General features: G+C 37.8%; 5 protein-coding genes across 13 annotated transcripts; 3 read left to right on the top strand and 2 right to left on the bottom strand.

Moving 5' to 3' along the window:
- Positions 1-16,159: 16,159 nt before the first annotated feature.
- On the bottom strand, positions 16,160-19,535 carry mitfa (melanocyte inducing transcription factor a). Of its 5 annotated transcripts, none has more exons than XM_060867136.1 (9): positions 19,503-19,535; positions 19,064-19,276; positions 18,603-18,698; positions 18,395-18,516; positions 18,105-18,190; positions 17,658-17,714; positions 17,465-17,540; positions 17,145-17,292; positions 16,160-16,570 (listed from the first exon to the last, which is right to left on the bottom strand). In XM_060867136.1, exons 1-9 carry the CDS (start codon positions 19,533-19,535, stop codon positions 16,160-16,162), a joined length of 1,242 nt encoding a protein of 413 aa, XP_060723119.1. The 5 variants fall into 5 exon arrangements, with proteins under 5 accessions (XP_060723119.1, XP_060723120.1, XP_060723121.1 ...); XM_060867137.1 differs by having other exon boundaries at positions 18,105-18,194; positions 18,399-18,516; XM_060867138.1 differs by having other exon boundaries at positions 18,105-18,185; positions 18,399-18,516.
- Positions 19,536-40,292: 20,757 nt separating this feature from the next.
- On the top strand, positions 40,293-90,260 carry frmd4ba (FERM domain containing 4Ba). 4 transcript variants are annotated; one of them, XM_060868354.1, is made up of 25 exons: positions 40,293-40,495; positions 48,451-48,579; positions 60,993-61,058; positions 61,220-61,314; positions 61,761-61,853; positions 62,801-62,885; positions 66,157-66,213; positions 66,853-66,875; positions 71,393-71,476; positions 72,115-72,180; positions 72,400-72,457; positions 72,700-72,786; positions 79,005-79,081; positions 79,634-79,772; positions 81,540-81,681; positions 81,772-81,905; positions 82,844-82,960; positions 83,072-83,297; positions 83,433-83,489; positions 83,596-83,722; positions 85,065-85,229; positions 86,248-86,987; positions 87,342-87,474; positions 88,283-88,453; positions 89,016-90,260. In XM_060868354.1, the coding sequence occupies exons 3-24, from the start codon at positions 60,993-60,995 to the stop codon at positions 88,425-88,427; spliced, it is 2,916 nt and encodes a 971-aa protein (XP_060724337.1). In that variant the 5' UTR covers positions 40,293-40,495; positions 48,451-48,579; the 3' UTR covers positions 88,428-88,453; positions 89,016-90,260. The 4 variants fall into 4 exon arrangements, with proteins under 4 accessions (XP_060724337.1, XP_060724335.1, XP_060724336.1 ...); XM_060868352.1 differs by lacking the exon at positions 89,016-90,260 and adding an exon at positions 87,786-87,985 and having other exon boundaries at positions 88,283-88,439; XM_060868353.1 differs by lacking the exons at positions 48,451-48,579; positions 89,016-90,260 and adding an exon at positions 87,786-87,985 and having other exon boundaries at positions 88,283-88,439.
- A 5,442-nt stretch (positions 90,261-95,702) lies between these two features.
- arl6ip5a (ADP-ribosylation factor-like 6 interacting protein 5a) lies at positions 95,703-101,945 on the bottom strand. Its single transcript, XM_060868351.1, has 3 exons — positions 101,708-101,945; positions 97,661-97,878; positions 95,703-96,599 (listed from the first exon to the last, which is right to left on the bottom strand). The coding sequence occupies exons 1-3, from the start codon at positions 101,884-101,886 to the stop codon at positions 96,424-96,426; spliced, it is 573 nt and encodes a 190-aa protein (XP_060724334.1). The 5' UTR covers positions 101,887-101,945; the 3' UTR covers positions 95,703-96,423.
- A 747-nt stretch (positions 101,946-102,692) lies between these two features.
- trnt1 (tRNA nucleotidyl transferase, CCA-adding, 1) lies at positions 102,693-108,797 on the top strand. Of its 2 annotated transcripts, none has more exons than XM_060868349.1 (8): positions 102,693-102,816; positions 104,109-104,265; positions 104,545-104,738; positions 105,158-105,296; positions 105,382-105,508; positions 106,379-106,572; positions 106,855-107,108; positions 108,030-108,797. In XM_060868349.1, the coding sequence occupies exons 2-8, from the start codon at positions 104,127-104,129 to the stop codon at positions 108,276-108,278; spliced, it is 1,296 nt and encodes a 431-aa protein (XP_060724332.1). In that variant the 5' UTR covers positions 102,693-102,816; positions 104,109-104,126; the 3' UTR covers positions 108,279-108,797. The 2 variants fall into 2 exon arrangements, with proteins under 2 accessions (XP_060724332.1, XP_060724333.1); XM_060868350.1 differs by having other exon boundaries at positions 102,726-102,816; positions 104,127-104,265.
- A 1,240-nt stretch (positions 108,798-110,037) lies between these two features.
- Positions 110,038-111,778, top strand: avpr2b.1 (arginine vasopressin receptor 2b, tandem duplicate, 1). The gene is made up of 2 exons (XM_060867135.1): positions 110,038-110,884; positions 111,513-111,778. The coding sequence occupies exons 1-2, from the start codon at positions 110,038-110,040 to the stop codon at positions 111,710-111,712; spliced, it is 1,047 nt and encodes a 348-aa protein (XP_060723118.1). The 3' UTR covers positions 111,713-111,778.
- The last annotated feature ends 32,401 nt before the right edge of the window (positions 111,779-144,179 follow it).

Below are 144,179 nucleotides of genomic sequence, written 5' to 3'. Positions count from 1 at the left end.
ATGTGCTGTGCATCACATTTGCATAGTGTTCAAAACTCGCAGGAAGTTGTGTAATAAGAATCCTCAGTAATATCGTTCGCTTTAAGGATAAAAGAATGTTTTTTTCCAACAGAAAGAATGACAACACAGCATTTGTAAAGAGACACAGTTAATCATTGATTAATATGGAAATAAAAATACTTCATGCAACTTGGAAGAAATGTGTAAACATATTTATCTTTTAAAAACACTGAACAAAGCAACTTGGCCTGAACAGTTGGTCAGCAGAAAAAAAAATATCATTAGGTCTGGTGTATATCACAAATCCACATTTTCTAATAATGTTATATATATACATCTGTAATTCATGAAGTGTAAAGGTACATAATCACGGAAAATACCGACACCAGGCACACTGCTGAAGGGATGTAAATCAATAATGCTCACCTAAGCACCCAGTTTACAGGCTCTATTTGAATATTATGCTGAAATCCCGCACAAGTTGACAAAATATCATTGTATTTATTATTAATGGTAAATGTGCCATTTCTGCTCCCAGTGCTGAGGTGAGAAGTGTTGCCTGTCAGCAGGTGAGTTTGATCCGTGCAATTTGCATGAGATTTCTCTTATCAATAAGCCATGAGATCACAGACAGGGAATAAACAGAGCTTACGCTTCAAAAAGGTGCTTGTATCGTCCCAAACAAAGATAAATGGTATGTAACATTTGTGTAAACGATACAGAAACACTGTAGGCTTTTACTCAAACCTTCCAGTCCCCAGTTCATTAGTGATAATATAGAGTTAAGGCTAATATTTTTCAGTCGCTTCAAATGGAATTGAAATAAATGAACTTGATGAAGATTTAATAATTGAATTGGAACAGAGACGGCCTCTGAATCCTCTCACGGGTATACCAACCTGGGTTTATCAATAATTGCTCATTTAAACATGCATAATATTAGACTCTGCTTCTATTCCAAGTTTGAGTCAAGGTCCTGCAAATGTCAATTACTAAGTTTCTTGTTCCAGGCTGTATGGATGTCCCTCTGTGTGTGTGTGTGTGTGTGTGTGTGTGTGTGTGTGTGTGTGGGTGTGTGTGAGAAGAGAAAGAGAGAGAGAGACAGAGAGAGAGAGAGAGAGAGAGAGAGAGAGAGAGAGAGAGAGAGAGAGAGAGATTTATCTTCTTAGCTTTAAGACATGATGTTCTCCTCACAAGCTTTTTGCATTTAATTAACAGTATTTTAAAATTGGTTCTATGGTAAATATTAGCAATATACACACTATCTTTTGGACTAAGTGTTCAAATGGGTCCAAATGGACACCCTTCCCAAACTGTTCCCACTAGTGCACTGTAGCTGTCTAATAGGACGAGTGTCCACATTAATCAAAGCTGATAGGAAGTATTTGTGTGTGTGTGTGTGTGTGTGTGTGTGTGTGTGTGTGTGTGTCTGTGTGTCTGTGTGTCTAAGTGTGAGTGAGAGAGCACAATTTCAGCTGAAGACCCATTTAGCACAACATGTCAGCGAGTAAGGCCGTCGCTTCTGTCAGTAATTGCAGCACAAGGAGTCATTAATAATGCATTTAAGATCACTTATACCTCAGTAAGCCAGAGATTTAAAGAGTAACACTTTTCTTCACAGGTCCTGGATTTTGCATGTTAGGATTACACATTTGAGAGGGAAAAAGCTTGAAATCGGCTTTGTGAGAGAAAAAAAGACACCTTAACAGAAAAACAGCAGTTTATGTGTCTGCCAAGTTTCTGTCAAACAACACTAAGTTTGTGCACTGGTAAATGTCACACAGATGTTTGTTCACCTTCATGAGTGTGCAGTTAACTGGGGGTTGTCATCAGAAAACCAACACACTGTTTCTATATGTCATTGTTATTTAAGCTTAAACAAGTACAGAAACCATTTTGTCTAAAAACAAAAACAAAAAAAGGGAAAGAAAAGAAAGAAAAAAGAAAGAAAGAAAGAAAGAAAGAAAGAAAGAAAGAAAGAAAGAAAGAAAGAAAGAAAGAAAGAACGTAAATCATATGGATTTATATATTTAGTGTAGCCTTTTTAAAATATTTCTCTCCCCCACAAAGAGTGTACTACTCATACACAAAAGACAGAAAATAACATGCTTGATTAAAGCACACTAGGTATTGTATATCTAAGTTCAGACTCCAAGACAAAAACTAGCTGCATACTGCCCCTTGGTGGATAAAGAGATCACCAGATTCATCCACTGATATCATTTCTCCCTTTGATAATAGTATTGTGTTACTGATAAGAACAGAACAGTAGTGGGTTAATATGTATATATATATATATATATATATATATATATATATATATATATATATATATATATATATATATATATATATATATATTATTGACCTTTTTTCTTTTGTTAGATTTGATAGACAACTGTCTGGGTGCTTCTTCACTAATTCTGAATCGGTCTATAATAGACCTCTTCATCACAAGGCTTCTAATTTTCAAATTCTCATTATGTGAATATGTGACCTGGAATATCGCACATGCCCACCAGCCTATTGCATTACTAATGACACTAATTGTCCCCTCCTTTAGAATAATGGCAGTGACCGGGGTCAAGCTCTCTGTCAGTATGTTCCTTCCAATTATTGTTCTTTATTTATTTATTTATTTATTTATTTTTTATCAATATACATAGAGCACTAAGCACTAAGAGAGGATTTCAGAAAGCCATAGAGGGACACCAACAAAGAAAAGCAATGAGCTGAGGTGTAATAAGGGCACAGAGAGGACACAAGAGAGAGATTTCTGAAGAGATGGACGGTGAGGATGCTTTTTCAGGCTTATATGTAACGTGGTAGTATTATCTTTAGGAGGTGTGTGAGCACGTATCATAATCTTTTTTAATCTGCTGTGGTTGATACAGACCATTTTTAACCAAAATGTGCACAGCGCTTCACTGCCTGTTTCTCTTATAAAGACCTAATGAGGAATATATAAGCCATGTTTCATAGTGAAGAGAGAATCTTGAGAATGATAAATGCACATGACATATCATTTCATGGCTGTAACATTGTAGCACTCTTGTTTTTAAAACCTATTTTTCTGCTGGGCGGTTTACTATCCAGTTTCAGTAAGTCGGTATTAAAAGAGGACAAGACATTGTACAACCCCTAAAGCTTTATCATCTGCTAATGGATACAAAGAGAATGTGATACAATCTGTGGAGAATGCCAAGGCTGTTTTCTTTTTCTTTTCTGATCTTATGCAGTGAATGCCAGGGTTTCTTTACAGACTTTGCCCATCCTCTATGACTAAGTTATGCCCTGTCATGTCTTCGGAAGGCTTCAGATGCCAAGTAGTCCACCGCCGCTTGCAGGTCTGTCACTTAAAGCCAGCCGTCCGGCTGGAATGCCTGACAGCCAGCACTGCACCAGAGGCTCCAGATTCTCTGAATGGATAAGAGCGATGTCAGCTGCTCCCTTGAAAGTGCAAGAGAGAAGGGAATGAAGAAAAACAAGCACATGCATCTGACATCAGAAGCATCGAGTGACAGTACTGTCTCAGAATCCCTGGCATCAGTCACATGGACGCAAAAAATAAGACCAATTACCCTTCGAGTGCATCAGGAATAGAGCATCAGGCATGTTTGAAGTGGGACATCATTTATTCACTCTATACCGTGGATAAGACACTACAGAGAAAGGCATCAAGTTGCCCCTCTAAGCGACTTGACTTCAGGTGCATTAGTTAAATTTCCAAACATCTTCTGCACATTCTTAACATAGGTCCAGTACATACATGTGTTTCACTGCAGAATTAAGTCAACTGGATGTCATTCACCATCAATGCAGGAAAAAATGACTGACAGCTATGATGCCTAGTTTCTCTGCTCTCAGTGGTTGTTAGATTCTCTTTTTTATTTGAAGTTTTATTGATGTCCATCAAGGCTACAAGTCCTGTAATGCTGTTTATCCTTGCCTGCCACTTTAAACCCCACTGAAATGTTCAGTGGAAAATTTCCATTGATATGAGTAATGGGGTTTGTGTATTTTGAGATATCCAGTCTAAGGAGCTGGGAATTGAAGCAGAAAGGTTGGATCTTTCTAAAGGTTGTACTGAATATATTCAAACGTATTTGCCTCTTCATAGCAATAAAACAAACACTCTATACTAGTAAAAAAAAAATGGGGGGGATCTAGGAAGCTCGCATTCTTTTGTCCATTTGGGGAAATCCTTAAATAAATAGCCTTGAGAAAGATATTTTTTTAAAATAAAAATTTCCCTGAAAAGTCATCACTGCCATTAAACCTGGACACAATACGTGATTTTCGCCTCGATGCTGAGCGAAGGTGAATGACTGCTTCCCCACAGTATGTTACACCTTTGTTTAATGTATTTCAACTTCAATTATATTTCTCTTCAACACCACTTTATCTGCAAACCATTGCTGACAATCAGAGGGCTTGCTCTTTTCCCTCGGCCAATTTTCTAGATAATGCGGCTTATCACCACAGCGGCCAAAGTTGCCAATGAAATCAGGAGGCAGTCAACCTCGTTGGTGCTAATTGTGTCCCCCCTCCCTAAGGTTTTTTATACATATTTACCCACTGTCACTTCACAGCAATCAGAGGCCCACTGAGAGAGCCCACACAAGGGGAAGGGCATGATTGCTTCCTTGCAAAATAAAATTAGCAAACAGGCTCGTGATAAATAAAAATGAGCTAAGAGAGAGAGAGAGAGAGGGAGAGAGGGAGAGAGCGTGTAATGGATTTACTATGGGAATTACAAGGGCTTTGGGATGCACTGGCATGTGCATGCTTTCTTTTGCTCTTTTCATTTCATTCCTCAGAACAGCAACAGCAACAAATAGATACAAACAACACTGCCATTGTTGTGCTGACACGTCTGCCAAGGGGAGTAATTTGAATCCCTAATTGAATATAACAATTAAAGAAACTGTTTGCTCGATTCATCCCTCTAGACGCCATCCAATTAAGACGGGTTGCAGTTTCGTACATAAATTAGTGCTTCGTTCTCGATTGCATCCCTCTGTGGAAAATAATGCTTTTTTTGGCCTTGTTATAACAAATAAGGATCTACCAGACATATCAAAAATATTGTGTTACGTACAAAAGTGTTACTGATGATTGTTAAATTCCTGTGCGTTCATTTATAGTGTAGAATCCTGCTCGGAAATTTGATCCAAGTACGGTATAGCAAGCGTACTCAACTAACGTGATTTTATACAGTGCTGAAATGATACTATTCCTATCCAACCACATCGTCCTCTCTTTAGCGACATCATTTGTTTGGATAGTTTTCTCCACATCATAGAGATACAGTCGGTCCATTGTATGAGCTTCGTCATTCCAGCTGCAGATGTGTGCTGTACGCCAGCTGTTTTTGTGGATGAGCTCTTAATGGAAACAAAATTGGCTGTCCAGATATTAAGACATGGGTTTGGTTTCTTAAAAAGTGGAAAAAGTCATATCCTGAAAATTCTCCACTGTAAATTGTGTCTCTTTGTATTTTATTCAACGTGAAATGCATTAAAAATCCACTCAGGCCTTGAATGTGTGATTCATTTCAGTCGCCCAATTACTTCATTCCCCTCATAACTCAGTACGTGGGCCCTGAACTCCGGTGCGACTCGAAAACACTTTCATTAGCTTTCGAGACCCTGCAGATGAGGCGATGTAAAATGAATTACTCTGGATGTTCGGTTATGCACCGTCTTCGGGAACAAAGGCAACACACCATTTGTTTTGCCTTGACCGTCGCAGATGCTCTACGCTGCGTGTGATGCCGTCAAGAGGGCCCTCATTCTCCATCGCCCGATTAATCATAGTGTGGGAGGCTCCAAGTTACATACAACTTTAGTAGTTAACCCCGTCACCCAGTGATCTCACTGCCAATTTGCTGGGATTGGGAGCGGGATGATAAATATGGCGCAGCTGTGCTCTAGTCCTGTGGAGATGGAATAATGCTCTCTGGGCCCCGTACGTTTTAAGTGAGAAACACGTGCAGTCTGGCTAACGGGCAATATCACACAGCCCAGAGAGGACATCAGACTTACTTACAGGCGGTGTAAAATTTCCAAACTCTTCTTATCAGTGCGCAGGAAAAGCCAGCATGCACTAATCCTCCCTGATAGAAGCTGCTAGACTTCATAATGGTATTGTTTAATGCCAAATAAATCCACACTCATGTTGTTCTTAGAGGGCAGGAGAGCTAGTTATGTGTGAAGACAGGAAATTAATGTGTCTGTGTGTGTGAGAGAGTGAGACACATCTTAAGCCCTATTTTAACATCCATCCAGCAATTTACTCCTCTTTGTGAGTGCAGGAAAACAAGCTCCAAGGTTGAGCCCCTTCTGTGATCTGTGATGCATCGCTTTGTAGATTATGATGATTTTCCTGCCACATGTTTCTGCTAAACAAGGGCTACTTTGAACTTACTTGTGAGAATGAACACCCGATTGTCAGGCACCATTGATGCACCGTTTTAATGTTGTCTCGTATCGTTCGGCCTGGTGATACTGTATATTTGGTACACTACACAGGTGTCACCTGTTTTCATTTTCAGTGAAAGAGGTGTATAAACCTGCAATCAGGTCACATCTTTTCATTCTCAAGAGATTTAACAGGAGGGGAGAAAACAAAAAAGGCCAGGAAAAAACAAGTGTTCGGTTTGCCAGATGGACAAAACTGCTGTCCCTGTGCATTTTAATTGAACTTTCATAGCTGCATTTTCTTCCCTGACTTGGCTTCAACAGGACCCATCTGATTACACATTATGACAATATTATAACAGATGTCTGGGCCAATAAAGCAAATTCCTGAAGGACTGCATGTAATGTGAGTAATTGATCACTTTGTCCTCTCTCTCTCTCTCTCTCTCTCTCTCTCTCTCTCTCTCTCTCTCTCTCTCTCTCTCTCTCTCTCTCTCGCTCTCTCTCTGTGTTGCAGTGTCTCTCATTGTAACAGCGTGCTCCTGTTCTACAGCTTGTCCCACAGTTGGGACTTGTGTACATATGGTACAGAAGTATATTGGCTACTTGACTGTGCTGTTGATAGAGTGCTGTTGTTGCACAGCACGCAAATGCAACACAGTGCAAAAGCTTTTACTAAAACTAAACTAAAAGCTTTTTTCTTTTTAAAATACAGAAAATTGCCTTCACCTTTATTTATAATCGGCATCATTAATTAACAAGATCTGTGATCCATATTTGCTCATCAACAAGCTACAAAAACAGACATTTTTACAGCCTTATAACATTTAACAGGATTTACCTATTTATTATGATCCAAAATGGCCCTTCAGCAGCCGATAAGGACAGGGCTTATAAATCGTAAAAGGTTAGTGGTGATATAAACAAAACACAACTGAACAGATTTATAGGTTAACGATTAAGTCATATTTACTGTTTGGTGTGTGGGTGTGTACAGTATATGTGAGGGCCATTTTTGAGTCAGATGTTTCACTGTAAGGCTTTTCAATATCAAACACAAGCACAACGATTCACCGCAAATCACTTGTACAGATCACATGCAGAATTTTTTCCACAAACTATTGTCCTCTCCTTTAATTTTCTCCATCCCTACAATTCATTGTGTTCTTGTCCGTGGATCCGGTGTTGATTATCTTCATGTATCCGTGCTTCAGAATGCATCAGGTTGCTTGAGGATTTAAAGTACAAAGGAGACAAAAGTGCTTCCAGTGGTGTGTCACATTCCAGACACCTTTACTAATCAGAGCCAAGGATCACACAATGAAAACACACTCAGACAGACAAAGAACATAGTCTAAAGGCACATAAAGAAGTAGATACAATTTGGTTGTGGATAATACACCTAACTCTGGATTATATGATGGCGAACAACATGAGTTCTCAGACTATATAGTTCTTTAAAAGGCACTGGATTGAAATGTGTTACAGTAAAATACTATTACAGTAACATTAGGTATAATTAAATTCTGAAGTTACCCACAAATTTAAAAGTTCCTTTAGTTTTAGAGACTTGTGTCAATAGATGTTTGGTCTCACTGAGTCGTCACTAAAGGAAATCATCTTGAGTTATACACAGTGTGAACCGGTTTTTACTTAAACAATATATTGTTGTGTATGAAAATGTCCATTGAATTGCATATGTCTAAAGAAATGTGTAAGTATTATAAGAAGACGAGCATTCTGGTGACAGATGGACAACATATGGTGTTTGTAAATAAATAAATAAATAAATAAATAAAACCACCACCACCAACAACAACAACAACAACAACAACAACAACAATAATAATAATAATAAGCAGTGCTTATTATGTGAAAGCAGTGCTTGCCAATGATATCTTGCCAATGATATAATGTTTGTTTCAGTAAATAAAGCCATTTTCTCCTACATCAAATGACCTGGTCTAGACAGTTCTCTACATCATTTATTCAAACACAGCGAAAATCTTCATAATTATTTAATTTCGGAGGCATTTACATTCCATTTCATTCTACAAACAATTATAAGGTAAGCAATTAAAAGCAGAATTTTTGCTTATTAAATGCAGCGCATCTTCCAGAACCGTGTGAAGTACTAATATAAGAGCTCCATCTGCTGGAACAACTTGGAAGTACAAGAAAATACACGCTTTTAATGTATACTGTCCATGTTTCAAGTGCTTTATTTGATGTTTTCTTCCAGTTAATATTATTAATGAGCATATATTAAGTTAGCCATACTTTCTATGCACTATATGAAAACAGACTGATTACGATCAGACTGATTTTTATCTGAGGTTTTTAGGTCATGATGTTACTTTTTAAACTGTACATGCTTACACAACAATATAGGGGCAGAACAAATCTCCCCAAAAAGTAAATATAAAAATAAACTATATATATATATATATATATATATATATATATATATATATATATATATATATATATATATATATATATATATATTGAAACAAATTGGCTATATATATATATATATATATATATATATATATATATATATATATATATATATATATATATATATATATATAGCCAATTTGTTTAAAGTCTGCTAGATTTGAACATGTTATTACATATATTTAACACAAGGCATTGGTTTATCTAAATATTTACAATTCTTTCTTGTGTTTTTATTTTCAAAAAAAGTAATTTAAAATACACTGTACATATAGTTAGGAATTTTTATAAAAGCACCAAGCTCCCTGACCTGGAGTCTATATACAGCAAGCGGTGCAAGGCCAGGAGGATAGTGAAAGACCTCAGCCATCCAAACCATGGACTCTTTCCTCTGTGGCACTCAGAGAACACCTACTGTAGAGCCTAGAGCCTAGGCCCCTTTCTGCACTGCTCAAATCTGCACAACAACTACTACCATAGTGCTCTACATGCACATCCATGCACATGTAAATGTTAAAGTCCAATAACATTTACATAAGTCCATACACTGTTTCCTTTATGTCCGTACTCATGCATATCACTGCATCACACTACCTCTTAATGTTTAATTAAATCACCTCTGTTTCTGATTCTATTTTCTTTTATGATTATATTTTTTCTAATTATATTTTTCTGATTATATTGATACATTCTTGATATATACTTGATATACATATTTATTTCCTCTTATATTGTATTCACCCGTGCCTTATCTTTATTTCTTTATTTTGTTCTTTTCACTAATATTGGCTATTTTTTGGACAGTCGTGCAAAGCATTTCACTACATCTCATACTGTGTATGATTGTGTATGTGACAAATACAATTTTAGAATTTTCATGATATAACACAATGTGTCCTCCGACCATTCAGGGTGCCAACCCATCATGTGGCAAAATCTCACACACCCATTCACATGCTACAGACAATTTAGGGATGCCAGCTATGCTAAAAAAAAAACACACATCTTTTCACCTAAGGATGAAACCAGAGTACATGTTGAAAAGATCATGTTAACTCTATACATGCATGCCAGAGGCAGGATTCAAGCATCAAGCAAAAAAAAACAAAAAAAAAAACAAAATAAAAACCAGTTTGATCTGAACAGAAGTAGAAAGAAGAATGAATAAAGGTTGCATGTTCCTCTGGTGCCATCTAGTGGCATGTAATGTTTATTTATTTTCATTCAATTATTTCATTTATTTATTTGAGTAGAGCACTTGGGAAGATTTGTAAATAGTCTAGAATTACTTGGAAATGTCCTTGTTTCTTTGTTTTCTCAGCTTCACACTCCTTTTTTCTGTACTTCCAGTAGTAAACAGGAGTAGTTTACAGCATGGTAAGATAAGTTCTGGTAAGATAAGTTCTGAGCATGAAAAGAAAAAAAAAGTTTTTTTTATTTCTGTCCATTTTCAACCTGTAAACAAACCCACAACTCCTGATGCTCCAGATACTAAACTAACCTAAAGAAGGCCACTTTTATTGCTCCCTTTATCAGTACAACAGTTTTCACCTGTGCTAAGCACAATACCAAAAGGGTTTTCTAATAATCAACTAGCATTATAAAATGATTAGCTTGGATTACATAACAATCATAACATGAGTTTGAAACAGAGGACTGATGGTTGCTGATAATGAAGATCTTTCTTAAAAAATTCATCTGATTTCATGTTTTTGAAATGGATAAAAATTAAGTCTTCTTTAGAAATCAAGAAAATTTCCAAGTGATCCTAAAGTTTTAAACAATTGTGTACATTTAGTAACCCAGAGTTAATGTATTCAATGATAGAGACTTAAAAGCACTTTTGTACGTCGGCCATATGCTGTAAATGTAAATTTAGAGCTCTATAATATTTCAGTTTTGTATGTTCTCTTTGGACATATTTTGTCCATATTACTGTGTCCTTTATTAGAGGATAATTCATGCATTAAGCTATACCAGAAAGCAAACTAAGCTAAGCTTACATTCACAAAATTTGGCAGACACTCTTATATTTATGCAGCTTAGCTGTTGATGGTTAAGGGCCATGAGGACAGGTGTTACACCAGATTCTGTGACCCATCGTATGTTGTGACCATAGAGGGCGCTGTTGCTAAAATGCAGCTTAAAATAGTTCATCTGGGATTTAAATTCTCAACCTTAAAACCAATTGTTCAACAACTTTCCACAGAGACACCACTTAGCAGTTATGTAACACTAATTAGGGCCTGAGCACCGAAAGGTTTTATGCTCGGATTTATTATTGTTATTATTATTATTATTTTTTTTTTTTTCCACACATTGGCCAATTGGGGTCCCTTAACATGCTCGAAAATTTGGCACAGACATCAAAGTCGTCTGCCATTAGGACCGGTCAAAAGCTGGATCTCATCGACTCGAACAAATTTCACAATCAAACCTATTAGCTCCGCCCAACAAGAAGTCGGCCTTTTTGGATGGTTTCAAAAGTGCCTGTGGTGAACTTTTAAATATTCCTCCTAGGGAATTCATGCGATTGACATCAAACGTGGTGAACATGATGCCGAGACATTGCACTTGCTAAATTGTGAAGGGATTTTTGATATCTCGAACGGTGCTGCCATGGCGAGGCGACTAAGTTATGGCGAATTCAGAGAAACAGGAAGTGTCTTCTATCTAAGGCAAAAAATGTCTTATTGTTATGACACATGGTGTGTATGTTCGGCCAAGGATTCCGATCGCATCAATGTGCTTATTGTGAGTTCCGGGTATAGCGCAGGGTATATTTTTGACAGCTGCATGCGGTAAACTTTTAAATACTCCTCCTAGGGGATTCATGCAATTGAGACCAGACTTGGCCACCATGACGCAGAGATATTGGAGATGCAAAATTGCGAACGGATTTTTGATATCACAAACACTGTTGCCATGGCAACACTGTTGCCATGGCATCGTTTACTTTTATTTCAGGCATATTTAAGGCTTTTGGCGTGCTTAGATTAACTTGAAATTTGACACATACATCACATTTGTCGGCTGTTAAGTGTGGACAAAAAGGTCAGACAAAGGTGTGTCTCTTAAGTGGCTCACTAGCGCACCCGTTTGTCTAAAATTTGGGGTTTCATTTACCTACAGTCCCCAAATGGGTCAGTAACAACATAAAATAGTCCACTGATATTTACCCACTTGATGCACTTGCCCACCGTGCATTGTTTTCTGTGAGGCACCGTATAGCGATAAAAAAACGTGCGAAGGCCCGCCATCGCTGCTTGCAGCTATATTTTAAAGCTTGATAAACAATTAAAAACCAAATACCACTTTGAAAATATGTGTGATGTAACAGGAGAGACGCCCTCTGAAACTGGGATCGAACCCAGATCTCCAACCATGGTCACAAACACCCCCATTACAAAGACTTAGACCCACACACAGGACAAAACCAAGTAATGCTTTATTAACTTAAAACAAAACTGACACGACAAGACTTGGATGTGATACAAAACAAATGAAACATGAGTAACAATGCCATAACTACTGCATAGATACCTGGATAAGCATAATGGCATCACACTGTAGGGCACATACACAAAACAATAACTAACAAAGACAGCTACAAAAGGGATGGTATATATAGGAAAAAACATTAGGGTGAATAGAGAACAGGTGACACGTGGGGAAAGCGGACCAATAGGAATGGCGTGGCACAACCCACATGGGGAATACAGTATACCATAGATATCTACGTAGATGTCTATGGGAATACACAAACAAAAAGCAATTTATGGTGAATAACCTGCCAGCACTCTTTAGTGGTCTGGCATGGAACTGTCCCAGTAGCTTCTGACAGGTGAGATAACGGTATGAATATAAAGTAAATAAATCTTTCTTAAAATAGTGGGCTAAATATTTAATACATTTCTTAATTTTTAATATAAAAAAGAAGAAGAAAATGAAGCAGAAGAATCAAGCTGTAACTGTGTCCTTTGTACTTCAAGTAACAGCATGTCTACTGTATTCTGAGGAAACCATCTCATTTTCCTAATTAAAAAGAAAAACACCCCTTTAACATTTAGACTGTTTATTTAACCTGGGTTGGGTTTATTTTCTGTTTTTGTATTGTCTGACAACTGCACCAGTTATGGGTCCAAATAGTGCTATAAAACATTTCCTCAAATATCTAGTCTTATTATTATTATTATTATTATTATTATTATTATTATTATTATTATTATTATTATTATTATTATTATTATTATTGTTGTTGTTGTTGTTGTTGTTGTTGTTTAAAATTCTGAATTTGGGGTTTCCTCTGGGTTTCATAAGCACATCTTTTTTGTGAAATAATCTACAAAGTGCAAATGAATTTGGTTTTATGGTTTGAGTGACAGTTTTAACATTTAATATCATGTATGTTTTTATTTTTCCTAAACTTGCCATGATATAAATTCTGCACCCATATTTATTTATTTATTTGTTTGTTTGTTTGTTTGTTTGTTTTACAATAGCTTCATTGCACATCATAATCATAGTCAGGAGGATGAAGCCAAAATGTTGAAGAAAGGCACAGACCTAATGGGCAAGTCAGATAATCCTGGACTTAATGTGTGACAGAGTTTGTTTTAGAAATAACAGCTTTGCAAGAAAACAAAAAGTTGTTAATTTCCATCGATCTATGAATCATCTGCTTAATAAATGCTATTCAACAGCTGTAACATCACATCAAGAATACCAATGATTTTAGAATATCTGTAAAAAAAACAAAAAAAAAACAGCATCACTGCATTAAAGAATAATAATTGTACGTTTTGTTTTTGAAGGCCTTTCATTTTAATTTGTTTTTGTTCTTGTTTAGTTTATGTTTTGTGTTTTTTTTAGTGTATTATTGATCTGTAATAAAAAAAAAAAAAATTTACACAGGGAAACTGGTAAAGTTCATTCATTCATCTTCTACCGCTTATCCGAACTCCCTCGGGTCACTGGGAGCCTGTGCCTATCTCAGGCGTCATCGGGCATCAAGGCAGGATACACACTGGACGGAGTGCCAACCCATCGCAGGGCACACACACACACTCTCATTCACTCACGCAATCACACACTACAGACAATTTTCCAGAGATGCCAATCAACCTACCATGCATGTTTTTGGACTGGGGAGGAAACCGGAGTACCCGGAGGAAACCCCCGAGGCACGGGGAGAACATGCAAACTCCACACACACAAGGTGGAGGCGGGAATCAAACCCCCAACCCTGGAGGTGTGAGGCGAACGTGCTAACCACTAAGCCACCGTGCCCCCACTGGTAAAGTTAATAGAAATTAATTTCTCAAATTACACACACTCCTATTAAGAATTATTTTAAAAAGAACAGAATTTTTAAATCAACATCAAAAAATGCCAGGGGAAATTTGCACTGTCTGCATGTGTAAGTGAGATTTTTATTTTTACTTCAATCTTTTTCAACATATAAAGTAATATAAAAAAGAAAGAAAGAAAGAAAGAAAGAAAGAAAGAAAGAAAGAAAGAGAAATATATATCAAATTATATGCACTTCATTCAAGGTCTCTCGGGGGAAATAATGATTCGTATCTCTGAAGCCTATTATATATCTATATAACACTTCAAGAAAAAGGTCACATAGAGCCCTTAACCTTTGTGTGATGTTCGAGAACAACAACAGAACAACCTGTTCCTCATGTTTCTGATTGTCTTGTCTATTTATTTGATCCGTGTTGCCTTGTGCAGTGCGGAATCCTCTGTTGTGCTTGTCTGCTGTTGTCAGTGTCTTCTGTTGGCGTTGTCCTGTTTTGTGTCTTTTATTTATTAAATCCCTGTTTTTGTTAAGCTGTCCTGAATTTGGGTCCATTTTTACCCTGTGCCGTGACATTAATAGCCAGTGACTGCAATCTTGTGCTTTTATTGTTCCTCATCAATTGTATAAGATGAATCAGTTCAAAATAATAAACATTAATTCAAACATTGTTCCATTTCAATTTTTTTTAGAGTTATGCCACCAAGGTCTTTATTATAGAATATTTTTTATACAAATTTTAATTTTATCACAAAAACGAATGGGACTTCATGGGATTGAAATAAAGACAATAAAAAGGATTTTTATGATTTTTTTTGTTTTGTTTTCTGTAGTGTTTTTAAAACCCCAAACAGTACCAAAGGGTCCAAGGGTTAAGGGTCTTTGGTTGTGTTTGTGACAGAACCCTTAAAGGAACACTTCCAAATTACACCAATTTTAGGAAGCTAAAACCTTTTAATTATTCAAAAAGGCACTTTATTCTAAGGTTGTACCTTTAAAAATTTGAGGGAAGAAGAAAAGAGACAACATTGTTTTATTACAGCATATAAAATCCTATAAGAAATCAATACTAAGCACATTAATAATGAGGAAATATTTAAATAATTACCCTGTAAACAGATCATGGGGAGTAATGAGAAGGTGCATTTTGACCTTTTCAAAAAAAAAAAAAAAAAAAATCTATTAAAGGACATAGATAATACAGTACAGTAAATACTGCATAAACATTTGAATAACTAACATTGTATAACCAATATTTCTGTAAATTTTCAGTTTATAATCACATGTAACGATGTACTGTTTATATCCTTTCTAAAGACATAAACAAAATACATATAAAGTGATTGATATTTAATTGATCCACTAAAGATTACTATTACTATTAATTTATTACTGTTAGTCTAGAGTTTTTATCTATATCGTTTGGGAGTAATTCATTTTATGTTGTAAAATTTGGTACTAAGAAAGTTAATTTACTAATAATTCAGTATATTATATAAATTTAAGACCAGATTTGAGTAAGGGGGTATTAAAGACTTATTAATACTTTGGCATTTATGACACTAAAAGCTCTTCATGATGTTAATAATATACTGAATAATATACTAAAGTACAGATTTAGATGAGAAATCATAGCTTAACTAATGTTTCTTTTTCTTTGTGTAGTGTCCATCTGATATTTTAATATACATTCACGGGTGAATATGATAAAAAGCACAACATAAAAAAATACAGTTCAAAATAATGAATACTCCAAATTTCAAAACATTGCCAAAAATCCCAATTGTGTTCCAAATCTTAAATCTTGTATATCTTTAGGAATGCTTGGAAACATCTTTGAATATATTACTAATATAATCAAAAATCCTGAATATATTTGCAATCAAAATTTAGTTACATTTTAAAAACAATAATACTATAAAAACAATAATACTAATAAACAGTAATTAAAGAGTAAGTTCATTAAATGGTGCTAACAGCCCTTCTCCTGTTCTTCTGTGCTGGTGCTGCTTCGTCTGCTGCTGTCGGAGTGTGTGGGAGAACCTGAGGAGAGCAGCAGGTTACTGGTGCCTACTGGTGACAGTGTGTTCTCCAGAAACATGTCGTTTAGCTTGGCTGAGGGGTCTTTGTGGCTTGCATACAGCCCTGCCTCTGCCTCATCTGTGGTGTTGTCACTGTAGCTAATAGTGCCGTTGTTGAGGTCCAGAGTGGTCGGCCGGGAATGATCTGGGCTGGGGAGGTGTGGCCGAGCATACAGCTCGGACACGCAGCTTGAATAGCTAATAGGTTCTTCCTTGATTGTGCAGGCCACCAACTCACTGGAGCAAAGTGCTGAGGAGCCTCCTACAGCCAAACCATGAGCACGAGCCTGCATTTCCAGCTCCTGAGTCATAAACATGTGTACATACTTATTACTCATAGTCCTATTAAAAGAGAAATTAAATGATTCTCTGAGCAACGCTATTTTAAATATTTTATTTTAAATATTGAGCCTTCCAAATATTACAAGATTCTAATTTTCCCACAAGGTAAAGGGTAAAGTATATATTCTCTGTTTCTACTGCATATTACACATTTTTAAATATTTTATCATTTCTACTTAATCAATCACTTAAATGTGAATCACACTCACTATTCTTACTGTCACAAGCTCCAAATCGTTCAAAACTTTAGTACCAGAATTAAAGACCTACGTCTTCATGAAATACTTGAACTACTTTCACCCTTGTTTGTTGTATGTGTGTATTTAAAAAAAAAAAAAAAAAAAAAAAAAAAAAAAGTGTTTTAGGCTCATAGTATTTTACATCTGTAACCTAGTGAACCAGAGATAATGTATTCAGTGACTTAAAAGCACTTTTGTATGTCACTCTGCATAAGGGCGTCTGCCAAATGCTGTAAATGTGAATGTAAATGTAAAACCTTATTTGTGAAAGTAAATCATTCTTTCTTGTGTGTACCTGAATGCGAAGCAGGAGGTGTCTGTTGGTGTGCTCCAGTCTCTTCTGTCTGCTCTCCAGCTCTTTCGCTCGCTGCTGCTCTCGCTGTAGCTTCCTGATGTAGTCCACTGAGGCCTTCAAAATAGTTCCTTTATTCCACCTCATGTCTCTGGAAATACATAGAGTAAACTCCTTAATAAGCATATAACCCTTAAAATCCATTGAAAATGAAAATTCAGCTTAAATTGGTTTACTTTTCAAGAGAAATAATTGTTTACTTGTAAAAAGCCTTAATGTAATTTTTAAAGTTAAAAGCACTTTAAACTAGTTGGTTGACTTACGGATCGTTAGATTTGGGAATTAACGTCCCAAGTTCTTTAATTCTGTCATTTATGTTAAAGCGTCGTCTTCGTTCAACTAGGAGAAGAGAAAAAATTAGACAGGTACTGACAATGACAATCATCATTTGTGTAACAACAGTTTACAAAGAAAACTGTTTTTCAGTCTGAGAATAAGAATAAGAATTATTCTTACTCAGGTTGTGGTTGTCTTTCTTTTGCCTCTCTTTTGCCAAAGCTCTCACTTCTGCTTCTAAAAAAACAAAAAACAACAAAAAAACATTGATATTTTAAAAATCAACATAAGGAAACCAGAAACATTCCCGGAAAGTTCTTCATAATAAAAAAATATTTTTAGTATACTAAATATTTTAATACATTTACAATTTGGAACACTGATTCTGTGGTCTGATATGTTTATCGATGTATGTTTTTCATAATCAGGCATCCAAATTGTGTGCAATTTTTCCATTTAATACAATATAATCTATCACAGTATAAATGCATTCAACATGCACTACCCAGACTAAAATGTGTTGTTTTTTTCACTTGATGCAATATAAGAACATATGCAAAAACTTTCATATGCTTAACTTTAATCTAAGAACTCATACAAGTGTTTGCCAAGCAGACGGAAACATACCTACTGGAAGGCCTTCGGGCCTCTGATAAGAGTCAAACTTGCCACATAGTCCAGGTTGGTCCACGTGCATCATGTCAGGAGCTGGGGTCATTTGGTACAATATAGATTTTATTTATCGTTGCAACTGTGCATTAAAAATTGCACACAATGTGGATAGTTTCATCCTTTCAAATGAGTATGATATTGTTTATGGGAGGTTTATGGGAAAATAATTCCCATAGGAACTATGCTTAAACAGCTTTAATAGGTCAGCTCTATGCACAATAATTAGAGACATAATGAAAGCAGATATACCTGAGAATTCCCTTTTGACGCTGGGTAAACTAGACGAGCAGGAATTCCCAATGGAGACTCCAGATGGAGGAAGTGCATGATTACTATAGATGTCAAGAAGATTTGCAGAAACCGGGATCTGAAATGTTGTCAAAGGTTACAAGAATATATAAACAAAAACATAGAAACAAATAAAAAACGAGTATAAGATTTCTGTCAGTTTACCGTATTTGGTATTTGAAGTCCTGCGTCCATTAATCCAAGGATGTCATCATTGTAACTCGACTCCAAACTGATAATGTCTTCAATAACGTCGTCCATCTAGAGCAGAAGCGGAACATATAAACAGAAATATAGCAGATTAAATGACAACTTGAACTAGACTTCAACTAGACCATGAACAATGCGTGAATAGTTTTTCACAAGAACTGAATGTGATTCAAATCTCAAAACCTTCACTTTAATACAAAACAAAAATAAGAGCAAAAAAGTGACAGGAACTTAAAAAATACATTTTCCCCGTAAAAACACCAGTAACTTTTTAACTCTTCAGCTTTGCATGCTGATCTCAGATCAAAGTGAACGATAATTTCTGCAGAATAAACACGATTAATATGTGTTAAGTTTATAGTCAAAACTATATTCACTGGTTGTAAAACTGTATCTAACACTGTATGGTGAGTTACCTCTTTCTCGCAGTTGTTTGTGAGGGTGAGCAGGGCCATAGGGCTGTTGGGGGCGCTGGCTCCGGGGCCGGGGGGCATGCCGTGCTCCGGGTGCTGGCTGTTTAATGGAGGGCTTAGCTTAGAGCCAAGTGTGCTGGGCAGATAGTGCTTCACCTGCTGCCTTGGACTCTGCTGGAGGTGATATTTATTGGGGCTCTCCAAATGAGTCTGGACCTGAAGTAACATGAAAAAATAAAAAATTAAAAAATTAATCAAGTAGTAGAAAATTTAGGCATCTGAATAAGGTATATTACGGTATTACGGATAGATAGATAGATAGATAGACAGACAGACAGACAGACAGACAGACAGATAGACAGATAGGTTTTCTACTTGTGAACAAACTCTTCCATTCCAAAGTGACTAAAATATAAATTCGAGCTCCAAAGTTGTTTCTTACCTGGTAGTGACTGTACTCAAGCATGTCCAACATATTGTTACACGCAACAAATCAACACAGAGACTTCAATAAATAAGCAATTGGTGAGCTCAGCCAGGTTATAGTGACCAACAAAAAAAGGCAGGAGCAATCAGGCTTCTTTGCCAACCACACTCAAGCCAATCACACAACAACGCAAATATTTAAGTGCGAGGAAGAAAATTTGTTTGCCTTTTACTGCGTTGTCCCCCTAAACTATGACTTTATGCTTTTATAGAGCCCATTTGACGTCACCATTCCCATTTCACAAAAGACTCTTTTTAACTGATTCGCTCGTCTCTAAACTCAACCTGGCTTCGGGCTAACTACTGTTTCATCTTTAGTTCCACTGCCTGCATAAAACATTATTTGTTCTAAACATCCAAGAAACAATTACAGCTACTGTTGCTTGAGAAAAAAAGGCAGAGTAAATACTTAATGTTGGAGCAAGATGACCATATCTCACACACACACACACACACACACACACACACACACACACACACATTCACAAAGAAATAATTACACAGATTTTATGTTACACTTATTTACTTTTATTAATTATTCCTCATGTCACCATCAGAACACCAAAATAGTTCACTCTCACGAAGACAAATGCTTCGGCATAATATATTGAATGGATTTCAATCTTCTGTCTTCTAGCTGTCTTGCTGTACTGACCTCTTTGTTTGCTATATTGTCAAAAGGCATACATACATCTAGGCAAACTCAGGTCATAGTTTTTAGTTCCATATTTACAGTAACAATTCTTTAACCGTGAATTGAATGCCAAACTAGCTTTATGTAAGACTTTTTTGAACAAAATGGTTGTACTACATATACTCATGTTCTAGAGTGAAGTAGTTGATTTTAGATGTTATAAACAGTACTTGAGTGGAATGCTGTTTGTGTGTGTGTGTGTGTGTGTGTGTTTGTGTGTGTGTTTACGTGTATGTGAATGGGTGGAAACATGTGGAAACATATCTAAACATAAATCTTGGTGCAAACCAATAAAAATGTAATTAAGTGATGAATGGGCATCAACTCTAAATTCACACCCATTTCTAAGAATTGCCCCAAGGTTTTTCTTTTCCTGCCTGTACATGAAAATTAAATTTCACAATCCATGCATGATGTCAACTATATTGTTTTATGAAGAAAGAAATTACAAGAAAAATGACTCCCCCTCCCCCCTCACTCCCTTCAAATATTACAAATATCATTTAGTCATGTTAACAAAGCTGACCTGTTGTTCCTTGATTTAACAGAGAAGCAATTCAGACATGCTTGCTGTTAGAGCCCAGAGCAAGAGGCATCCAACACGTGTGGGACTGAGACCTGCACTATAGGCCTGATTTACCAGTCTTAGCATCTTATAATGCTACTTAACTACTTCCTACTTTTCTATTGAATTCCGTGATTACATGAATTGTAATCTGGTGATGACCTGATTTCTTTCCATGACCTGATGTCACTGTTGTTATAACTTGAAGAAGATTTTCTGTGGCTCCAGTTAGGCCATTATTGCTGATTTGCAAACTGTTTTCATTTCATTTCAGCATTATGATTCTATAAATATTTTGTTTCCTTTAATTCTTTTTACCTGAGGATCAAAATCGAATTTGCATATGTTTTATTGTGTCCATGTTAAGCATGACCAGATTCAGAGTGGTGCTTAATAGCTTATATGAAAATAGACACTTATTTTCAAGTCTTTTTTTTTATTCTTGAAGGATTTACTCAGGGCAATTTATTCATTGATAAGTTCCAAAAACAATCACAAAAGGGTTTTTGTCATACAAATGATTATACCTTCAAAGTCCCAAGTGCTTGTTCATAAGCGTTTAAAATTCGAAGGCGTTTTCTTCAACTATTATAATTCTGTGTACGTTTATCACAAAAGAGTTAAAAACATCTCACACTGAAACCCAACAATGTTCTGATTAACTTTGTATCATATTTCTCATTTATTTATTCATATATCATTTTTATACTGACCACAAATGTCTGATAAGTCTATTTCCATTCCGTTCTTTAATTAATTAAGTGTTAATGTTCAGCCTAGCAAATTGTCTAAAAAAATCTTTTTATAATATTTGTAAACCTTTCATTCCTTAACACAATTTTTGCTGCAATATTTTCAGACTATTTTGAATAATATAAAATCACTTAAATACTGACATCACTTGGTCATTAAAGATGAACCTGTATATTAAGTGGCAAAATGTAGCACTTTTATTTATCATTATATTTGAATATTTGTAAGAAAATGCTATAAAATTTACATGTAAATGTGACAATATTTAAAATTTATTCAAGTTAAGTCCGAAATGTAGTGAAAGCATAAGTAGGAAATTTAATTTAAATAATTCAAACTGAACTCAAAGGTCACAGGACTCCATAACAGATTTTTTAAATCTTATACTGAGTTAAATCATTTATGTTTTAAGTAAAACCTTTCCGAAAAAATGTTTGTGAATTATATGTATGTATGTATATGAAACAAGGCATTAATGGCTAAACATGTGTGGAGTGAGGATTTGGAATAAACACAAAAGACTGTACTGGGACAGCAGGACAGGAGGACGGCAGGCGTGACGTGAGACAAGTATGCAGATGAACTTTATGAACGCAAACTGAAAGGTGATGCATGCCACAGACAATTCCCTCCAGCCTTAAAGAACTTTGGTTTAAAAAAGAAAATAATGCCTCTCTTCTTCCTCCTTATCTCCTTTCCCCATTTTGTAAGTTTGTGGCATCTTCCTTTAGCCTGAAGTCTTTGGGATAAGGAGATTGAATTCTAAATAGAAGCTATGTTCTCCAAAAATTCCCTGCAGTAAATACGCCATTGCTGATGAAGTCAGTGTAATGGCAGACTTGTACCGTCAAGAATTATGTTGCGTATCATGTCCTTGAGTGGTTGATGACATTAATCGGAACTTGAGGTCTCAGGGTTTGATCACAGTTTTTAAAGACCAATTACTATTCAGTAAACGTTAACAATATTCATGCAAAAGAAGTTTTTAATACTACAAAGAGACACTTGCAAATTTGAAAGAGAAAGGTCCAGAGGTCCTGCATTGAGTGCAATCTGCAAAGAATTACTGCTTTATTTTTTTTTTTAAATTCATGCTTTCAGGTATTTTCCAATAAGCAATACACAAATTAATAAACATGATGTTACCTGTTATGAAATATTTAAAATATTTTTAATATAAAATTAAAACTATCCCAGAACCATTGGTTAATAGGTGTACTGTTTTATTCCCTGGGTGTGATTTAGGGTTAGTTTAAGTATTAAGTTTAACATGTACATTTAGAACTTTACAAATTCATTTGTTGGTTGAAGCTTTTGTTATACAATTAATTGCTGGATATTGTGGCAACGAAAATGTGTAGGAACACATCAGGAAATGTGTATTCTCTTTGTCATGTTCAGCTCTGTGCTTATGAGACATAAATATCAGTAAAATAGGACATGTACTGTTACTAGTCATGCAATTACCGCCAAATAACTGCACATTTTAGTCACAGCTCATTTCATGAAAGCAACAAAGACAGTATTTATTAGAAAACTCTACATCAACAAATTATCATTTTACTGTCCAAATTATAATGTCGAACAGTATTCATTGCAGTTTAGCGCCTTCTTCCCCTACTGTTGAAATGGCAGTAAATATCTGCAAGATGAGAATAACAGGGGTTCTTTTTTAACAGATTCATGCAATGTGCTTCTCAGCCTATGGCAATGAGGCATTAAAAATAATTGAGCACTGACTCGTAAGAACAAATAACATGATCTGACTTGCAGGAAGCTGAGCCAACTGCTGTTGCTTAAGTGATAAACAGTTGTAGTGTTTACTGTATGTGTTCAGCTAAGCTATCACCAGTAAAGGCCGCCATGACTGTCAGAATATATTTGATGCTCGGCCAGATAATATTTTTTGCATCCAAATAGGGATGTCGAGACAGAGACGGATTTGTCTCTGCGTCACAGAAGCCACAAACACCAAAAAGAGAATGAATGATTTCTATCTAGGAGTAGGAGAGAAAGACCAGGCAATTAGTCATTATCTCCAAGCAGACTATGAATTAATCATAAATGTATGATTATAGTACACATAAATGTAAACAAGCCAAAAATAAGGCCAAAGTCTGAACTAAAAATTTTTTGTATAAAATAAGAGCTGAAGTATTATTATTCAAGTAACAGGGAAAAAATCCTCTATAATTCTCTATCTCAGTTATAAAGGAAAAAATATTTTTGGACTGCATTCTAATAGGGTGAAACTAGGTTGAATTCACCAAAAGAACCAGATATACATCATGTAAAGGCTAATTTCATTTAATCCATCCATAAAGAAACCAAAGATTTTCCTACTCAGTCAAATCTGATTTAAAACTAAAGTATTTTGCCCCAGTTCACAGAAAGTCCTCTTATATCTTATTATTTTTAAAAGAACAGAGGACCTATTTCTAGGGTCTTGGATTTGATAGAGCACCACATACTGAGCCTGTGTCTCCCAAAGCTTGCACACAATGAAGGAGTTGTTTGGGCCTGAAGCAGAGCAACTTAAAGGGCAAATCGACCACCAACAAGCTGAACAGTCAACCGTGAGTCCCATTTGCATGTGGATTTTACGATCTGATGACATTTAAAAATCAGCTGGTTAGCACAGAGGCAACATCATGGCTATTTTCTTGGGATATTTATTTATTTATTAAACTCCCACAACAACACGGTAAGTAAAGATAGTGATCATACTTTTGGAATAGTTTTAATAGAAAATGCAATATGTTAACCCAGACATGTCAGTAAGACACATGTGACACTTTGGACCCCCCTATAATGGTCCATACTATTTTTAACTGTTGACACTGACTTGAGCAGGAGTCACTCCTTACATCTTCAATGTAATATCTGTCCACACCTCTGAAACTAAAAGCTACATTCCTCATGCTTTCCAAGAAGCTTGCAAATTACAAACTACAAGCAGCAAATCCCTGTTCCCAGTCTCCAGACTTCTAATTCCATCCTCAAATAAACAAGACTATGCAACATGTCACACCTACATTGTGCCAGTTGTTTAGTTATTCCCATGATTTATATTCCTGTAGTTTTGTGAACAAGAGTCATAAGATAATCACAGCAGTTCCATTTCTTGGGATACAAGGAAGCCATGAATGGGTGGTGGAATAAACTTGCCCTAGAGTCACTGGCTGTCTTCAATTGATATCTAAATACCTACCTCTTCATGAAAAACCTAAACTAGCACTATATTAAAGAAAAATTGCAAGTGTGTGATTTTTCGCTTTATTTCCTACCAACAAAATTTTAAACGGATGGTATTCTTAGTCTGTGACCTAGTGACCTGTTTTCGATGTGTTCATTGATAGACTGCAAAAGCATTTCGGTAAATCGTTCTGAATGAGGGTGTCAATAAATGTCATAATTGTAAATGTAAATGTACAGTATTCAAGTGAAATTATCTGCTGAAGCCAGGGTGAGTACTGACCTTAAACCATTTTAAGTGTGCGCATCTTTAGACTACCATTTGGGACCATTTTAAGTGGTTTTGCCTTAATGCCAATAATGAGGACAAAAGTATTGATCCATATACCTTAACATTGATATAGACTGTTCAAAGAAAAATAGAAAAAATAAAAGATTTATCATTATAGTGTAACCCCTGATCCTCAAAAAAAGTATCTGCTCCTTTGTATGAGGAGAAACAGGAGGAGCACTGACATAGACTTAAAAAATGACCACCAGAAGGCTATCGGTGTGCATGTTTCCAGCCACACTGTCAGAAACAGACTCAAGGAGGGTGGTTTGATGATCTGACATCCTCTAGTGGGACCTGTGCTCACAGCCCAGCACCATACAGCTCAATTGGCATTTACCAGAGAACACCACAATTGGCAGGTCCGTCACTGCCAAACCATTCTCTTCATGGATAGGAGCAGGGGAACACTGAGCACATGTGACAGACATGAAAGAGTCTCAAGATGCCATGAGGAACATAAAGCTGCCTGCAACATCATCCAGCTGGACAGGTTTGGCAGTGGGTCAGTGATGGTTTGAGGAGGAATATCCTTGAATAGTCACATAGACCTCACATGCTATCTATCGTTACCCTTACTGTTGTTAGGTACAAAAATGAAATTCTGTGTTAATTTTTTTCCAGCAATGAATATTGTATTTCAGCAGTATATCCCACAACAAATGTTAAGGCGAACTAACAAAAGCCTTCTCAAAATCCATTTAGTACACAGGTATAGCATGAAAATAAGCACCTTTCCTGATCACTTACAAAGCTGGCTGGATTATAGAGCAGGTCCATTTACATGGCATGGTCAGAACTTGCGTTGTTTACATAATTTTATAAATAAATATATTTTATTTTCATAAAATCTAAGCAAGTTTTTTCATACACACATTAAATGCTGATATTGAGTAACTCAACACGAAATGAAAAACTTTTTTGTGGATGAGTTAGATGCTATAGCTCTCTACTTTTGCAGCACTGTCTTGCTAATTGGCTATATTCTTTTCATCTTATCATATCACTCCTGCTCTAAGAACTCTATTTTTCATGCTAGTACTCCACTCCCCTAAAAGGTACAACCAAACAGCTTATTCTCACTGAATGGTGTTTTTTGGGTAACATGATATACTGTCTATAGAAATTCCTGGGCCCAGAGCAAACCAACTCTTCTAAAATGCCATGAGAACAAAATGTATGTGCAAGAACCATCAACATTTTAGCACCATATACTGGTGGGAATCCACAACGTTGGATGTTCTCAAATTCTTTAAATTATGTTCCTCATGTGCAACAGTCCATATAATCTTATCAGCCTATCAACTTCACTCTATCCAGTCTCCATTGCTCAGCATACTTGGTCATACTTAACAATAGGAACTCGTCCTAGTATCCACAAATTGGTGTACCAAGCTCTGAGAACTAATTCTTGATCTTCTTGATTTTCATATTACTTTTAAAACAGCCGGAAATATTTAAAATACATTGCTGACAGCTTAGCATCCTGAAAGCATTTTAAAATGTAGTAGGAACCAATTCATGTCCCAGATCTGGACAGCATTAATAGATACTTTGTGGGGTCTGTTCACAGGGTATCTACTGCAGCCCGGTGGCAAAGTAGACCATGCCAATCAAGATGTTAACCTCTATTCCTAATAAAACCTAACTCCATCACTTAGCATCCCAGTTCAGGATTCAGTGTGTAACAGGGTATCAGTCCCCACTTTTCCTTTTGAATGCAACAAATATGCAAGTCGTTGATGGTCTAAGAAGCCAAACTGAACTGTGCGTCCAAATTGGAACCATCATTTCTGATATTAATTTATTCATTACCAAATAAAAAAGTTTTTTCATAAATTTGCTAGATAGCTTAGTCTTTGAACTTGGATCTGTACAAAACAGTTCACTTACTAAACCAGGATCCTAAACCAAATCAAGTAAATAAGTTATTTTTTGTAAGAAGTTGCTGATGCTGCAGGAATCTGAGGAAAGGATCGTGTTACATAACTGTATAATTTACACTCAGGTAATAATTTATTAACAGTATGTTGTGGTTTTTGTAAGAATTTTACTTATTTCATTTTATTTGTCTTAAAAGAGCAGCGTTACAATTTTCCTGATCTATACAAAGGAAAGAACAGTTCCACATTCCTCATTACTATAAACCTGACTTATCATGCAGAATTTATTTTCACATAATAATGACATTAAATCCTACAGATCTGTCTGACACCATATCAAAGGAGTGACTGTTTTTCTTTTTTCTTTTATATATGTTCTAGTATGAGAATAGCATGTGGAATTATGGGCATTCTTGCTTGAATTAGTTGGGTGTGTATGTACGTGTGTGTAGTAAAACCAAGTTTAGCTTTGTCATCTTGAGCTGCTTCTTTGCTAGTCGGGTCAGAGGTGATTGTACTAATTAAGAGCTCACCCAGCATTTGGTCTGAACCATTGGAGCTTAATGTTTTCACTTAAATGCTTAACCACTCTCTGCCTGGTACCTCAGGGCTAATTTCGCCTGCTTTGTAGAGACAAGCCAATCTATTTCTTAAAGATCAAATTGCCAAATAACTCTTACCAACATTGAAGTCAATTAAGGTACAGACATAAAAAAAAACTTCTGAATGATAAGAATTTATGTACATAAATTTGCACATTTGTTATAAAAAAGCTACAAATTACAAAGGCCAGAACTATAACCACAGCATTCAGCTTAAAAGCTAATAGACTTTTTAAAATAATGTTTCTTTAATTTTCATTGCATAAATAACCTGGTGGACATCATGCAAAACAGGATAATCATTTGCAAGATACACATTACAATAATGTTATAGCTCTTCAGTTACAGCACCCACACATGAAAAACAAATACCTGTCACCCAACAAACCTAAACATTTATATTCATGCTGACTAGAATCAAATGTGCAATTTTATTTGACAGTAATTGAAAGAATGGCAAAAACTACATGTCTACTTTGTCTTGTTCTTGTACTGAAACTCATTAAAACACTTACACCAGTCATGTTTTCACGGACCTTTTCATTTCTCACTGTATATGTGGTACAATACGTGTAATACCTTAACTGCATAAAGGTTATATCATATAAATAAAAGCATCTTACCAGAGATTATTGGGTGGTTGATTTCTTGCAGAATTAATCATTTTATGAGAAGTATGACCATGTTGTCTCCCTCACATTTAGTTTATGCAGTCCTCTCAGACCAACCAGAAAATCAAAGCCATGAAAAATACGTCAGTGTAGTGGAGAAAATAGGATTAAACGTGCTGAACGCCAAAAGTCTGGAAACACAGCGCGAATTAAAGGAGGAATTCTCTGAGTAGAGATAATCCCCCTTATGGATTTAACACAGTTTGGTCGCAAAGAGCAATATTCTTTACCCCAGGACTGACACGGGCTACAGAATTCACATGGGGGTCTCACGATCCTACAAATGCAATGTTGGTTGAATCGCTCACATCAGTGTTTTAATAGTTGATCAACATAGGCAAACTTTTCACACAACATTCACAAACAGAACTATCTGTAGAGGGATATTCTTCTATAACAGACTTATTTGTTTGGCTTTACTTGGATTTCCATTTTCAAAAAGGGAGTAATATAAGCTTGATAATTCCTCACCTACCTTCAGTACTGTATTGTCCACAGGAAGTATGGTGCATCTCAGCCTCTCTAATAATTGCACTCTTGCTCTTTTATCTCCTCCTGCAACTACTGTGAATGGAACACCAATGATGAGTATATCAGCAATGATGACCGACACTGTCCTTAACTACAGCAAACACTTGGTGCTCAGATGTTAATTGAAAGACTCCTGTGACATAATGGGGGACAGAAACAGCAAAGTAGATGCTGCTACTGCTACAATGCTGCTACTGAAACAAGACAGCTAATTCCATTACTCTGAGCTTACTTAAGGCACAAACTAAAGTAAGTGAGAGAATAGGGAAATATCACTAAAGCAGCTGAAAAAGGAAGGATGGTATTACACATCTAGCACTAAGAAGGAAGTAGAAAAACAGTAATGGATGACTGCTTCTTTAGTGGATGAGGGCCACTGCACTAGTATTTTTTTAAGTGTCAATAACTGGGACAATGACCATAGGCACTCACCATCAGCAGCCTAATCGCCTAATCCACCACCTGGACATCTTAAAACAATGACCACTTGTAACAAAGACCTTCAGAGATTAGTATGTGCCATAATATTTTCCTTAACAGAGTCTATTGTACTCTGTCAACCCCCCAAATTAGTCCTGCAAAAAATACATAAAGAAATAAATAAGTAAATAAATAAATAAATAAATAAATAAATAAATAAATAATTTATTAATATTTGTTACATAATATTTGCTGTACTTCGGAAACTAAGTACTTGTTGCCAACCCTCAGGCCGGAATTTCCATCATTCAGCTAGTAATGTATCCTGATTTCCATTTAAGCATTAATTACCATATATGATGCCAGGTTTTCAGCGTGTTGGAGTGAATCCAACTGCAAAGAAAAACACATAACTGCCGATGTTCAGACCTTTAACAAATGACTCAAAACAGGTTAACTGAACCACAATTCTTAATAATAAAATTAACAATAAAAGAAAATTTCCTAAAAGTGATGCAGAATATTCATAGAGGTTTCAATAGGACTTGGTGTAGAATAAAACTTTTAATGTACGAGCTGAGCTTATCATTCATTTTAAACGATATTACTTAGTAATTACTATGAACTACTTAGTAATTACAGCAAAACAAATTGGAACATGTAGTTACAAGAAGTACAGTCTGTACACCTGCCAAACCTAGATGTTTAACCTATATGGTTAAAAAGACAAAAAATTATATTGTTTTATGCAGTGTTTCTTAATTATAAAAAGTCATGTAATGGAAAATACGGAAATGAGTTCAACCTAAAGCAAAAAACAGTGTTCTATATCAGGACCTACAGCACAAACACAGAAACATGGCTCATAGGTGGAAATTTCCAGTCATTCTAGTCTTTCCAATTCCAAAGCAAGTCTATGTGCATAGCCATCTTGGTGCCTGTGGCTGGTTCAAAAAAGGAAGAATGGGATATGACAAATTTGTCTCCAGGCTCTAACTGAATCCAAAAATATGCTTCTTTCGTAAAAAGGTTCCTGCTGGTTTCATCAGCTCTCTCTGTTCCTCTCAGAGTAATTGAACACAGTTGTAGAGCTACTATATAATTAATGTGTGAACAGTAAAAGTTCTTATCTAAAGTCATTTTCAAGTAATACCCTGCAGTCCACTACTTTAGATACACTCAATAACAAACTAATTTTGCCTTTACAAATTATGTTTAGTTGTGATAAGTTCTAGAGAGACTATTGTGTATAATTAAAAATTTGTACATTTTTTTAAAGAAATCATGAGTAAGAAAACAAATTTATTTTATTTCTTATAGAAATCATAAAAATAATATGTAAGTCATAACAGAATGTCACAATCATCAAAGAAAACATCACAAAAAAAGAAGATAAGGAAATTATCCCTGTTCAAATGTTTGAATATCTTTAGTTCTTAATATTGTATATTGTCCCCTTTAGCATCAATGATGGCATACAGTCTTTTGTAATAATTGTGCATGAGATCCTTAATTCTCTCAGGTGGTATAGCTGCCTATTCCTCTTGGCAATATGCCTCCAGTTCCTGTAAATGTTTTGGTTGTCTTGCACAAACTGTAGGTTTGTGATCTCCCCAAAGTGATTCAATGATATTGAGGTCAGTAGACTGTGATGGCCTCCAGAACCTTCACCTTTTTCTGCAGTAGCAACTGGAGGGCCAACCTTGCTTTGGATCATTGTCATGTTGGAACATCCAAGAGCGTCCCATGTGCAGTTTTAGTGCTGTAGAATGCAAATTGTCTGCCAGTATTTTCTGATAACATGCTACATTCATCTTGCCATCAATTTTTACTAACATTCCTGTTCCACTGGAGCTCACCCAGCCTCAAAAAACAAGAGATCCACCACCATGCTTTTTTCAGTGGGGATGGTGTACTTTTCACCACACACCTTGTTGACTCCTCTCCAAACATGTTTATGGTTGTGAATTTAAATTTAAATTTTGCTCTCATCACTCCAAATGACTGCTCCAGAGCTGTGAAGCTTGCCGTGGTGCTGTCTGGCGTACTGAAGGTGAGCCTTTTTGTAGCATAGGCGCAGTAACGGCTTTCTCCTGGGACCTCAACCATGCAGGTCATTTGTGTTCAAGTACCTCCTTATCGTGCTCCTTGAAACGACAACACCACTTTATTTGCATCCTGAATAATTCTGGCAGTAGTGGGTGAAATCTTTCTTGGTCTACCTGACCGTGGCTTAGTATCAACAGAACATTTTATTTTCTACCTCTTTATCAGAGTTTGAACAGCACTGACTGGCATTTTCAAGTGTTGAGAAGTCTTTTTATATCCTCTTCCTGCTTTATATTTAATTACCTTATTATGCAGGTCCATTCGCAGTTCTTTTGTTTTTCCCGTGGTGCAGTATCCAGCCGAGTCAGTGCATCACCTCATGAGCTGAGAAACACACTGACAATTTATGCACAGACACTAATTACAAGTACAATGAGTCACAGGTGTGGAAACATCCCATTCATTCCCATTTAAATCTCTGTGCGTCAACCTGTGTGTTTATAATGTGGCCAAATATTCAAAGATATATACTGTAAACTTTTGATCAGGTTTCTTTGAGGTGATTTCAGTTATCGTTAGGTTTTTAAAAAGGAGTCAAACATCTATGTGATAATTAATGACACACAGAGGTTCCAGGTTTGGAGCCAGTAGTCTGCATAACACCATAGATAACTCATTAGGTTTTGTTTTTACAAAGGATTTGTTAAGTCTTGCAGGTTGATTATGTACTTTCCTGTGCCAGGTTTCAGGTTTTTGCATCCTGTTAGTCCTTCTGTATTTAAATTATGCATACGGATATGTTTCGGACTGGATGTGTTGTTTCTATGAGGACTGAATGAATATAATAAATCACTGCATCCTGCTAAAACTTGAATGAAGAGGGGAAAAAAGTGGATTAAAGTAATGACTAAAGTGTGATTAAAGTAAAAATCAGTCTGCATTTAAATACACTTACATTTAGTATACATGTTTGTGTATTGATTGGCAAACACAAGATAAATAATAGCCATCTATTTCATATACTATATATTCTAATCTTTTTTTTTATTCCACTCAAGAATTGAAACAGTCTTATAAAAGTTCAGTCAGGACCACTTGAGTCAAAATAAAGACAATTCCTTTAGACATATATTAGAATTTTTATTTGTAAGATTGTTAAAATTACATTTGGCGGTATGGCTCTGTTCTGAATTCCCCATCCTTTTCATGAGCTCCATGAAAGCTAGTCAGGGAACAGCAGCAGCTTCTGTGGACAATCTCCCATTTAAAACTGGGAAAGCAACAAAAAAAATCCCCCCATTTAGAACAGAGCATGCATCAGTGTCAACAGAATGACACTGATTAAGTTAAACAAAAGTTTCAAGGAGGAGCTAGGGGAGGAGGTGGTTTGAAATGCATTTAAAGAGGGCGCCCTGTTTGAAAGGGACCAATTGAGCGCTTAGGAATCAGATCAGCTGATGGGGCTGGGTTAGAAATTTTTTGACAATCAGCTGATAGCCGAGCTTGACTATGCGGCCTGCCTGAACTGACGCTGAACCCTATAATTTGCTTTTGGGTAAGATGCTTTTGCAATCAAAACCATTAGAAACAATCAGTTCTATTTATTTTTTTTGTTATTAATAAATTACAATTTAATAAATAAATGAATTTTAAAAAATAACTTTTCTTTCAATTAATTTAATAATAAACACTTTGGTTGTCTGGGATTATTCGCTGATGGTCCAGTAGCCTGGGTTCGATGCTCAAGCAGGAAACCAACCCTGCCACTGAGGAGTTAACTCTTCGTACCTGTCCCAAAGCAGGAGCCACACCTGATTCCACCTGTTTAATCAGTTGTTCTTGACTTTTAGTAGACTCTGGTGTGGCTTCTGCTTTGTTGGAATGAAAACCTGCACCCACACCTGCCCTTTCCGGATAAGATTGGACACCGCTGTGATACATGCATTTTTAACATACACAGACCAATTATACCAGATTTCTTTAAGAACCTAAAAGACCCTATAGACCACTTTTTCTCATGCATTGATTTTAAATAGGCAAAGTTCTGATGCCTCCTTCTGGATATAACTCCACTGACACAAACTATGAAAATACAGTTGATATAAACAGTTTGCTGTTGTTTGTTTATATCTGCTGTTAAAATGGTTTAACAAATAAATAAATATACAAATAAAATTTAACTTAATCTTACTGAACTGTGAACTAATTACAATGGAAAAGTATTATGTGGAAAAATGGTTACTAGTTTTCTCTATTGCTCATGTTTTTTTTCACAAATTAAAAACAGAGTATAGTAGGTTATTTACAGTTATATATGTCTTAGATAAAACTTAGAGCTCCTGTGCTTTACACCGATAGTTGCTTTTGAACATCCCGTTCCAGGTTTATTCCACCTGTAATGTTATAATAACCTCCACTCTTCTGCAAAGGCTTTCCATTAGATTTTAGAGCATGGCTGTGGGGATTTGTGTTCATTCAGCCACAAGAGCATTAGGCAGATCAAGTTCTAATGTCTGGGGCAAAGTTGGCATTCCAGTTCATCCCAAAGGTGATCAGGGTGCTGTGCAAATACTTGAGTTCTTCCAAATTAATATTGGTCAATCATATCTTCATGGTGTTTGTGTTGCATATACTGTAGGTATACTCTCAAGAGAGAACAGGTTTGGGTCTTTTAGTTCTAGTGAACAAAAACTGTAACAGCTGAAGTCTACCTAGAAACTAGACCTGTGTCTTCTGAAAGCTAAGATTTACTGATTAAATATGTGAAATTAGGTGCATCTCCTGCTTGATTGTAATAAAAACCTGACCCAATAAGTTTAAATACTCCTATTATAGCGTGGGACTTTTATTGATTTTTTTCTGTTTACACATACTATGTGGGATTAATTTAATTATAAAATCCCACAGCAGTAACTTACAGTATCTATTATACTGTTTGGTCTATGCAGTAAACAAGGAAGGATAATAGATCCTTCTTCATATTTTCAATATGCAATTAACAACTTCTACACCAGACAAGTCTCAATGAACTATCAATTCATTATTTACCTTGGTGAGGGTCAAGGTTAAAACAGGGACTACACCACATAAAAACTAACCACTAGAGGTCAGTATGCATTAGGTCAAGCCAAACCCAATGACCATGGAGAAGATGTAGCACTGCGTGATGTCCCTGTTTAAATCAACAAACTGCTAGACTGTGCCCTTCCACACTGGGCATAGCAATAATGTTGAAGCACTTCATAGAAAGATATCATATAAAGTCAACATTGTCGATGAATTTTATGATGTAAAAGGCAAAGAATAAACAAACCATGAACCAATGAGTAAGCGGTGAATTCAAATGATTGTTCCTATTTGTTATACAATTATACTATAATTATACTATTATACCCATATATACACACAAAACCCATAGTTCCTTGTATGAATGTCTAAGAAAATGAATGTCTAAGAAAATGGTTAAATAGATCAATCAGAGACCTGGAGCTTTTATCAAACTTTGTTCACTGAATTGATCAAATTTGAATGCCTTTTCATCAGATTTTGGAGTGTGGCTTTGAGGATTTGTGATCATTTAGTCACAAGAGCATTAGTGAGATCAGACACTGATGTCAGATGAGGAGGCCTGGGGTTCAGTCCATGTTCCAGTTCATCCCTAAGTTCAGTAACGTCATTACTTGCAGGTCACTTGCAATTCTTCTACACTAATAAGTAGAACCACATTATAGGTGTGATGATCAGGTGTCCAAAACACTTGTTCATATAGTCTATGTATTGTGTGGTCTTTTGTCTGTTCACACAAGAACCACTTGTTTACTCAATTTATAGAAATTTAATGCACTGGATGACAACAACCTATTTTATCATTTTAATAAGACATGGATGGATGTGTATATTAGGGCAATTATAGAGCAATGACAGACAATTTGTATTAATATCTACAACACATCTGTTATTTTTCTTTTTACAATATGCAGCAGGCTGTGGCAGACTTACCCTCAGGCTATGATATTAGACATGCTGAATAATAAGAGATTAGCATGTTGGGTGACATAATAGTGCAGATTAAGGTGATGGGTTTGCTTTCGACAGGTAATTTCCCAGTGTAAATATTTGCTAGATCTAAGCATACGTTAATAAACCATCAACTTTTTACCATGTTTAATATGCACTGAATCACACAAGCATTAATTTCTAGTTGTGTCATAATATATCGCAAAACATGGCTTTGGAAATGTAGTGATGATCAAGTGATCATGCTGTATTCATTTGTATACTTCAGAATGAAAAATGTATTGTCATTTCATGTAAAAAAAAAAAAAAAAAAGAAAAAGCTTTATCTTTCTTGGTTTTTATACACAGCTAAAATAAGATGATCCAGATTTCATTATGATGAACAACCCACCAATACAATCCCTGACAGGGTGCAAGCCTGCTACATTAGCATTTACATGTAAACGGATGCAAATGACAGAGCAGCAGAGGAATGGTAGACACAGAAATTACATGTCTGTGATAATCCCCAGGGTTGATAAGGCCTAGGGGAGAATCTTCAGGGGGCACTGAGATGCACACTGCACACATGGCACTGGATAAGGAAGAGGAGGAGGAGGAGGAGGAGGAGGAGGAGGAGGAGGTGGAGGAGGATAACGAATAATGTGATAATGTCTTCAGTGGGGGATGTAAAAGGGAATCGGAAGGGAATCCTTATGTCCCCCTGATTTAGCTTTTAGTTTTAATAGTGTGTTTATTTTTATCCTACTTTTATCCTTGTATGTGAATTTTGCTATGCTTTATCAGTTTCTTACACTTATTACATGGTAGGCAATAATTCTATTATGCACAATGATTGACTTATTTGATTAGAACTGAAATATGAATCACTGTCTTTCTGCATATACAGTAATAGAAAACATAGGCATCTTAATGTGTGATGCGGTTGGCTGTGTTTTTTTTCCAAGGTGTGTGGTTCTAATTAACAGGCTAAAAACTGTGCTATTTGCCCCTTCTGGTTTCCATTCAATCACAAAGCAGCTTTAAAAAAATAAACTCAGAATGAGCGCAAGGACAGTAATGATGACTCTCTGTTATTGTATTTATTGTAGTTAGACAAAGTTCCTTTGTTGTACTGGTCTTTGTTGCTCATTTTGATATTGTAAAGGATTCTATTATTATATCTTGACTGTAAATGTGTTGAAGTTGTGTAAAAAACTGTCCTTTTTTTTTCATTCCTTCCTTTTTCCTGCAGCAGTGAATTTAATGATTTCAGGAGGGTTACCATTGTTCCAAATGCTATAGACTCCCAAAGCTCTGACACTCCCTTCCTTCCCCCATTCCTCTCTCTTGCTCTCTCTCTCTCTCTCTCTCTCTCTCTCTCTCTCTCTCTCTCTCTCTCTCTCTCTCTCTCTCTCTTTCTTCATTGCCACATGTTTTGCCTTTTAGAGCAAAGCCATGGTCACACACCTCCACACGCAAATAAGCTCTCATGCAGCTGTAGCTTTTTAGAATGCTTCTCCATGAGGAAAAATAAAAGGGAGTGGCTGAGAACGAAAACAAACCTGTATGATACATGAAATTAAGATTTACCACAAATGACATTCCTCCTAGATTGCTATTTTGAAGGAGGTTTTGTTAAAGTGGCTTTAACGATCATTAAACAGCTAAGACCTTTGCTATTTTCAAACCACAATTTGAAAACAGCACATTCTCAGTATAGTTACCAGCTGCACTGTTCCTCCTCCTCCTCCTCTTTACTCATGTCTGATAAGGTGAGAAGTGGAAATTTTTCACTGGCTGGTGAGTCACAAGAAAATCAGTACCTCACATTATCAGGTCAATGATTATGGATGTGAGAGACGGAGCAGTGTTTCATAAACACTACAGCGAAAGCAGGAAGTCAGTCAGCGCAGGAACAGTCAAGGTTGCCAGTCAGTTTGTGTACTATAGACACTCTGAAGTCTGTTCCACAATGCAAGAGTTAATTGTTATTCAACAGATACTGCACATGTATATACAGTAAATACCACTCGTGTTGATTTATTTTATTGTTTCTATTATTTTTATTATTTCTATTTTTCTCATACTAATATTACTTTTTAATTAACTTTTGATGTATAGGTTTTCTTTGATGTTAGTCCTCTTATCTGTGCCTCTGTATTATATTGAATTTCTCCAACAGTAGATTAATAAAGGTACCTTAAAAGTATCTAATCTTAACTCACCTCATCAGATATAATATATATTCTATTTTTTCATCAAATGCACTTTTCTTAAATGTGTGGTAGTCACGTTATACTTTTTGAAAGTTTGGTTGCAAAAAAAAAAAAAAAAAAATACTACTGGAAAGGAAGTAAATTACATGTATATATCCCATACATTATATATAATTTATAATGCAATCTGCTTATGGGGTTGAAAACTAAATTAGATCAGGTTTGTAATATTTACAGCTACATTCACTGCCTTAACCTGAACTGCTGACAAAGTCTCTCTCCTGCCTTTGACACTGACACTTCTCAGCCTTATTTTCCTATGCTTTGTATATGCTGGGTTTTCTTTGTTCCTGCCTCTTTCTAGTTTTGTCCCTGCTGTGTTCAGCAGGTTTGTTGGACCCTTTACCTGATTATCGAGTTTAATTGTCTGTGTTGGTTTGTACAATAAAACATTGTATTTGCATTTAAGCCTAATACTTTCTGGCACATAGACTCAGACTGCATTGATTGTAGATAGGAAATATAGAGAAGGAATTTGACTTTTGATGTTTTTAAAACAAAGAAAGTAAAGTTTCAATATCTTGCTTACTTAATATTTATGATTCTTCACTGTTTACAGGTACCTATTTAAACATAAGCAAATGTCTGATATTGACCGTTTTAGCTGCTTTGTACAAAAGGTCAGGTTTTTCCTCATGTCTTACCACTTCTTCTGAAACATGTGTTCATTCAACACTGATGGATTTGATCTAAAATGGATCTTATAGTTTTGCGACTTGTGGAGTCCATGCCAGCCCGAGAGCACACTGTCATTAAAGCAAGAAAGAGGACAAGCTAAATATCAAAAGGAAACTCAAGACAATATTTCAAAGATTCTACTTTTCACTCAAGTGGATAATTTCTGCATTCAATTAGAAATTAATGCAAAATTGAATCATTTTAATTAGCGGTCTCAGACTTGTACAGACTGCATATTATGTGTTCAAATTTTCTAATTAGAATAATGAGATGAGATGAGATGTACTTTTATGAATCCCTCACATGGGAAATTCAAGTTGACACAGCAGCACAAGTACCAGATCCAGATTCAGCCCTTTCTCAATTAGATCTTTGGAATAAAATAATCCTAACAGCTCTCAGTTCACCTATTTCTGACAAACATTTTCTAATACTAGAATATTTCATTTGAACTGTTCTTGGATTTGGATCATTAGCAATGTATATTGATATATATGAACTGCATATTGCATTTCACTCATAAAGATATTGAATAATCTACAACACTTTGTGGTGAAAAGAACCTTGACCCATGAAAACCCTGTAATTTTAGATATTATTCATTATGCATCCAACACTAAGAAATATAGCTCATTGAATTTGCTTGAGCTGTGTGTTAAATTTAGGTCACTGGTATGCTGCTACAACCAAATTACAACGGAGCTATTCTAATACACAAGTTCTAAACACCTTAATTTAGTCCTGTAGTTGTAGGTCACGTCAGAGTCAAGGTCCTCATCAGATTTCCTAATGTAATTGTTTAATGTTTACACTACATGAATTGTTCTCACTTACTTTACATAATTCAATCTAGCAATTTATAATTTAGTATAAGCAATGGAATCACATATTGAATAGAAATATTTTTATGTAAACACTTATCAGCCATAACAATGAAAACACCTGCCTATCATTGTGTAGGTTTCCCATGTTCCACCAAAACAGCTCAGAGCCTTTGAGGCATGGACTCCACAAGAGCTCTGACTGTGTGCTGTGGTATCTGGAACCATCCATGGACTGTATTTGTTTGTGCAGCACAACCCACAGATCGAGTAGATTGAGATCTTTGTTATTAAGCTCACATAAAGATAGAGACCAGTGCCATAAAGGAATGTTGTAGGATGTACTATGTCTGTGATGATGTTTTGTGCCAAAGTAACATCCTTCTTCCCATAGTGCCACCTGGTACCTTTTCTTCCCAGGCCACCTTCTACCCAAATTTTCTTCCCCAGGCCACCTTCAAATACCCATTTCTAGGCACTTTAAGAAGTAGATGGGGTCAGCATAGGTACTCAGAATGGTGCCTACAGGTGGGTTCAGATCCTTACACATTTCCGTCCCTGCTTCCAACACATCAACGTCTGTCCACTTGACTGTTCATTTGCTGCCTAATATGTCTGGTCCAGTGGCAGGTGACAGCGTAACAAGACAATCAGTAAAGCGTCAGTTCTATTAGTGTTGTGGCTGATTGGTCTTAAATCTGATTGAGCAAATATTCCATTTATTTCAAAGAAGTACCCAGGATCCTTGATCGGTCTGTGTAGAATTAAACATTTTGCGTCTGTGCTGGGTTCCTTCAGGTACTCTGGTTTCTACCCAATCTTCAAAAACATGCTGGTATGTGGACAAATAACACAATCTCCAGTAAGTCTGAATGAGTGTATGAATGTGTGTTTTCATGGTGTTCTACCATCCTATCAAAAGCATTCCCGCCACACAAAAGGCTCTAAACCACAGCCCTGATCTGAATAAAGGCATTACTGAAGATGAAGGAATGAAAACAATGAATGAGTAGAAAATTATTCATTTTAGGGTAGCATAGTTAACCTGTATACTGTGCCATTCATTTATTTATTGTCAATTATGTATCTCTATTTAGTTCTGTTTGTAATCACATATGATTTATAATGTTTTTTTATGATTTAGTTGTTGTCTTTTGATGAACTGTGTTGTTGTCACTCAGCCAGGATAGGAGAAAGGGTTGCAGTGTGTGCGTTGGTCTGTGTGTGGAGGTAAAGGAGGAGGAGGGAAAGTGCGCTTTTGTGTGAATGGGACGCGACCGTGGCGGCGGTATTAACGCGTCCTGACAACGACAACAACAAAAAGCGATCGTTTGTGTTTATTCAGCGTTTTTTATCGCTTTTCCCTCAGCTTTAATGACTTATTACGCTTTTATTCCGTACTGGAAATTAAGCTGTAGTATAAACTAAAGCGAAAACGCTCCGTTTTAAAGACAACACCGGGAACCTGGAGCAGCTGAGAGGTGAGTTTAAGTGTCTCATTTCTTTCCTTTTACACACATGAGACACTTTGTAGAGGTTTTCGGTCTTGTGCTGCTCTTGTTTACTCTCTTTAACTTCACAGCTTTTTATCATGCATACACTCTTTTTATAGAATTGCCTAATAGACACAGTTATAACGTGTTATAACCGCACTGTGTTGTTGTTATTATTATTATTGTTGTTGTTGTTGTTGTTGTTATTAGTATTATTATTAGTAGTAGTGTTATTATTATTATTATTATTATTATTAAAACCCTTGTTATATATAACAAGTAAGGAGACGTTTAGACAGAGTTCATGCTGAATGAAATGCTGAGCTACACAAGGAACATGACACAAAAGACTTTTTTGTTTCTCAGATGTTTAGTAAGAACTAAAAGGGATTGAAAAGGGATCTGATAACAGATTTTAATATAAAGTATGACAGATCTTTCAATAGCTCATAAAAAAGCTGCAGGGTGAATGATCTTGTGCCAGGTTGCCAGTCACGCAGTGTTTGTCAGATCATAAGGGAAAAACATGTAGTGCACCAGGAGACAGGCGCATTCATGTTTCCTGTTAATGACACATGGTAGGGTCTGATTAAACCTCTGGCCTGGGTGTCTTGAAAATAGAGGGTTTTTTTTTTAAAGACCCAAGTCTATCAAAAAAGCCAGTAATTTCCCTTCACTGTTCCTGGCCATGTTGGTGAACTTCCCATTTCCTGGGAAAGTCAAACAATGGGAGAACGGAGGACATGTGACATCCGGGCTGTGTCTGAAGCTGACAGAATACAGACCAGATTTAGACCGGTACCCTGACATCTAATAAAGCTGATTGTTATGGAAAGTGTTGGAGAGGACTGGGATATTTAAAGCAGATGATGTTGAAGGTTTAATCCAATGGAAGTATACAAGCTTTAGAAGAGAAAAGAGAAAAGAAGACTCTAGTCAGGCAGGGATTGGGTTGGGAATTAACAGGTAATGCATGACTTGAGGGCAGACATACTGTTTCTAACATTTCACGCAGGCTTGTTATTGTATTGATCACGAAACAAGCACACACACTGCACACACACGCACACACTCTGCACACACCTCGCACACACCCAAACAAACAGAACAAAAGCAGACAAGGCATTGTGCTGATTTTTGCTCTCAGATGTTCAGTTGCCTTTAATGCGGTCAGATGTTCTAGTTCAATAAAGCTATTAACAGACACAAAAGGTTGAAGCTCAGCCAACACACATGAGAGTCATTTGATTCTCAGGCTACATTAATGGTCTCAGTTATAGAAGTCATGCTTTTAATGTAAAAATAAATTGTATAAAAAGGCTTTTACCATATTCCGTATTCAACTTGTACATGATTTGTTCAGTGGTATTTGTTAAAGAATTTGAATTTTGATGCCATTTCTTCGTTTGTCATTTGCACATATTGCATTTCAGGCATTTTCTTTCACATGTTTAAATATGAGTGAATGCTGTAATATGATACGGTTGTAAATCCAGTCCTGTTTGTGATGACCAATTTGACAGATAGCCAAATTTGCAGTGACACCTTGTTGAACAGGTTTTTAAGATGCAGGTGCCGCAAAAATATTGGCTAATCATGCTTGTGAAAATACAGCTTATTATAGTAGAATCAGGATTTTAAAACTATACACCACACGTGTCTTGACCAGCTTGTGTGACAAAAAGTCAGTGTGTGTTACTGAAACAAGAGGCGGCTATCGTGTTTATAATGGAAGTCAGTTCGAAGTCCATGTAGCCGGTGGTCACAGCAGGAATGGCCTGAAGGGACACGGAAATGAGTAGTCAGTTAAAGTAAATCGGTTAAAGTGTGACCGAGCCACGTTATAAGCTATAAAGGTTCATTAGTAGAGGTGGACAATGTGGGCCTAAAGCAGGAGTGCAAAACAACATTTAGTTACATTGAGTCCTCAAGTAATGTTTGAGGATGGACGTAACCGTGCTGCTGCATATTATTCGAGCTGTCGGTTTGTACTTTACATAGAAATGACCATCTTGTGGTGTAACTCAGGTCAACAACTTTGGAAACAACTTTGACTCTTGGTTGTACAGTAGAAAAAAATAAAACGATTTATCCTGTTATTTCTCTATTTCTCTTTCTCTTTATTGCCCTGTATATTCACAATATTGATATGTACATTCAAGAATACAAAATGTGGGCAAGATGATGCACAACATAGTTTGTGTTGCTGTTTCATAGCAATGTAGCTGTTCTGTAAGCGTTTTCTTATTCCCAAGCTGTAGAAACATTTTTTTTACTTAATTTTGCTGTATGACTTGAATGAATTTTTTGTGTTTCAGTAAACTCATTTAAATAGAAAATAGTTAAAACACATTATAAAGGCTTTTACTTTTTGTAGACTTTTTGTTTAGTGGACAGCTTTAGACAGCCATAATATTCAGCTTTTTTCTTAATACCCTCCCACATATGGGAGACTTTTGAGTCGCATTATTCACTCAAATGATTTCTAGGATAATTCATAGTGACATACTCGTTCACCTTGTGCATGTGTGTGTGATGAGTGGGTGTGTGATGAGGGGGGATTTGATGGCAGATGCTTCAAGTGCTCTCTGCTGATGTGGGATCCCGTTGGGAGGCTCTACCTCTTTTGACAGGGATGTTTCTGGAACAATAGATGGCAAATTTGTTAACAAATCCTCAGAAAATAGCGATTTCCCTATTGGCCTAATGGCTTTCCGAACCTTGCCTTTTTTGGGTGTTTGTGCCTTGCCGGAAGAATAAATATAAGCCCGAAACAGAAAGCTGGTTGCCTGTAACGCATCTAAACAGACCAAACATTCACAATATGCTGCAAGTCTTTGTTGTTTTGTGATTTGTTGCTCTCTGTTGTCTATATACAGCTAATCCTTTTAAGTTTTCCCATTGTTTCTTTTTCTCGGTTTATGTTCTTGGAGCTGCTTTGAAACAGGTTTCACTGCCTTTTCTGAAAATCAAAGAAAATATGCAAGGTATCTCTAGTAGCCTCAAGCCTTGTGGCCTTTTAGAGTGGTGGGTTTGTCTGGTCTAACAGAGCTTAAGGTGTTTGAATTTCTGGCATCATTTTACTTCATTTATTTATCCATACAGATCTCAGACAGAAAACCCAGAGAACAAAGCACGCTGTTCTGTATCATACGGTACGCTGTAGCTTCCCTGCTGCTTAGCTAATGCGCTAGATGGGAAAATTGAAGATGATTTGTTCAGTAATTACCTCATCCATCACACTTACACATGCAGAAACACAGACATACACCTAAAGCCACTGTAGAATAATAATGATTCTTAATTGAATTCTATAGTGAATGGATGGGTCATCCATGATGGGTTAGATGTCTGCTACTGCTCTGTGTGTATTTGTGCATGTGTTTCCTCTCTAGAGAGGCATTAGCAGGGAGTATTTAGAAACAGAAGGGCACCAGGGAGCAGTCATGACCTACAGTCTGGAAACGGGTGTAGAAATCAATAGAGCAGCGTGGGTAAAGTGCAATGTCCCAGATGAATAGGCCTAGTTGACTGTGGGGGAGGAGAGGTAAACTGTAGTGTGGCAGAGTGAGATAGAGGATCCCTCCTCCCTTTTCCTGTACTCCCTTCAATCTGTCTACCCTGCTGCGTGTGAATCAGTGCAAAAGGAGTGCGCAGAAGTGTCAGGCTCTTCGTCCAAGGTTTTCCGGCCACTTCAGACCACTGTAGAATTAGTCAGACAAGACTGTGGAGTGAGTCAAAAGACAAACTGAATGAAACACAAGGCTTTGGTTAGAAGAAGCTTTTTGCTGTTCAAGCTCAGTGGAAATACAACAGGAATCACTGACTATTCAACTTAGTTTTTGTCCACAGTGTAGTCGCGTTGTAATGATTTCTGTACCTTTCACCTTCCAAGTGTGTGCAAGTGTTCTTCTTTTCTCTGTTTTGACCATGTGACAATGCAGGAGATGACTGGGCATTTTAGTTATATCTGATTCTAATTTGATGGTATTTAATTACAAACTCAAGTGATGTACTCAAGTGAAAGGTTTTTGGACATCTGACCATGACACCTATACTGTATGTGCCTTTTGAAAGGGAGTTGGTTCCCACTGTACTTCCACACTGTACTCACATGAGCATTAGTGAAGTTGGGTAATGAGTCCTGGGCTGTGGTCAGTTTTACAGTTCATGCAGCAGAAAGGTGTTCTTTGGAGTTGAGGTCAAGTCTCTGTGCAGGTCACTCGAGGTCTTCTTGCTTCAACCATGGATTTCATGGTGCTCGCTTTGTGCACAGTGGCACTGTCATGCTGGAACATGCTTGGGCCTCTTAGTACCAGTGAAGGGGAATTGTAATGTTAGTATGCAAAAACCTTCTAGCCAATTGTGTGCTTCCAACTATGTGGCAAAAGTTTGGTGAAAAACAACATATGGGTGAGAACACCGGGTTTCCGCAAACTTTTGGCCTTATATAGTGTATGTTTTACTATGCCAAGCAAACAGTCCAAAAAATGGTAAGATTGTGAGAAGGCACATTTACCAACAAGGTCTTTGATATCTTTAGGTAAATGTATTAGTCTGGCTCCATTCTCAAGATATTTGGGCAAGGTTTCACAGAATTCATCCATCCAGCCATCCACACATCTATCCATCCACTTTCTGATTGACTTATCCTGCACAGGGTCAAAAGGAATTTGAAGTGGACTTAGAGCACAGTACGAAGGACAAACCTGGATAACCCATCAGACAATTGTACTCACAATCACACACCCATTCTCATACTCAACACAATTTAAAGATGCTGATCAGCCTACAACACATGTCTTTAATCTGGTCCCCAGTAGTTGTAGCTAAGTCTTATTTGCAACTTTGACTGGAGCAAATACAATAGCATAAATAACAAAGACCTTTTCACAGTGGTAGCCCTTTGCAGCTGAAAAAGAACAGTGTATACCTTGCTTAACTTTTAGAAGAAAGCAAATCACCTGAGTCTGACAGCCTCACTGACACCCATATAGTAGTTAAGGTATAGGTAAGTGAACTAGGTATCTATTTCTGCACTTCATTAGAAGGTGATTACTCGGTATAGAGTTCAACCTAGTGGCAACTTTTATTCAGTTAAGAGAAAATTTGCAACACCCGTCAGTATGACTTGTGAACTCTCTTCTGGTGAATGAAATATCCTAAGAGGTGATGAGACAGGATTTCCTGCAGTGAATCAGCCCTTCTTTTGTTGTGTCACGACTCCGTCTACAAAATTGCACGATCACATTTCACCACCTGCAAATGTCACCGTGGATCTCATACTGACCCAAATATTGCAACAGCACACAGGGCTGGATGGAGGCTAAAAAGACACTTTTCTGAATGATTGAAAATGATAAAAATGCTGTTGCTATGTATGGTGTAAAATTGCAGCAGCCTCAGGTCTACGCTATACCTTTGTATTAAAGTGTATTATGTTCTTTTGCCATCTTTCACTGCCTTGAAAGAAAGCACAGTGTTATGTTATAGCCTCATCTGCTAATGAAAATGACCTGTGTCAGCACAATGGTGTCAATCACACTAACAATATGGCCCATGTGTGAGCTGAAACCTGATGCACTGGGATTGTACGTCGCCCACTGATCCTGCTGAACCTATAGATGGTGTGTTTAACTTGTGGGACACTAAGGTAATTTGTTGACAGAGTGAATTGATAACACTGAACCAATAACAGAAAGAGTCGGCTGAAGTACATACAAACTAATCAAGCCATATGACTTTGGCACAAATGCACAATCCCTAAGCTTAAAGATGACCATTAAACAACCTAGTATGTTAATACAAGAGGTTATATGCAAATAATTGGCTTGAAGTGGTACAAATATGACTAACACAAAGCTAGGTACGTGTAATGTTGATCGGTTAACAACCCTCATGTTTGTTGAGTGAGTGGAAAAGGATAATGTTCCCTATTTTACTTGTTTTACAATTTATTGAGAAACAGTGAATCAGAGATATTAAAAATAGAATCTAGGTGTAACCAACAACAAGACAGAAATGCAAAACATGATAAACTTACTGGTGAATAACTGATTTATTTAAAAGACAGAACTCTGAAATAAACAAAAAATGTGGTCACTTAGATTTAAGAAAAAATAATTACACAAGTTTCTAATTAGTAGAATGACGTATATTGAGTGCGATCGAGTCACCAGTTACATTGTAAAATGTTATGAGAATGGTGGCAGTGATGTGAAGCAAAACTGTACTAAAGTACTGAATTCTGAGTTATCTGTTTTAAAACACCAGCTTTGGGGGTTCGAGTCTCAGCTCGGATCTGAGCTTGATGTGTGTTTTTATTCAGCGCTTTTGAAAATTCATGATCAGATCATGTTGAATGTATGATAACTAATTGTTATTAACTTTTATTAATAATGTTACTCAATTCAATCTGATGGAACCATTGTACGCATTTGAATTAAGTGAATTCAGCGATCTTTTTCATGCTTGAACAGATATATTAGTGGAAAAAATAGTGAGGTGAATATAACTGAGAGGATCCAAAAGTTACTAAGATGATAATAAAGATCATGGAGACAATTATAAAGTTCATTCATATTCATAGTTTATAACATTTACAAAGGAAATTGAACATTTTAACTATTTTAACTGCTAAAACATGTAACGTGCTAAATTTAATGCTTTGAAAACTTCCCTCAGGATAGCCATGAAGGCTTGACCTGATGTACACCCAAACTAATAAAGCGCTTGTGTTGGTGGATGAACTGCACATAAATCTTGAAAGATCTTTGGCCATTTTCTTTCCATGAGCATATTTCACTACAAAAGCAAACGAAAGGGTCTATTAAATATGAATGCTAGAGTTAATGTGAGACTTTCTTCTCTTAGCAGCCTATTGCGTTAAAATCCCACTGAACATTAATAACAAAAGCATTGAGGTACAAATGACTGACAGTTTAAACAAGGTTGATGCTATACAGCATTATAACAGTTAAATAAACATGCTTTGTCGTAACAGAGGTGTTGCGTAGTGTTGACTGGCGTTTATACAACACTTCCTCATTTTCAAATGGCATTCCATGTGAGTCAGCAGGAAGGACAATAGAGGAACACACACACACAGTTCTGGTAAATAATGCAGACGGATATAAAATAAAAGAACAGACGTGTTAAAAACGGAGAATGATAGGATGGATCTAAAAGTATCTAAAAGTAAAAACCATTAGTAAGACTTGCTTGTTTCATTACTAAACACAGATTAAATAAAACAGTAAATGATATGTTAATAGAAATATACACATTATTTAGCTTGGTTAAAAAAGCCTCAGAATATATGAAACTATATATTAATATTTGTAGACTTCTGTTTTCGCCTTGGAAAATTGAAGGAAGGAAGGAAGGAATTGCGACTTTATATTTCACGAATCTGACTTTTTTTTCTTGCAGTTCTGAGAAACATATCACAGTTTTGACTTTTTCACAGAATTGCAATTGTCTCACAATTCGGACTTAGTTTTCTTTCTCAATTTTAATAATCAAGTCATTATACGTATATGCAATTTTGTAATTGTTTAACTTTTAATTTAATTTAAATTGTTTTCTGAGTGTTATGTTTAAATGTCCTCAATGCTGTCTGAGAGTTGCCACACTAAATTTTTTTGTATTGTATACATTGACAATATAGGATCTTTTATATTTTATAGGATCTTTCCGTTTTAGCTTAACGCCTATAATTGAGATTTTTGTCTCTCAATTCTGAATTTGTTTTTAATCAGTCACTTGATTCGGTAGCTGAAAGAACTCCAGGTGACGAGCACACAATAGCGTCTGGTTTTCCATGTTTTAACTAATTGATGTTCTCATGTAGCCTATTTATAGAGAATGATTAATGCTTGGTGTATTCTTTGTAACTAACAAGCCAAAACTAATCCTCTTTATCTTTTTCCATTATCACACAGTCCTGGCATCTGATGGCATGCAAAGACAGACACTATGATCAAGAATTATGATGAAGAACAGTCTGAATTGTGAGACGTTAACTGCGTTCATAACAGTCAGAATACAAAGCAAGATATAAAGTTGCAATTGTGAGTAATAACTTTAATCACTTTAACCTTTTTATTTATTTTTTACCTTCAAAACGGGCTTACAGAATATTCTGATCACATACGGTCATGCTGTGCTTTCCTTTTTTCTCAGTATTCGAATGCTGTATGTTTCACCCATATGAATAAATATGAATAATATATTTTTTGTTATCTCTCGACACCTCATACATCTCAAGTGTTAAATAACCAAATACTGTACATGTGATTGGAGAAATCATTTATCCAAAATAGATTTATGTTAGTTGGGAAGTTAAATGTTTAACTGGGAATGTTAAATCTTTTTACCTGAGACTGAATACATTTGAAGATGACTATGACTAATTACAATCTATAACTAAATGTGGAACTCAATTTATTTGGAACGCCATTGTGCTAGTAAAGAGGGTTGAATGAACCGGACAGTAGAAACTGCATATGTCTGAGCAGATATTGAATGGGGTGTGTGATGCCGCCTACTCACCAAGTATCGTTCACACTTCAGTGCCTGAGTGAATAAGTAGGCCTTTAAATTAGGTATTGCAGAAACATACCATTTTTATGATTCAATAAAAACATGCAGACATGTAATTCTAGTGGGCATCTAGTGATGTTGCTGGGAAATTAACGTGAGTTTTTAACAAGTGTTTGCAGGTCCTTATAAATTTTTAACAGCTGCTCCCTGTCAATGATGTCAGATAGTATGTTTTTATTAATATTTTTGTCTCAGTATTGTAATAAATATTCAACAAATATTCCTGTCCTTTAAAAAAATGCCTAGAATGTGAATTCACAAGGGAGGTAAAGTTCCCCTCAGGTCATTCTGGCCCATGCAGGGAAGCTCAGGGAATCTATTCATGCTGGTCATCTATTGCATGTGATATTTAAACCCAACACCCCTTTTCTTCTCCTCCTCTCTATTCTGCCTTTTATTCTTCCACTCGAAAAGCTCAGCATCTGTGATATCCCTCAGAGACCTTATTAGTGGGGGCAGACAGACAGCATGCAAGTGACGTTAGGCAGTGGCATCGTTTACCTCCCCCTTCTGCTCTGTGGCATCTGTGCTAGGCACACACACACACACACACACACACACACACACTCTGTTTTCTATAGTTCAGAGGCTGCTTGGTGGGGTGCAACTCTGTAGCCCGGTGCCAGCAGCAAAACCCCAAATCTTAGTGCAAATGGACAACTCAAAGGTTCAGTGGTGGCAGGGCCAGACATGCTGTCAGGTCTCACAAAGCAGGGTCTGACAGTGCTGCTGAAACCTTTCTTCCACTGTTTTTAATCAGATTTGGTCCCACTTTTTTGCTTCCTTTGGTTAACCCATGGCTTAGTTCACTAACAGTGCTGTGTGAAACTGGTCTCCAATAAGAGAATGAACTAAGCTCCAATTAAAAAGTGATAATATATTGATTCTAATTCAATGTATTTGGTATTTCCATCCAAACATAAGATTATTCAATATATTTCTAGACATATTTAACAATGTTTAAGCTTTATATGTTCGTGTTCTATTGGTAGATTGATTTGCACGTCAATAAAAGCTAAAATAGTAAAATATGCCTAGAAAATCAGCCAAGCCTAGAGACTAGAAATTTCACTTAATGGGGAGATTCTTGTGAAGTATACTTAAATATATAAATGTAATAAGTAGTTGAATATAGTAAAAATGTGTTTACTATTTCCAACCAAATTTAACATTATGGAACCTATTTCTAGGCATGTTTTACAAATGTTAAGCTTTAAATTGTCTTATTTATTTTTTGACAAATTAAATTTACCTTCTTTTTAGAAATAAGGTTTAAAGCAAGAACCTAAGAACCTGAATATATAAAGCTTAAAGATAGTCAAATATGTACAGAAATATGTGCAATAAACCTATATTTGGTTTGTAGATCACTTTCACTAGATTCAAGCTATCGAATCACGTGCTAAGTTTTTTAAGCCCAATTTTATTATCATACAACTGTGTCAGTGAACTAAACCATGGCTTAGTAAATTATTAGTACTATATGTCTAGAAATATGTATAATAATTTTAAAGTTGGTTAACTGTAATCTTCTACAAAAGAAATAGTGTAGCTATCTTAAGAAGTGGTAGCTCACTGGAAGACACTAGGCTACTTCACGGAAGGTTCTGAGTTCTAATGCCAGGAGCAAGGTCCTTAATCCTCGACTGTTCAGTCGTTATAAATGAAAACATTTAAGTTGCTCTGTATCAGGGACAAATGCTGTAAATATTTTAGCATACTGAGATCTATATTTTTGCACTGTTGAGAGTGGGAACTGCTATTGGGCTGAAGCTAGAATCTCTTAACTAAGTCCAATTCAGTGGTTTAGTAAGACAAACAGAGGATTTATTAAGTCAAAATCGGTCTTGCGCCTTTTCTAAATGTAATGTGTGGATATTGGCTGGCTGACAGCTGCTTGCCCATCATGTCTGTTGAAGCCATCTGGATGTGGCTCTGACTCCTTCTCACCTCTATGAGATCTTCATATGTTTATCAATTGTGTGAATGTGATCATAAGCAACAGAATCTTTTAATGGAGCAGCTTTTTTTAGGGAGCGGTATCAACTGCCACTAATAGTTAAATAAATATATATATATATATATATATATATATATATATATATATATATATATATATATATATATATATATATATATATAAACAATATAAATATAAACAATATAAATAATGAATATATCTCAAAAATAACTTTAATAAACATAATTTCCTGATTCTGAAGCCTTCTGCCCTCTGCTGCCTTAATGTGTTCAGTAAGAGTGAATTCATAGTTGAGCAGTGATGCATTGTGGGTGTTCCCTAAAACAGCATGCAGTTGAAAACAGGACAATAAGTGCTTAAGGGTTAGTACTATCTTGCCTGGAGAGTAATCGCTATTGCACTGAAAAGATATGTCTGTACAACCCCTGATATATGAAGTCTTGACAATGCGAGGTCACGCCGGAGGTCACGCAGATGACACAAGAGTACTGTGAGTCAGGGTGTTAGGTCATCATGAATTGCCCAGCTGAAGCAGAAATACTACACAAAAGCAGGGGCAGGAATTGACAGATATACAGGACAATCTACTCAGTCATCCAACTGCAACCTCGAATACTCTGGGTTTATTTTCTGCCATGGTGTTAGATCTGCTAAAAAAGACTTGTTGGATTTATTTAATTCGAACATGTACATTGGATCCATGTGATTGACCTGAGCAACATTAACACAATTACAAAAGTGTGTATTCACCAGTACAGCAGTGAATTCATTTCAAGACTAAACTCAACTTGAAGATAAGCTTTGTTTCAGCTCACAAGTACTTAAGGCAGTGGATCACTTTAAGTTTAATTTTTGAACACTTAAAAATTAAATCACAGGCTAGCATGTTTTACAGTGTGTTCCTTCAAATCATTACATGATTTGAGCATATTTTCAAAGCACCTGAGCTGAGAATAAAACCCACAATGCTGCTGTTTTGCAATAAATACATTACCATTGCACTATTCTATCACACGTATTAATTGGTTACATTTAATACTATAGTTATAGTTCCCATAAATGCTAACGTCTTTGTGAAATTGGACAGTCGGTTTATGTTGATACTAGGTGAATTGATCACGCTCACTGTCCATCATTCAATTCAGTAATAAGATAGAATTACATACAACGTACGGTGTATGGTTGTGTATGTGAACAGGAAAAATTTGATTTTGAAATCTCCTGATGTCTCACCTCATAATACAGAGTCTCTTTTTCTGTAGCTAAGACTGCCAGGAATTCTTGAGCTGACTGTATATGCCAATAACTGAACAACTTTTTACATTTTTAACTCTTACTCTTTTAGATTCAAGGGTTCAGATTTAGAAGAATAGTAGTATATTTTTCCAACCTGGAATGTGTGTGTTTGTATGTGTGCATGTGTGTATATTTTAGGATGAGTGCCTTGCATAGTCTATGAGCCAGGGATGTGGGTGTGTTTGTTTTGGTCTGTGCTCACTACTGTTTTGTCTGGGACTACAAGCTGAACCTCAGAAAGCTGAAACAAGCTCGTTTTTTCCTGAAGGAAACAGGCTTTTTTTCCTGCTCTTCCTTCTCCACACTCCTGTCTCTCATCCTGGATAGCTGGAATCTGCTCTGTTCCAACCACCTGAACAAATGGGATCAAATGTGTCACATGTGATTAGGAAAAGCGTTGGCTGTAATCCACTTTGTCTGCTATTATCCCGTTTTCCAAACCTGTGATATTTAACATCCCTTGATTCAATGTCAGTACTTCGATACACTAGCTAGAATAGAGGCTTTGAGTGTAGAGAGAGACTTAATAGAAAAATTGTGCCTTGTGTATAATAATTAGTTTGATTTGTGATCTTGACTTATACATAAACTTCTTACCCAGTTAAACTAGATGAATTACTACTATTGTGTTAACACTGCTATTTTATATATAAATGAAATGAGACCACCAAAGACCGGCAAATATGTAGATATTATCTGGGTGATATATTCACTGTTCTCAGCAGAGCAGTAAAGGCATGGCATGTTAGTTGTATAGTGGATGTGTGTGTGTGTGTGTGTGTGTGTGTGTGTGTGTGTGTGTGTGTGTGCTGCTGCTAGTTCAATTGAGTACCAATGAGTGTACACAAAAAATTAAGTTGATCTAATGAGTATATTTATCACTACCCAGTGGTGGATTAGAAGAAGATAACTGTGTTAGTAGTTCTAATGGAATGAAGATGTCTAGTCCTTCCCGGGGTCCCCGAATATGTCCGTCCTGATTAGCAAGTGGGAAATTAAAGCTTCTTCCAAAAACCATAACTTGCTTCAGGGAATATCTTGTTTTGATTCTCTGCTTCTGTGTTCGAACCCTCAACTTAATGATCGATGTTGGTTTAGACCCAGTGGCATGTTTAAACCTGCTGATGCTATTAACATGCCTTTCTGTGCATGCCACTAAGCAAAGAAAAAAAAAATCGCATTTCCTTATTCGACCTCATTCATTGTTTGCAGAGAAGATGTTCACTATAAGATGTTCATTGTGAGAAGCCAGAAAGCAGACAGTGGAATGTGCCTAAGTACAGACCTGAAAAGATTTACATTTACTCATTTGGATGACGTTTTTATCCAAAACAGCTTGGAGACAGGATTCCTCTGCGCAAATAAGGATTATGGGACCTGTTCAAGCACTCAACAGCGACAGCTTTGGAGCTGGTGTGATTTCAACCAGTCTTCAGACTTCTGCAAAGCCATAAATATCATATAATGTATAATCATGTATCATGTAATGAATGAGTTAGCATTATCGCATCAGAGATTTTTACTTAAGGCATAAAAGAAAGACACATGATACAGCATGCTTTTAAGTAACTTTAGTTGTGTTTATGCAGATCAATTTAAAACACTATTCCAGTAGTTCCACACTTCCAGCCATTTTGATATCAACGTATTATGGAATAAAATTTCAGAAATATTTGTATGCTCATCTCAGGGATTCAAATCCTTCATTCGTTATTTGCAGTTAGCACCGAATGAAGCCCTTCAACCCTGTTTATATAACTGTTATAACCAGCTTGGGTTGTGTGGTGGCGGTTGCTGGGTTATTATCCAATTTGGGGCAAATTAAATTAGATCTCTTGCTGCAGTTCTTTTATATTGATTGGCCTGGTTTCATAAAGCAGCCTGGTGCATTGATTGTTCCTCAATTTCATTTACACTGTTTGACTTCCACTTGCGTTTTCTTTTTTTTATTATTTCACTGAAACATATGAATCATCTGAAGACAGAATGAAGACACAGTATGTGTCTACTTTAGTTTCTTATTCCTAATATAAACTTTGGGGCTTATACATCACAGTTCAATCTGAAACAGAGTACAATGTGTGTGTATAATTGATATTGAATCTGTCAGTTGGAGCAGGAAGATCAACAAGGTACTGAGTTTGGTTGCACTAGAACTGTGGCAAGATTGCAGTGAAACAACATGTTTCCACAATATATGTGTATCATGAATGACAGGGCAATGTTGTTGGACACCGAAGAGGTAATATGTATTTCTGTGTATAATACCAACCAAATAATAACAATAATAAAAATTAAACTGAATCAAGTGAGTCTCCACTGCAGGGAAACTGACCACAGTGAACATGACAAGTTTCCCTTGATAATTCTAATTCCTTGATCTGAAGGGTAAATATTCAAGTCAATTGTATTTGCATAAGGCTTTAAACAGTAGATAATGTCACAAACTAAAATCGGGATGTAGATATAGATTCCTAAAGTGCAAGCCAGAGACTGTGACAAATTCCCATAGACAACATGAATAAGAAACCTTGGCTACATCGAAAATGGGATTATAAGAACTATAGTACAATGTACAGAAAGGATGGCCAGTATGAGACTATGGTGAGTATGAATAAGCACAGAAATGCCTCTACAATGAAATCTACAGTATCTAGTTGAGATTATCCACCGCATGCAAATTTTTAGTTTCCATGTTAGACTGCCAACATTTGCAAATATACTGTGTGTTTTCTTCAACTTCCTCATACAATATTTTTCAAAGTCATCGTGCAGACGGAACCGTGTTACGCTAGTACCACCCTGACGTCATGGTTAAATGAAATAAAAGTTATTTTTAAAAAGATTTCCTCTGGAATATATCGAGTGGAGTCCTCCGATGCCTGAAATAACACTCTGGGGGAAGCTCAGAAACCAGAAATCTTCAAAATGTGCAGTATCTCTTAAATAAGCCAGTTTGCTCAGGTTTACAATGTCATATAACACCACTGCATAGAAACATTATGATCTTTAATTATATATGGAAGGACGTCAACATGTCTGGAAAACCTGCAGCTAATGGAGTCATCAGTGTATACCATTATCTTCTAACCGGTGTATGCACCAAAACAGCTATTCTTTTTGTGCACGTACATCTTTACTGAATGTCTGGCTGTAGTGCATGGGTCGAGTGAGTGGCTTTGGTGAGGCTTTGGAAGACAAGAAAATAACAGAGTAAGAAACCACAATGCCTGTTTATGTGGACGAAGCGGAAAGACTGGGGTAGTCATTGTGTCTGCTTGTGTGTGTGCGTGTGTTTATACTTTGAGTCCACATGTGTATATGTTTTGTGTATGTGTGTGTTTGTGGAGTGGGCAGAACGGGTAAGCTCTGGAGCCTGCCCTCCATCTCTTCCCTCCAAAAGAGGGAAAGTCTTGGATTTAAGCCTGTGCATCCAGCACAGAGCACCAGCTACTAGAATCAAGAACCAAACCTTTTTTTTGGTTTACAGTTAGGTTTCCCCGAGAATTCCCGTAGGAGTATTGCTTTTTAGCATTTCCTCCAGAAATAAAACATGTCCCTGGCCTTCCTGTGTGGTATGGAGAATGTGCTGGCTTCTGGGAGTCATTTAGTATGGACTATTGCTGAGCAGATGCTGAGGAGATGCTACAGTGATGGGCTGCTTCCATGCAGGAGGTTGATTCAGTCGTGGTGGCATATTGGGGATGTTTATCAGGTATGACAGTAATGAGCATTCAACATCAATTGCGTAGTCATGATAGTCATAATTTGTGGTCATAATGTCTACTCATAGTTTTCTCCTCATCCTAAATGGTTTAACTTTAGTGCCTCATCAATGTGGAACAACGTGGTGCTTACTGCACTTGTAAATAACTTTGAGTATAGGCATGTTGTGATTTCTGAATGTATATGTCTATGTTTTGTTTTGTTTGTTATAAATATGTTAAATGTTGTGTCTTTAATTTTTGTTTTGTCTTTTGCTGCCTTCTCAGCCAGGTCACTTTTTAAAAAGACATTTGTTCTCAATGAGTTTTTATCCAAGTTAAATACAGGTTATTAAGATTTAAAATAATTGTTAAAATACTGGGTTTAAGCTTGATTTCCAAAAATAGATTTGTTTTGGAGACCTTTGGAGAAAGGTCTGGGATTCTAGCGTACTATTTGTCTTATGATAATTTAGTCTTTTACAGCGTTATCAGCATTTTGTCGGTCTGTTATAAGATAACGTTCTTCATTTCAGTGTACGTGGAGGTCGGTGTGTACACGATAGTTTCTCTGGAGAGAAAACTGATTTCCATGAGATCCATTTCAGTTTGAGTGATTTGAATGATGGCACTTATATGTTTGCATTTCTCAAAGAAGGTTTATTTCAACAAAATGTCATTTTGTAAAAATTTGAAATGTCAAATTTTTATGACTAGTTTGAACAAGAAAAACACAACAAAATAGTATTCTTTAAAATGTCCAACATCTTAAGGGAAAGGGAATTCCAGGGCTTCAAAGTATGATAAGCATTGTAGAGTCGTGCAGAAGTGCAGCCCAATTGTGCAAAACTGTGAGTCTAACAAAAATTTTAAAAACGTTAGTTTAACACGCAACAAAACAGACACTATATATACATAGTTTTTAAACTAATGGTATTTTAAGTCTAGTAACTAATTTTTAACTAAACTTTTGTATGTCTCTATGGACAAGAACGACTGCCAAATGCAGTAAATGTAAATGTAGTTACATTTTACATGAACCTGAAGATGTGAAACAACTGAACATATGAAGAAAGGTACAACATGAGGCAGAATCACAAAGAAGTCTGTCAAATATACAGTATGTTGTAGCTTAAATTCGAATCGCTTACATACTCTGAGAATGGTTTTGTAAGGTATGTTGATGAGCTATATTCTTGTAAGTGACACTTTAGACCAACAGACAAACATTGCAAATTTTATATGAGGGAAATGTTTTATTAAAAGAAGTTTATTAATATTTCTTTTGTCATGCAAAGTTATTTCAAAACTTAACTTTTCTGCTTTTCTCTATGAACGCATTTTACAGCACAGTAATCCTGTGTCCTCTTGTCATCACATTTTTACTGTGGGTTGGATAGTAATATGTCCAGACAATCGCCTCTCCAGATGTTGTGTTTGGTGTCAGACCTTTATAGTAGTATTTGGAGTTGGTAGATATGAGTCATTGCCAGTCAGTTTTATTTTTATTTTTTCCATGATGACTCCAGTGGTGACTCGTGTATGTGTGTGTGTGTGTGTGTGTGTGTGTGCTTAGTGTAGAGCTTGGGAAGTTTTTTTTAAGAATTATCAGTAGATATTTGAAAATTTTCAAGTCACTAACCCTGCATTGTTACAGCATTAAAAAAAATTAGTAAAACACTGCTGAGCCGGTTAGGGCTTTTGTAGAGTCTTACGTCTTTGACTACAGAAAGAAACTCAAGTTTTGGCATGAGGATATTTGTGAGGGGGCTTTGTTTAAAGATTCTAACCCTGAGACTGGGCCTCAGGGGATGTCGACTGCCGTGTCATAATCAGTGCACATCACATGAACCCTTTCTGTTTTTACCATGGGACACCCGAACCGCACACACATACACACTCAGACACAAACAGTAAAAAAAACAATCTCAATTCTTCAATTCTACAATCACTTGTTGTAGAACTGTGTAAGACAAAAATTCTTCTTGTAGCTGGGTTTGTTGCAGAACAATAACTGGATATAACTTTCTCCTTGTGACTTGGTGGACCCTGGTGATGCAAAATCCACTCTGAACCAGGCAGAGCCACCGCCTCGTAGACAGATAGACAAAAGCACAATGAAGCTGCTGTGCTGAGTGAATACATACAGATTCATAGCAGCCACACAGGCACTTATCAGTGAAGAATAAGTGTGAGTGGTGGATAAGGACAATAGACTGTGGGGTCGGCTGTTGGGGCCACATTGAGATTACATAATACGAATGCTGCCAGGATTCAACAAAAAACTCTTCAGAACTTTGTCTTTTGGCCAAGGTAAAGTTTCTCCATCTGCACTGCTGCATTATAGTCAATGAATGAATTTGTTGAAAATTTTTGTCATGCTTTTTAATTATTAATAATTATTATTATTATTAAAAAATGCCATGTCACTTGCTTATATATACTGAGATTTTATTAATTGTTTGTATGGTTGTCTGCACGTTTGAAAGCAGTGTACGGTGTCAGAGCTTTTAATACTTTTAATACTCAGAGGTAAAGCTGAACATTCTCTGACATGGAAAATTCGAAGAGATGAAGATAACATTTTATTATAGTTTGAAAGAGGCTTTGATTAAAAAAAATCTTATTTTAGTTTTATCATTTGTTGCATGAGCAGAACAACCTATGAATGTAGACTAAACCTAAACTAGTAAAATTATTGTGTTTTGAGTGTGATTTTGGCATTACAATGAATCTTTGATAAAGCTGTTCAATTCAGACTTGTACGAAGTCCCTTAAGGGGTTACTATAGTGAATAATTCCTGCTTAAGTCACGGAGCTCATGTAATTATCAGCCACAATAATTCTTTTGATTAAGGTGGATTAGTCAGAACGGCGGTCGTGTTTATAAGGAATGGGAAAGCCATAATACAAAAGCAACACAATTTGAAATTTCATATGTTGTCAGCATATTAATCCATTTGTATTAATACAAAGCAGCCATCCTTACTGAGAACTCTGGACTAAGCATTGTGAAGTGGGTTAATGTTAAGAATGTTAATGTTGTAAGAAAAAAGCATTACAGCAGATAATTAAAACATTATCTACGGTCATCTTTTAAACAGGACAAGAAGTTCTTACAAAGTTTACATCAAGCATAGTTTATACCAGCTCTTGTTGTGGGTGTGCATTGTCCTGGGTGTATGTGTGTATTGCATACGTGGATGTGTATGGGTTGGTGTCCAGATTTTCCATCGGGGAGGAGGTCAGTGAAATTGTGCATGTTTTTGAAGCTTTAAGTTCTATGCAACTCTAATGCTTGGATTAATGCTTGGACTTATTTTGCAAATTATTCACTGAGCTGGATTTTATAAAGCAGACTTGTTTATTTAATATAGCCGTGTATCTGTGTATGTATGACCAACAGTATTCAAATAGTTTCTCTCTTGTAGATTTCTAACAGCAGTTACATTTGGGGTTGGTGTGAGGGTTTTTTGTGCATTGTTCATTTGTATATTGTTCAAAATGGGTAGTGCAAGGCATAGGCAATCATGGGTGCTTCCTGGGTTTGATACAGTACCAATCTTTAGTTACTGTCTTTGTGGAGTTTCACATCCTCTCACCGTGTTCATTTAAGTTTCCTTCCACTGACCCCTCTAAAAGACATGCGTGTAGACATAATAGCTATGTAATATTGCCCTTAGGTGAGAATGAGTGTGTGTTTTGGGTGGGTAAAGGATAAAATAATAGGTATACATCTGTTTACAGGTATACAGTGTGAGGGTTACAACAACATGTACTATACATCAAGTATATGTGAACCCATTTTTCAGCTCTCCCCTTTCCCCCAGCAAAAAAGAGTATAAGCTGCCATGTGCTTCCATGATATGAAACAAGCCAAACACATCTTTTTTTACATGATGCTCCTGCACTATGATTGACAGAGGAGAGAGGCAATTATACCATTCCACATTCCAAGACAGCATGTCCAATTTTGTTCCCTTGGCCAGGTATGGCTGCGGCATTGTCAGAATTTGAACTCATGATCTCTAGAGGATAGAGCAAACACTTTCCTGTTGCACATCTCTTGCCTTTTCTAAGGTGCCATCCATCCATCCATCCATCCATTTTCTACACCACTTATCCTAAGCAGGGTCACAGGCAACCTGGAGACTCTCCCAGGGACCTCGGGGGACACAAGACCAGGGATACCCTAGACGAGGTGCCAACCCATAACAGAGCACAATTGTGCACACACACTACAGATAATTTAGAGATGCCATTCAGCCTACCACACATGTCTCTGGCCTTGAAAAGGAAACCAGTGTACCCAAAGGAAACCCCCAATGCATGCGGAAAACATGCAAACTCAGCAGACACGGAGGTGGAGGGAGTCAAACCCCCAACCCTTGCTGTGCGAAGCAAACATGTTAACTTCTAAACCACCATGCTCTTTGAATTCATCTCCACTAATCTCACCATACATGCCCTAAAGCTCCTTCAATATACTTTTTTCGACTGATTCGTCTCATATGCTATGTCAATATTTATACCGTGTCTATTTACCGTTTTTTTTTTTTTGTCACACCGTCCTTGTGTGAATAAATAGCAAAATGGGCTTGATCTCCTTCATTATGTATCCAGAACTATTAATAACCATTTTGTAAAAATCATTTACTCAAAAGTACTTTTAGCAGGTGTGCATGATACTAAGGTTCTAAAAGACAAAATCTTGACAAGGTTGCTCTCACAGCGTCCTCAAATTATTAGATTAATTGTAATTTTATGGCTATGGGATCTAATTTTTTTTTCCTGTATCAGGTTGGACTGAATGAGAGAAACTCCCATCAACTACCATCATCCTTAATGCCATCATATCTTTATATTAGTTAAAACACTGACTGTTCCTTTTTTTTTTTAGATGACGGAGGGACGGCAGTGTCAGGTGCTTCTGCTGGATGACAGACAGCTAGAACTGCTTGTCCAGGTGAGACTTTTTTCAAGCTTATACATTGTGTATGAGCATCATTTTCATTGCACACTGTAAAAAAAAAATAGAGGACTGTTTGAAACACAGCCTGTTCTAAAACAGGTTCAATCATCAAAAAATATTCTTAGCATCAACCTGTTTTGAATCTTTTTTCTCAGCCCAAACTATTGTCTAGAGATCTCTTGGACATGGTCTCATCCCATTTCAGCCTGAAGGAAAAGGAGTATTTTGGAATTTCATATACTGACACAAAGTAAGTGGGCTCACTTTATGAAACAGCTGTTGTGTGAATATCTTATGTGGCAGGTTAACTGACATGATATAAGCACACACACACACACGCACACACACAGTAGAAATTGTTTGTCACAGTTTGTCCTTATATATTTTGGTAAAAGTAATCTTAATCTATCTATCTATCTATCTATCTATCTATCTATCTATCTATCTATCTATCTATCTATCTATCTATCTATCTATCAGTCTGTCTGTCTGTCAATAAACTTCTTCTCTGACTGTAATTGTAATGTATGAATAAAAAAGGAAGAGCAACAACATGACAAATTATACCAGGCATAAAAGATTAACGAATAACCAGCCTACATGTGTGAGAATGTTCTTGTAGTCAGTTCAAACACAGCGAAGCTAAATAATCTACTGCTACAGATTTGTATATGAATAAATCATTTCTTTTATTAGTGGTCAGACAAGTTGGCTGCAACTGAACCGGAGAGTACTGGAGCACAACTTTTCCAAAAAGACTGGACCACTCGAGCTCAAATTTCATGTTAGGTGAGTGTAGATATTTAAACTAGTTTAAATGTAAACACCGACATGCGAAGGACATGACACATCTACTAGAGGGCGCTGCAACATACTGAAAAAGTTGGACCTTTGGCAGTGGTTCTTAATGCATGCACAATAATGAATACTTTGTTCAGTCAAGAGCAGTTATAGGAGTATTATGTTTATCGCTGATCTAGATAATGTTTATGCTGTAAAAGAATTTGTAATTCAGATTATACACACCTTGCAGAATCTGCAAAATGTTAATTATTATTTAATAAAACTGATAATAAAGTGATAAATAAGTGTTTTATTTTTTATTTATTTGTGCAATGAATAATTTCACATCACAGATGTATGGAATATAATCCATATCTGAATTTACACAAATGAAGCAGTTTAGAATTTTATATACGTTTAATTTTAAATACTGTGTGTTGTTCTGGTTGATCAACAGAAGTTTTTAATGATCCCCATGTTTGTCCTGAGCAGTTAAACCTCCCAATGTTCTTCAGAAAAATCCTCCAGCTCCTGCATGTTCTTTGCTTTTCCAGCATCTTATGCACAGATCATACTGTTCAAATGTGTACACCTCCCCAGCGCTTAACGTATCGTGTTGCATTCTTGATCATCAGTGAATGTTTGCACCTTTTGTAATAGAGTCTGTCGGTTGTCCTACATGTGAAAAGATCTCAGCATCATATAGCTGCTGTTAGAAAGGGTTCAAATATGCAGAAGAATCTGATAAAACAAAGGTTTAACTGCACAGGACAAAGAAGGACTCATGGAAAAAAACATAAAAACACAAAACATTAAGACAGTCTTTGATCATCCAGATAACAACATACAGTTTAATGAAACAAGTTGTAAAATTTGTGTAAATTCAGTTATCCTTATGTCTTGTGGACTATATGTAAACTGCACAAATTAAATTGCCATGTATTCTTTAACAGGTTTTACATCGAGAGTGTCGGATTATTGAAAGATACCAGTACAGTGGAGCTGTTTTACTGGAATGCTAAGTCTTCTGTTTACAATGTGAGTGATTTGTGCTTACATCAATATATAATTTACAGCATTTGGCAGACACCATTATCCAAAGACGACTTACATTTTATCTCATTTTTACACAACTGAGCAGCTAAGGGTAAAAGACCTTGCTCAGGGGCCTGGCAGTGGCAGCTTGGTAGATCTGGGATTTGAGCTAATGACTATCTGTTCGGTAGACCAACACCTTAACCACTAAACTACCACACACAATATGTTTTATTATAGTAAAAATATTTTACTATAATAAAATGACTAAAAAAACATTCATTCGTTTTTATTCATTGTATTTTTTTTTCTATATTTTTTATGCTGTTTTATATTAGAGAGATTATAAATTTGGTAGGTACTAAATAGATTTACTCAAAATAAGTAAAGCCAGAATATAGCACAAAAGCTGTTAAATGAGCCTGCAGTGAACCAAGAATTAGTGAATTTCCACCAAGGAGGAAGAGTAGGCTAAAAAGAAAGACGAAGCTTAACAAACACCCGAACACACAGCAAGTGGCAATTAAATGACAGTCTTAGCAGCGAAAGATTCAACTTTTAATAATGAAAGCAAATCACAATAACAAGCATAAAAAGAAAGCAATACACACAAGCATAGAATAACAGGTAACAGAACAACAGTTAACATGATCCCTGTATGCCATCTATGATAGACATTCTCAGCATAAATATCATTCTTTCTTTTACTGTACAACACAACAGTAGGTTAACATCAGCTATTTGACAGTAAAGAAAGCATTTCTGATTTGCTCTAAGACCCTCTGAAATGTTAATCTTCAGTCGGCTTCTAGTTTTAGTGCCCAATGCTACATCGCCTCTGGTTAAACAATGCCAGCATTCAACTCTAGTACAAAGTACCAACTGATTCTTTAATCCTCCAAAAATATCACTTGACTGCATGGATATTTTTTTAGTGTGCCACTGTAATAACAGTGGGAGCAGAAGTAGGGAATAAAAATGAATAAAAGGTCTTCAGTAATCTGAAGCTTGTACCACACACATAGGCCCACAGACACAGGCCAAAAGTGTGTTAATTAAAAAAGGGGGAGTGCAGCAGTGCACTGCCAAAAATTGTGAGGCGAACTGGCTAGATATTCACTCCTATCACTGTCTCACACACAGACACACACACACATGCACAAAATGTTACAAAGGTCATTTGTAGTGATGTTAATCAAATTTACAAGACATTTCAATAGTCAAAATATGAAGTATTGCTAGCTTATTTGCAATCCTCTATTCTGCCTTATATTTTGTGTTCTAATTTACAGTTTAATTTATTTAATCAATCTAATTTATTTATCAGGAAAACTTTCTCAATTCATGGTAGGGTCTCGCTTTACTTTCAGAACAGCTTCAGTTGTTTGTGGCATGGATTCCACAAGTTGTTATGTTGATATGATTGTATAAAGAAATTCCTGCAGATTTATTATGCTATGAATCTCCCATTCTACTGAATTCAGATCCGGTGACTGGGAAGATCACTGAAGAACACTGATCTCATTGTCATGTTCATGAAACCAGAAACCAGATTTTGGTCTTGGTCTTGGTTCATGGTGGAAGTAGCCATTAGAAGATGGGAAGATTGTGACCATGAAAGGATGCACATGATCAGCAACAGTACTTAAATAGACTGTGGCATTTGTCATTACAAACCCATGTGTACATATTAACAAACCCAAAGTCTGGCAAGAAAACATTCCTCACACCATTACACTGCCTGCACCAGTCTGGACTGTCGACACAAGGCAGGTTGGGTCCATGGTTTCATGCTTTTAGAACCAGGTTCTGACCCTACCATCTGTGTGATTCAGAAGAAACCAAGATCTATCAGATCAGGCTGTTTTTCAGTCTTTAACTGTCAGATTTTAATGAGCCTGTGTCCACTGTAGCCTCAGCTTTCTGTTCTTAGCTGACAGAAGAGGAAGTGTTGTTAGCCTAATGGTCTAGATATTGTCCATTGACCTGTTTTATCTACAATTTCAATTCACAAAACTCACTGGACGTGTTACTTTATTGCACCGTTCTGAACAAACTTTAGAGACCACTGTGCGTGAAAATCCTAGGTTATCAGGAGTTATTGAAATACTCAAATGCAGATACAGGTGTTCCCAATAAAGTGCTTAGTGAGTGTATTTTCCTTTCCCTGTATGTTTTTTTTAATTTATTATTTTATTTTCAATGGTAGTGTTAGATCACTTGTCAGATCTGATAGTGATGCAATTTTGCTCTGCTGATTTAACTGCAGCCAGCTTGTATTACGTGTTCATTGGGTAACGTGGGACATCTACTCCTTTGTGTGTTTATTCCTCGGAGTTATGAGAGCAAGTAAACATGGCTAATACTAAACCTTAGTATTGACACAACCTGGTCAAAAATCACATGACACCAGGCCAACGTTCCAGGATGTTTCCAAGACTAAGAGTAAGAAATGAGAAACTATAATCTATAGGCTTTAAACCAGTTCCTTACTGGAACAAATTTCAATTACATACACATACAATAAAATAATATTATATTAGTTAAATTATTTTTTTCTTCATGTTTCCAGTATTCAGGAATCAGGTTTTTTAATACATGAAATGAAGTTTCATCAAGAAAATGACATATATTTCAAGTTGGCATTTATTTTAAAAGGCAATATTACTTCTGACAATGAGGCTTTTAGTTTGTAATCTCTTGAACCTAAATGCAGAGTTAAAACATGGACATTTAATAGATGAAGAACCTCAAAAATATAATATTAAATGTTTGATCAACGAAGTGATTAAATAAACCGTTGAATTGAACATAATAATGCTCCCAGATTGTCTGATCTCATCCCAGAATTTCACTTTCTGACAATAATTAAGTGAAATATAGTGTTTACTATCTGTTTGATATGTTTTGATGCTACTTGATGCGGTTTGATGAACCTGTTAGCAGACTGTACCAATTCAGTGCAGGGGCTCAGATAACACCCATCTTTACTGATCTATATTAAAGAATTGCACGTGTTTTGTTTTTAATATGCTGTATCTATATCTATATTTATATGCTGTGCGATAACTACTTTTATGAAAGGATGGACATAGCGTTGTATGTTTATAACAGAGTGAAATGAATTCCCCCAGTTTTTCTGGTGAATGGTTTTTCCCCCGTGGAAACCTGTGAGGGGACTGAAATAGTTTAAAAACTAACCGGAGCCGCACGTCGGCTGAATAAAATTTGTTTTATCTCTGTATCTCTTCATTTCTGTTTTTTTTTATTACAGGGAAGTGTCGAATTGGAGAGTGAACATGTTTTTAAGTTAGCTGCGTTCGTGTTGCAGGTAAGTAAGTGCGCTATTTAACGTCGCCTTGTTTGACAGACCGTTTAAACACGTTACGTAGCTTCAGTTTGAATCCAAACGGTTTTAAACGGCGACTCGACGTTACTACGACGTTTATTCTCGACGTGTTCGCTTATAAATACTGCCTTGTGTTTACGTGTCGCGTCGTATATTTGTTAAACCTTCACTCCTTGGAGAATTTAGAAAACAAGCTTATTGGTGCTCGAAGGTTTTGCACGACTGTAAGAGTTAAGCTTCTTAGTGTGTGTGAAGAAGATAAGTGGGATGTATCTTGGTTTATTACTAATCCACTTCCGATTTTATTGTCATTATGCACATCCACATGTAGCTTTTGGCAGGTTAAGATAAAACATGCATGCACTTGTACGAGCCGAGTACATAAGCACGACTAGACACAAGGATAGTGTGCAAGTCAGCAGGAGTGTAACATAACACTACAAAGAAAAAAAACACCGTGTAATAGAGTTTACAATGAGTAAATATCCTGTGCTTGTGCAAAGCTCACATAATGAAGTGCAGTTCGATGTATAAAATGTACTATTGTTCAGCTAAAAGTGAATATACAAAAGGAATGTGCAGCGTTCACTAACTGTGAGTGTGTGTGCGTGTGTGTTTCAGGAGGCAAAAGGGGACTACACAAGGTAAAGCCCAGATCCTGATCCTTCATTTGTGTTTACAAAATTGCATGATTAAAAATGGTATTTAATGTTTCCAGTATATCCTGTTTTGATTTGTTCTTTAAATTTACGTTTTAAAGAGGGCTCTTGTGCACTTGTAGTTTACAATGGCCAAGTGCTATTAAATTGTTTGATTAATGAAGCCACCAGAGCATCATTTTAAAAACTGACTTGTTGAGAGATTAGATCTTATCCTTGTGTAGTGAAACACCCTGTTTTTCATGATTGTAAGTTGAAATGTAAGTTCTTGTGTTTTTGTTTTCTGGTTTGTGTTTGTGTGTTATCTATATCAGTATAGTGTAACACAAAAAAAAGCTGAAAATATCCTGGTACAGGTATATTGTCTTGCCCCTAGTGGCAGATAAGCTGGAAGTCTATGAATATCCATGCCTTGGGTGTGTTGGGAAAATATCTGTGGTTTGAGTCATCAGATGACTGTCATCACTTGTGTGTTAAGGGTGAATGGGCCAATGTACCCGTCTTAAAGAGCTCATCTACACAAAATATTAAACAGGCAATGAAAAGTTTACTTGTCGAGTCTACGGCACTCTTTCATGAGCAGACCATTTTGAATTTGATGTAAGAACTCATTTGGAATGAAAGGAAATAGATTCCATAAATGTTTCAGCGAAGTGCCTTGAAATGTTTTGTATTGTGAGCGTTGCTTTACGGTCACCCAAACGTATTATTGTGAACAGACATGTTTGCTTCTCTGCTTGTTTGAAGGACTTTCTTTAGATGTAAAATATTACCAGGGAGGCTGACACTTCTTAGGCTTGGTTAATATTTACATAATCAGGTTTAAAACAACTTGTTGAATGTTTGGGAAATCTATCTTGATCATGGCATAATGATGATTGAGGTACTTTTGTATTACCCTGTAAGCTCTGTACGGTTTATTTTCTCTTTTTGTGCACTGAGTCTTCCTGGAGATTGCTATATATTAATCATATATATACTGTATCTCCTCTGTTAAGATGGACTCTTGTGGAAGAAGTAGCTACCTGGTTGCATAACCGGTAAAGTGGACGAGTGTGTGGGTTGACACCAAACCAGTCCATGTGCTTTTGTCCTTCCAATGGACCCATGTCGCATTGTTAGAACACAAAGCATTGTACGCTTTCAGTTGTGTGGCATGAAAGCTCAGCACCGGACTCTTTTACTCTGTCTGCAGTGTGCCTTACAACAATGACCTTTACTTTTCCGGCTAACAGCAGAGCTGTGATATGATGTGCAGCTTACTAGAAATGTGACTCTCTATATTAGCAGCATATAGGAACATTTTTTAAAAGTCTGTCTTCAGTTGTCGTGGGTTTCTTCAGTTTGCTTTTTACTTCATACCTGTAGAGAAATGATATATCAGACATGATATTGGCTCCTTCCATGAAAATGAGCAAAACAGAATAACCTGGCAAGGATACATGAATTTTTAAGCTCCAAAATACCTGCACATTTTATGATGTTATTAAAACGTTTCTTGTTCCAAACACTTTTTTTTTTAAATAATGCAATGTTTTTCTATCAACACCTGATTAAAATATTGGCACTTTTACAGTTTGTATTTTGTGAACAGTCTGTTCCTGTAATGTCTTGTTTAAATTGGAGGCATTCTGTAAACTTCCTTCAACTCAGACCACAGGTTTTCACTGGGGTTCAAATCCAGAAAGTGACATGGATGTTACAGAACATTTTATAAAGTTTGATTTTGGTCTCTTCTGATCAAAACACACAATACCAGTCGCTGTGTTCTGGGGGTACAGTTGGGGGCACTGTATTTTGCTTGCAGCTTGTCCAAACTGTCTGTTACAGAAGAGGCTTTTAACAGGTGTCTTAAGAAATGTGGCAACCACAAAAATTAAACAAATATTTAATTGTCTACTTATGTCTTTAGCCATTGTACTTAAGTATTCAAAGTAGTCACATAGTCGGCATATTAAAACTGAAACCACTTGTTGGCACCAGGCTTTTTGTGCATTTCCTCTCTCTTGAATTTACCTCATATGACTGAAGCTCCAGAATCCTCTCCATAAAGTACAAGCAGTAGACACCAGCATGCCAGGAGATTAAGCCCACATCCTCCCTTCCTACCTCTGCCACTGCCTTTAAGCCTGAGTGACTGTAAAGCTTGAGGGAGTAAAGATATTGTTCCCCGGCAGACACTCGGGCGTCAAGCTGGTTAGTGATGTATCAGTGATGGGTGTCTTTAAAAACATAAAGATCCACTATTTGAACATCTTATCATTAAAAAAAAAGATCATAATGGCACATAATTCTAGGCAACATTTACTGAAGAAACTTCTGTGAACTCTTTAAAGGGAAGTTAGTAATAACCTGGTTTGATGTGAAGCATTCCGCACACTACATTGCGTGTGACCAGTGTTGACGAGGAATGTGCTGATCATTTCAGTAATGTAGTATTTAACAAAATATTTGTGTGGATTTAAAAATATCATTACACTACCTGCTACTGAGGGGGGAAAACTTGCTGCTGATATTCATTCAATTACTGACGTTTAACACTGAGGTTTGTCCCACCAATCGAGGCTCATGATCTGTTTGAGTGTCCCAAATGACTGCTTTCAATCAAGCCACACGTGTTTCTAAGTTACAAATGTCTCTTTCAGCCAAATGTTATAAGCTGGTATATTTACTGATATTTTTTTTTTAATTGCTTAAATATGCAGAATGACCTATATTTCCACTCAAGACTAGTTTTATAGTTGTTGTGTGCAGAGACTCTATGAAAATTTGTATTGTATTAGTTATTTTACTTCTATTACATATACTCGAACTGATAGTATTTAACAGATTACCCATTTTGTTTAACAGGACAGAAATGGATTTCATCAGTTTGCTCTTGTCATTTTTGGGTGTATAACCAAGAGCTTTTAACATACCAGGCTGATTATTAATGAGCTGTTAGGCAGCATGTACACATGGCACTTGTATTAAAATGACCTTTTTGTTTTCACTCCTCTCTGCAGGAGGTTGCTTAGTCTCCAGCGAAATAGCTGACACGTTACTGTTCCTCTGTGACATGTTGCCTCCTACAGCCAACTGTTTGATAGTACAGACTTCCTAATGAATGCCAGATTGCTGCCTGGGTGTTGCGGTGAGAGCAGAATCGCTCTGTACGTTACCACACAATCAAATCCCCTAGCACAGCAGCCAAATTAATGCCATCAAACATTAAACACGAATCAGCAAACTGTTAAATACTGCTGGCTTGCTATAAACTGCTTACAAAAGAGCTCCTGTTCCTGTTCCTACTTTCATTCATGCTAGCAGGGTTGGCTGTGTTCTTGTGAAGCATTTTTTTTATTTTTTCATTTAAAAAATGAAACCCTTGCATTACCGCTTAATAATCAATCTTTCGGTAAAGACTATTAGTTTACATTAGTGAGTATTCCCTGATATCCACATACCCAAGGGCTCATAGAAGATGTTTTCTTGAAAACTGCTTGAATTGGTAATATTGCAAACCCAGAACCTCTGCTCTCAAACTGCTAGCAGTGAAAACACAAGTTCTTAGCCTTATGCAAATGTCCCCTTGTTGGATGAATAATCATCTTCTCTTGTACTCATGTTTGATGCACTTGAATCAAAGATGTTTTTTTTTTTGTCTGACTGTGTTTTGTGATGATGGTACATGATGTAACTTGGTTTATTTCTGTGGAACTCTACAAGCGCCTCCAAATATCATTAGTCTGCATGACTTCTGCAATCACAAATTTCTGGAACTTGGATGGAAAATACAAATGTAAAACCTGAACCTTTGCCTACTGTTTGGGCTGTGTCACTACTTCTTAGTGCTGTTTAGCCGAATAAATGTGCTTGAATTAAATAGCTTTTGTGAAAGTTTAGTTGTACAACAGCCTGCAAGCAACACTTCTCTTTATGGTGTTTGAATTGTGAGGCACTTTGCACTGCACATCTATTGTGGGGCAGATGGTGTTGCCTTTGAACGAACACCTCGACAGTGACCTGCTCATCTTAACAAGCTTGGTCCACAAAGATGATAAATTTATTAATATTGCATTAACAGTTTTTATTCCTTTTTAAATAATGTGTCAGAATAGACTGTATGAAAAGTTGTCTGGTTTTTTGAAATCTAGGACAGGAAGTGTCTGTAGTAGTGCTCTTGTTGCAGAAACTGTTGACCTCTGGAAAGACTACAGGGATGTGATCTGGAAACATCAACAAACTCCCTCAGAGAAAATATTCATAACATTTCTGTTAGGTGTTCCCAGTGTTTGGCAGGAAGAGTTTGTACTAGACATTTCTGTCTTATCTGTTCACATACAGCCTAAGATCGAAGCTAGACACTTTCTTATTGACAAAATAGTTCAACGGGCTACTGTGTATGTGCTCTGTATTATGATTCGGTGCATAGCAAGCTATTTCAAATTGGCATATTGAATACTTCCAGTTCTGCTTTAAATGATTTTTTTCTTCTTCTTCTTCTTTTTTTCCCTGCCCAGTGATGAAAGTGCAACATCAGACTTGAAAAAGCTGCCCGTGTTTCCCACAGCTGTTTTAAAGGAGCACCCATCCCTGGCCTATTGGTAAGGAACATGCCAACATTTAAAGGACCATTAAACAGTTTCAACCTCTGCTCATATGTTTACTAGCAAACAACCTTCCATTTTACTCCACGCCCATGTAATTACCATTTCCCGCATGTTTAATTGTAGTCTGGAAGTGCTAAAACTGCAGGCTCCAGTGATGAACGTTTCTTTAGTGCAGCCGGATGAAGTTTGCCAATGTGCTTAGGCCATGTGTGCAGTAAACCTATGAGCCAGATGATCATGGTTGATGGTTGGTTACAATAATTCCTAGATGTCAAAGTTTTTCCTCTGGATCATAGAGGCTTATAGAAGGACGTGTGTTGGTGAACACCTGTGTGCTTGTGGGTGTGCAGAAACAGCTGTGAAGACCAGGCAAAGTGTGTGTGTGTGTGTGTGTGTGTGTGTGTGTAATGCGAGCATATATTAGACAGAGGGTGGCTGTTTAACAGGACAGTTGGCCAGATGGCATTTCATGGATGAGTGTGCTGAATCTGTGTCTAAAGAGTACAGTCTTTTACAAATAATATATTCACAGTTCAGCCTAGTGTTTAATTGGTGTTCATTTTGCAAGTGCATATTGTAATGTCTCTCTCTCATACATGCACACTTTTCCTCTCCCCTTTCCGGCCCTGTAGTGAAGGCAAAGTCCTCGAGCATTACAAAACCCTCAAAGGGCTCACCCGAGGAAAGGCCATAGTACAGTAAGTGCTCGATAATATCTCACTCACACACCAAGTGCATTGGATATACCAGATATAACGTGTACACCAGAGAGGCATGTCAGTCTGTGATCATTTCACTCAGATTAAAGCTATATTCCATGATGCACAGATAAGATCAATAGTAGCCAATTGTATTATAAACTAAACGTTTAGCTTGGCTGTGTGCCTGTTTCTGATGAATGCTTATTTTGTCCGCAGGTATCTCCTGTTAGTGGAATCTTTACCTTCATATGGTGTTCATTATTATGAAGTGAAGGTATGTTAACGTTTGGTTTGTGGAATTTTATTGAACGTATTTTTATGACTTGGAAAGGCAGCCTTGTAGTATATCATCTTATATCTGTAAGCATACGCTGCTGTGGAAAAGTCGTGAAGCGGACCGAGGAGCTCAAATAATTAACTCACAAGCCATGTTATGCGCATTTGATCTTTTGACTTGATAATGCAGCTTAAATAAGTAAATTCCTTTTAAGACCTGTTCAAATTTCCCTTTCGTAGGACAAGCAGGGAATTCCGTGGTGGTTGGGAATCGGCTACAAAGGCATTGCCCAGTACGATCAACAAGACAAGCTAAAACCCAGAAAGGTAAGTTGGAGCGAACAACAGAGGAGATTGTGTCCTTTTTCTTTTTTAATGCTTTATCTGGCTCCAGAAGTTAATGTTTCACCAAACTACAGATATGCCCACAACAAGGCAAATCTGTGAGAGAATGTACAGAGGACACGGACTCTCCATTTTCCCCGAAACGTACTTGCACTGTATTTTATGATATTTGAGTATATGTGACTAATTTCTAATGAGAATATTTTATAAATTAAACAAATAATTTAAAAATACTATTAGTATTACTTACTAATAAAAGACTTGTTAATGTACTTTTACATCTGCCATCCTTTACACAATTTGCCAAAGAGAATTTGTATGCTTTTGTTCCACAAAATTAAATGGCAGATGAGCCAGTCAACATGTGATTCTGGAACGATTGACAGCTACGTAGATGTTTTGAGGTGTTTCGATGCAGCCACTTGTCTGCTTTAGTTCAGATAGAAATTTCTCTAATGTCTGTGTCCATACTTATTCACGACAATCCATACTTTTGTTTTCATACAGTTTTTGTATCTTGACCTGCTGATCGTTTATCTCCAGGACTAGATAAAGATAATTCATCAGTAGTGCCACTATTATTTCCATCTTAAAACTTCTTAAAATCATTAAACTTTATAGAAATAAAAATGCATGCACTACAACTTTTTTTTTAAGTACTGGAAGTAATTTGGCATGTGTTTTTCCATTGAATTTTTCCATTGTACTTAAATGCAAAACAGTTATTTAGATTTTTGGACAGGACTCTTTTAGGTGGCTATGCAGTTAACCCTATTTTGGGTGGAGTTGTTTGGGACATAAGACAATGACAATTAGAAGGGAGGAGTAAAAGACCTTGTTAAATGAGAACTATGCGGTGTTGGTATAAGCTGAAAGGTGTGTTGTGAGTGTGTTTCTATAATTCTGTATCATTATTTGCCTGCTAGCTAAATGAACCACACCTTATCTGTATATTATCAGAATGCAATAGGATAGCATGTTCTGCTGCTTATAACATGTGGTTAATTAGCAGCTTCATCTCTTCTAGGCACAATTTCTGTTAAACTGTTTTTGGTTTCTTGCCTTGCCAGTTAAAACCTTGCACTTTTTCATTTGGTGGCTGTCCTGCATTTTTCTGCAGGGTGCTTGTCGTTACAGTGTAAGTTTTCTGGCATTTGTTAGTTGAGTGTAGCTGGTTGTGTGTCTGGTGGCACAGTATGAATGGGCAGCTCCCTGTCTGTACAGCCCAAGTCTTTAGAGATATGGTGTAATAATGCTGCTTGAAGGCAGAAGAGGGACTGGAGCTGGCGTCGCGCCAGCCAAAGACAGGGTTTCTGAAAGGTGTCTCGGCTCATTTGGCGATTCCCTGCCAACCTACTTTTCCTCCGGCAAAGCTGAAGTGGAGATTGGGTGTTGAGTGGAAATGTCCCAGGAGCACATCCTTTTCTCACTCTCATTTTCTTTCTCAACCAGCTCTTCTCCTGGCAAAGTTATAGCAAGGACATGTGAAGGCGGGGGCAGCTCACCCCACATTTTCCTCCATCTTCTATTCTGTCTTGCTTTAGGGCAAGGTTTTTTTCTTCTTTTTTTTTTTTTTGTACATTCTTTTTAAAAGTACCCCCTCACCCGGTTGTCAAAGTGCACCCCATCTTCCTGCCAGTATTGATTGTGCTTGCTGTCAACACTGGCTACCTTTGTATCTCCCCAGCCCACTACCAGCAGACTGCTCTCATTATGCAAATCCACCCCAGTCTTTGTGCTCTTCACTCAGCCCAAACAATTGATCAAGCAATAAAACACAATTAGTCTGGCAGGGGGGCTGAGAGAAGAGAGCATGGGCCTCACAGTTGGGCCTGCCTCACGTGAACAATCTATTGGGGGTCGTCGGATTAAAAAGCGCTTTGCCTGCACTGTAAAATCCTGGCTTGTAAAAGCACCACTGCAGAAAGAATTCCATTCTCTTACTGTAGTAAATGCTAACGTAAATGTTAGCTTTAATGTGTTTGAGTGAACCAACTAGCCAGTATTTCAAATAAATCAATTTCTTAAAGCTTCTCTAGACAATTAGTTCGTCTTCAGAAAAGCTTGGTGGCAGCAGTTTACTGTTATACATGTCAGCAACGTTGAAACTATATTTCACTTGTTGTGATTTTCAGTTTAAAATATCACGATAAGCAATTTTAATTTTCCAGAACCTTTAGTTTTAAAAATATATGGTGGACTAAAAAAGGAGCGTGTTCATCATCTCAGCTTTAAGTAGAGTGGGCGAGGTATAAAGCATTACAAAGGTACTGTAGAAATTATGAAAAACTAAGCTGGATTGTGGATTTTTATGTAAAACAGTTAAGTCTGTCTGTCATTTTCTCTGTTGATGAGGTTCGGTGTTCTGCAGGAATGCACCAGCAAAAAGCAACCCAAGCAAATTTAACAATTAATATTATTTGAAAAGTGTTCGATTTGAGTAAATCATAAAATTGCATTTCTTTACATAGATCCTTCACCAAGGTTTTAAAATGGTTTCATGTTATTGTATTGGCTAATACTGGAGAATAATTAGACCAGTTCACTGACAAAGAGAAGCTCAGTTTATACTGTAATGAGCAGTGGAGGAGACATTGCACTATGACCCATGGTGCATGTTTCCAAGATATGATTACATTTCCCAGATGCAGATTTTAATTAAAAACAAGTGAGAGCCAATCTTGTTATAACAGGAACAAATGCAGGCCCTGCAAAATGCTGTCTTTTGTTACTAGTACATCTGTTTATCAGGGGAATGTGTAGGTGCTTGTAGGGTCACAGGCTACTTTGAAACATACGGCATATTCATCCGAATTTCTTGATGTGTGCAGAAAGTCTTTTTCTGTTCTTAAAAAAAACTATATATAATTTCTTTAATTTTTTTTAACAAACCATTTTTTATTCAGCATTAAAATATAAATATACACACATTCTTTGAAATAAGAAGGTGACTGAGTTACTGCTTTCAGTTTACTGCTAAGGGTTAATGGGTGTGGCTCATCTTGACGTACGTCTCAATAAACAATCTCCTGTTGTAGTAACTACCTGAAACCATAATCTTCATAATAATGAGACCAATTATAAATCTCTTGATGAATAAAATATCTGTTTGACTGATAATTTGATACAGGGAGTCTCTCCATACATAAAGAAATGAACACTTTTTAGCACGGTCTATGTGTGAATTCTGTACAGGATTGTCATGACTGCATAGACACACAGTCCTCTCTCATTCTTTGAACACATCTGGTGTAACGCATGTAATCGCACTTCCTTTAATGCGTTCCTTTAAAAAATCTTTTAAAGGAATCTTTTCGTGGAACAACAATACCCTTATTTTGTCAAAGGCTTTCTTTTAAAGACTTTCAGACGTTTAGCTTCTTTTGAAAGACGTTTAGTTACAAGTTTTTTTTATTTCCAGTATGTATGGAGACTTTTAGGACACCATGTACAGTTGCTTAATGTTCATGATCAACATTCTATGTGGTTAAGTTTCTTAATCAGATATTTTTGGAGGATTGAGGTGTGTCGTAATCCATGCCATATTGTCATGTCGTGTTTGCTGTCCATCTTCATGGAAGTGTTTTGTGTGTGTTTTGTTGTTTGTTTTGAAATTTAGATTTTTCAGCCATGTGTAGCACAACATCTTGTAGATAAAATTTGAATCAAACATTATTTTCTCCTGGCCTCAAAAATACTCAGTTCAACTTTTAATAATACAGTGTTTTCCTGTGTGAAATGTTTTTTAGGGACCCTTATTTATCCAATAAACCAGGAAAATATTTTGACCAACACACAGAATGTTAGAGTAAAGTAAGCTGAGCTCGGTTAGTGACGACGGGTAGCCTGCCATTTTCACATGACCTGAATTTTCATATGCTGTTTGCTTCATAAACACAGTGCACCAGTGCTCTGTTTTCAGAAGGTAGACTAAACTACTTTTTCAGCCAGCAAAGTTTATTCCAGAAACATTTAAGGTTGGTTGCAATAGGCATTCACCTCTCGCTCGTTCACACCCCTATAATTCGTCTGGATAAAATCTGCCTTTTGAAATTCGAGTCGCCTTGTTAATTTAAGGGTTGTAATCTAAACAGTTTGCATGTGGTAAAAGCTTTTTTACTTTTCCCTGTGTAGCTGTAGGATTTTCACAACTCAAATCCTTAATGGAATAAAGTTGTACTTTAATTGAATTATGTCTGAATTACCTGTAAATACATCCACGTTGCTGGACAAAGACATTTAATTGGATAAACCCTAGAACACTAAGGGGTGGTGAGAAATGGTCTGGAGTCCTGAAAGTAACAGTGCAAATTAATTAATCAACAGAATTTCCGACTTTACTCTTTCGACTGGGTTACAAGAAGTGCGGAAACGATCTCTTTAGAAGATTCTTCACAAGCTTCACATTACAGCGTTTTTTTTATTTATTTATTTTTTTGCTTCCTCTTCCTTTTGTTGATTCAACAATACCAGCTCTAACTGGATGGAGTTTTGTAAGAAATCTGGTTTCTTTTTCTTTTTTTTTTTCCTCTTTCTGTAATGTCTATACATTCTCCCTCCTACAGTATATTGCGGCATCTTGTAGAGAGGTTTTCTGCGGCTTTTGATCAGGAGAGGAAAATGATTTTCTGTTGTCCGCATGAGCAGGGACCATGTTTTCTTTAAGAGTTCCATGGCCAGTGATTAATGATTAAATATAAGTAGTAGATTCCATGCATATTTGCTCTGAGAAGCGTCGGAGTGTTGGAGTTGCTGCATGGGATCTGCTGTAGGTGGTGCATGCAATTTAGGCTTTGGGGAAAAAATCTCATACAAACACCAGAAAAAAGACGCATAAAGTTTAATGAGTGGCCTCAGAAGAGCGTGCTAAATCTGCTATGTGCTAGGAAACAGGCAGAATGAGCAGCAAATTCTTTTCCCAAGTGAGTACATAAAAGTAAAGGGTAGAAGCTGTTGTCTGTCAGTGTGTAACCAGTAAATCTGGTTTGAAGAAGGAGGCACAGTACAAAAGTACAAGAGGGAGCAGTAGATAGGCAGAGAATGAGTGTAGGCTTAGTCAGAAGAACAAAAAGGGAGGGGCTAAAAAGCATGGATTCCGCTCAGAGTTGTCAACCTGCCGTAGTTGGGCTAGGTTTCGACGTGAGATTTTTTTCGTGATGTCACACAGAGGAGGAGTATATGGGAGGGTGAAACTCTTGCAACACCTTTTGCTTTCTCGGAGCTCAGACAAGAGAGTATTGTTCGAGGAAGCCACAAGCCTGTGGGAAACTTGAGCGTGAGCCTGTGGGGAACTTCACAGATCCTGTTCAACTTTTAAAGGAATTTTATACAGCCTTCTTCACCTCACTGATAAGAACTCCACGTTGATCTATGTAAGTCACGGCACAGCGATTCTTATAAAAGGTATTTTGCCAGGTATATTTGAGATTTTTCTTCTTGGAAACACAAACTGAATCAACTTTGCTATCTGATTTTGCAAAAGCTTTTGTGAAAAACCCTTTAAACACAAACAGGTTCCCAGATTATATTTTGTTTCTGCTGTCTACAGTTCATTTAATGTCCTTTATGTTCATTTGTATGAAAGCACTGGAGTGTGTTTCCTGGTTGTGGGAGGAAACACTGTCCCCTAGTATTTCCGCTCTTTACTATGTAATCTGTAATTGTGATACACACGCTGAATCGATCTATAATACACACGCTGAATCGACAGTGTTCTATGTATGGAGTGTGACTGAATCAGAGATGAGTTCCTAGGAAACCTTTTCAAGCCCACTTTGCCCATCATAGCAGATGTTTTACAGCGAACCTATCCATAGCCTCGTTTTAAGCTCCCTTCCTCTAGGGCAGATTTGAAAATAAAAGGTGTGAATTTGATCTTCTCATCTCCTGTAGTGTTTTATTAAATGAACATTGGTGCTAAACTGACCATGTAGCAGATGCTTTTTTTGTCATGTTTCCAGCTAAATGTAATGATAACATCTATTACTCTTTGTTTTTGTTTTCTTTTTTCTGAGGGGGAAAGAAATGTGTGTAATAATATTTTAAACACAAATGTCTTGTGACATAATTTGCAGCTCATGGGTTTGTGCAATGAAAGCATAGAAATATTTGTTTTGTCTGCCATATGTCAAGTCACCCAATGTTTACTTCTGTTTATCTACTGCTTTCCCCAAATCATTAGCATTACTATCTCTTTGTAGGTCTTTCACTGGAAGCAGTTGGAGAACTTGTATTTCCGTGAGAAGAAATTTGCAGTTGAGGTCAACGACCCTCTCAGGTAAAACCAGAGGAGAGTTGCACATCTGAGCCTTGTACTTTTAAGTTCTAAGTTTTAAGTAAAAAAACTCTTAAAAGCCGATTTTCACAGTTTAATGACAATTGAAACATTTTAGCTATGTGTGCTATGCTACTTCCGGATTGTAAAATGCTGCTTCTGGCAGCATAAGTCATAACTGAGTCACTGATGCTTGGCTCATAATGGTAGCTGCCTGGCTCTTAAAGTTGTACGCTGGACTCTGGAGCTGCTGAGAAGGGAAAGTGTATTAGGAAAAGCATTTTATTGTCTCTTCATGGCATCAAGGTCAGGGTTGCTATCCACGTTGAACTATTTCATATGAAATGGGGGCATGAGTTGATGTGTAAACATTAGTGCTTGACTTTTTTTTTTTTTTTGACGTCATTACAGCCTGTTAAATTGCCAGTTGAAATTTGCTCGTTTATACCATCATATTCACATTTCTTAACACGCTTTTCTGTGTTCCAGAGCTTGATTATGGCCTTTATTTGTCATAATGCCACATTTTAAATATGTATATACATTAATCCTCAGGAGAGCATCATCCAAGTCCACTTTTGGCCAGTCTGGACATACGATCCACACGTGGTATGCCAGCCACTCGCTGATAAAAACCATCTGGGCTATGGCCATCAGCCAGCACCAATTCTACCTCGACTGCAAACAGAGCAAAGTGAGTGCCTATCAGTAACATTCAGCTACAGTTGAAACCAGATATTTACATACACTTCAGAAAAAAACCCAAAAACTTTTATTTCTTTACTGCCATACATTAAATCAGAGTAAACCTTTTCTGTTTTAAATCAAGAAATATTTACATATTTTTTGCATTTGTTAAATGTCGGAATCGAGCGAGGGAGAATTTTTATGTATTTTTATTGTCACTTTCATCAAAGTCAGAAGTATACATACACTAAGTTTATCGTGCCTTTAAACAAAAAACCTCCAGATGATTCCATTCTGAGCTTAAGAAGCTTCTGATAGGTTAATTGATTCCATTTGAGTTAATTGGTGGCACACTTGTGGATGCATATAAAGGCACACCTCAAACACAGAGCCTCTTTCTTTGACATCATGGGAAAATCAAGAGAAATCCACCAAGACATCAGAAAAAGAATTGTTGGTGCAATTTCCAGATGCCTGAAGTCCCACGTTCATCCGTTCAGACAATAATACGCAAGTATAAAAAACATGGGATTGTACAACCATCATACCGCTCAGGAAGGAGACAGATTCTGAGTCCCAGAGAGGAACGTATTTTGGTGCGAAATGTGCGAATCAACCCCAGGACAACAGCAAAAGATCTTGTGAAGATGCTGGCTGAAACTGCTAAGACAGCGTCATTATCCACAGTAAAACGAATACTGTACCACCATGAGCTGAAAGGTTACTCTGGGAGGAGAAAGCCATTACTTCAAAACCACCATAAAAAAGCCAGACTACAGTTTGCAACTGCACATGTGGGAAAAAATCTTAATTTCTGGAGACATGTCCTGTGGTCTGACGAAACTAAAATTGAACTGTTCGGCCATAATTATAAACGGTATATTTGGAGGAAAAAGGGCAAAGCTTTGAAGCCTCAGAACACCATCCCAACTGTGAAGTATGGGGGTGGTAGTATAATGTTGTGGGGCTGTTTTGCTGCAGAAGGGACTGGTGCACTTTACAAAATAGATGGCATCATGAGAAACGAAAATTATGTGGATATATTAAAGCAACATCTGAAGACATCAGCCAGGAAGTTAAAGCTTGGGGGCAAATGGGTCTTCCAAATGGACAGTGACCCCAAGCATACCTCCAAATTAGTTACAAAGTGGCTTAAGGACAACAAAGTCAAGGTACTGGACTGGCCATCACAAAGCCCTGATCTCAATCCCATAGAAAATTTGTGGGCGGCACTGAAAAGGCGAGTGCGAGCAAGAAGGCCTACAAACCTGACCCAGTTACACCAGTTATGTCAAGAGGAGTGGGCCAAAATTCCAGCAAACTATTGTAGAAAGCTTGTGGAAGGATACCCAAAACGTTTGGCCCAAGTGAAACAGTTTCGGGGCAAACACTAAGGAAGTGTATGTATACTTCTGACTTTGATGAAAGTGATAATAAAAATACATAAAAATTCTCATTCTGACATTTAACAAATGCAAAAAAAAGTTAATATTTATTGATTTAAAACAGAAAAAGTTTACTCTGATTTAATGTATGACAGTAAAGAAATAAAGGTTTTTGTGTTTTTTTCTGAAGTGTATGTAAATATCTGGTTTCAACTGTAAATCAGACTTTCTCTATTATGCTTCTGAGCTCATGGAGCTGTTTAGTAGTATATGTACTATTTAGTAGTACAGAGGTAGAGCATTTTCTTGCCACTGATTGTCTTGAGTTGAGCCATTGATCTTTCTAGTCTCATCATCTCACCTTCATGTTTCCTACTTTTTCTATACAGTCTAAAATAAGCACATCTAAGAATCTGGGAGACTTCGCCATGGACCTTACAGATAATGGTGCTTCAAGAGTCAGCAAGCTGGTGAGTGGAGAAGGCAAAGACCAGCTCATCATGGCCAGCAATGGAAGCTTGGCCTCTGCAGGTAATAAATCTAACAATCAATTATTTTTTGTGTGTGTGTATATGTATGTGTGTGTGTGTGTGTATATATAAAAAATGTTTGTGTGTCCAGGTTCTGCAGATTCTGAGGTTAATGAGGAGCTGAAGAAAGAGAAGATTGTGGAGCTGAAGAAGAAAGCAGATAGCCTTCAGGAACTTCTAACTCAGAACTTGAGTGAGCTTAAGAAGATCTGCCTCAGAGAAGCAGTTAGTGTTTTCTTTTAATCTAAGCTCACTGCAGAAGATTTATATGTTTTAATAGTAGACTAGATTTGTAAAGTTCATGGTGACAAACTTTGATGTTGGCTTTGACTGTGCTTTTTTGGAGGCGAGTGGACATAAGGGTCAGTGTTACTTTTGGAGGCAAGTGGACAGAAAGATAGGGTGCCAAAACATTTGGAGGCAAGTGGAGACGGACATGTGACATCATCCGAATGCTCTTCGGAGTTCCTCGCATTGTGCTGAGTGTTTTGATATGTCACATGTCCATGTTGTGCTAAATTTGGATTTTCACGTGACGTCACGTGACCAGAATACATGTGAGGCACTTACCCTCATTGAGCTGAGTGTTTTGATATATGACATGTCCATGTTGTGCTAATTTTTGATTTCGCTTATTTTGGGGCCGGGGCTGCAAGTGACGTCACATGGTGTCGAGTGCCGTCATCAAAATACCCGTGATGAAGTTCCCCTCGTTGTTCTGAGTGTTTTGATATGTCACATGGCCATGTTGTAAAAAGTTTTTTGATTTTGCATATTTTGGGGGCGGGGCTGCGGCACGACCGAAAGGCCAGTCGGTACACCAATTTAACAGTTTGTTCAGAGTATCACCCTAAAGGAGCTGGCCGAGTTTGGTGTAGATAGTTCGAAAGCTTACCGAGTTATAAACCTCCAAAATTTATAATGGGAGTCTATGGGGAAAAAAGGCCACTTTGAGACCGGTACCGGAAGTACCGGTACTCGGATCGCTTAGAAAAGTAATAGCAACAAACTTCAGACCAGGGTCTACAACATATGCGAATTTGGTGCATGTGGCTCGAAGAGGAGTTACTCTTGATAAATTTTTGTCTAAGCTTAAATAGGAAAACAGAATGTTGGCTTCTACAAAGCCAACATAATTACATTAAACGATATCTTTTCTCCAGGAACTGACAGGCAAATTGCCTAAAGAATATCCTTTAGCATCAGGAGAGAAGCCTCCTACTGTTAGAAGACGTGTAGGAACTGCTTTCAAGCTTGATGATCTTTTCCCTTATGATGCGGTACGTCACATTTTGTTTCATATGCTTTTTGGGTCAGTAACACAGCACCCTCATCTATGATTGTCAATCAATTCTTTTTATTAAATGTCGCTGTGTTTCTTCTCCCCACAGGACCCTCACATAAGGAACTTAGAAAGCCAATTTGCTCTTCAGCAGAAGATTGTAGAAGCGGCAAAGAAGCTTGCCAATGAAACGGAACTCTGTAAAACTGTGAAGAAGAAACGAAGGAGGAACTTTGAAGATGCTAAGAGGACCCTTCAACAGATTGAGAATGAAATTAATGACTACAGAGTGAAAACGGGCAAGAAACCTACGCAAAGGGCCTCTGTGATTATTGGTACACACCTCTCTTTGTTTGTGTATTGATATTAGATTAATTGATAGGGCTGCTCTAATTGTTCATTTCAGTTTTACAAAATAAAATGTCTTGATGTGGCTGAAGTTAGTGCTAATTATTAATATCTCTTGGTAGATGACATGAATGCAGCAGAACTCAGCTCACTATCTGACAGCTTAAACCTGGATGATGGTAACCGTTTAAACAGTTCACATTTACTCCTACTGCTTTGGGATATAAACATGGAAACCTCTCTCTGCATCTCACTCAACCCCTTTTCCTCTCCCTGTCACAATAGATGAGGCATTCGTAGTACAACGGCAGCGTTCCCGTTCAGTCCAGTGTTCTCCACGGCCTCCAGACAGCCTCAGCATTCCATATCATTCCGATCGCAGGGTCTCAGAGCAACCACACAACTCTGACGGGTAAGATTCCTCCATCTGGAACACACTTTTCTTTCTCTGCTTATATATCTCTTAAGTGGGGTTTTGATGTTACATTTGGGACTTGGCGGGTTAAGGCTTGTTAAGTCACGTTAAGGCTTGTTAGAAACCAGACATACATTCCTGTTTGGGTTCCTACCTCTATCTATACCTCTTATCATATCAAGCACACTCAGCGTGTTAAAAATAGTGTGAGACGAACTTGTTTTTGAAGGACTGCTGAAACATTAAGGAGGCAGAAAAGAAAATGTAGACTTGCAGAAGAAGATTTTGCAGAATTTCTTTTAAATCATTGGCAGCTACATATAGCTTGTGAGCATTTTTTTTGTTTAGTTTTTTCCAGTGTTGTAATGTAACGGAGTACAAATACTTCGTTACTGTACTTAAGTAGAAATTTCACGTATCTGTACATTACTTCGCTATTTAAATTTGTCAACTTTCACTTTTACTCCACTACATTTCCTAGATAAAATGTATTTATTCCGCTATATTTCCACTAAGCATCTTCTTTACTCGTTACTGCAAAATAAAATCAGAAGAAATGTGTGCGACTGCAATAAGGGAGCTTTGGCGAATCACTGCTCCTAGATTGCATTACGCTCCACATGCTCTACGGAGAAGCTCAGGCACGCGCAGCGTGCACGTGCAGTCAGAGCTGGAGACATTTATCTATAACGGCGGCAACCAAAAGCAGTGAAATGTCACTATTCTTATTACCAGAGTTGATGGCACAAACAAAATATTAATGCAAACAATACATTTAATACTAAATAAAAATAACATTTATTGATTTGGTCTTTGTCTGAATTTTTTTTTTATTAATGACTGCATTCATTGGACATACTGTTTGTAGAGAATGCACACATACATAAACTGATTTGATTCAAGACTGGCATCATTACATCATAAAATTTTGGTGTACACTTTTGCCATTTAATAATACCATAACTTTTGGCTTACTATGCAGTCATGTAATATAAAACTCTTCTTGTTTTAAATTCTCACTGAGGGCTAAAACCCCCTAAAGATGAAATCCTAGAAAAGCCCCTGCTCTTATGCCTACCGAAAATCACTGAAATTTTACTTTTTACTTTTACTTCAAATACTTAAGTACATTAAATATCAGAAAATGACTTTTGATACTTAAGTACACTATATATCAGATACTTTAAGACTTTTACTTGAGTAATATTCTAAAAGGTAACTTTCACTTCTACCAAAGTCTTTTTCTAGTACGATACTTGTACTTTTACTCAAGTATTGCTTTAGTTTTGCATAATGATGACCCTTCTGAGGAAGTCAAATCTTCTTATCTGTATTATAGAATAAACTACGGTGAAGTCCAAGAACCTTACCCCTACGTTAACCAAGTCACTTTATCACCGCACAACAGCCCGTTTTACGCTTCCTCCAGACAAGCAGGAAACTCCCGCAGCATGCCTCCTACACCCCAGCTGACCCGCAACGCCTTTAGCAGCATCCAGCTCAGGTACTGAATAGTGTTAATTTCATCAGATGAGACGAAATATGTTCGTCAACAACCTTTTTTATTTTCATGACTAAGACGAGACGAGACGATGACAAGACTGCACCACTGTCCAAAAACGCTGACTAAGACTAAATGAACATGCATTATTGTTGACGAAAAAAGACAAGGCGAAAATGTTTTGTATAAAATAAAAACTAAGATAAAATCTCTCTTCATTTTCGTCTACAATTGTCTCTGCTTTTTCATCAGCTGTTACGCCTTTAAAATATTCAGAACGAGTTTGCGGCTTCGCGCTGTTTAGTGTGTGCGTAGAAAGAATTCGTCCACACGCCGCTCAAAAAAAAAAAATAATCCTAAGCGCAAGTCCACCCTAGGTCTAGGCCTTTTGTGTTAAATTATATTTCCTGTCGCTGTGCAGGCTCTTTTATTGTACATGACAGCTTATGTCCCGATGACCAGTCTTTGCATTACGATTAAAAGCAGTATCAATAAAGTAAAAAATGTGATGTGCAGTCAAGTTCGAGTGAAACATATGTGAAACACTTTTTTTACTGAAATGGTTATCAGTAATAATCTCAGTAATAATGTGTTATTTTAAAAAAGACTACAATTTTTTGACTAAAATTAGACTAAAATTAAAAGACTTTTAGTCGACTAAAACTTGACTGAGATACCTTGAGTTTTCTTTTGACTAAAATTAGACTAAAATGACGAGACTTTTAGTCAACTAAAACTTGACTAACAAAAAAAGATATGTGAATGACTAAATATGACTAAAACTAACAAGGACATTTGGCACAAGACTAAGACTAAATTAAAAATAGGTGACGAAATTAACACTAGTACTGAACACCAACACTGTATCCATCTCCAGCTATCCAGTACGCCTCAATCTGTCCCATTTAATGTTCGTGCATTATAAATCCACCATGATTAAACCCACTGTTTATTATTGACAGTTAATTACACTAGCATTTCTTTAGAATGATGTTTATAATCAGTGTGTATGTGCTCACAGGTGTGAGGAGGACACGCCTGAGCACTTCCGTCAGCGCAGTGGCAGTCTCGAGTCTCAGTCACTCTTTGCCTCAGAGTGTGACGGCCCCGAGCCCGTGTTCACAATCAACACTGGTGCCCGACGCAGCAACAGCACTGAGGTACTTGACGATGTCTCCTCACACACCAGCCAGTCAAGCACGGAGTACTGCGGCCATTCGCGCGCTCGAAACCGCCACCGTCGAGGGAGAGATTACACCACCTATGCTAATACAGGCAGCATGCCCAACTTGGCACAGAATGATTCTCGCTGCTACACCCACAAGCCACCGACCAGACCCACCACAACAGCCTACTACGTCACTGGATACCCCTGCTTCGCGGATCCGTACACCAATGGAACCTATGCATATGAGGACGAGACGGCAGGCCATTATAGCGTAAATCCTTCCTACCAGGCTCTGTCGTACAATACACAGGAACCATACGGTGACTATAATCACACTGAGATGGACCCCATGAGCCAGAATCCATATGCCACACTGAGGCAGCCAAGGAGTCGACCGCCATCGAGGAATGAAAACCTATCAAAGGGCATGCAGAGGGCCATGGTGGCCGAGCACTTACGAGGCTGGTATAACCGGAACGCAACGCACAGGCAGATGCCGTACGAGTACGAGAGGGAGTCCCAGCAAGTCCTGCCCTACAGGGTGACGCCACCTATTTATGGCTATAATGATCGCAACCCCTTATACGCCTCAGGTTAGGCATTACTGCTTTCACTTCCCTTGTGTCCTGTTAAGTTAAATGCTGAAAATAATAATCTCAACTTTTTTCCATTTTCATTATGAAATATGTTTCCACATTTTTCATTAGCAAATAACAAAATTTAAAATGAGTGTCTGAAAACGATTCATATTTGTACCTATGAAACAAAAAAAACAGTAATTGCAGACTCTTCTTTTTGATACCCAAACGCTTTAATAATTATCCCAAAAAACAGTTGAAGTGAAATTGTCTTTTTCATTAAATATTAGTGTTCTATTGTTCTAATACAAGACATATCTTGAATATGTTTATACACAGTCTTGAATTACATTTGTTCTTGATTTCCAGTTTCTCCAGCATCTAACACGGGGAACTGGCGTGATCACTTGTCCGTGGGTTTATCGGAATACAACATGGGCCTTCATCCACAGCATGCCTATAGCTACAATTCTGTCCATCAGACTCACCTTCCACACAGCCGGTAAGAGCCTCTAGGCCTCAGCAACTTTGTAGTCTTTGCATTAATTGTCTTAACACCCATGTCATGCACCTTATGATTTAGGAACGCACTGACTCCAGAGGACCAGTTCACCGTTGAGCTGTGCACTTGGGCCACATGATGCTCGAAATAGCATATTTGGCCGATTTACCACTTAATACTTCTTTGAGTGATTATTTTGCTAGTGGTGTACTAGGGGTTAGAACTCAATTAGAGATTAGGACTGTTTTCTTATGGTACTGTGTTCTGCATCTCGCCTCTCTCTCCCTTTCCCCAAATCCTCTTTCTCATAGACATGCCTTCAGTCCACACCCTGCACCCTCCTGGTACTACCCACCTCCTTCCTTCTCACCTAGTGCCTGTACTTCCTCATCTTCTTACTTCTCCCTCCCACCACCCCCTTCTTCCCGCTATCGGGTGGAGCGTTCGGCCTGTGATGGTTCCAAAACTGACATGGTTAATAAAGCTTCCTTGCTAAATGTAGCCCTTGATAGTAAGTAAAAAAATGTTAGTTACGTGTGTTGCTGTTTTTCTATGTGTCTTTTTGTGAGTTGTTATTAAAAGTTTCTGACTCTTTGTGCTCCATGTTATTGCGGTTTATGTGGATTTTCTGGGTTTGTCTTTCCATGAAAGTAAAGTTGCATGGCTTTACATGTCTGTGTTTCTTCAGAGAGAAAGGTCTTAACGTCATGCCCTAGGCTCACACATTCCTAGTTGTTTGTGAAGGGAGTAAAAAAAAACAACACAGTTTTCTGCTTTATCTGACTAACCATCATCCCTTTCATGCCAGCCACCAGCCACATCTTCTAGCTCCGCCCCCAGGCCCCAGAGCTCCATCTCCATTTGCTAGGAGGAGCCCAGCTCCAGGAACTTTAGACATGCCTGGTGCTGTTGCCAGTGGTTATGACCAGGACTTTTATTACACTCAGTGCTAGTGCAACTTGCAGCACTAAACAATGTGGTGAGCTGCATACAAAAACCCCACACTGCTTCTCTAACCTGTGTGCTCAATTAAGTGTTCTCACTCCTAACAATCACTTTCCTGATCCACTAAACCTGTCTGGTAGCCCAGCTTTATTGCACCACACTGCTGGATAGGTTTGTGTGTTCAATGGTGGTGGGTCGTGCTTTGTACCGGGTATCACACTACATGGGTGGCGTCGTGTTTTGAGGACGAACATGTGTCATGTCTTGATTGCCCTGTCTTGATTGCTGTCAGTTGTACTTGTGATTGTGCACGTTTGTCATCAGATGTATGAATGTTTTAACCCCCATGTTGAACAAACCTCTTCATAGCAAAAAGGTCACTTAGTAGTAATGTGTGCAGTTCAGATTTCTTCATTATACTAATTGAAACTCTTTGAATCTAAGGAAAAAGTGTTTTATTGCATATTAGAATTACACTATCATCACTTTCTCTGGCCCTATATTTCCCATAATTTGCTGTGAACAACTCGGGGTTAAAATGTTCAGAAATATTTAAATTTCCTGATGTACATTTCTTATGCCAACTTTTATTTCAGGTCATACATAGATGTACACCAGATGGATTCATACCTGAGTAGCCCTGTGGACAGTTTTGACTCTGAGGATCAGACACTTTACTGGCACGAAGACTCCAAGCCTGGAACAATAGTGTAGGAAATTAAGACGACTACTTTATGCTTTGTGCCTTATTTTTTTGACGTGTTCCAAGCATCAGTGTTTCAAAGACTGTTGCCAGGCCAGGATTGTGTGTGACAGCGTTCAGCCATCTCAGAGAGCATGAGTGCGTAACAGGGACCAAAACAGGCCTTTGAGACACTCTGGAGAGCAACACATTTTGTGTGTGTGGTGCTAAGCACTTCTGGACCCTGGCCTGGCCTGGCCTGCCCTGACGAATGCCTGCTGTGGAATTTCTTCAGGATTTGTTAATATTGTAATGGCGATTGGGATGAGGAAGGAGGTACTCGAGCCAAATATCCTGGACTATTCCATTGCCATGGACGGATATTACAATCGTAAATCCTCTTCATGAACACAAAGCACATATTAATATGAAGGACTAAACTCAGCTGGTTTCTGTTGTGTGAAGCTTTTCCTATTTTTTTAGATCGTTTAAAGAAACCGAAGCATTAACTTTTTATATTGAAGTTAATTCTTCTGTAGGAAAATCATTTTTTACAAATGTATTATATATAATTATGCCTAAAATTGGATTCACAAGGGCTTATAACATGGTTATGCAACAAAATAGAAGTTCATTCAGTATTTTCTTTTCTCCCCAAGTTACCCCACTCCAGCAGGTGTTGTTCTTTTAACCATGTATTTACTTACTGAATTATTTACACTCATTATTTAAAATACACTGTGTTGCTTTACTAGTCTGCTGTGTGTGTGTGTGTGTATGTATATAAAAATATATTATGAAAGAGCAGGAATCTGTATAAACATATTTACAGATAAATACCAGCAACAGACATTCCTGATGCTGTATGTGTGTAAATCATGGCTTAAAGCCCACACTGTTTTAATTCATACATTTTAAGTATAGCTCTAAGTTGTGGATTAGTTGTACCTTTTTTATTTTTTTTTTTTTTTTTTTTTTTTTTTTTTTTTTTTTGTCCAATAGCAAAAACCAAGGCCTGCCACTTTTCTCTTTCTCTACAGAAAGCTGTTTATCTGTATGTAAATTCTGTACAAAGAGTTTATTTTTGTCATTTTTAAAGAGATTCTTTTTCTATGTGCTTTTTTAAAGTGTGTAATATATATATATATAGTAATCAGAATTGTTAAGCTGGTTCTTAGTCATTTCTATTAATGAAATTTCTTTGAATTAAAGAAAAATGACCCAAAACAAAGCAATTATCATTAAAAAAAAGGCTCTGAACCTTGTAATAAATCTTTAAATTGGAGTGTAAAATGATGTAATGAAACATGGATCTGAACTATACAGGAAAGTATAAACTATAGAAAGATTACTAGCACACAGCCACTTAACTAGCAGTGTAATTATTTGTGTACACAACACGTTGTGAACATTTTCTCTGAAGGAGGACATCTAATGTCTTGCATTCTTTCTTGTGTAAAAGTATGAAGACAGATACCAATGTTGTTGTGCTGCATGTATAGAAAACCAGAAGAACCTGTAGGAGGGTAGACGCACCCAGTAATTCCTCATGGTGACCAAAACCAGATCAGTGATGTTTACATGGCTGAGTAAGAGCAGATCACACCTGCAATCCTCACTCACAGTCTCTGTAATACACTATATACTAAAAATATGGCCCATTTAAAGTTCATTTTGTTACGCTACCTCTGACTAGCTCATTAGATTTATCTTTCATTGTCATGTAGCATGTCACCAAACTCTTTCTTTTGGCCTATATTGTTGTTGTTCTTGTAATATGCAACATTTGAAGATACTCCATGGAGACACTTGAAGTATAGTCAGCTCCTTCTTGACCTTCTGAGAAATCCTGCAAGAAAACACAGCACTAGCAAAAGCTGGAACAACAACTTAAACTCTGATTTTAAACTTGGTTGCACTTTAGTAAGTTTTAAGTGTAGTAGTTTTATAGTAGAATGTAAATTGTCACTACATTCTTTTCTGGAACAAAGGGGTCTAAACAGCTGCCAAGATAGAAATGGTGACTGCGTAGTAGGCTTTGGCTTCTGTCATTGTGTTGATCTGTTACTAAAAAGTTGTTGAGACCTTGCTTGCAGGAAGTATTATACTGGGAAAGTGCTTCACTGTGACACGATCATGAATGTAGTATTTCCTGTTATGTTTAGATCGTATTTCTGATCAACATTGTCAAGTGTTGCCAACCTGTTGACATCTTTATTTTAATAGAGCTCATCAACAATTTTAGGGACTTCTAAGACGCACATTAGTGACTGTCCTGCTCTCCATACTTCCTTCCAGCTCACAATCACAGCTGCTGGTTCTATAAGTTGAGAGCAGGTTTGGTCGACACGACCGTATAAAGTCTGACTTGCTCTTGCTTGAGCTGACTTTCTGGAATAAAATAATTCTCACCCCTGCACCTCTTCAATTGAAGCTTCTCAGCTGTGCATATGTTTATGTTTAGACATTTGGTATCAACCTAATTTGTGTATCTGTAACATCTTCATTCCTGTCTGTTTCTCAACTTTTCACCATCACTGCTTCTTTTCAGCTACATTCCTGGGAGAAATTCTACATGTTTACTTTTAGTAAAGAGTCCCGGTGGCTAAAATTGATGACGTTTTATCAGTACTTAATTTGTAAATTCATATCTAGTTTGTGATGCCATGACTAAAGACTTAAAGACCTATACTTTCTATAAAAAATGTTAGTTTGCCTTTTAATTTTCCGCTTAAAATTGTGCTTGTGTACTGTATAAACCGATCAGCCAAAAGATTACAACCACCTGCCTAATACTGCATAGTTCCCCTTATGCCACAAAACGTCTCTGAGCCGTCAAGGCATGGACTCCGCAAGACCTCTGACGGTGTACTGTTGTACCAGGCACAAAGATGTTAGTCTTGTGAGGTGGAGCTCCATGGATCAGACTTGTTAATCCAGCACATCCTACAGATACGCAGTCAGATTTGGAGGCTAAGTCAGCATGTTCGTCATACCATTCATAAACATTTACTGCAGTTTGGCATGGTTCATTATCCTGCTGAAAGAGGATAGTGGCATTAGGGAATACACATGTACATCAGTGGATCACCAATTGTCTTTCATTGGATAATTGTGGTAGGTATTAACTACTGCACACGTGGAACACCTTTAAAGACTTGCTGTTTTGGACCTGCTCTGACCAGGTTGTCTTGCCCATTTTTCCTGCTTTCAACACATTACCTATGAATCCTGACTGTTTACTAATATATTCCATCTCTTGAATATTACAAGCCATTGTAATGAAATAATCAATGTTATTCTCTACACCTGTCAGTGTTTTTAAAGTTATTGCTGATTGAGGTTCTAGTTGATATGACATTTTACCGAATGACCACAACTGTCTTTATTTTTGTATTTTATTATGCATTAGGTAATTTCTCTAAATAAGATTTTACTTCAAATTTTTGTTTTAAATTTACCCAACTTCACTTAATTGATGCTACTGTACTGTAGTAAACTCCACATAGCTCACCACTCTCCCCAAACAAACTAGGATGTTCAGGTCACAGCTGTGCCCCGCTGTCTTTCTTCCATTCAAGACACAACAGCTGCACAAAGATATCACGGAGGGCAGCGGCAGCTGACACCAGTCTTTAAAACAAACAATGGCCTTCTATCTGTATCTTACCTTACCAGACGCTTCTTCCTGCATCCAAGCATCGTTTAACACAAATGTGAAAGACTGGCTCTTTCCTTAGTAGCCAACATCAGTGGCTTGGTTGTAGATTGTTCTACAAATGTGTCTATTTCCGAAGGACACTTTTACCCTGAAAGGAAATGGCTTGACCGTTTGAACTTTGAGAGCAATAAATAGTCTCATACTTACCTTCTAATTATGCAGCAAACCACAGGTTTGTCCACAGCAAGTTCATAAGAATACTAAACAATGCCCTCTAATTATTAGAAGCCTAACCATTTCAAAAGCAGATTATTTTGCTCTAACTTCTAAACACAATCAGCTTTCTGAACAAACAAAGACAATTTGTGAAATGCAACACCATGTCTATGGTTGCATGTCAGGGCAATTTATGATATTATGCTTAACTAATAGCTAAAGAAAAAGCAGAGTTTAACAACACAGGAAAACCCCAACTGTAATGGCTCTTAATCTTTTTTACCAGTACCCTGGCAATCCAAATATACTTATCAGACATTTTTAATCAGTATGAACAGATAACAAGAGTCAGGACACTTTGAATCCTCATTTAGGTGACGCTGGAGGGTGTGATTATAAATATACAGTCCAACAATTGTGTATTAATTAGAAGGGTGTTGTCCTCAAAGACCACATGTAGTTGGCATCCTCTCTGAATGTCTGAAAACTTCATGAAGCAGAATCCAACTGTACATCTCTAGATGCCTCAGGATCCTCATAGGGTTGGCCTCATCTCAATGAAGGTCCGAAATCTCCATGACATGGAACACAACTGGAGCCAGTACAGTCTCTAGATGCTTCAGGTTGGGTAGTAAAAGAGAAGCAAATGGTGAGGAATTAGTGTGGCTGCTGTTCTTAATATTAACAAGCACTAGATGATAAAGTGCATTTGATCAGACGTACTGGAGCACACGGTTATGGGATGTATTATGTGTATGTCTGGCTAAAGGAATATGTCTTTAAATACATTTAAACTGTGAGAGTGTGTCTGAGCCCCAAACCCTGTCAGTAAGGCTATTACAAAGTGGGTATTGCAAAGTTGTGAGGTAAAAGTTATACTCATTATATTCATTTGACCTTGAGATAAACCACTCGATTGTCTGTTCTTTACAGCTGTTGCAGAGGAGAGGTTGTTCTGCAGAACATGGGGGCACATATAGGCACAGCAGGTAGTGTTGGTGCCTCTACATGCTACTCAGCTCAGATTACTGTCTGGGTGGGGTTCCGCATATTCATCCCATATCTGTCTGGATTTCTTCTCCTCTCCAGGTTCAGGTTTCGTCTACACATGTAGACCTAAATGTATGATGTCTTTGCATGAATCTTAAGATGGATTGGTCAACTTAGGCTAAGGGTCTAATCTACTGAGACCCTGACCAGAATAACGCAACAGGTACTGAAGATGAATGACAAATAAAACAGCTCATTAAAGCTGAACACATAATCAAACTAGCAATTAATGGTAAATATAAACTAAAGTCCAGCACCAGAACCCCAGTCATTTCAGGACACACTACAGCAAACACACACAGCTGTTAGAGGTCTGTTTGGAGAGGTTCCTGTAATAGCATCTGCACTCACTCTGACTTAATGTTACATTTATTCAGTTATGTTGGCCCATGTTGCCTGTTAGTCATCATCCCGAGGAACACGTACTTTATTAAATTTGCAGTTTATCAAATTTCAAAAACTATCACATTTATTAAATAAAGAGGACCAAATTGATATTATATTATGGATAGAAAATAACATTCTGCTTTAAAAGTGTTTCTTGTATTGTAAGTAGTTTAATGTATATTATAGTACAAGATAGCACATGATATTGAGTTCTAGAATCTGATTGGTCATCCATATCCTGAGGGGGACCAACACAGAGCAAAATCACATGTACTCACACAGCCATTTGCAGGTGCTATGAAAGAAGGAATGCTGTTAGGTGGACTTCTAGGTGGTTTCACACCATGCCATTTAATCAATTTCACACAACAGCACATCTTTTTTTTCTTATTTAACATGCACCTACTACTTAGATACAACCCAGAAGGCTTATGACAAGCAAAGCAGGATCCTTTACTCAGCTCGCTCGGGGTGCAGCTCGGAAAAGGAAGCACATTATGTTGAGCGGTGCTGATTCAGCAGTGCAGAAGAGCAGCAGTATGACTACCTGCAGGATCCTTAAACTCAGTTTGGGCAGTGATCTGGGAGTCTGCCATTTTAAGGCCTTTTTCTCTCAATTATAAGATTCTCCCAGTGCACTGGAACATTTGCTTCCTAAAAATTCCCACAATGCAGGACAAAAATTAAGAGCATTTATGCTCACTATGTTCCATTTCTGGAAATGAAGCCATATTTTCTGAAGTGTCTCAAGTTGGAAAAAAATGGCAGATGAACTTTAAGCCAACTTCATTAACAAACATAAGCAGCTTATCGCTTGGTTGTAGTTGCAGCTCTCAAAAGATTACTTACATTTGCATACTTATATTTAACTTTATTTGATGTTGAATATATGGTTAATTTGAGTCTAATGACTTTCAAATGTTTAACAATTTAAAGAAAGAAATTCACTATATTGAAATACCGTGAAATATCAAAAAATAATGTCAAAGATATTGATCCTGCCTGTTTTTGATAAATGCTAGTGGTGCAGTTTCACAACGTAAGTAGTAAAGTGTAGTCATGCGGCTAGAAATTGAGTATTCAGTGTTTCAGTGTGTTGTAAGCAGGGTCCTTTACAGTACCACAATATGTACACAATATAACTGACCTACAGAGACGTTGATTGAGACGCTGTTATTGTAATTTACTGCTGCTGTGGATGAGGTTTAGTTTTGCATGCGTGAGAGAAGTGTGTATACTATATCAGCAATTCTTATGATCTTGTTAAGATGAGCCATTAAAGGGTGCTTTGTGGAAACAAATTCAAACACTTTATTTTTGTTATTCAGTAACAGCATGGAGTGTTTTTTTTTGTAATCAATCCCTTGCATTCAAATGTTGAATTGTAGCACATGATATTCATGAAAATAATCTGTATTATAACAACAACAACAACTTCATTATCAATACTAAACAATTTGATATTTTTGAGTGACAGTTAACAGGCAAACAGAAATACAAACGCTTTTCACTTTCGCAGTGTAAATGATTCTTTGCACTATTTCCTCTTGAAGCAAGACATCCTGCTGTTTATGCTTGTTCAAGTTAAATGAGATGCTTTCAAATACAGAGAAGTTACTGAAAATGAGCAAAATGATACCAGCAGACTTTGGTTTCTCATAGATTAAATAACTCCTAGAAATCTACCAAGGATGAGAAGTGGACCTTCCAGTCATGCTAATGGAACTTGAGCTTAGAAGCCACTTTCCTCATCAACAATACTCATCATCACGTTACCGTCACATCCCGCAATGTTCATTTCCCATCACAACAGTTCTCATAATCTTTGGTTATTTAAAAAACCTTCACAAAACAAGAACATTTCAATTCATTGAAAAATTGTGCTTTGTAATATGTATGATCTCATTAGGTCACACAGTTAAGCGCACTCTCACACATCTTTCGCAGATGCATTCAGCCGTACACCCAGATCCTGACCATGCAGACTGAAAACAAGGAAGAGTCGCCATCATTCCTTGAGCTTGCTCTCCAGGAAGTCTTGAATCTTGCTTAAATTCTCTTCCTGTTGGCCAAGTGCTTCCAGTAGAATGCCCATGGGTGACTTTTTCAGCCCCGCACTCTCCATCTTATTCTCCAGCTTGTTCTTCATGTTACGCAGACGAAGAGATGCATGAGCGAAGATCACTGGAATGCAAAAGGACGAGATTCTAATAAAAATGAGGATGCTTTAGTTTCATTACAGTTACAGTAACAGTTTAGTTACAGTTTCATTTTTCCATTTTTTTCATAAGAACAAACTTCCAAATGAACATCCATCCATCTATACATCCATCCATACTGGATATCCTACACAGGGTTGCAGTTTGCTTGACTATCTCAATGTACCAACCCATCCATCACAAAAATGATATACATGCATGGATATATATACTGTATATGCACCCATACATACACATACACACACCTCACATACATAATATATTGTATATTACTGACTGATATTTATATTCTGCCTGAAAAGGCTATCTTGTATTCTAAGTGCTTTAATGCAAGTTATTATTATACTACAATATACCATGCGCTGTTGATTTCCTGAACCTGATTGGACATCCTTCATTGTACACAGGGGAAACCTGGAATCTCTGGAGTTCCAGGAGAGGGGACACCACAGACAAGGTTCCAAAACATCACACACACAACCATTTCCACAATACAGACAATTTAGAGATGACAATCAGCCTACAATACATGTCTTTGGACTAGGGAAGGAAACTGGAGTATCAGGAGGAAACCCCCTGAAGCACAGAGTGATGCAGAAGAGTCTTGTGTCACACCTTGGATCTCCTGTTAACTAGGCTTGCACTTTATAGCTTCCTGGCATTGGATTGGTCAGACATTCACACACGTAGGTTAGAGAATTGAAACCTCAACCTCAGAGGTTCAAGGCAAACATGGGAGTCATTATATTTTGTAAGTTTATCAATTCACAATAACTCCAGAATCCTGATCCATTTTTTACTTATATACATTTCCACAGCAATGTGCTATGTAGTCATCTTTAAAAAAACAACAACAAAAAAAAAACGCAGATACTTTAATGTTCATTAAATCACTATACTTGTTTTAACTTTTAAACTTTGCTGAATTGTTGCATCCTAATTTGAAACACTGAGCACAAACATGGTTCTCTTCCTCAATTCAACACTGAATCATCGATCACAAGACATGAACAAATTTTGACTCACACATCAGCGGGAGTTTAATCCCCAAAATTAACACCATGACTCCGCCGAAGAGAGACATAAGGAGGTAGCTGACAAACATCACTAAAAAGACAAACATCGTAGGGTTGTCCTTCTTAAAGTTCTTGATCACAGCTTTGTTTTCTCCAGCCCACACAGCACCGAGGAACACTGCTACGACTACTACAGCTCCAGTCATCATGCCAGTGGGGTTCATGAACCTGAGGACACAGAAGAAAGGACAAAGGCAGAAACATCATGTAGGGAAAATAAAACACCCAGTATTAGAGAATGGTGACATCTAGTGATGGACTGAGAATACAAGCAAATAATCCTAGTTTGGATCTTCTGCAGTGGACAGACCTCCGGTCTAGCTCCAGTTTAATTTCTAATCAATTCGACACTTTCGCATTATGTAACTCAATTTCATTATGCGAATAAGACATAGCATTATACCATATCTCAAATATACTAAGAAGTACAAAACAGTCCCTACAGGATTTCATTTCATTGCAGAAATTAATGCAAATTCAAGTCAACTCAACGATACTCAGAGGAGCTTGCGGTTTTTCTAAATTATGCAGATCTGGGCATGTAACATGTCATTACAAAGCACATTCAGCCAACGCCCTCTTTGATTCATGAGTACAGCTATCACAGAACGTAATTACATGTGTATACACTGCTAGTATTCACATAGTTTTCTGCCAAAAAAGCGCAAAGATTTTCAAACCAGCAAATCAAGCATTTTTGTCTCCATGCAACCACAAAAAAATCTGAAAATTTCTTGAAGGGACCACGAAACCTAAAGCAAGCAAAAAGTAGAAAATACGCCTCATTTATCAAGCTGGATATGAACAAATTTGTGTGCAACTTTCTCATGGGAGCATACGAATTGTCTTCTCACTGAAAACACAGGAAAAAAAATTTGCAATTTACATGATTGTGTATAAATATCAGGAACTCACTAATGTAAACCTTCAGCTATCATGTGCTTACAATTTTGCCAATTGTTGTAGTTTCCCACGAGAAAAAAGAAGCACTTTTTGTTGGCAGTGTGATAAAAGTGCAGGGGACAAATAATGCTGGGTGAGGTTCTGTAGAAATGTAAAGCAAACATGTGATCAGAACGTCAGTAACTAAAGCAAACACTCATTCAAATCAGTTCAATATTTGACTGATTATCATCAGACAGCTTCCTGAAGTCAAGATCCGTGTGCTATATGATCATGAGCTATATTACAGTTTCCCAGTATAACAACTGAACATCAAATTAAAAGATTACAGGATAATAAGGTCATTATAAACTCAAACAATTTAGCAATAGTGTGTCATTCATTCATTCATCTTCTACCGCTTATCCGAACTTCCTCGGGTCACGGGGAGCCTGTGCTTATCTCAGGCGACATCGGGCATCAAGGCAGGATACACACTGGACGGAGTGCCAACCCATCGCAGGGCACACACACACACACTCATTCACTCACGCAATCACGCACTACGGACAATTTTCCAGAGATGCCAATCAACCTACCATGCATGTCTTTGGACCGGGGGAGGAAACCGGAGTACCCGGAGGAAACCCCCGAGGCACGGGGAGAACATGCAAACTCCACACACACAAGGTGGAGGCGGGAATCGAACCCCCAACAATGGAGGTGTGAGGCGAACGTGCTAACCACTAAGCCATAGTGTGTCATTTGACAGGAAAAAATAGCAATGCACAAACTAACAGCTTCGTGGACACAGCTGATCTACAGCAATAAGCAGACTTCCTTCTACAGTGCCACTTAGAGAAGTGCTTTGTAATCATCAGGGACTATACAGTAGGTGCATCCCAAATCGCATAATTATTCAGTATTTTATACCATTTTATAGTATAAATAGAAATAGAAAGAAGTACCCAGATGATACACTTGTTTAAGTGTGGAAAGTTGAACACTTATGTAGTTGAGTCGGGGTAAGTGGTAAGTATCTACTAAAATGATCCATGGAAGAACAACCGGTGAACCAGCGACAGCATCATAGACACCTAAGACTCAATAATGAAAAAAAAAAGCTAACCCATCTGGAACAATCCCACAGAAGATCTACTGTAGCACAAATAACTGAAAAAGTTAATGCTGGCTCTGGTAGAAAAACGTCAGAACACCCAGTGCGTCACGGCTGGCTGCGTATGCACTATGTTGACCCCTGAGCTGTTTTGAACGCACGTAAAATGGCTATGTGAGCATCAGAATTTGGACCATGGAGCAATGGAAGAGCAAGAGATGGCACAAAAATGCACTATGAAGAACGCAAGATAGAGGAGGCAGCTCTGGAAAAAGTTCTGCTGGGAAACCTTGGGCACTGGCATTCTTGTGGAGGTTGCTTTGCTTCCTGGAGGCTGTTAAACCTTCATGTCAAAAGTATTCTCTAATGCCATTGGCCTCTTTCAAACAGGATTATGCACTCTGTTTTTTCAGGTATGGTTTCAGGAATATAAACAGTTCAAGGTGTTGACTTGTTCTCCAAATTCTCCAGATCTCAAACAAATCTAGTCTAAGCTCCATGCTGGTTCTTCCTCACAACTCACAGGACTTAAAGGATCTGCTGCTAAGTTCTTGGTGCTAGATACCACACCAAAGGTCCACTTGCTGCTAGATACCACACCTTCTAAGATCATGTGCAGTGATGATATGGCTAAAAACTTTGAAAAGAAAAAGTTGTGAAAGCATCACATGAAAACGGCTCCTTCTTGTGGCTGGAGCTGGACTTCATTCACAAACTGAGGTTCTGATCCCTGCGTATCTGATCCCTGTGGATCTGAACCCTCTGGATCTGATCGATGTGGATCTGATCAATGTGGATCTGATCAATGTGGATCTGATCCCTGTGGATCTGAACCCTCTGGATCTGATCAATGTGGATCTGATCGATGTGGATCTGATCAATGTGGATCTGATCCCTGTGGATCTGATTCCTGTGGATCTGATTCCTGTGGATCTGGCATTTAGATGGTTCAGGAGTTTATAGACATTGTGTCATCAGGGCTAGCCATCACTGTGGGTGGCTATATTTACATCCAACAATTAGATCATGTTTCCATATTTGCATAAATGTTGAAACACTGCTGCTCTTTAGCCAAGACCCAGTGAGAAGGAGCTGATGTGCATGTGGCAATATGGCCTTTTTACTCAGCACTTTTTTACTCAGCACTTTTTACTCAGCACTTTTTTACTCAACACTTTTTTACTCAACACTTTTTTACTCAACACTTTTTTACTCAGCACTTTTTTACTCAGCACTTTTTTTCTCAGCACTTTTTACTCAGCACTTTTTTACTCAGCACTTTTTTACTCAGCACTTTTTACTCAGCACTTTTTACTCAGCACTTTTTTACTCAACACCTTTTACTCAGCACTTTTTACTCAACACTTTTTACTCAACACTTTTTACTCAGCACTTTTTTACTCAACACTTTTTACTCAACACTTTTTACTCAGCACTTTTTACTCAGCACTTTTTTTACTCAGCACTTTTTTACTCAACACTTTTTACTCAGCACTTTTTTACTCAGCACTTTTTTACTCAGCACTTTTTACTCAGCACTTTTTTACTCAGCACTTTTTACTCAGCACTTTTTACTCAACACTTTTTTACTCAACACTTTTTTACTCAGCACTTTTTTTCTCAGCACTTTTTACTCAACACTTTTTTACTCAGCACTTTTTTACTCAACACTTTTTTACTCAACACTTTTTACTCAGCACTTTTTTACTCAGCACTTTTTTACTCAACACTTTTTTACTCAGCACTTTTTTACTCAGCACTTTGCTTGTCTCAGCTTTAAAATTTCGGATATTGATGAGTGAAAGTTGATATTAGGATGAAGAGAAAATCATGAATAAATCAAGAGTCGCTAAATATACTGGAAGCTTTGGATCGCTGTCATTTAACTCCTACATATTGATGCAAACTGGAAGTAGCTTTTTATATGTTGTATTTACAAACATTACAGTATTTACTGTGTAAATGTCTTAAAGAGAGACTCGTGTAACCGGAACTCACCCAACTATGAGAAACACGACCACAGCCATCAACATGTAATTAGTCTGGTAGTAAAGCAGGTTACTGACAACTCTGTTGTTCCATTTCGGTAAATCGCGGATATCTGGTTTGACAAATCGTTCAGATCCAGGGAAGAAATCATCCCACGGTCTGAGCGGCGTTAACTCCACTTTAGCCATTTCACCTCCGTGTAAAACTTCTTGACAGCTGTTGGGCGGCGGATCTCAAACAACCAGAAAGTCTCGGGAAATCTCGCGATACTTCAGCGGAGGACGTTTATTAGAAGGCTGCAAACAGACATGATTTATTGTGAATGTTAATGCTTATAAAGTTAAATTATGATTGATCCGCGAACGGTGTACTTACAAATGATCAATACTTAATATGTAAATGTGAAAATAGGATATATAACATAATATTAAAATACAATTATACAATTATATATTATAATATTAAATGCAATCATATAAATATTATATACAATTATAAATCTTAATATAATATTAAATACAATTATATAAATATTATATAAAATTATAAATCATAATATTAAATATAAATATTATATAAATATTATATATAATTACAAATTATATTATTACATTGAATTATATAAATATTATATAAAATTATACATTTGAATATTAAATACAATCATATAAACATTATATACAATTATAAATTATAATATTAAATACAATTATATGAATATTATATACAATTATAAATCAGAATATTAAATATCAATATTATATACAGTCGTTGAAAAAGAGCTCATTATAACGCTTATTCTAAAGGGAATTTGACATCAGTGAGCAAGTGCTTTCAGTACACGCTCATAAAAAGCTTTATTTCAATAACCCTATTGTTTTTATAAAGTGCACTATGTAGTGTATCGGATCATTGGTTTACCGTCTAGTGCGAAATGAGTAGTAATTTAGGATTTATCCAATGACATTCAACGCAATCCTATTGGCTGATAGAAGTCTATGTGTGTCACGTGATAAATGACGTTGCACACACACTTGCGCTTTCTCTCAGTTGTCATGGCCGAACAGCAGCATGTAGCGAACTCCGACGTAGGGAAGCGCTGATCTTTATTTGTGCAGGTAATTTGTGTTCTTTTCCCAAACAACTCAGCATGTCTTTGCAGGAAAATGTCTTTGTCTTTGCAGAAAAATGTCGTGTTTTGTGGACATGCACACAGGCGTCATGTAACTGTAGCTAAGCTAATAACTGGTTAAGTACATATACTTAACTATAGCGATATACTGTACAGGCTACACACTGGCTTTCATAGAGATCAGAATCAGAATCATGTTTATTGGCCAAGTGTTTTGACACACACACGGAATTTGGTTCCAGCTGTTTGTGACACTCAAAATTACAGATATAAATAACATTATACATTTAGCTTGGACTAGACAAGACAAAACAGAATGTACAAGACAAAACAGACGAGACAAGACAAGACAAAACAGACTAGACGAGACAAGACAAGACAAAACAGAATGTACAAGACAAAACAGACTAGACGAGACAAGACAAGACAAAACAGAATGTACAAGACAAAACAGACTAGACGAGACAAGACAAGACAAAAACAGACTCAACAAGACAAAACAGACTAGACGAGACAAAACAAGACCAAAACAGACTGGACAAGACAAAAACCAGACTGGACAAGACAAAAACCAGACTGGACAATACAAAAACAGGACTGGACAAGACAAAAACAGACTGGACAAAACAGACTGGACAAAACATATACATATTATTATTAAACATATATTATAGACAGTACGAGTATTAAATAAGAATACAGATTATATGAAAGATCAGTAATGTAAATAAAGTGAGAGTACATCGTAGTGCAATAAGTATTGTGCAATATTACGCTTTTGTACAATATACAGCAGCAGTAGTGTGTAACATGTACGGATGATGTGACAGTTCTGATAATGCAGTACTTATAGATATGAAGCAGGGAATATAATTATGGTGAGTTGTTAATCAGGGTGATTTCCTGGGGAAAGTAACTGTTCCTGTGTCTGGCAGTTTTGGTAAACAAAGTTCTGTAGCGAAGCCAGAAGGGAGGAGCCGAAAGAGATTGTGTCCAGGGTGTGAAGGGTCAGTAGTGATTTTTCCTGCCAGGTTTCTGGTTCTTGTATGCAAGTCCTGGGGAGTGGGCAGGCGGGCACCAATTATTTTTTCTGCTGTTTTTACTGTGTGTTGCAGATCATAAAATCATAAATGATAAAGTTAACATTACACGTAAAATTGTGTGTGAGTGAGAGTGAATAACACAATACATGTGTAGATGATATTAACCCGTCTAAGAAACACACAAAGTAAATTGGGCAACTTGCATTGGCAGAACATCACTGTATTTAATTTACAGCTGTTTGCCCACTGCCAGATGTGGGGAAGAAGATTTCTCATCAGCCAGGTGGTAAAAACAGTTCACCACAGGTGGAGTCACCGACATTTATACACCATGCATCTGAAAACCAAAGAGTTTCAATCATTATTCACCGATGGTCTGAAGACTCTAGCAGGTAAAACTGACAAACACAACAACCCATGGTAGATCTGTTTAATTGCTTAAATGCTAAATGCACTTAATACTACACAGTCTCCAATTAGATTTAATGTTTTCTGCTGTAATTATTTGATACTGTTTTTGTATATACCGTATATTTATACATACATACATACTTTATTCATTGATTCATTTCCTCTTCAGAAGCAAGTTTACTTAAATCAGTTACATTTTGGATGAAAATGAAGAAATGAGAATGTTTTCAGTGAATGTTGTTTGCTACATGTTTGTCCAGAGATTTTTCAAAAGCATAAGTTTGAGCTCAGGATTGCTGGGGGAGCCGTGCGGGATCTTCTGTCAGGGAAACAACCTGAAGATGTAGATTTTGCTACTACTGCTACACCTGAGGAGATGAAGCACATGTTCCAGGCTGCAGGGATCCGAATGATTAACAACAAAGGAGAGAAACATGGTACCATCACTGCAAGGGTGAGAGTTGTCCAATACCATTTTGCACCACTTAGAAATCTTTTAAACTCTTTTCAGTTTTCACTTTGTTAATCAAGATATATAATAAAAGATCTCTGCACATGAACATATTTTATTGTACGATTGTTGGCAAAGGTTTGGGCACCCCTAGCCAAATTATATACGTTATAGATTTTTGTTTTAAATTCAGATAACATAATTTTAGTAACACTTGGAAATAAGATTTAATGCAGATTTTAATATTAAGAGTGGACTTAAATATCACATTTACTTATCCTTGCTGAAAACTCTTTGTTGTCTTTATATACTTAAACTATGCATACATGTGAAGTTTTGTTAATTGGACTTTTAAATGATTAAATTCCTTGTGCATTGGACAAAATTAAATTCTAACCTTAAACGACTGGTTCAATCCGCAGATGAGTGACCAGAACTTCGAAGTGACCACTCTGCGTGTGGATGTACAGACAGATGGGAGACACGCGGAAGTGGAATTCACAACCGACTGGCAAAAAGATGCTGAGCGCAGAGACCTCACAATTAACTCCATGTTCCTCGGTACTTCATGATTTTATGCCGTATTGGATTGCAGTTTGCTAAACTGCACCTCACCATTTTACTTGGATTGTATCTGTCCTTTTAGGGCTGGATGGAACCTTGTATGATTATTTCAAAGGTTATGAGGATCTCCAGAACAGAAAAGTTCGCTTTGTTGGGAATAGTGCACTTAGGATTCAAGAGGACTACCTGCGGATTCTGCGATATTTCAGGTGTGTTAGCATTTCTGGTTGTGATGATAATCCGTTAGGGTTTACACTATTCGGTGTGCAACTCAGCTTCATCAGTATCAGGGTGTGTGTATGCTGTGTGTTTGCATGAATTCTGCACAATATGGTTAAAATGTCATTTTGATAATGTGTAGGGAAGTATTTTACTGAAAACTTTCCAAAAGTAATTTTATTTTCCATTTTTCCTTTGACCACAAGATGCTAGTCATAAGCACTGACTGACAGGTTTCTGTTCAAGGCACTGGAAGTGCAAACAACACAAATGAAAATAAGATTGCAATTCCAAACGTGATGCAATGGCAAGCAAGGCAATTGCTAATGCTATTTCAGTATGACTGGGTCACAACTCATGTGAAATTGTGCATACACCTAGTTTTCCATTTGAACTTTGGTAGACGACGTATGTTCATGTAAACGAAATGCAACCTGTTGTACACAATTTTCATTTGAATTATCACAATTTATGCGTAGACTAATAGAAAACGCAATTTGGAATTGCTTTTAAAAATTGTCTGTAAAATGCTTCCATAGAAAAGCTTTAACCTTTAAGTATAGGAAAGAAAATCTAAATATTCATTAAGAACAAGTGAGTTTGCCCTCACATAGTGAAAAACATCTGTGATTTGTGACAGAGCTTGTGTGTCTGTTGTGCTATTTACTCTAAAATTTCTTTTTCACAGGCTAGTACAGAATGAATTAATAACCATATGTTTATTTTCAAATGAATTATGACAAACTTATTGGAGTCATAATTCATTAAGCATTGGGTTAAAGCATGTAGTAATGTTAAACTGCTCATTCAGTTCACACACACACACGATGTACTGAGCAGTCTGTGTATATTTGTTGCAGATTTTATGGGCGCGTAGCGGCCGCGCCAGGGCTGCATGATCCGGACACACTGGGCGCGATCCGGGACAACGGACGAGGCCTGGCTGGAATCTCAGGGGAGAGAATCTGGGTGGAACTAAAGAAGATGCTGGTGGGGAATCATGCGGCTCACCTGCTCGAACTTATTTATGAGCTCGAATTGGCTCAGTATATAGGTCAGATATATGGAGATTCACTAGAAAATGTAATTATTTAATAATAGTATGTGTAAAGAATGTGTAGTTGGTTATTATAATACTGGTAGTCAAATGACATGAGCGTTCATTAAGCATGACATGTAATAGATGTATTGTACTAACTTGACTAAATACAAGCCTAAGATATACTTTTTTTAAGCCTCTTGTATATAGATTGTGCACTTACCTTTTGTATTGATGCATCTTAATTTTAATCCCCATAATCCCCATTCCTGGCTTGTGATTTGTGATATTCTCCAGGACTCCCAGCAGATGTCAGTATGGAGGAGATGAAGCAGGTGTACAAGAGGACTGAAGGCAGCTTTCCTAAACCAATGACCGTGCTCTCAGCTGTGCTACGTGGCCCAGAAGACGTGGAAAAGCTGGATTTGCGGTTAAAGATCTCCAGAGAGGAGAAGACCCTCGGCCTCTTTCTAGTGAAGCACAGACGAGACCTTGTTAAAGGACAAGATGAGAAGGATGGCCTGAAGCCCTTCACTGATTACATCATCGATGTAAGTAAAATTCACCGGTTGCTATAGTGTTTTTGACAGAAGACATAAACTAAAACTAAAAAACCCAAACTACAGCATATAATCAATTCAGAATCTAGTGCAGTGAAATGTAATGATATTAAAGGTTTGTAGCTGGGACAAATCACAGAAATCCAGTAATATCTGAATATATGTATAATGTTGATTAATATTTGAAAAGATGTATTAATGTATAAAATACAATATTAATATGAATAGTTTGAAATTATAAATGAACAGTATGAAAGAGGAAGGCATAGTTGCGCATCAGGTAACTTTTCTGTCTCAAAGCTCCAGCATCCACAGTTTGATCCTGAGCTCAGCTCACACTGTGTGTGGAGATTTGTATGGATTAAAAAACAGACAGAAATCAAAACCATAAATACCTAATGAGGGCAATCATGTTTGTGTGATGGTTCCGTTTCAAAATCTACGAACACTATAGATACAGATGCAATAATTGCTTTGTGTGTAAGACTGTGACTCCACTGGTTTAGTTTAAACACTCAGGAAATATAGTCTTAAGGCTACAAGTCTCGTCTATGAGTATGAAACAAAAAGAAAAGATAGTTGACTGTCAGTATGACATCAGCAGGGTCACAGGCATTAATGGACGAGTGAAAGGTAAATTGATCACACACAATGCAGCGCTTGATAAATCTGGTTAATAGACATTTTACTGTGTCTTACAGAGTTACTCCGCTGTTCATTGAGCCGAACAATCCTTTAACTGTGACTAAATTCACAATATGACAAAATACTTTTAACAGCTTCTCATATGTTTGACCTTACTACAACTTTTAATAATTTTATAAAACCAATTATTGAGCTTTTGTTTATTTTGAGTTAGTAAATCGTAACACTGAATTTTGGGATTTGATGGTGAATTTATTACATTTGTAGTCTCGAGAGCCAGATGCCCAGAGCAAAGTACTGGAGCTTCTAAAGTACCAGGGTGAGAGGAAGCTTCTGGATGAACTGAGTCGGTGGTCTGTCCCTCGTTTCCCTGTAAGCGGCCATGACCTGCGTCGCCTTGGAATCACGTCAGGCAAGGAGATTGGTACAACCCTTCAGGAGCTGCGTGATGTCTGGAAGAAGAGCCACTACCGGCTGGGAAAGGAGGAACTCTTGAGCACCATCAGCAGGTCCTAACAGAAGACAAATAAAACCATTGAGAGATGGTTGTCTCAGTGAAGTGCCCTTATCTCCGTATGATTCACAGTAAACACAGAGATGAGAAATCTAGAGATAAAATTGCCTGTGCAGCATAAACAATATTTTGTTTTGTCATAGCTGCATGAGCTAGGAATATTTACACATACAGAGTATCAACACTCCAAGGGTTTGTTCAAAAAAGTCTAAAGGATAAACAAATTCCTGGAGTTTCATGCTGGAGAGACCTTAAACGATGCTTCACTCTGTTCATAGTTATTTTCATTTAACCATTGCGGATCATTTATTTAAGACCTAATTTGCCACAACCTTTATATTTTTGTTTGTCTTGCTTTCTTAATTTGCAACTATCAATCATCAGAGGTAAAGTTCAGCTGGCTCTGAAAGAGAAAACATATGCCTGATGCAACAATGTTTATGAGTTCATTCTGGAGGAGGAAAAAAAAACGATTGCATGTTATGGTCTGACTTTGAAGTAAACCAAAATACAAACTAAAACGGTCTCTGTCATTTTATCATTTTTTATTTTGTATTTTTTTTTTTCTGCAGTGATTTTTAGATTCCGTGGAATTAAGGGGGTTAAAGATGCCTTTTCAATTGAGGCATCTTTACTGGATACAGCTCACAAGATTGGCTTGACAAGTGCAAAGTCCTTTTTTATATTTCCACTGATGACATTAAATGCATTTATTCTTGGAAGGAAAACATTTACATGTCTCACATTTTGTACGCTTTGTACACATATAATGTGAATATATCAGTGCTGAAGATGGCAGAACATGCAGTTGTTGCAAAAGCATGAATTTCCTCAGTTTCACAAAATATTTATTTTTAATGGCTTTTCAACATTTCATTATTCGCTTTGTTTTAGAATATTTAAGGGTTGTTGATTGGAGAATCAGGGTTCAAAGCCCCAGCACTGCCAAGCTACCACTGTTGGGCCCTTGAGCAAGGCCCTCAATCCTCCCTGCTCCTGGGGCGCTGTATCATGTCTGTCCCTGCACTCCGACCCCAACCTCCTTATTTGGGATATGTGAAGAAAAGAATTCCACTGTGCTGTAATGTATATGTGGCGATAATAAAGGCTTCTATGCCCCATTCCTTCCTTCCTTCTTGTGCGTTCCGTTCTCTTTTTATTTCAATAGTTACTTTGTCTTTAATTCATTTGTTTAAAGCTGGTTTACACAAAACCAGTATGAGAAGAAAATTGTTTTCTTAGCAAGCATAATGGTTGATTTGCTTTTATTTAAAACCTTTGGCAAGTACACGTGATTTGTGCGTAAAGGCGCATTACACCAAACACCGCTGGTTAGAACATCGGGGCATTGGAAGCTTTGATTTAGCAGACAGACGAATCAGTGTAAAGAAAGACGGTTACATCACGTTTGCGTTACATTGGAGGGCTCTTGTACCAGGATGAGGTGGTAAATTCGCACAGTTCCTCGACTCACCTTGACGTTATTTCGAAGAAGTGGAGTTGAGGAGTGTGGTGCTGAAGGACAGCTCCTGTTTTCCACACGATCGGAGATTATATATATATATACAAATATAAATCAACTTCTCTGGGTTACTCCCAACTCCAGCCTGCGTCTTCACTCCAAAGTGCTCAAGTCAGGGTTTCATGATTTTAAAACATTTCTCGTACGTGGGTCCATTCATTCTTTGGAATCTGATTTAGATTTTTAAAAATGGTTCAGAATAAGTAATGAACGCTAATTGTTTCTTTAATGGTGTAAACATGTCGTTCTTGAGCTCAAACGTCAGCAACGTGAACCTGACGCCGAAAGCAATGGACAATCAACCGCCGCGGAATGAAATATTAGCTCGGATCGAGATCACGCTGCTCGGTGTTATCTTCCTGAGCGCTACGGCTCTGAATCTCGGTCTCTTGCTCGTGCTAGTGAGGAGGCGCGGGTCCATGTCCCGCATGCGCGTCTTTGTTTTGCACCTGTGCCTGGCGGATCTCGCCGTTGCTTTTTTCCAGGTGTGTCCTCAGCTCCTGTGGGACATCACGGACCGTTTTGTAGGTCCAGATTTGGTGTGCCGCTTGGTCAAGTACCTACAGGTGGTCGGCATGTTCGCCTCTGCTTACATGATAGTTGTGATGACATTAGATCGCTACCAAGCCGTGTGCAACCCCATGGGCACTCTGCAGAGGAGGAGAGCGCGCTGGAACTTGCCGGTGTGCATCGTTTGGGCAGTATCCCTTGTGGGCGCCCTGCCGCAGATTTTTATTTTCTCCCGCGTCCAAGTAGCTCCAGAGGTTTTCGACTGCTGGGCGCAATTCGTACAACCCTGGGGACTTAAAGCATACGTGACGTGGACAACTTTGGTCATTTTTGCGCTGCCGATCTTGACAGTGATCGTGTGCCAGGTATGCATTTGCCGCGCCGTGAGGGTCAGATTGCACATGAACACGCACCGTGAGGGCTGCACAAATGCTAGCAGCGTGTTCGGACTCTCCAAGGCGCGCGTAAAGACCGTCAAGATGACCGTAGTAATCGTCCTCGTTTACGTGGTTTGCTGGGCGCCTTTCTTCACCGTGCAGCTGTGGTCAGTGTGGGACGACGACGCTCCGACTGAATGTAAGCGATGCTCATTGATTTGACCTTTTTTAATATCACTGACTGCTCTGATCTCTGATTAACTATCACAGCTTTTGTCACAAAAATAAACCAAATCTAAAGTGCTCTATCTAAAGTTAACAGATTGTAATAGCATTGGCACCTTTATATTTAACTCTATATTGAAATTGTAATATTGTATTTACCTCGATAAAGGATTGTTTAGTGATTCATTAGATCAGAGGGTCTCACACTTTTGACTAAAACTGACTAAAAAATACTGACTAAAACTGTCGTTAGATTCATGGTGACATATTTAGTCTACTGAAGTGAAGTGATTAATGAAGCTAATAACAATAGAAACTCAACAATAAACTTTTTCTAACAAAAAAGTAACAAAAAATGTAACAAAGCTCCAAGAAAAAAATCTAAATGGGACTATTTCAACAACTTTCTGTTATTAATGTTTTACATAGAACCTTTAAGCGTTCTCTCATGGAAGTAACCAAAGAACCTAATTGTAGCAGCCATTTCCTCCATCCATCTACCATTAAAACTAATCTAATTTGCCAATGATGGTTCTATGAACATGTAAATTATTCCTGTTGGCTTGTGTAACAGTTCTGATCATATACTGTTTCCCTTGCAGCTGCAACATTCACCATCCTTATGCTGCTTGCAAGTCTGAATAGCTGTGCTAACCCCTGCATCTTCCTTGTCTTCAGTGGCCCAGGACCCAAGCAACTGTTGACACTGATGTGTACGAGCCACAGTGAAAGTAAAATGTCTGTGCCTGAGGATGCCACAGTGTTCAGTACTGTCTACCTTAGCTTAAAGAGTCTCGCTTAGATAAAATCCTTGGCCTCATACCTATGAAGCTACCTAAGTGTTGTGGTGATGGAAGATTGAATCCAAATATTGTTTTGTATTAGCCACCAAATTAATTTATTGTACACGGTCAGCCTTCAATCTTATAAGAATTAAGGGTTCATTGATTGCCTAAGAAGCAAAAGACTCTTGATTATTCAATTAATCTTGAAAGAACTCTATTTTCAATGTCTCAAATGTGCATTACATTTGTTGTTGCAACCACCACTATCTGCCACACCCCCCAGTACTCATTATAAGATACTAGATATTAGCCACACCATGGATGTGGATATACCCTGGAACATCAATACTCATAGCAAGTTTGACTGTCATGGTAATGGCCCAAAAACAAATATCAATGGACAGCAACACCACTACATACATTTATTATGGCATATAATTTTGTTCTATGTTCTTGGGTTTAAACACATATTACTGTGTACTTGAGAACTATACAGGTTTGTACATTTCACTAAGAAATATTGGTCAATAATTTAACCAGAGTTCAAAACCTATTTTCATATATAAACACCAGTCTTGGATTTTCTAAAAGTGCTGCTAATCTAAATGTTCATGCTTTTATTGTACACTTTGCATCTGTGGTTCTTTTTTAAGTGCCAATAAAGTGTTTGTGTGTGAATCAACATTTTGTTTTTTAATCAATGTATGTCAAAAAGAAGCAAGCAAAAGGTAAATGTACGCTTTACTGTCCAGGATTTTTTATGCAATAAACAAAAGAAGGATTTACTAACCACATTATGAGGAACACATGTACAGCACAACGCCTCATTTGTGCAATTATCCAATTAATCACTCGTGCAGTTTTCTCAACCTTTAACTGACCTGCAGGGTCCAAATCATGCCAATGAAATTCCTAAAGCACAGGAATCTTTAGTTTGTAGTGATATATTTTTGTTTACATACAGTATTTATTTGAAGCATATCTGAGGAACCCATGATTTTTATATCATTATATTTTTAACATAAAATGTACATCCCAAGGGGGCATGGTGGCTTAGTGGTTAGCACGTTTGCCTCACACCTCCAGGGTTGGGGTTTCGAATCCCGCCTCTGCCTTGTGTGTGTGGAGTTTGCATGTTCTCCCCGTGCCTTGGGGGTTTCCTCCGGGTACTCCGGTTTCCTCCCCCGATCCAAAGACATGCATGGTAGGTTGATTGGCATCTCTGGAAAATTGTCCGTAGTGTGTGATTGCGTGAGTGAATGAGTGTGTGTGTGTGCCCTGCGATGGGTTGGCAGGGTGTATCCTGGGTGTCCAGGGTGTATCCTGCCTGAGATAGGCACAGGCTCCCCGTGACCCGAGGTAGTTCGGATAAGCGGTAGAAAATGAATGAATGAATGAATGAATGAATGAATGTACATCCCACCATTACCAAAACCATTATACACTTACTGTTTACTTTTATAGAAACAAATATAAACTTGTAGATTTATGCTGTTATACAATCATGGCAGCATCACAGTGCATAATATCATGTAGATACAGGTCCAGTGAATGCTCACATTAAACATCAGAATGAGGGGAAAGTGTCATCTCTGTGACTTTATCTGTGGCATGATTGTTAGTAGCAGATTTGCTGGTTTGATTATTTCAGAAACTGCTGAAAAAATCTCTAGGGATTTTCACAGACAATAGTCTCTAGAGTACACAGAATGATGCGAAAAACAAATGAACATTGAGTGAGTGACAGTTCTGTGGGTGGAATCGCCTAATTGATGCGATATATCAGAAGAAAATGACAAGATTTGTTTGAGCTGCCAGGAAAGATATTTTATGCATCCTGCTCCTGGTACTGCAAACTAGAAGCTCCTGGAACTGCAAACTACGTATGAATTTTCAAATGGCAGAATGTTTAGTGGGCCAGTGATATTTCTGAACAGTGAATGGTGAAGACCTGCTTATGACATACTGCTTTTAGATGAAAAAGATCCCTAACTTAGAATTCCATGTAACAAACAAAATAAATAAATAATACATTTTTAAAAAATCCACCAGTGAGTGTGTGAATGTGTGCTCAGTCTGTGATTTATTTGATCTCATGCAGTTTCTATTCCTGGCTCAGTCCCATTGTTCCCAGGATATGTTCCCCATTTACTACAACCCTAGTCACTATATCATGAATAATTCAGGCTTAATGAAATAATAAAGATGGAATGACTTAATAAAAATGAGTTACTAATGATGAATGGATTCAAAAATAAATGGATGTCCTATAAACTGCACAGTGTCACAAATGTCACAAAGTACATACATACTGTAAATGCCCATTTTGGCCTTGTGTCATCATCAGATTCAGATTATTAGATTATATGGAATCTAAACTAATCTGTGGTTTTCTTTCATACCAAAGAAATCTGCATACCTGCATTCATGCTCCTTTCATCTCAGCTGATCTTAGTTTCTTTAGAGCAATCAGGTCATAACCTCAGCTTTAAGAATAAATAGGAGATACCTATAATACAAAGGTCACTGAAGAGCTGAAAGTAACACCTTCTGAAAGTAAATGCATCTAGCTGAGAGTTATGACATTAAATGTTTTTTACCATTGTAGCCTATAAAATGATTTAAATGGCTTCACTTGAGCAAGTTTCCTCTTAAACAGCTGGAATAATAGCAAGTGAATGACAGAAGGTTTTCCGTGGACAGTGCTGCGCTGTGATTTATGTGTGGGTAAATCAAAACCATAATATTTATGTCAAAGTAAGATTTGACTAGCAGAGACGATTTTAGGGGAAATGGCTGGTATGTTTTATATATTTTTCGGTTAATTTATGTTTGAACAGAAGAGAATAGTGAACCCAGGGGAAATCTTTAGACAGGCATCCAAAAGGGAACAAACAACACTCCAGTTTTTCATCTTGATGCCATCTTTGTGCTTTTAAGTCACATAGCAATAGAAACCCAGAAAATATGGTAAGCTTTGTAAATGGCACACAGAGCCACAGATTAACAAAGTGCTCAGTTGCTCACTGTAAAAATTTGCCCTTACTTGTGAGGGGATAGCACACAGTATGTTATACTGTATGTAATCAGTGTCTGTGTCCTTGCAAACACTAAACAGATCAGCATTGATCACCAGTAATAGTAATAAAGTACACCATCCTTTAATTCTTTGTTTTTATTATAAGGACTGTTTAAAGTTGTAGAGATTCTGAGCACAGTAAATACTAATAGAAACAAGAGCACATCACATGCACCACAGTGATGGACAGGGCTGAAAAAAATGGCTAGTTCTATAGTTGAATGGGAACTGAAATTCTTGCTTAAGGGGAAAAAATTGCAAAGTTAAAAAAAATGCCTTGAAAACAATGAAATGCTAAATGGAACTGATAAATACTGAACAATTGTGTGCTCTGCTGAGTAAAGAAAGATGGGGCATAAATAACCCCAGTTGACAACAAAAAACTGAGAGAAGGTAACACGTTGTAAATTCCCCCCCAAATGTAAATACACTCTTTTTTGTTCTACAGTAATTAAAAGAAACATAAACAGCCATGTGGTATAGAAGTTTGAATACCTCTGTAAAAGTAGAATTTGTGATGGTTGGTTGTTTTGGAGCACTCAGGTGTGTCTCTTCATCATGCCAAGGAGAAAGGTCAATAGCCATTACCTCTGTTGTTGCTTATCACTCTGGGAAAGGTTATAAGGCCATCTCCAAACAATTTGAAATTCTACAGAGAAGAATTGTTTATAAATGGAGAGCCTCTGTCAATGTTCCCAGGGGTGTGCATATATAAAGAAAGCCCTAAGAGCTACATCATGTGACCTACAGGTCTCTGTTAACACATTAAATTTTTATGTTCATGAGAGCACAATCAGAAAAAAGATAGAACAGGAATTTCAGGCTTTCAGGGAAGGTTACCTAGGAAAATGATTCCAAGAATCTCAGCAAATTGACTTTAGAATGGCTAAAGAAGACAAAGTCTAGACTATACGATCATTAAGATATCGTGACAGGATCTTATATAAATGTATATACTGTAAATGAATGTCCTCAAACATCAATGAGTTGAAACAATACTGTAAATGCCAAATTTTCTCCTGATAAAAAATAAACCTTTTCTTCGGATTCTATTGCTAAAGGGAGTTCTAAATCTTACTGATTTATAGGATGTTCTTTTTTCATACCTGCTTTCTGAATGTTGGTTTACATTTAGGAACAAAATGGCTACATATTGAATTTTGTTGTGTTTTTTTATAGAAGTAAAGATGTTTCTGTTGGTATGTTAAGTTGGTATGGACTGCACAGTTGTGTTGTCTACAGGGTGTCTTTTATGCACAGGAAATGGTGAATAGTGAATGGTGAAGCGGTAAGTCATAGCATATTAAATCTTAATATTAAATTTTATTTGCTCACACAATAAATGATTTTGAATACCTACATATTACCAATGAGATATCTGTTGTAATTGTCAAATTGACAGATTTTTTTGTTACCTTTTGTTATATACATAATAGATACCATACTAAACTTTGGCAAATACTCCAACACAACTTATTAACCCTTTCCTGCCTGAGTGATATATTGCATTTTTACCCATAAAGTAAATCTTAAAAGTATAATTTTATTCATGATAATCAGTTCTTCAAAATGACACGAACACTTTATGTAAAAAGTGAATTACATGTAACACTTCACAAACTCTGTTACAGATCAGCCAGGTTTCAATCACACTAATGCTCCATTACAGACCTATAAATGTTTTGCACCATAATCCATTCGAACAACTGAACCATTATAAAAAGAGACCTTTAATTTCAGGCAGAAATGGCATGTTATACCCCACACCAGACTGAATGATCAGAAAAGCTCCAACGATAATGTGTGGACAGATTTCACACTGACTGTCAGTTACTTTGTTCATTACAAAATCAATTGCCAATTGGTTTAATCACTGTTCCAAGAAAACAGACCTCCTGGGGCTTATTTGAGTGCACAGAAAGGATGGAGGCTGCAAAGAAAAAGCGAAGTAGTAGGCGATCGAACTCTGTATTATTCCTATCAGCTAGTGTTCTTGTGGGACTTTGGTCACGTGTTTTTCATTGAACAGGAGGCCACACACTTTCACATTCTCCACTGAGATTTGAGTTCATCTGCTAAATATCCACTTGAAGGCCATGTGTGCACGGTGAGCATGCATGAAATCCCGTATACAGCACATCAGATGCATTAATAAAATCTATGTTCAGCATCCACTACTGCCAATTAGTAACATTTGAGTGGCTGAAGAAGGGAAAAACAAAGGCGGTTGCACAGGATCTTTTTTTTTAACGCTAGTCACCTTATCAAACAATAATGTATTAATTCTGATTTTCTGTTCTTTTTTAATTCTGTTAAGCAGAAATATTTAAAAGCCCTAAAATCTTTTCATAAGGCAGCCTCAAAAGGCACAAAGCTCATAAAGCAATTCTTGATGGTGGGCAATCTCACGTGAGCTTCAAGCAAGTTCTTGCACATGCACGTGTACTCACACTTAGTCCCATTAGTGAGAGCCTTGTGTGTGAGTGTGCTTTGATTCGTCTTACCCTGAAACAACGATGTCAGGTTTTTTCATTAGCATGCATTAACAGCATTATCTGTTTGTAGTGTAGAATTCAGCTGGTCTATTTCAAGTTGTTCTTACAATGAAAAGAGTCAATTTTAACATTTATATACAGTGAGGAAAATAAGTATTTGAACACCCTGCTATTTTGCAAGTTCTCCCACTTGGAAATCATGGAGGGGTCTGAAATTGTCATCGTAGGTGCATGTCCACTGTGAGAGACATAATCTAAAAAAAAAAAAATCAGAAATCACAATGTATGATTTTTTAACTATTTATTTGTATGATACAGCTGTAAATAAGTATTTGAACACCTGTCTATCAGCTAGAATTCTGACCCTCAAAGACCTGTTAGTCTGCCTTTAAAATGTCCACCTCCACTCCATTTATTATCCTAAATTAGATGCACCTGTTTGAGGTCGTTAGCTGCATAAAGACACCTGTCCACCCCATACAATCAGTAAGAATCCAACTACTAACATGGCCAAGAACAAAGAGCTGTCCAAAGACACTAGAGACAAAATTTTACACCTCCACAAGGCTGGAAAGGGCTACGGGGAAATTGCCAAGCAGCTTGGTGAAAAAAGGTCCACTGTTGGAGCAATCATTAGAAAATGGAAGAAGCTAAACATGACTGTCAATCTCCCTCGGACTGGGCTCCATGCAAGATCTCACCTCGTGGGGTCTCAATGATCCTAAGAAAGGTGAGAAATCAGCCCAGAACTACACGGGAGGAGCTGGTCAATGACCTGATAAGAGCTGGGACCACCGCTTAAAAGGTTACTGTTGGTAATACACAAAGACGTCATGGTTTGAAATCATGCATGGCACGGAAGGTTCCCCTGCTTAAACCAGCACATGTCCAGGCCCGTCTTAAGTTTGCCAATGACCATTTGGATGATCCAGAGGAGTCATGGGAGAAAGTCATGTGGTCAGATGAGACCAAAATAGAAATTTTTGGTCATAGTTCCACTAAACGTGTTTGGAGGAAGAAGAATGATGAGTACCATCCCAAGAACACCATCCCTACTGTGAAGCATGGGGGTGGTAGCATCAAGCTTTGGGGGTGCTTTTCTGCACATGGGACAGGGCAACTGCACTGTATTAAGGAGAGGATGACCAGGGCCATATATTGCGAGATTTTGGGGAACAACCTCCTTCCCTCGGTTAGAGCATTGAAGATGGGTCGAGGCTGGGTCTTCCAACATGACAATGACCCGAAGCACACAGCCAGGATAACCAAGGAGTGGCTCTGTAAGAAGCATATCAAGGTTCTGGCGTGGCCTAGCCAGTCTCCAGACCTAAACCCAATAGAGAATCTTTGGAGGGAGCTCAAACTCCGTGTTTCTCAGCGACAGGCCAGAAATCTGACTGATCTAGAGAAGATCTGTGTGGAGGAGTTGGCCAAAATCCCTCCTGCAGTGTGTGCAAGCCTGGTGAAAAACTACAGGAAACGTTTGACCTCTGTAATTGCAAACAAAGGCTACTGTACCAAATATCTGTGTCATATAAATAAATAGTTAAAAAAATCATACATTGTGATTTCTGGATTTTTTTTCTCTCTCACAGTGGACATGCACCTACGATGACAATTTCAGACCCCTCCATGATTTCTAAGTGGGAGAACTTGCAAAATAGCAGGGTGTTCAAATACTTATTTTCCTCACTGTAAATGCATATTTACCAGCCTGTATCAAAGCTGTGCTATTTTATTCTATCATAATTTTGTGCTTCAAAAACTTTTAATCATATAATTGTGTAAATATGAGTTTAAAATAGCTCCAGAAATTACTATATGGCTGATAAAAAAGGTATTAAAGTGTTTTATACATCTTAATCACTGAATTTAAGACTGAAATTAAGATTAAGACAAAACAACAAAAAACAACATACTTTAGACTGATATTATACTCATGCTTTAAAAAAACAATTCATAATAAGTCTAGAAAGATTAGCAGAGTCACTACTATTGAAAATGCTTTGCACAGCCTAATAAACATAGAATCTTCTGTTATTTGACAAATAAAAATTGCATAGCAATTGATAATGGTGATGTTTTCTTTAAGGAGACATCAAGTTAACATTTTTGTGAGGAGGTGGAGCTTTGTAATGGCGTATAATTTTCTGCCATGGGCCATTCTGCCATTTTCTGCCAAAAATGACGCAAAAATGCATCTACTTTCCAGTTGAGAAAACTTGAGACTGGTTAACGCTACTATAATGTAAGTTATAACAGCAATAACAGAAATCTTCTTTCACAGATATTTCACACATTAAATGTAACTTTATAAAAGTATGTATCTAGCTGTATATACCTTTGGTAAACAGAAATCAAACATTTTGGGCTTGTTATTACAGCAAAATAATTAACTTTTTATTCAGCACTGGACTTTGGCCATTTGGCCATTTTATCCACACTGGCTACTCAGTTGGTTGTTAAGTCTTTTAGTCATTTTGAGGCTAGACTACTGCAACTCGCTGCTGGTAGGGCTAAATCTATGCACCATTTGACCTTGTAAATGATCCTAAATGCAGATGAACCACTTGCTTTCATCCTTCCAAAGTTCTCCCACACCATCCAAATGCTGCTCTCTCTACACTGGCTTCTGGTAGGTAAAACACTGATGCTTTGCCTAAGTCAAAAACGGACCATCAGCCACTTACCTCAAAGCTTTTATCACACTTATGTGCATCGTATCCCTCAAACCTTTTTGTTCTGTTTGATTGGTCACACCATCTCTCAGGGTACAAAAAAGCCATGCATCAAGACTATTCTGACACCTAGATGGTGGAATGAATGTCTTTTAGATGTCCAAACAGCTTAGTCACTGGCAGTCTTCAAACGAACACTTAAGTAGAAATACCACTTAATAAAATACTTAAAAACTAGCAAATTAATTTTGTTCAACTTGTTTAACCTCATGCATGGGGTCACTGCAATGAACAGATATTTAATATTCATTTTCTTGTAAATGCAGTGGTTGCGAAGATTTAACAGCATATCAGCCACTACAATGGATGCTATTGAATCTCCCTATAGGCCACTGGCCATCAGTGGTAACTGCAACTAAAATTCCTTTTAACCAAGATGGCTGACAGAAAAACAGAAAATTTAATTATGTTAGGAATTTCTTGTTATACCTTCTATTCTAGGAAACACTTACACAATGAAAGTATTTTATTTAAAATTTAAAAAATTTTATTTTATTTAAAAAAGTATATTATTTTTCAAGATTTGAAATTGGACATCATGAATCACCAGCTATGTTGAAGCATAGAAATCAGGTGTTAGCAAATTTTTAGTTTGGAAAGTAATTTGTATATTTTTCAAATATTTAGTTGTAAATTAGCAGGGTAGTTACCTCGAAAACAATATTTTATGCAGATTATTTGTATTGTGTTAAATTAAAGTTACAATCTTTATAATTATATTTTGTAGAGCACAAGCACAATAAAGAACAGAAAGGCATATAGGATAGTGTAAGCATATACCGTAGGACTCCTCAGAGTCCAGTGATGATGATTGCAGTGATAGTGATGATTGGATGCCAGAAAAGTAGGGTTGCTAATGCTTAGAAAGCTGCACACATGCTGGCTGGAATGTCTGAAATGCCAAAGACAAAACAAATTTGTATGTACTTCAAAAAGTAAAAGAAAATTTGTCTGTGACATTAGAAAAAATTAAGACTTTTTTAGAAATTAATTTGGTCATGTCATACCTCATATCAAAATTAAGAATGTACTGTTTTTGAAGAAGGTATTTGTCTTTGGTTTGAAAGCAAATGGCATGCAAGTCAACAGATTTAAGCACCTTCATAATTACAATCAGGAGCCAGGAAATGCTGATAAGCTCTCCAAAATCAGCCCAATGATGAATATGTATGAGAAAACCTCAGCAGTAGACCCAGAAAAATTTCAGTCAATCGATGAGCAAATTATTTCTTATTCCAAATTATTTCTTATCTTATTACATCATGAAGCAATGTATTGCAATGTAATGCAATGTTCCCCACAAAAGCCAGAACAAATGATGGTACATCCAAGTTTTTTTAACTTGCCCATTGACTTGCCCATTGACCAATATATTGCTGAATTTATGGAAATATAGTTTGAAACACGCTACACAGATCCATGTTGTTGGTTATTGAATAGGCCTTAAAATGTTTTCAAACATGATAAAAGTATAAAAAGTATAAAATCATTATAATTCAATATATCACTTGTTACAAAATACACAGTTCTATTATCTAAACTATTCATTCATATTCCTTCGAGTTGAACGTTCAAGTGCATACAGGCTACCAGATTGGACATGTACATAACTTCCTAAAATTGTTAACAAAAAGTTTAGTATTCCTTCTTTATTAATGCCTTGAGAAAAATCAAAACAAATAGAAAAAATACAGTATCAGGGTGTCATAATTCATGCATGACAGGGTTAATAAACAAAAAACAAACACACAAATAAATATTACCTCTCAAGAGAGTTTTAGACTCATGGTATTCTTAGTCTGTGACCTGTTGAACCAGTGTTTGGTGTATTCATTGATAGAGACTTAAGAACAATTCTGTACATTGCTCTGGATAAGGACATCTGCCAAATGGCATAAATGTAAATCTAAATGGAAGTGTAAATGTAAATAAACCTAATAACAATCCAGAAAGCTTTCTTCTTTGCACACAGTGAAGCCAATTAGCTAAATTTATCTCCATTTATCTCTAGGAATCTGATGAGAAAATTGATTTTCTTCTTCATGAAGGACATATACCTGCCATCACTCTCTCTCTCTCTCTCTCTCTCTCTCTCTCTCTCTCTCTCTCTCTCTCTCTCTCTGCTTAGAGTGCTGGAAAGCATCAGCAACATTATAAGAATAAAAGGCTCTTCAGGTAGTTAGAGAGCATGCTTGCAGCCACAATGTGGCTGAATCTAAGAGTAAAAACATGTAAATGTAATACCAAATCATGTATAGGCCTGCCTGATTAATAGTCAAATTAGAGGGGAGTAGATGGATAAACCTGCAGGCTGTCAATAGGCTTTTCTCAAAATTTCTATCATGTGACTGAGACATAAGTGCAATTATTTGCACCAATCATTTTCAGAAAACCTATAAAAAGTTCTCAAAACTAGCAACAAATATGTACCAAATACAGGAAAAAGAATATGCATTCAAAACACTGACAGCATTGCCACGAGTGGCTTTGTAATGTCCCTCTGTAGAAAGAATATATGTATGTCATCTGGATTTTGTACATCACTGAATAAATATCATATCATATTATATCATAATAAATAACATTTTAAATAACACAGTAAATAACATCTGGCTGTTGATTGGACTAAGATATTAACCGGGTGGTAAATAGCATTTAAGTTGTTTCCCCCGTTGCATGTAAACAACTGTATTGCTGTATATAAACAACTGTATATAGAGTCTGTGACAGGGACAGTATATAGTGGGCTTTGTGGTACAAATGAGGTAGTGTGCATGCGCTCTTGTGAACAGCCATTTTGCGACACGTGCACAGCAAGCAGAGCGGAAGAGACGCACACTTGTATTTGCTGTATTTAATGTCTTCCTGAGTGTACAACATATAATGATGGGAGTTGCAACCCTTGTAAAATTAGCTCATCAAGGTGTATCTTATTTCCCTTTGTATAGTGTTCTCACTGCCATATTTATTTATTTATTTAGTAGTATTTGATGTATTTCTTGTGGTTACTGTATCAGTATTTGGTTAAGCACACACACGTGAACTTTGAGAATTATGTGTAGTGTGTTACAAAAAGTATTTCACTCTAATGTTAAACTGGGCAGAAAGTTATATTTTCTCACTAGCACTGTGAATGGTAGAGTCGTGTTTATGTGTGGCATTTTCTGCAGGAGGCATTTGGGGAGCAGTGTAGTGGGACTCGGTTATTGGGACTCACTAATGCTCTTTCTCACCTTTTAAACTCTGTCACAAAGCAAACACCAGGTGGCTTGGCTAGTGAACAGTAAATGTTGCATGATCAATTTGTGAAGGGTGTGCGAGATGCTGCATTACATAAAGAATTTTTTTATTATTTACTGGGTAAAATAATCAGAGAAAAGCCCCGTTTGACTATGCTTGATATTTGGTCCATGGAAGAGAGCAGGCCAACAAGAGTAGCAACTAGTCGTCCCGTTCGTTTAGAAATGCTGCATACAACAGGCTGTGATTCTGTTGGATCTGTGCATCAAACATCTGCTGTGTTTAATAATATTTTGCAAGTGATTTCCCTACAGGACAAGGGAATAAGTGAACAAGAGCAGACTTTTGGACCTCTCTAAGGCAATCAGATTTGACAGTGCAACAGTCAATGTCTGTTTCTCAGAGTGTTGTACCACAGTCAAAGTCTCCTCCCGGGTTTACTGAAGAAGGGGAACCCATCTGTTTCAGATGCAGTGGGGTGGAGCACATTGCTAGACGTTGCACTGTGAGACAGGGTGGGAGACTGCTGCTAGGACTACTGAAAAACAAGATTCCTCTGTTGGACAGATTGGGTGGTAGTCTTGATTTCAACTGGAGGGTAGCCTTTCAGCAGGCACAACAAGTTAGCTGAATGAGTGTCATGTTCTTGGGTTATGGATAAGACTCCTACACATGTGCCTGCTTGGTCAGCAACTATCATCCTAATTAAGGGTAGGGAATCCTGTAAAATGGATGGTTCAGCATGGTTAGCAGAAGCCATTACACCCTTAACTGGGAGGTAGTCATAGTCCCTACATTGGTCTCTGTAGAGTTATCAGTGTGTCCGGTGAGAGTATTTAACTTGTCTCAGGAGGACTTTTGGATGCATCCTAGGGCCTGTCTCATTATGTTGTCCCTGCTAGACAGTGGGAGTGCAGTCTCGTCCTGTGAACTGAGGTTTCAGTGAATCTCTGCAGATACAGAACAGGTAACTATGTGCGTGAGTCATGATTTGGAGCACCCAGCTCAGTCAGTCTTTGAACACCTTGACCTACTAGGCATGCCTAAACAGCAGGTTTGTTTAAAAGTTGTGATGAAAAAGTATTCAGGTGTATTTGCCATGGCAGACGATGATTTGGTTTATACAGAAAAGATTCAGTATTTCCCAGCTATTTACTGGGGTCTTGGTTTGAGGTGATAGCGTCTAATAATCCGTTTTATCACTTGCAGACTGCAAGTTAGGAACAATTAAGCAGAGATGGGTAGCACAGCTCTGTTTTTAACTTTGAGGTGAAGTACAGGCTAGGCAAGAGTAATGAAGAGATACATATAATGCTCTGCCAGGCAGGACTTTGCAGGGGACCTGGTCCTGGTCCTGGTACTGATCGGGATGAGTGTGTAGCAATCTATAGTGTAACCAGTTGAGGTACAGCTCAGGACCCTGAACTCCCTTCAAAAGGGCTAGACTGGCAGGTTAAGGCAGATCCATGCATTGGAGGTGTAGGTGCGGTTTAGAAGATTTCACCAGTCCCCATGGCAACACTCACATGCTTCCTGGAACAGCTAGCTGAGTTTCAGTAAATTGAACCACTTCTACAGGAATTTAGATGGTTTTGGGACAAGGAGAAAAGACCATCTCCTCTGTAAAGGAAGTCTTATTCCTGGGCAGTGAAGTGCCTTTTAAAGCAGTGGAGCCTCATAAAGGAACGGAATGGGTTGCTATATCGTTTAGAAGACCACCTATCCGAAGAGAGCTGCTGGCAGTTGTTGTTGCTGGATTATTTAAAGGATTGATTGCTATAGAATGTGCATGATGATTTGGGGCAGCAGGGCATTGAGCGGACATTGGGGCTGTTTTTGGTCTGGAATGCATGAGGATGTGAGGAATGGTGCCAGTGCCAGTGTTGAATCCTGACTAAGATGCCTCAGCCCAAAGTTCAATCCGTTGTAAAAGCATTTTTGGCTTACAGACCCTTGGAAGTAATTGCAGTAGACTTTACAGTCCTAGAGCCTGCTTCTGATGGGCATAAAAACATTTTGTTGGTTACCAATGTTTTTGCAAAGTTTTCACAGGCATTTCCTACAAAAGACCAAAAGGTACATACCACAGCAAATCTCTCTAAGAGAGTGGTTCATGGAGTACGGCATTCCTAAGAGGTTGAGGCCTGATCAGAGTAGAAAATGCGTGTAATACCACTCCACAGGCCAACAGAGAGTTTTCCCCTTACTACTTACTTTTTAGGTTACATCCATATCTGCTTATTGATGCATTGTTGGGTTGTGAGGAAGTTATTGAGGGGAAGCATGACTGGTTGTCTGTGCATCAAGAAAGCCAAAGATTTGCTCATTAAAAGGCTATAGAGTATTCAGAGGCAAAAGCTAGAGAGAGAGTGACTCATCTGAATGAGAAGGTATTCTGTCCAAAGTGTGGGCAAGTTGGTGCATCTGCATCTGGCCACCAGGCAGGAACAAATTTCAAGATGCTTGGAGCCCGGTCGAGTATAGAGTAGTACCGACTCCTGAACCAGCTTTTGTTATAGTAGAGGAGATGGTGCAACCCTGGGTGAGTGTGGGCAAAGATTGTTTAGTGCACTCTGAGACAGTAGTTACTTCGGATTCTCTCTAGATCCTGATGTTGCATTTCTGATTTCAGAGGCCACAGATGGGCAGGAACAGTGACAGGTGTTAGAGACTGGTAAGATGCATGACTTGGCAAAAAGAGAAATAAAAGTTCCAGCTGTGTGCAGGAGCAGGGGCGGTTCTAGAATTTTTTTTAGGGTGGCTCCAGCCCCCCTGTCTGTGATCTCAGCAGAGGTGGGTAGTAACGAGTTACATTTACTCTGTTACATTTACTTGAGTAAGTTTTTGAAAAAATGATACTTCTAGGAGTAGTTTTAAATTACTATACTTTTTACTTTTACTTGAGTAGATTTGTGAAGAAGAAACTGTACTCTTACTCCGCTACATTAGGCTACGATGATCTCGTTACTTTTCTTTTTACCTCTTTGGTATTCTACACATCAATTTTAATGTTTTATTTTGACAGATAGAGAAACTTCCACTAAGGCTCTACCACGTGACTGTTTCACCAATCAAACGTAGTTGTGCAGTCTCGTCACGTTATCATATACTCAATCTCAGCGGCGGGACGCGTTAGTTAGCAACACAGCAGTTTTGTCGAGTTCAGCTGTTTCGAGTTTTTTTATGTGCTCAACTTTACTCAGCGCCGCAAGAGCCGACAAACATGTCGTTTCTTGCAGCGCTGAACTTTTGATAGTTCACTCAAAATGAAAATTCTGTCATCATTTACTCACTCTCATGTTGTTACAAACCTGTATAAATTTCTTTGTTCTGATGAACATGAAATAAGATATTTTGAGAAACAAAAACAGCTTTGCAACCAGAAGCTTTAGCTTACCTGAAACTAAGGAAAGTACTAGAGGCTTCCTGAAATTAATTAAAGGAGTAGAGATGTATTTCATTATTATTGCCCTTTCATCAAGGTATCAAATGTACAACAATCACAACACAAAAGAAATGAAATGTGTGTGTGTGTTTCCTTCTGTTGTTCTGTCACTGGAGACACACACACACAGTTTATGAGAATTTATGGGCTGCCTGGTTCTAGTTCTGCCTGGTAAAGTATAAAGGTTTGGAAATTTGTGTTACTTGTGCATATTTATTTTTTATTTATTATTATTTTATTTATTAAGTACTTGAATTTACCTGAATTATTTTAATTTAAGCTATTTTGTAATTAATTAATTTTAATTTATTTTATTGATTGGATGAGCCATAATTTGCCTAAAGAATATTTTGTATTTTTGTCTGTCTGATTGTTGTGTTAAAAAATAAATCAGACGTTACTCAACAGTTACTCAGTACTTGAGTAGTTTTTTCACCAAGAACTTTTTTACTCTTAGTGAAGTAATTATTGGGATGTGTTGAGTTGGGCTACACTACTGTTGCAGCTAACGTTGCATTCGGATGACAAATGAACAATAGAGACAAGTTATCTTTAGCCTTTCTAGGCATATTTATTTTTCTCACTGTCTGCACATCAGTCTCACGGTCAGACAGTTCAACATAAAAAAAAATAAAAAAAACGTAACTCCCTTAGGACAAACCTATTAACGCAAACGCGTCTACTTAAAAACTTATACTTTTAGTGCCCCCTTGTGACCTACTTATATGCATGTTACAAAAACTGTACAGCATTACAATAACATACAACTGAGGACATATTTTAACAGAATGTCTACTTTTTACTTTTACTTGAGTCATATTATTCTGAAGTAACAGTACTTTTACTTGAGTACAATTTTTGGCTACTCTACCCACCTCTGGATCTCAGCCACCCTAAAACTAAAAGTATAATTTTTACTTTCATAAATAAACAATAAAAATGACGTTAAAATGCAGGACATGTCGTCGATGGGAAAGAAAATTATCTATCAGTTTAATCCAAGAGCGATTTTTTTTTACTTTGCTTTTACGCGCGTGCGTTGTAGTCTTTCAATAGTGTGTCATCAGCTGTCTGCTTTAGTAGAACGGAGAAGCTCAGGCACGCGCAGCGTGCACGCGCAGTCGGAGCTGGAGGCGTTTATCTATAACGTTAATCGGCGGAAAGCCGCAAAGACGGCAAACAAAAGCAGTGAAATGTCACTATTCTTATTACCAGAGTTGATAGCACAAACAAAATATTAATGCAAAAAAATCCATTCAATACTAAATAAAAAGAACATTTATTGATTTGGTCTTTGTCTTGTGAATATTTTTATTAATGACTGCATTCATTGGACACACTGTTTGTAGAGAATGCACACATACATAAACTGATTTGATTCAAGACTGGCATCATTACATCATGCATAATATTTTAGTGTCCACTTTTGCCATTTTAATTAATACCATAACTTTTGGCTTACTACTTTATATTATATAAAACTCTTCTTGTTTTAAATTCTCACTGAGGGCTAAGCCCCCCTAAAGATGAAATCCTAGATCTGCCCCTGTGCAGGAGTAAGTGAGCAACTACTGGTTTTCACACAAATCCTTTTTATAAGACACATAACTGCCATAAAGCATTCAGGTGACCAACCCTAACACTAACCCAACCCAAAGTCCAAAGTCTACAATTATTAAAATTCTAGCATCATTATAAATAGAAATGTGTCTCTATGGTATATACATGAACAACTCAGTAGAAATAACTGGAAACTGTACAACAACATTAATGGGCAGCTCTCAAAGCAATATTGTGATGTATAAAAGCTGTGCTAGTTATAGTTATTCAGTGCACATATGAGGGACCAAATATTTGATTCTGTTGTTCTTTTAATAATATAATTTTGTTGCACAACAATGGAATATGTGGGTTACTGTATCACTGATTACATTCTCTTACATATCTTAGCCCTAAACTAAAACATTTCCCAACAACATCCTTTAACCTTTCATTTGCTAAATCAAAATGGATTCAGGTTGGGGATCAGATAAAGAAAAACACACATTTGTCATGATTCAGCCTGGACTTTTGGCCATGTGCTATTGTTGTTGTCACGTGTCTGCCCCGCCTTCGTCTGCTCCTCCCTGTTTCATCACCTGTTCCTAATGTTGTCATTATCTTCATTGTATTTATGTAAGCCGCGTTGCTGAATGCAGCGCGGAATCATTAGTTGCGTTATACCCGGTGTCATGTCTAGTCTATGTTTAGTGTCGTCATCTGTTTTATTTCAGTCATGTTTTTGTACCTGTCTTCATCATTTATTAAACCCCCTTTCATTCGAAGCTATCCTGCCTACGGGTCTGTCTCCATCCAGCCCCCGGTTGTTACAACATTTCGCAAAGATAAGTGCATTTGCTGAGAATTTTTTATAAACACATACAGTATATGACAAACCCTAGCTTTTCTGATCAAAAGGACAAATTGACTTACCTGAGAGATGGAACAGTAAATCAACATTGTCCTCATCTTTTTCTTTGACTGAGAAAATAAAACTGACCTAGATTACAGGAGAAATGTATAGCGAATAAATAGATCAGAGGACCATGCTTTTGGCCTACAACCTGTGCTTAGACATTTTAGCATGATTTATCTAAGAACGTGGGTGAAAATCAATAGCTGGTCAACGCACAGACTGAATAGTTCAGACCAGTTCCTTATTCATGGTCTAAACACAAAAATAAGAGATAAACACATAGATCTGCAGTAGAAATGCAGGCAAAACAGAATACAAACAAAGAAATGCACAATACAAAAAAATGCAGAACCAGACAAGGATTACAATAAAAAGTGTATGCTACTCCTAAACACTTAACAGTTGATTTACAAATCCCATGGGAGAAATCCGGCATGTAGTGAAGGCAATCTGATCTGTTTTCTTATAGTTCTTATTTCAAAAGTGACTGAATAGCCCTTTCTTTCTGCAAAAGTAAAACAGATTTCGATTTTCTTGTCATTTATGTAACAATATTAGGATGACTCACATATGGTAAATGTCTCTTGTCGAATGTTCTTGGCCAGCCCTAAAACTGTCCATTGATTTCCCTATGGAGCAATTGGATATGGGATTACAATAGTGACTCCCCACTGTTTGCCTATTAAACATGTCAAGTGCGCCTTTGCAGGTTAAGATCCTGGTTGGGTTTTTTATATGACAGATGATCTTTAAAGGGTGAAGAACAAAGACTAACGGTTACCAGGCGGAGCAAAACATCAATATTAAGAGGAAGGAAGTGCTATATACACAGTAGATAGTTATAGATAGCTGGATCAGGGTATGGTGGTTTAGTGGTTCGCATGTTTGCCTCACACCTCTGAGGTTGTGTGGGTCAAACTCCTGCTGTGTGTAGTTTGCATGTTCTCCCCGTGCTTCAGGGGTTTCCTCCAGGTACTCTGGTATCGTCAACCAGTCCAAAGAGATGTGTTATAGTCTGACTGTTATCTCTCGTAGTGTCTGTCTGTGATTGTACCCTGCGATTAGTTGACTTTAGGCTACCCGTGACCCTGTGATTGTGCCGACATACTAAATATACAAACTAATTTCTATTTTACACTTGAAGTACAAAATAAATAATAAAATGTCTAAATAGAATATCAACAGAGTGTATAAGACATAATTCCAATATGATTTTTTTTTACATTAAATTGGACTTTACTGGTATTTCCCCACCTCTGTCTGCAAAATTTTTATGCTCTCACCATACTTCAGGGGTTTCCTCTGTCCTCTGGTTGCTATAGTTTACTCCTCCAATCCAAAGACATGTTGTAGGCTGACTGGCATCTACAAATTGTCTCTAGTGTTTGAATGGGTGCGCACTGCATTGGTTTCATATGTATTAAGTTGTGCAACTAGGGAATACAAGTAGGGAAGATATGATGTTGAAAGTAGAATACAGCAAAGAAATTTCCAGTAAGCCATGCATAAAAAATTGCTTACTAAGAAAAACTTCTAGGACCATGGAAGCTATTTCTCTATTCTCTAGTCTTATTTATAAATAACAAAACCATTTCCCCAAACAATGATCTAGCACATCTGGAACATGTGTCACAGAGATTTAAAAGATACAGTAACTAGATACTATAGAAACTGTTGTTTTATGAATAGCACTTTCTCAAAAAAAAAAAAATATATTTTTGCAAAAGGACGTAATACATATGCGATAACTGATTAATAGAGTTAAAGTAAATTTTAAGAGTTGATTTTAAAAGTGTCATTTCATATAAAGTAATTTGCACGAGTGTAATAGTTTTCGCAGTAATGCAGAAAGGCTAACTGCTTCAGTCACACCATCTGAGAGGGCTTCCATTAAAGCAGAGCACAGAAGCCACTTCAGAGGACATTGATTACAAATAATACATCTGAACACAATGGAAGACAGATCTGAACGGCTTAAAATTGGTTTGAGCATCTCACTGTGAGATTGTGTGTGTAATGTGTCATTAGATAATCTTTCCAGAAAGGAAGGATCTTTATTTATCAGGTCTGATGGCCCTGTGTCTATTTGTGACAGTAACAGACTTGCATAAACTTCATATGCTACAATGACATACCTTGTGTAGATACCAGCATCGATTGCTAAGAAAGGTGCTTGAAGGATATTTGATACTGCAGACAAGACTGAACTAAAGTAGAAAGGATGCTGACAAGGCAATCAAAGAGAACTATTTACATTAATCTTATGTATGTTATAAATGGATGAACTAAAATCAACAGAGATACAACAGTACTTATCACATATATAAAAGTGATTGGATTTTCTGAGAAAATATCAGTATGCAGTGATTGTAAATTCTTGTAAAGGCCCCCCTTTTTATCTATATGACTACATGACATTAAGTGTCATGGAAGCGCCAATGAGCCACACCTACACTATCCATAATGCAACATTTCCTAATCACTCCCACCTGTTTCCTACACTGTGCCCTTGTGTTGTGTGCACTGCCATCTCACTTTTAGTCTGGATGTTTGTGCCTTGTTACCACAGTTAGAAGAGTAACAATAGATGAATAAATGTATTTGTCATATATACATATTATGTATACATATTATAAAGCACAGTAAAAAAGTTTCATATCTTAGCTTGTTACACCTAGCTTTCATATCCTAGGAAGTTCAGATAAGAGCACAATATCAGCCATGATTCTGCACTGAGCCTTGAGGGCCTTACTCAGGCACACAATAGTGGTGAGGCTTGAACACCCAACTTCCTGTTCAGTAATGTGGTGCATTAACCAATGAGCCACCACTGCCACTAAAACATACAGCACCTGGTATTTCCAGGTAGCCTCCCATCCAAAAACTAACCAGGTTCAACTCTGCTGAACGTATGCAATTGGATGAACTCTGGTCTCTGTTGTTCAGTTTTCAGTTGCTTGAGATGTTACATAATAGAACAGCCACACTTGCATCTGCCTCCTCCTATAATCTACAATATTAATCACTTTCTGTTTTAACTCTTTGACCTTTAAATGGTGTCTATCCCCATGTGACAATCTGCACATGTTCAAAATTAACATACACCTGAGAGACTTATGTTGTGAATACAAATTTGAACATTAATCCTAAATCCAATATGGAATTGCCATAATTGAGTTCATTTCCCACCCAGCTATACAGGCGCTTATTTTTTCCCCATCAAACCAATCATAAAGACTTTGTCCTTTTGATTATGTTATTTATAAAGGCATCTATAATTTTTCAATCCCTGCCTTCCCCCTTCCAGTGTCCCATGCTATTATCCTCATCAACCCCACTTACCTAAAGGAAGTAAGCACCTTACATAACTGCAGCTCCTGATAATGTCTCTAACTCCCATAAAATAATGGCAAGAGCACTGTCTGCCCAAGGTTTTATGTTTTGCTATTGCTGTTTTCTGAATAAACCTACACTGTAAAAATAATATTGAAGTAAAAGAAGGTTCAGAACATCAAAACCTTACTGCAAGTTCCTTAGTTGTCATGTAATTTTTATGTTATGTTATATGTGTCCCAGTTCAGTGCTTTTGTTGTCAGAAAGAACATAAAAATGGATGATGTCAGATTCATTCTTTCATATATTTTTTTCTTTTAATTTTTTTCTTTTGAAACTATAACACTAGCTTGCTGATGATAACGGAATTATGGTCAAATGCAAGCTATTTTCACAGTGTAAAAATGTACAACATGCATTGGACACTTGCCAATATAAAGAAATTAATATAACTAAAGCAGCAATTGCCTAACTTATAGAATGCATGGCTGAATTTCAAAAAATGAACGAAATCTGCCATTCGGTACAAAAACTATACTCTCCTCCACTATATTGAAATTTTAGGACTCTTATCTTGGAAAGCCAGATATCAAAATTATCTTTGTGTACAACGTCCTAGTGAGAAACCCGTATTTACAATAATTTTAGCAGGCAATAATAGCATATAAAAACAGAGTTAAGCATTAATTTTTCAGGGGAATGGTCTGGGGTTCAAGTGGTTCGAATGCTACTTTTTCTACCAAAAATAGAAAACATCTTTCATGTTTCTTTAATGTGTCTGTTTCAAAATTCTTAAAATCTATAAAATAAAGTTGGTTGATTAATCTTTGACAGAAAAAGAAAATTAAATGAAAACAATTTTTTTTATATTCACTTTTTTAGTACAGGTAATGATGATATTGAAAATCAAACCATGGTGGTAAAAATGTGAAATCTTAAACTATTTGTACGGTGCACACCTGTGATGTCATTCCCCTGTCGCATGACTTTTATACTCGGCAGCGCTATTTAAGCGCGCCGTTCGTGCTGGATTGTCGTCAGATGATCTCTCGTCACTACGTCGCGATTTGTGAGTCACTCCTGCCATCTTCCGGTCCGAGTGTTATCTGCGCCCCGCTTGCTACTCTGTGGCTGAGTACGCTGTGGATTTCCTCATGGCAGCTGGGGACAGTGGGTGGAAAACCACGGCGCTCTACGACACGTTCTACCGCAGCTTGGCCCCCCAGGTAAAGGATAAACTCGCGGCCCGAGAACTCCACGACGAGCTTGACGACCTGGTTTGTCTGGCAACCAGGATCGATCGTTGTATCCAGGAGCGAAGAGAGGAGGGACGTATGCCAAGCCTCATGTCGAACCAGGCAGATCATACTTGCCTCCCAGAAACCCATATGTCAAGCCCCGCTCGGAATCTATCAGATCACACTCACCTCCACCTCCCCAGCCCATGGAGATAGGACGGCGTCTCCTGTCCTCTGCAGAGAAGGAGTGGCGCCGGGCCCATGACCTCGATCTTTACTGTGGCAAGGCAGGACAATTTGCCTTCGCGTGCCCAGCAAAGACAGGGCTCACCGTTGAAAGTGGAGGATACCGGTGTTGGGGCCGTTTTGTCTCAAATGGACATCAAGGACAATAAACTTCACCCGTGTGCTTTCTTTTCCCGCCGTCTCTCCTCGTCCGAACGGAACTACACTATCTTCGAACGTCAGTTACTGGCAGTCAAACTCGCCCTGGAGGAATGGCGGCACTGGTTGGAGGGTGCGGAACAACCGTTTCTGGTCTGGACCGACCATAAAAATCTTGAGTATCTCCGGACTGCCAAGAGACTGAAACCCAGACAGGCTCGTTGGGCACTCTTTTTTGGCAGGTTTAACTTTGTGCTGTCTTATCGGCCGGGAACGAAGAACGGGAAGCCAGATGCTCTCTCTCGTCAGTTCTCCCCCGATTCCGTTAAGGCCATCGCTGAACACATTCTTCCCCACTCCGTCACTGTTCGGGCGCTCCGACTCGGGATAGAGAGAAGGGTTCAGCAAGCCGTGTCTAACCTGCCGGTTCCTACTGACTGTCCTGAAGGCAAACTTTATGTCCCTGACCAGTGTTATCTGCGCCTTGCTTGCTACTCTGTGGCTGAGTACGCTGTGGATTTCCTCATGGCAGCTGGGGACAGTGGGTGGAACCCCACGGCGCTCTACGACGCGTTCTACCACGGCTTGGCCCCCCAGGTGATGGATGAACTCGCGGCCCGAGAACTCCACGACGAGCTTGACGACCTGGTTTGTCTGGCAACCAGGATCAATCGCTGTATCCAGGAGCGAAGAGAGGAGGGACGTATGCCAAGCCTCATGTCAAACCAGGCAGATCATACTTGCCTCCCAGAAACCCATATGTCAAGCCCCGCTCGGAATCTATCAGATCACACTCACCTCCACCTCCCCAGCCCATGGAGATAGGACGGCGTCTCCTGTCCTCTGCAGAGAAGGAGTGGCGCCGGGCCCATGACCTCTGTCTTTACTGTGGCAAGGCAGGACAAAAGACAGGGCTCACCGTTGAAAGTGGAGCCCGCGGCGAGCCTCTGGTGTCTAGACTCCCCAAGCCACTTCTCCGAGCACGTTTCCAGATCAAGAGCCGAGAACATGATCTAGCAGTCTTCGTTGACTCGGGAGCTGATGCGGAGTTCCTCGATGAGGAGTTAGTGCATCAGCTGGAGATCGAGACTGAACCTCTACCCATCAATCTCCAGGTACGGGCCCTGGATGGCCATATCCTTCACCGAGCTCGCTACCGCACCAAGCCCCTGCTGGTGTCCGTCACCAATGAACACACGGAGTGGATCTCCTTCCTAGTTATCCCTTCGCCCCACGCCCCAGTCATGTTTGGATTACCTTGGCTTCAGAAACATAACCCTCACCTGGATTGGTCCAGCGGCCGGGTCCTTGGTTGGGGGATCTACTGCCAGGCTCATTGCCTGACCACCTTGACACCACGCTTGTTATCAGTCAAGGAGGACCTGCCATCCGACCTCTCTCTGGTGCCTGCTGAATACCATGATCTGGGACAAGTGTTCAGTAGAGCTCGTGCCACTTCCCTGCCAGACCTTATGACTGTGGACCCCCCCGCCTTAATGCCATCACCATCAAGAATCGCTACCCGTTGCCACTCATGGCCTCCGCTTTTGAGCTCCTCCAGGGAGCCACCATTTTCTCCAAGCTGGACCTTCGGAACGCCTATCACCTAGTCCGCATCCGGGAGGGTGATGAATGGAAGACCGCATTCAACACTCCCACTGGTCATTACGAGTACCTTGTGATGCCGTTCGGCCTCACTAATGCCCCAGCAGTGTTCCAAGCACTGGTTAATGACGTTTTACGGGACATGTTAAACTTATTCGTGTTTGTTTACCTGGACGACATCCTCATTTTCTCCCGCACACCTGAAGAACACACCCATCACATCCGTGCTGTGCTCCAGAGGCTTTTGCAGAACCAGTTATACGTGAAGGCAGAGAAATGTGATTTCCATGTCGTGAAGACCACCTTCTTGGGCTTCATTCTGGCAGCAGGGAGTGTTCGGATGGATCCTGACAGAATCAAGGCTGTTAGGGATTGGCCCTGCCCTGGAACACGTAAGCAGCTCCAGCAGTTCTTGGGATTTGCTAACTTCTATCGGCGATTCATCTGGGGCTACAGCTCGGTCGCTGCACCCTTGCACCTGCTAACTTCTCCCCTTCAACCCTACTCTTGGGGCCCTCAAGCTGAGCAAGCCTTCAAGAAGCTGAAGCAGCTTTTTACCTCTGCCCCATCCTCTCCTTGCCGGATTCCACACGGCAATTTGTGGTTGAAGTTTATGTCCCTGACCAGCTCCGTTCCCAAGTTCTTCAGTGGTGTCACAACTCCCGGCTTTTCTGTCACCCCGGTTTCCCTCGGACCCTATCGGTTCTCCAGCGACGTTTCTGGTGGCTCTCACTCAGACGTGACGAACGGGACTTCGTCACGGCCTGTCCAGTATGTGCGCAACACAAGAGTACCCGATCTCGCCCAGCCGGCCTCCTGCGTCCCCTGCCGATCCCTTACAGACCTTAGGCTCACATTTCACTTGATTTCATCACCGGTCTCCCTCTTTCTGATGGCTACTCCACTATCCTCTTTGTGGTCAATCGCTTCTCTAAGCTCGTCCATTTTGTCCCCCTGGCCAAACTCCCTTCGGCCAAGGAAACGGCATTGCTCCTCCTCCAACACGTTTTCCGGCTCCACGGCATTCCCCGGAACATAGTCTCTGACAGAGGACCCCAGTTTACCTCCAATTTTTGGAAGGAATTCTGCCAGCTCTTAGGCATCTCCATTAGCCTCTCCTGTGGGTTTCACCCCCAGTCCAATGGGCAGACGGAACGGCTCCTCCTGCCCGGGTCATTGATGGAGGCCCTGCGTTTACTGTCCGTCGGCTCCTTTTCCCGGCTACATCTTCTGTGCATTTATATTTATACCTCTTGTATGTCAAATAAACTCTCTTTTTTGGACATTGGCCTGCGTTTGGGTTCTCCTCCCTAGTCCCCTCCTCTGTTTTGCTGATAGAAGTTTTAATTATCATCATAATATTATAAGGTTATAGGTGAGTTAATACATTATTAAGGTTAATAATGAGGTCATGAGTAACATCAGCATTGGAACATATTACACTTCATTTTCATTTGATATTATTCTTTATTAGAAAAATGCACATTTTAGTTTAGTGCAGACAAAACACAATGATTATAATGTTTATTAATGAAAGACACATCACCTACATCAAACATATTTAACATTACATTTAAGTTAGTTCTTATTCTCATTTACATTATAGGTGAGATAATCAATTTTTCCTCACCAGCCCACATTCAAGCCTCTCAGTCTGCTCATTTTAATGGTATTGTTTCTATAGTAACAGCCCAGGAGCTTGTATGACACAGTCCTTATAACCTAAAATTAATTGTAAACGGACTTGAAAATAAGTTGTTGTTCAACAAAATAATTCTTGCTGTTTAAATAAATTAAATAATCAAATGCCAATTACAGGCTGAATTGTGTATTTAACAAACTGCTAGCTCTGTATACGAATTATGATGCAGTAAAAATGTTAAAATGTATTTGCTATAAAAATATACTGAAAATATACTGAAACTGTTAACTATGTTGTAAACTTACTAAAGATAAATAGAGGTACTTCTTTAAAATTCACGAATTGAATTTCAATATTTGACCAAAATTTTTATATATTTTTAAAAACACAAACCATGAGATGTAACTTTATTTAAAATGTTATTTAATTTCATAAAATACACTTTAAAATACATTTTCATTAACAACAGATACTGTACTGCATTTATTCATGCATTTTCTACCGCTTATCTGAACTCTCGGGTCATGGGGAGCCTGTGCCTATCTCAGGCGTCATTGGGCATCAAGGCAGGATACACCCTGGACGGAGTGCCAACCCATCGCAGGGCACACACACACTCTCATTCACTCACGCAATCACACACTACGGACAATTTTACCAGAGATGCCAATCAACCTGCCATGCATGTCTTTGGCCCGGGGGAGGAAGCCCCCGAGGCACGGGGAGAACATGCAAACTCCACACACACAAGGCGGAGGCAGGAATCGAACCCCCAACCCTGGAGATGTGAGGCAAACGTGCTAACCCGCGCCCCGTACTGCCTTTAATCACAATTTATTTAACTGTCACTTAAAGGCAATTTATTAATATTAGAAAATTTTATAGTAATAAAGTATATGTCAAGTGTAATACGCCTAAAAATATATGTATTGTATTTAATAGGTCAAAATTTCTTTGATTTTCTAAATGCCTTCTTTGTAATAGGTATATTTATTGATAATTGGTTATCAATATTGGTTATAATATAATCAGTTCTTAGGTTTTTATGAAAAATAACCAGACACTCAATAACAATAAAAAAACAGAGCAACTAAAATGCAAAACAAGATAAAAAAAAAAACGAAAACCAAAAACATAAACCGGAGAACACTAGGTAACAAACGACGCACAACAAGAACTCAGCAAAAAATACACACAAGACAACAGGTAAAAGGAAAGGATAGAATGCTCCCTGGTGTTCTGGCAGAGAATTGTCCAAGGCATCATGACACTCACCTTATACACTTGTACAATGTGCGTATTAAAATGAGCTTTCCAGAAGCTTGCCAATGACAAAGAGCTCACGCATGACTGAACTAAAGAAAGCTTCATCTGTCACCTGCTGTGCCATGTGCATTATTGTATCAGTTGGTTTGCTCAAATGATCAAACATGTGATGGAAAGCACAGGAAGCAACCTCTTTAACCCCCACAGCCTCCCACATAGTCAATTCCATCATAAACAGCATGGTGATTGAGTGCATTATTCATTTCCTGGAAAAGGATTTTCAGACAGTGTTTTCTAATAAACTATCAGTGTGATCGTAGTATAATTGTAATGCTTAAAAAATATATATTGATTTCTTGATAAAATACAATTTAATTTCATGTGTGCATGATGGATTAAAATACAACATAATCTATTTTAAAGTATGTCTAAAAAGTATGCTTAAAAATGTTCCATTATTTTATTTTTAAAACACTATTAAATTATCTAATCTATGCTAAGTAGCTTTATTGAAATTTAGAGAATCATTTTTCCCTTTGGAGCCAAACCAATTCCTGTATAAAAAAAGAGAAGCAAAAGAATGCTGACGCCTGACCAACAGACCCTTATGTGATTCTTCTCGAAATTGTTGCCACAAAGTTGGAAGCTCACAATTGTATAGAATGTTTTTGTATGCTGAAGCATTAAGATTTTCCTTGTTTTATATTATGGCATGACAATGCCCTGTGCACACAGTGGGGTCCTTAAAGACATAGTTTGCCAAAGTTGGTATAGTTGAGTGCAGTTTACCTTTGAACCAGTAAACTTTTGGTACACCAAAGTAGCAGGCAACATCAACATCAGTGGTTAGGTGTCAACATATAGCCATCTAGTACATCTGTTTTTATTACAAATAACCAGTAGAGCCTTGTCTCTGGATCTCACTTGCATGTCTAACTCACGGCTTTTTATTATCTGGAAAGTACAGTAGGTCGTGCCTAATAGCATGTACAAGTAAGAGTTATAAATGAAAATTCACCTAAAGCTGCATCTGCCATTGTCATGCATGCAAATTCATGCACTTGATTCAGGCCTAAAAGTAAAAAAGTCAAGTTATAAACAATGTTTGTCAGGGTGGGCCGGAAGGGAGGACTTAAATACAGGATGCCAATGTAAATAATAAACTCTTTAATGAGCATGACAAAATAATCAGGCAAGGCAGGCAAACACTCAGCATAAGGACCAGTCTGTAATCCAGTAGGGGTGGTAGAGGGGGTCTGGTGTAGGGAAGCAGCAAGCAGGCTTGAACTGGATTGAGTCTGGAGACATGGAAGCTAGGGTGAATACGTAGGACTCTGGGGAGCTTGAGTTGGACCGCCACTGGATTGAGCACCTTGGAGATGGGAAAAGGCCCAACAAAGCGTGGGACAATTTTCCTGCAGACAACCTTAAACAGCAGGTCTCTGGTAGATAGCCAAACCGTCTGACCAACATGATACGGGGGTGCCGGAAGGCGTTGCGATTGGCCCACCAGGCGTAGCTCCTAGAAGCACTGAGTAGGACAGCACAAGCTTTTCTCCAGACACCTCGGCAACGTTTGACCAGGGCAAGGGCAGAGGGAACCAAGGCCTCCATTTCCTGATTAGAGAACAGTGGAGGCTGGTATCCATACGCGGCCTGGAAGGGGGAGAGACCCATGGCCGCTGACAGCAGGGCATATCACACCCACACCGGGTTAAAGGACCAGGATTTAGGTTCTTCGGAATACAGGATGCGAAGTCCTTTTTCTAGTTCCGGCTTTAACTGCTCGGTTTGTCCGTTAGACTGAGGATACAACCCAGAAGACAGGCTGATGGTGACCCCCAGGAGCTGGCAAAACTCTCTCCAGAAGTTAGAGGTGAACTGAGGACCACGATAAGATACAATTTTGCATGGGAGGCCATGCAGGCAAAAGACATGCTGGAGCATGAGGAGGGCTGTTTCCTTGGCTGACGGAAGTTTGGGCAAGGCAATGAAATGGGCCATCTTGGAGAATTGATCCACCATGGAGAGGATGGTGGTGAGCCCAGCCGACGGGGGTAAGCCAGTAACAAAATCTATGGAGACGTGACACCAGGGCCGCCTGGGAACAGCAAGCCGGCTGGGGGGCCCTGTGGTATCTGCTAACTCTGTATACGAATTATGATGCAGTAAAAATGTTAAAATGTATTTGCTATAAAAATGTACTGAAAATGTACTGAAATTGTTAACTACATTGTACATTTACTAAAGATAAATAGAGGTACTTCTTTAAAATTAATGAATTGAATTTCAATATTTGACCAATGTCAATGTCAACTTTATTTGTATAGCACTATTCAAACAACACATGTTGATGTTTTACAACATCTAAGTAACTATCTAAGTAACTATTTAATAATAGCAATACACACATTAACAGTAATGATAAAATATTTCAACAAGAGGGATTTATGCCATGGAAAACAAGTATGTCTTAAGTTTTAAAAACGTGTACAGAATCAGCATCCCTGACGTACATGGGTAAGCTATTCCAAAGCCTAGGTGCTACTGCCGCAAATGCACGATCCCCTTTCCGACCAAAATTTTAATATATTTTTAAAAACACATAAACCACGAGATGTAACTTTAGTTAAAATGTTGTTTAATTTCATAAAATACTCTTGTTACATATTTGCTTTAAAATACATTTTCATTAACAAGAGATACAAGAGAAATGTGACATTTAATCACAATTTATTTAACTGTCACTTAAGGGCAATTTATAAATATTAGAAAATATATTTAAAATTACTTTGAAATTTAATAGTAATAAAGTATATGTCAAGTGTAATAAGCCTAAAAATATATGTATTGTTTTTAATAGGTCAAAATTTCTTTGAATTTCTAAATGCCTTCTTTGTACTGTAATAGGTATATTTATTGATAATTGGTTATCAATATTGGTTCATATAATCAGTTCTTAGGTTTTTATGAAAAATAACCAGACACACAATAACAATAAAAAATGGAGCGACTAAAATGCAAAACAAGATTAAAAAAAATGAAAACCAAAAACATAAAACGGAGAACACTAGGTAACAAAGGACGCACAACAACAAGAACTCAGCAAAAAATACATACAAGACAACAGGTAAAAGGAAGTAATTAGTGAAATATAAGGAACAGGTGTGCAGTCTCATAACTCCATTGAACACTTCAACTGTCCACCTCTTCCTCACTCCGCGGGAGAGCTTTGCGGCATATTTCTCCTCAAGAAGAGTCGCAACAAATCAACACGTCTTCTGAGGTAAATGTCTTCAAAACACTGGGCTCAAAGAAAAAAAATCTTAACCCCCGCTAGTTCTGGTGCTCGTCTGAGGACAGGAATTTAGCGCAAGACAATCCACTGCAACGCGGACTAAACCCTGTGCACTGCAGATAAGGTACAGCGTTTTTTTCATTTTATGGAAAATAACGGTTTTGGAGATATGAGGATTCCGCCCGACAGCAACGATATGTCTAGATAGAATGTCCGGCTGGGCATCCTTGGATCCCGGGCGATAGGTCAGGGTGAAATTAAAATGTCCAAAGAAAAGACCCCAACGGGCTTGCCTGGAATTCAGACGCTTGACTGAGCAAAGTTATTCAATATTTCGGTGGTCAGTCCACACTAGAAAGGGCTGCCCAGCATCCTCCAACCAGTGCCGCCATTCCTCCATTGCCAACTTGACGGCCAGGAGTTCCTGTTCGCCTATAGGATTTTTCCGTTCAGCCGGGCTGAGGCGCATAGAGAAGAAAGCAAAATGACAGAGCCGGTTGTCTTTGGCAGATCGCTGAGACAGAATGGCCCCCATGCCGACATCAGATGCATCCACCTCCACAATAAACTGCTGGTCTGGGTCAGGGAGGCCAGGATGGGAGCTGTTGTGAAGAGGCCCTTGAGTCTTGCTCAGCTTTAGGATTCCAGCTAAAGGCTTGGAGTGTGTAGGTTAGCCGGTGTAGGGGGGCAGCAACAGTGATGAAACCCCTGATGAATTTGCGATAGAAATTTGCAAATCCCAGGAAGCGCTGGAGCTGCTTTATGTTATCCAAGGGTGGCCAGTCACTAACTGCCTTAACTCAGTTGGAGCCCATCTGTATGCTACTGGGCAAGAGAATGAACCCCAAAAAGGTGGTACTAGTAGTGTGGAATTCACATTTCTCAGCTTTCACATACAGGTGATTTTCAAGGAGACGTGGGAGCACGACTCGAACATGGATTCTGTGTTCATACAGGGAGCGGGAAAAGATCAGAATATCATCTAAGTAAATGAAAACAGACCTGTTAAGAAGGTCTCGCAGGACATCATTAACCAAAGCCTGGAAGACCGCCGGTGCATTAGTCAGGCCAAACGGCATGACCAGATATTCATAGTGACCAGAAGGGGTATTGAAAGCTGTCTTCCACTCGTCTCCCTCCCAAATACGGATAAGGTGGTAGGCAATACTTAAGTCCAAGAAAGAGAAAATGGTAGCTCACTGGAGGAGTTCAAAGGCAGAGGTCAAGAGAGGCAGGGTACCAGTTCTTAATGGTAATGGCGTTAAGTCCCTATCCTTTGTGACCTATCCTTTTATCCCACAAAGAAAAACCCTGCCCCCGCTGGAGATGAAGATGGACAAATGATGCCAGCCTTGAGAGAATCCTGGATGTACTGTGCCATGGTCTCTCTTTCGGGTCCAGTAAGGTGGCCCCAAAGATGGCCACAATGGGGAGTAGTTCCAGGCAGGAGGTCAATGGCACAGTCTTAGGGCCGATGAGGAGGAAGGACAGAGGCGCTGGTCTTGCTGAAGACAACTCCTAGGTCATGGTAGTCCAGAGGCACAGAACTGAGGTCTGGTGGAGGTTCCTCAGTGACTGGATGCTGAGTCTGGGGTTCCAAGTTGAGGCAGTGAATGTGGCAGTGAGTTACCCAGGCCAAGATGTGGCCGCTGGTCCAGTCCAGGTGGGGATTGTGTTTCTGAAGCGAGGGAAATCCTAGCATAAAGGGCACTTGCGGCGATGGAATTACCAGGAATGTTATCCACTCGTGGTGATGTTTGGCAACCGTCAGGCGTACAGGTTGGGTACGATGTGAGACCTTATGTAAGATATGGCCATCCAGCACCTGGACTTGGAGAACATACGGCAAGGGCTCAGTCTCAATGCCCAGCTGGTTGGCCAATTCCTCGTCCAGAAACTCTGAATCCGCTCCGGAGTCAATGAAGGCTGCCAGGCAAAAGTCTTGATGGTTAACAGAGATGCAAATCTTGAGAAGTGGTTTGGAGGGAGCTGGAGATTGTGGGTTTGCCACTGGCCCTTCCTTCAACGGTGAGCCCTGCCTTTTGTCAGCACAACTTGTACACATGTACAAGGCGGGATGAATCACAGTGCACAGGGCAAGCTGAGAAGTCCATCTGGCAAGGAACCATGTGAAAGCAGCATCCTTACAGTGGAGCAGTGCCTAACACCTAAAATGGCCGCCGCCCTGGAAGTGAAAATCCAAGATGGCCACCGACCTGGAAGTAGTGTAGCAAACCAGGAAGTGTGGACAGAGTGCTGACAATGT

The sequence above is a fragment of the Tachysurus vachellii genome, chromosome 4 (assembly GCF_030014155.1).
Source record: "Tachysurus vachellii isolate PV-2020 chromosome 4, HZAU_Pvac_v1, whole genome shotgun sequence".
In the NCBI taxonomy this organism is placed as follows: Eukaryota; Metazoa; Chordata; class Actinopteri; order Siluriformes; family Bagridae; genus Tachysurus; species Tachysurus vachellii.
The sequence above is the reverse complement of the archived record's forward strand: the minus strand, read 5'-3'. Positions and strand labels throughout refer to the sequence as shown.

What these genes read in the sequence shown, in the direction of transcription:
- mitfa (XM_060867136.1), bottom strand. Translation starts at nt 19,535, where the DNA reads ATGTTGGACATGCTTGAGTACAGTCACTACCAG. An exon ending in AAAAGGGAATTCTCAGGTAT is followed by an intron (nt 18,191 to 18,394) that starts ATCTGCTTTCAT and finishes GTACCAAATGAC; the next exon opens with CCCAGCTCCTGACATGATGC. An exon ending in GAAAGACAACCACAACCTGA is followed by an intron (nt 17,541 to 17,657) that starts GTAAGAATAATT and finishes CTCTTCTCCTAG; the next exon opens with TTGAACGAAGACGACGCTTT.
- avpr2b.1 (XM_060867135.1), top strand. Translation starts at nt 110,038, where the DNA reads ATGTCGTTCTTGAGCTCAAACGTCAGCAACGTGAACCTGACGCCGAAA. An exon ending in CGACGACGCTCCGACTGAAT is followed by an intron (nt 110,885 to 111,512) that starts GTAAGCGATGCT and finishes TTTCCCTTGCAG; the next exon opens with CTGCAACATTCACCATCCTT.
- arl6ip5a (XM_060868351.1), bottom strand. Translation starts at nt 101,886, where the DNA reads ATGGCTAAAGTGGAGTTAACGCCGCTCAGACCGTGGGATGATTTCTTC. An exon ending in GTCGTGTTTCTCATAGTTGG is followed by an intron (nt 97,879 to 101,707) that starts GTGAGTTCCGGT and finishes CTGTGTCCTCAG; the next exon opens with GTTCATGAACCCCACTGGCA. An exon ending in GATTAAACTCCCGCTGATGT is followed by an intron (nt 96,600 to 97,660) that starts GTGAGTCAAAAT and finishes TTTGCATTCCAG; the next exon opens with TGATCTTCGCTCATGCATCT.
- trnt1 (XM_060868349.1), top strand. Translation starts at nt 104,127, where the DNA reads ATGTGGGGAAGAAGATTTCTCATCAGCCAGGTGGTAAAAACAGTTCAC. An exon ending in ATGGTACCATCACTGCAAGG is followed by an intron (nt 104,739 to 105,157) that starts GTGAGAGTTGTC and finishes TTCAATCCGCAG; the next exon opens with ATGAGTGACCAGAACTTCGA. An exon ending in CGAATTGGCTCAGTATATAG is followed by an intron (nt 106,573 to 106,854) that starts GTCAGATATATG and finishes GATATTCTCCAG; the next exon opens with GACTCCCAGCAGATGTCAGT.
- frmd4ba (XM_060868353.1), top strand. Translation starts at nt 60,993, where the DNA reads ATGACGGAGGGACGGCAGTGTCAGGTGCTTCTGCTGGATGACAGACAG. An exon ending in CGAGGAAAGGCCATAGTACA is followed by an intron (nt 72,181 to 72,399) that starts GTAAGTGCTCGA and finishes TTTTGTCCGCAG; the next exon opens with GTATCTCCTGTTAGTGGAAT. An exon ending in TGGAAGCTTGGCCTCTGCAG is followed by an intron (nt 81,682 to 81,771) that starts GTAATAAATCTA and finishes TTGTGTGTCCAG; the next exon opens with GTTCTGCAGATTCTGAGGTT.